General features: G+C 42.2%; 2 protein-coding genes across 2 annotated transcripts; one reads left to right on the top strand and one right to left on the bottom strand.

Annotated features, from left to right (window-relative positions):
- Positions 1–23,503: 23,503 nt before the first annotated feature.
- SEC63 (SEC63 homolog, protein translocation regulator) lies at positions 23,504–133,505 on the bottom strand. The gene is made up of 21 exons (XM_050951376.1): positions 133,243–133,505; positions 112,023–112,122; positions 110,963–111,077; positions 99,952–100,064; positions 90,278–90,339; positions 73,877–73,935; positions 71,654–71,704; positions 69,102–69,210; positions 59,154–59,248; positions 57,789–57,921; positions 54,713–54,805; positions 51,407–51,561; positions 50,620–50,767; positions 48,717–48,799; positions 43,854–43,913; positions 43,431–43,589; positions 39,311–39,469; positions 38,212–38,313; positions 29,519–29,617; positions 27,461–27,565; positions 23,504–24,620 (listed from the first exon to the last, which is right to left on the bottom strand). The coding sequence occupies exons 1-21, from the start codon at positions 133,364–133,366 to the stop codon at positions 24,477–24,479; spliced, it is 2,268 nt and encodes a 755-aa protein (XP_050807333.1). The 5' UTR covers positions 133,367–133,505; the 3' UTR covers positions 23,504–24,476.
- LOC127049985 (small nuclear ribonucleoprotein F-like) lies at positions 118,086–118,337 on the top strand. The gene has a single exon (XM_050951444.1). It carries the CDS (start codon positions 118,086–118,088, stop codon positions 118,335–118,337), a length of 252 nt encoding a protein of 83 aa, XP_050807401.1.
- Positions 133,506–144,179: the final 10,674 nt, after the last annotated feature.

The raw sequence follows: 144,179 nt of genomic DNA, 5'->3' as shown, positions 1-144,179 counted from the left end.
GGGGCATAGTGGTACAGCCGCTGGAGGACTGTTACTGCATGACCTGTGTTGACCCTGTCTATAATCACACTGTGTCAACCTCAGTAGGTCGATGAGGGCTCAACACCATTCAGGGAGGTGGTTTTTATTGTGCCACTGTAACAAGATGCTTGCATGGGCTGGAGACAAATGTGAGTGTAGACATGTGCACAAATAGTTCAATTTTACTGTGATGAGATGCCCGGGGTACAACCTGGAAGTGGAGTACTGCTTTTCCCCCTTACTCTCCAGCCTAGGCTGTCTCTCACAATGCTTTGCTTGTGACAAGCAGCAAACCCTTCCAGGTGCTCTCATAACTCAGCACAACAGCATGTAGAGCAGCACACCCGGCTAACTTGCATGAAAGTTCCCTGAGACACTCACGAATCAAACAGAGAAAGGCACCAGCAAATCTCCCAAGCCCCAGCCTTGCATCCCCGAAATAAACTGTGTTGCCCTGGTCAGAAGCCTGACCAGTGTAAGTTTATTGCCCAGTCCGCCCCTCCCTTGATGTGTGTGTCCTTTCCACTAGCTTTTGTAAACTGAGATTTCCCAATCACTTCATCCAAAACACACTGTTTTAGGTGAAATATAAAACAGATAAACTCTTTCTGTAGTTAATATAAGTGATTATAAGTGGCAGGCACAAAAGGTCAGAGATAGTTACTAAAGAAAACAAAAAATCTTAAACCTTATTAGACTAGGCAGTATTTGGATCAAGCCAAGCAGTTTTTCTCACCCTGACTGGATGTTGCAGATAGGTGATAGTTCTTAATACACAGGGATTCCCTTCAAGCCTGGGACCAGTCTCCTCAGTTCAGGTCTTTCTCTTCCCAGCATTCTTGTTCCTTCCAGTGTAGGTAGGGGAGGAGAACAGCAAAAGCATGCTGTCATTGTCCTCTATTCTATTTTATATCCTCAGTCAGTGTGCCTGGAAAACACTAGCCCAGACATGTCCTAGGCTTTGCTGAGTCAGAGAGTTGAGCAATTCCCAGTATATGATGCTTGCGCAGCCCTCTTACAGCATTGTAAATTCCTTGATTACAGCTCCCCAGCTGATTGTCATTTAAAACCATCCTGGGAATAGGTCTCCTCCTTTGTCACTGGAAAACTAGCAGTGGAGACTCTCAAACTTACATATTTCAGTTACAACTATACAACAAAATCTCAACTTCATACACACTAATGATATACATATTTTGACAGAACAATGGGTTTCAGCAGATGGCCTTTCATATGCTATCTTACATGGCACGCTTTGTATGAAATACATCATAGTTATATGACAGGGATGAAAATGGGGGTTCCAGGGTGCTGCTTTGAGGTGCCACACTTACATCAGCCTAACTTTGGAGTGTAGACCAGCCTTCAGGTATTTTAAACTCAGAATGTGTGGTTAAAAACCGTCATGTTGCTCTAGCTATTTACTACTCAAAGGCACTGTTCCTGCAAAGACTTAAGCAGTGAGACTAGGTGCATAAAGCTAAGCACTTGCATATGTGCCTGCAGTATGGGAGCCTAAGACTTTAAGGGCCTAGAATCCTAGATCATCAAAGCACATGCTTAAAGTGTTTTGTTGAACTAACGCCAAAAAAGTGCTTTAGGGACAGTTCTTTCAGTATCATAGATACTGACATTTTAACTACCAAGCAACACATATTATGTTCTTCTATTTGAAATAAACTTAGGTAAAGCACAGACGTTTTGCTTTTTTGCAAGCATTTTGTTTTTGTTGTAACTTATATACTCTTTGCAGGTCACAAGCTGAAAACCACTTTGTTTCTTTTTGTGGGTATTTTGTTTTCCTGTTCCCTCTCAATTTATTTTCCTGTTCCCTATCACTTATTTTGAAAGACCTGGAGCAGTTTCTGTATATTGTCTGTCAGGAGGGACATTTTAATACATGATGGCCCTGATTTAGGAAAGCATCCTTATTCAGGAAGGGCACTTCAATATGGTCTTAACTATAAGCATGTGCTTAAGTGCTCTCTTGAATTGAAGGCTAAATTTTTGAGGCTTAGAGATTTGTCCACCAACCCTATTGTGAAAAGGATATTTCAATCTACTAATGTTCAGTACTCAGACAACACAGTGTTTTGTATTTTCAAAGTGTTAAACAAAAACACTGATTAATTCTTACAACACAGTTCTAAGGAACATGTTTATCTCTGTTTTACAGATAGGAAAACTGAGCCACAGAAGTTAAATGATTTGCCTAAGGTGACACAACAAGTCAGATGGGAATAAAATGCAGGAGATCAGATTCCTAGCCACTTTGGATACGTTTGCATTGCACACTAAGCCTGGTCCGTGGGACCAGGGCTCAGGGTCTTGGTGTTTCCAATCCCAAGCTTGACAGTCCACACTGTATTGTAAACCTGGGTTTACAATTCCTGGACCTGAGTGTCTCAGCCAGGCTAACACTTCCATACTGCACTATACAGACCTTCTGACTCAGGTCTGTGGATTGATCCGCATCCACACTGCAAAACAACAGGGCCTGGACCTTGCAGGGTACTATCTGACTTGGGTCAGACTGATGTGTGTGTGGATGAAGGGGGGCTTGCTTTAGTGTGTATGTAGACATACCCATACCCTGTTAGGCTACATTACCTCATGAGTCCATGAAAACCAGGCAAGACTGTTTTTTAATGACCTTATCCAGAAAACCATAGACAGAGTAAGCTGGGTGTCTATATGCTTGTCTTTAATACCTTAGAAAGACAGACTGGTTTGATCTTGCTGGAATTCAAACCTGTGGTTTCTGAATGCAAATATTTCAAACCCAATGCTTAAACCATTATACTCGTACAATAAACCTTTACAATCACACCACCAACATCCAGATTTTTCTTAGGATGCCATTACTTTAAGGCACAATGATTGGCGTGTTTAATATGGTCAAGTTGTGGAACATAAACTTAGGTTAGCATATATGTTCATGGGGATTCAAATGGGTAGTTGGCCGAAAGTTTGATATTCAACTGCAAGGCATGGGAGCATCAAACCAGCTTGCCAAATATTTGTAGTGCAGATGATAACTTCGCATTTTGGCACAAAACTTGAGCTTCATCTTAGTTTTCATTAAACTTCTGACCAGCTCTAGCATGAGATACGGCTGGAGGTAATGCAAGAAAAAACAGACGCATAAATCGAGCAGTAAACTTTAGGCCACGTGGTTAGATCCTCAATTATGCTGTCATTCACCAGGTCATTTCTCAAACTGGTTGATAGGAGCATCTGAGTTTGATATTTTGATTATTTATTTTTCTTCTTAATTAAAAAAAGTTTTAATATAATCCTTCCTGGCCTTTTCAGCCAGACGTCTGAAGCTCATACACCAGCTTCAGGGAAGTCATTTCAAATACCTGTTCAAAGTTATAGGGCCCAGTAATAGCCACAGCTTGTGAAGTCTGGGATATCATCTCAAAATGTCTTCTTTCAAGATATGCCTTGCGAGGCATTTTGGGATGTGTAATTCCATGCTTTTGCAAGCTGCAGGAACAAGGACCCTGACCCACACCAGAAAGCCTTTGAGCTTCAGTAATTCATGCTAGGGTATAGGTAGCAGAGATGCCATAGTGGAAGAGGAAGAATCAGGGGACTCAAAGCCTCATGCTCAGAGCCCAACTCCAGGTCAATGAAAAGCAGTGTCTCTCTGTGCATGCATATGGCACCTCACAATCTTTAATGTATTCATCATTACAGCACCCCTCTGGGGTAGGAAACTACCCTAATATCCCCTTCATACAGGCAAGAAACTGATGCATAGGGAGACTAAGTGACTTACTCTCTCTGAGTGACCTTGGGTATGTAATGGAGTAGGGAACCAAACCTGGGTCTCCTAAATCCCAGGAGATTGCCCTAACTCCTGGACCATCTTTCAGGATAGCAAACATTGCTCTGAGAACACACCTCACAGACAAAGCACAGCCCAAGCAAGACAGTGCATTGGTGGGAGGGTTCAAAAGCTTGAGCACTTTGTGCTGAGCTCCGCTGCATTAGTTGAAGCACAGGGAGAAGGACCAAATGGCCTCTGGACAAATATTGGTTTTGGCTATTTGGCATTAATACTGTTGCCATTTCTTCTGACACCAGTGTTCCTTTTCTTGGCTTCATGTCAAGGGGTAGTAGATGTCCAGGGATTTGTAAACCAGCTTCCCTGTAGAGGAGAAATCACAAAGTCTGGGTAATTTCTGCATGTAACTTGCTTTATTTGCACTAGTCCTGGAACACAGGCAGTCAAACAGCATGCAGACAATCTGATCTTCCAGAAATCCCAGCCCATTCACCAATGCCTGGTTTCCATGAAGCTACTTTGTCCCAAGAATTGCCTCCAAACAGAGAATAAACCAGAGAGCAAACTGCTATCTACCACCACTTTTCTCCAGTGACCGTTGCATAACAAAACAACAGAGCAGGTTTTCCAAAAACTGAACATTTGCTCACACACTAAAACAAACAAACAAAATCCTTGAACAACTGTGTGCAATAGCACCATCTGCTAAATCCTGCAATAAGAATATTATATGTAGTCATTTGGAGCATGCCCAGCTAACACTAACACAGCAATACCCAAGCAGAGAAAACTATTAAAACAAAACTATGTGAAGATGTACAAGTCCTGGGGGATTTGATTTTTCCCAGTAGTTACTGCAGCAGTAAAATATTATATATAAAAATGGATTTTCATAATCCTTTCCCTGCTGTAATTCAATAAAAAAAAAAGTAAAGTCAGTTGCTATCCAAACTCACTATAATTATTTCCCTCTCTTTGGACAGGGGATCTTTTTAAATCTACATGCATATGGTTAAACTATAGCATAGCTGGTTTTTAAATTATATATGCCAGTATAGTTTATAGATTTTAATTAGATAGGTAGTTGGATGGCCATCGTCAGTCAAGAAGAATTGTATATTATTTGCTATAATCTCAGTTGAAAAACTTCCTTACGTATCATCTCTTTATACGATCAGCTAGAAATAGAAACTATGACTCCTGAAGTAGATTCTCTCCAGTAGCCAAGTCAGATTTGGTGGTATAGTTTATGGTCTGTTTTAGAAACTTGAATAATAGTTATGATCTAGGAGAGCAATTAAAATGGCATGGATAGATGCCATGCTATTTTATGCATAGATTTATGGATTTTTAAGACCAGAAGTCTTAAAGTCAATAGTATGGTTGGAATGAACATACTATACTGGTGTGGTCTCCTATGCTAACCCTACTGAACATTTATAGATTGATACTCAGAAGCACTGAGCTCTCAAGAGTCCCAGTGAAACCAGTAAGAGTTGCCAGGGCTCAGATCCTCACAGATTCAGACACTTTGTGAAAAGTGCATCAGATTACACCCTTGCCTTATATCTATTCCTCACAAAGGGTGAAAGCCTGGGTCCATAGAAGTCAATGAGAGTTTTGTCATAGACTTCAGAGGGAGTTAGGATTTCACCCAAAATCTTTTAGCACCAATGTTCAGTTTCCAGGACTGTTCCACAGAAACCAGCACTATGCAGAACATCTCTTAATATTTTGCATCATTTTCCATTAATAAATCTCTGGCTATCTACGGGAGAAGCTCCTTGTAGTAGGAGAAATATTACTAACGACATGCTTGCTGTCCAATGTGGAATCGCAATTGAGTGCACATCTGCAGGACATATTAAAATCAACATCTAATTCAGCCAGTCTAAGACTCATTTAAATAAACCATATGAGCATGGTCAAACCTGGATGAATCCACCCGTTTGCCACACTTTGTGTTGAAAGCTAATCACTGCTTATAACTGTGTAGCACAAGAAGCCAGCATAAGCAGCTGAATACTGCTTAAACAAGAGACCAGATGTGTTTGTGAATATCAGATTTTAGACAGACTAAAAATTGCTACACATAATTTACAAAATCTGAATTCTCTCAGTCGCCATCTCATTAATTCAAAAAGAGGTGAAACAGAATATTATTTAGAACCTGGGCCAAATAACATTAGCTTCTTTTCAGGTAGAATCCTAGTACATTTTTATAATCAGACAAAGACAAAAATTGTCTGTGAGGTAATATTTTTCTAGTTGGTGAAAGAGACAAGCTGAGCTCTGCAGAGCTTTTCTTTGGGTTTGAGGAGCTCAGAAGCTTGCCTCTTTCACCAACAGAAGTTGGCCCGATAAAAGATATTACCTCACCAACCTTGTCTCTCTCATGCCCTGGGATCAACATGGTTATAGCAACACTGCTAACAAAAATTGTTTGGGCATCTTTTATTTAAGAAAATGTTTTAGTAGCATCGTATGTATTTAAATCAATACTGTATATCATGTTTGCATCTGTTGTCTGGCTGTACCATTAGCTGGACAGCGAAATGAATCCAATGACAATGCTTGAAACACAACCTCAGCAGCCAAAGTGTGCAATGTCATTAACTGGTCTGTACCAGAGTGACACACGTGCAAAAACTTTATTATTTATGACAGTGTTTGACCTTTTATTTGGATCAGGAGCTTCAGGAAGATCAACCGAGGCAGCTCTCCTTTTAAAGCTTCTTGGGTTAGGAGTATCAAGAAAAAGACCATTAATAATTCTCTGTAGTGTAAAGAGGACTGGAACTCACACACAGCAAAGGGAAAACACAGACAAACATGGATTTTGAGAATTACACTTTTTCAGCATCTCATGAAAAATCTATTGAACAAGTGGTCTTTATTTTTCATATGTCTAGAAGCAAATCCAGTCATGATCCATAATCATCTTTGCTTAATATCAGACTACTGCTCTTTCAGTATATTGCTAGCTTTGGCATTTTGTTTTTCTGCAGTGCACTCAAAATGTTTTTTTCCATATACAGCACAATCGTTAAATTTGGTTTTTAATATTTTGCCAAGATGTTCAAAAATGAGTGGCTAGCGTTAAGTGTTTAATATGGATGTCAGGGCCTAAATAAGCCGTCTGATATTCAGAAGTCACTGAGTACCCAACCTCTTGACTTTAGTGGGTGCTGCTCAGTGCTCAGCAACTTTTGAAAAATCAGGTCACTTATTTAGAGGGATTTAGGCACCTAACTACAGACTCCAGGTTTTAAAACCTTGGCCCTAGTATTTCCTTATTTTAAAATTTTAAATAAAATATTAATGCTAAAGTTTATTGCATGCGTAGAGCTTCTCATGGCTATGCTAAGGAAAGCAGCAATTAGTTAGAATTTATATAACACTTTCCAAAAGCACTTTTCAAGCGTTTATCATCATTGCAATGGCCCTTGGATGTATTATTTCATTTTACAGATTAACCTCTGACTCATCTTGCCAGAGACACATATATGGACACAGGAGTTGTCAGTGTCAGAACTGGAACTAAAGTGGGAGTGCAAAATCACAAATAGTGACTGGGTATTCATGAGCAGGTGTAGTGCCTGAAACCACTATAAACTCATATTTTAAAATTGCTTAGATTTCAACTAGACGGTGTTCCCTTCAAAAGAATAAAGATTAGTAAAGGGAGATGCAGCAAAGCCCCCCAATTCACCATTCAAATACCCTGTGAGGTTATCTTCACTCCAGGATAAAACAGGGCTTTAAATCCAACAGGCTTGAAAACAAAGGACTTCAAAGTTACATCCAATTAAGAATACAACGAACTACCCATGTTCTTCACCCAAATATAACTCTGCAACAGCTTGTCAAATTCTCTTATAAACAAGACTCTCAAACTTTGTACACCCCAGAAGTGAACTATGCTTGGTACCAGTGAAAGGAAATTTCTCTTTTGTTGTAAGTATCTGAGTTATTTGACTAACACCCAAAAATGAATTTTAAAAATCATATTGTAGTTAGCTTAATTTTCTCATAGCTCTGGGGGTGATTTCTTGCCAAGCAATTTTAGGATTTTCCCTAAATATAGAGATATATCAATGTCCCTCTGCTGTTACAATATTTCCATCATTTGTAGGTTGTCATGAAGTGCATCCTAAAGAGCTTTGCACATGTCTATGAATTACCTTAATACTGCCTGGCCTATAACCTTAAACCCATTGAAACCTATATTACAAAGGCTGGTGTTACAGGCAGGCTGGGAACTATTGTTATATTTAATTCTTAGCACTTACCTAACACTTCAAAGTGCAGTACAAAGATTAATTGCCATCATTCCTGCAAGTCTCCCAGTCCTATGCTTGACCAGATGACCAGACTTCTCTCTTAAAAGGTGCTAGGGTTTGAATAATACGGTTCTAATTTTTTTACAATTAGCGTTTAACAATAAGTGCAGAAGTTGTTTATGCTGTTGAGTGGTCTCTGGATAGAGCTTTAGGGTGTAGGCTTTGACCTATAACCAGTGGCTAGGCAGTCAGTGTGCTGACACTTCCAATTATTAAGCTGCTAATCAGGATTGTTTTACTGTTTAATTTGTCCTTTCCAGCTCATTTGTTTGCTTTTATCCACCTGTTGTCTCATCTGATGTCTTGATTGTAAACTCTTTGGTGGCAGACCAGTGTTTTTAGAGGGGAGAGTGTGTGTGTACATACGTATGCAGGGCCTAGCACAATAGGGCCCTGATTCCCACTTCGGAGCCTCTAGGTGTTACTGTAATAGAAATAAACAGTACTATTCTAAAAGACTAGGCACATGCAGGGTCACCTCTTTCCTCATGCCACATTACTCCAGTTAAGGCTGGGGACGCTTGAGCTTGACCCTCAGCTTGTCATGAAAAAGAAGGGGTAGCAGCAAGAGCATTCTCTGTGGGGGGCCCTGGAATTAGCTCCCTACCGGATTCTGAAATAGCTAGAACTCTAACATCCAGGACACACCGTAAATCCCACCTGTATGATAGGAGTGCTGTGGAGGGCGGAGGGACTGGGATTTTAAGTGGAGTCGAATGGGTATGTGCTGCTGGTGTATTTATCATCTACTGGCTGCCATGTTAATTCTTCTTAATGTATTAGGAAGCTAGGTGATATTCTGAGATTTTAAATGTAGTTATTGTCAGGGAACCCAGAATGTGTGTACATATACTTACAGGGGGCAGCTTCCTATCATTTTAGTGAACCCAGTCTGGGAACTATTGAGCCTGCCAAAGGAAAAGAAAAAGTAGAGATTGAATATGCCCAACTAACCTATTTCTGTAGGGAGCTATAAAAACATAGAACCAAGAGAAAACTTTATGTAAGAACGTTAACTGCTAAAATTAAACCATAACTTGGGGGGCAGCAGGAATATATTATATATATAGTAGCCACGTAAGCCACATGGAGATTCAAGAGAAAGTAATTGGGTAAAAAATATCCCTCATCTTGAATAGTAGGCTGGAACCTGCTCATAGGTAGAGTCCATCAGTTCATTCTAGAAAATAATGAGCAGAGCAATGCAAAACTCTGGGGATTTCATCTCTAGGGGTTTGTTTGAATTTGTTTGCACACACATGCATCTGAGTTTCAAATCAACCCAAAATGAAAAAGCAAAACAAAGCAGAAAGTGGCAAATTTCAGATTTTCATTTTGAAACAAGTTGCATGTCTCAAGTGATCAATAGTTTGCCCTAAAATCTGTCATGTCACGCCACCACCCTGTCATGGACAGTGCATATTTTTCATCCTCTATAACCTAATCTCATCTAACTTGATTTACGTACAGTAATTACTAGAGCTTTGGATGTAAGTAAATTGGTTGCTCAACTTGAATATAAATGATTGTACTGCACCTGCATAAATTAGTACATCTAAATGGTACAGTCAAGATATATGAGCAAAAGACTGAATGCACGGGATAAAAATAAAATGCCAAAGTGAACAACATACTGCCCACGCCTGCACAGCATTCCATTGATAGCCAGGAGGCAATTTAGGGGGAAGTTAGTGAAGTTAATGAAATTACTGATGAGTAAGGACTCTTTCTATATACCCACACAATCAAATGAAAGGTACAGGAGGGTATTTGCTCGGCTCTACATATTTTAAATTGAGAGCCCTTGTGATGTTCCAATGAATGCAGGTAGCCAGGAGCGTGGTTTGCACAAACCTCTCCTCACCCCCACTTTATGATCAGCCCCCTCAAACTTACATGTGGTTTGGGAAGAACCTATTATACTGCCAGGTCTATTGCTCCTTTATAATTTAAGAGATTTCTCCTCCAAGCGTTCAAGGGCTCATAACATATATATAAAACGTAATGACAGTGACCTCAGAATGTACAGGAATGGAAATCTCCAAACATTTAAGTTTGCAGATACTGTTAACAGCTCTTGAAACTTTAGCTGTCAATAGTGTATTTGTCTTAAGCTGGCTCCTTTGTACTGTAGTTGCATGCATGCGCACACACACGCACGCAAACACAAAATTGGAGCCTGTATTCATAAATACTTCTCACTGACTGATCATCCACATTACACAAAGTCCATAGGCCAAATTCACAGTCAGTATATCGTGGTGTTGATTTCACTGGACATGCATGTGCTTGTACCGGTGGTAAATTTGGCCAAATGGCTCTTCTAAGAACAGTTAAATCTATCAACAAGCCGTAAGGCTCAAGAACACCAAAGCCATTACATTTTGTAAAATGTTCATTCTACAGCCTTTCCTAGTGCAAAATGTTATGCAGATTCAGATCCTGCTCCATGTGGACAGTAACTTGCTTCTGTGTAGAGTGCCCCGTCTTTAACAGAACTCTATACTGGTGTACGAATCTGCCTTCCTGTGTTCAACAGAAGAATCGGGATAAAGTGTCAGCTTGAAAGAAACAAAAGTGAAAATTCTCAGAGTTGCAGACATGTAAGATTCAATTAAGAATTCCCTTTAATTGAATGTAAGGACCTGATCCTGCAGCTATTCTGCATGCAGGACTCCCCAGGATCATTCCCCAAAATGTGGATGAGAACGTATGCCAACATGCAGTGATGTGTCTGATTCTCCGAGGAAGTCAGCTCCCTTGCTTTCAGAGACAGCAAACATTCATTATTTTAAATGAAATTAAAGGTGAAAGTATTGCCCATAATGTTCTGTGGAACTCCCTTTGTTCCATTACATTTACATGGCAGGTGTGAAAGTTTATTTCATTTTTAGCAAAGGCAAAAAGGCCAGACTAAGTAAAACAGTTAAAATGATCACTTATTTCACACACTGCTTAAAAAAGTAAATTCTACCTCACTTCAGTGGGCATAACTTTCTGAAAAAAAGCAGGGTTCTATACCTGCTTTGAGTCCAATCATGTCAATTACATTTTATATTAATTTCATTATTGCAAAGTCAAATATACATAATTTAATTAAAATTAACTTATTTAAGCATTTAACTGAATGCTCAAATTCCATTTATTTTAGCAGCAGATTATTTCGAACTATTTAAGTGAAGTCTCTGTGTGTTTAAGGTAGTGGCTTCTAAAGGATTTACACAAGAAAGTGGAGGAAGCCAAGTTCAAGCCATGTATATATATATTGTACTGTATTTGTAATTAATCTACACTCAAGTTCAATGTTAACATAAGTATGTAAACATTGCACCTATCTTGCATAATAACTCTTTTCTACTTACTCTCCATATTTATTAAGTCCCCAACTCAGTAAAAGCAACTGTGCTTAAATTCTTTGCTGAATAGGGATGAATTTAAGCAAGTGCTTAAAAGTTAAGCAAACGCTTAAGTGCTTTGCTGAATCATAGTGTAATGTATTTTAATAAAAAGGAATATTTCCTCCATCACAGTCCCTGTCAAGCCCCTATTAGTTATCCTAGAATTTTAAATCTAACAATATTTTTAAGATTAATACAGCTTGATATAAATTAAAAACTGAACTGTCTACCTTCCTCCAAAAATGTAGACAGTCACCAACTAGACACTCCAGGTACACTACACTTCATGGCTTCAAAGGTATAATCAGTTTAGATATTTAAAGATTTTTGTATTTCTAATGCGTTCCATTGGAGGATCTACATTAGCTAAACCTCAAACACTTGTAAATTGAGTCAGTATTACCACTATTTAATGCATTAATGTATTAATGCTAGAAAATAAATGCAAACTGATGCACTTGTTCAAAGACCATAGTGAGCCCGTGGGAGAGGTAGGAAGAAACAAAACTCAGGAGTCCTGCCTTTAGACTCCTGCTCTAAAACGGTCTCCCTTCTACAGCAGAAATTTATAATCAGCTTCTAGGTGACAGATACCTAAATATTTTTTTAAACGCTAAATTTCTGGTTACTAAATTTAAAATGGGTTAAACTTCAATAATATTTAGTTGTACCAGGACACAGAATGGCCACCAGGAAGCTGTGAAAATGGTAAGGTCTGCAGTTTTTAGAGTTATGGGAATACACACAATTAATTGCTTATATCACCAAGAATGTTTCATCATAACATACTTCTGCCATTCCTCAAAATAATTCAATACCGAATTCAGATATGTACTTTGTGTGTTTGACATTTATAACTACGGGTTTATGTTTTACAATTACCCTTTTTTATGCAATTCCCCATCTTATGTTTGAAAGGTGGATGGTTTTTAAAACAAAGTTAGCCTGCTAGGATTCTATTATGTAGGACACCAACTAGAATTATGATTCAAACAGCTGATCCATTCTAAGGATCATTTAATTAGCACTTCCAGTTACTTTGCCACAACCTAAAGATGAAGTGAATTTTTTTAAAAGCATAATTTGAAAGAAGATAAGTGCACATGTAACCCTCTCCTGCACCCAAAAGGAAAAGAACCCCTGAGAATTAAAAATGTTGTAGGTATCTTCTTGATCAGAGGAAAATTCTTTTCCCTAAAGAAATTAATGCACCTGTCTCCCCCTGCTGGAGTCAAATCAGGAACTACATTAAGTAGCCTTTAAAAAGAGGAAAAAGTATTGTTTAATTTAGGATTTTGTTTCTGTTTAATGAATTTGTACATTTGAAAGTTTATTTTTATTATGATGTAGATTTTTAATTGCTAAGCAACAGGCTCAACCCTGTCACATGGAAGATGCTAAGAAAATGCCAGTTATTATAGTGTTCCTATCAATCAGATTTTTAAATGTTTAGCACTGAAACAAAGACATTTCAATATAAATGGGCAATCTGATTCCTCCTTATTCCTATACATACTTTACCACTATTACATGGGGATTCATGTGTACATTGAGGACAAGACTCAATGCTGTACTCCAACTGGCAATTTAGTCCTAACCAGGGGAAAAAATGGTTACCCACCTTTTTTATAACTTTTGTTCTTGGAGATGTGTGGCACACGTCCATTCCATTCTAGGTGTGCATAGGGGCGGCTCCAGGCACCAGCGCAGCAAGTGCGTGCCTGGAGAGGCAAGCCGCAGGGAGTGGCCTGCCGGTTGCTGTGAGGGTGGCAGTCAGGCAGCATTTTGGCACGGCAGTCAGGCGGCCTTCGCTGGCATGTGGATTTGGCAGCATTTCTGCAGGAGGTCCGCCGGTCCTGCAGCTTCGGCGGCAATTTGGCAGTGGGTACACCAAAGGCACGGGACCAGCAGATCACCCACAGAAATACCACCAAATCTGCGTGACCAGTGGGCTACCCGCAGGCGTGCCGCCGAAGGCTGCCTGATTTTCATGCTTGGGGCGGCAAAAAACAGAGCTGCCCCTGGGTGTGCACACGCCCGCCTGCGTGGTTGGAGATTTCTGCCTTAGCAGAATCCGTAGGGCCAGCTGTGGTGCTCTCTTAAGTGCTGCGCTCATACATCGAGATAGCAGGCGCTGCCAGCCCACGCCCTCTCAGTTTCTTCTTGCCAACAACTCCAAGAGAGGGTGAGTAATGGAATGGACATTTTTTTCTTCTTCGAGTGCTTGCTCATTCCATTGTAAGTGACTCACAAGCAGTATCAATAGAGGTGGGCTCAGAGTTCATGGTCTTGCAGCACTGCTCTGCCAAAGCCAGCATCGTCTCGAGCGTGCTGGGTCAGCGCATAATGAGATGTGAACGTGTGGACGGATGACCAGGTAGCAGCCCTACAGACCTCTTGGATCGGTACCTGTGCCTGGAAGGCTGCTGACGACGCTTCTGCCCACGTCAAGTGTGCTGTCGTGATCACCGGCGGAGTCCCTTTCGACAGCTCATGGCAGTAGCAGATGCAAGCCATGATCCAGGATGAAATGCTCTTGAGCAGACACCAGGCGACTTTTCCTGCCATCTGTGACCTCAATGAACAACTTACGGAATGGCTTTGTTCTATCTGTGTAGCCTGCACTCCTCATCGGACACATGAGGCTTTGGAAAAAAGATGGGCAAGTATATGTCCTGGCCAGTATGAAACTAGGAAACTACCTGGGGCAGAAATGTTGGGTGCAGTTGCAGCTGGACCTTATTGTTGTAGAAGATACTATGGGACGGCTCTGAAGTAAGCGCCCTGATCTCAGACACCCTGCAGGCTGACATTCCTGCGACCAGGAATGAGACATTCGAGGAGAAAAGCAGGAGAGAGCAGGAAGCCAGAGGCTCAAAGGCAGGCTCCATGAGTCTTGACAGCACAAGATTCAGGTCCTGGGGGGTAGGGGAGAGAGAGGATCCTGCATGTGCTGGTAGAGACACTCCAGACCTTTAAAAAACCATGCTGTCATGTCCTGAGCAAAGACTGACCTGCCTTGGAATGGAGGATGGAAAGCCGAGATAGCAGCCAATGGGACCTTAATAGATGACAGGGACAAACCTTGGAGTTTGAGGCGCAGCAGATAATCCAGGATCTCCTGCAGTGGGGCCTGCTCAGATCGAATATGCTGTTCTGAGGCCCAGCACATGAACCTTTTCCATTTGGCCAGGGAAGTCGCTCTGGTGGGAGGTTTCCTGCTACCCAGCAAGACCTGCTGGACATGGGCTAAGCCAAGCTGTCAAGTGCAGCACCGCCAGGTTTGGATGCAAAAGGTTGCCATGGTTCTATGACAGCAGATCCAGCCACCGGTGTAGCTGCAGCTGTGCGGCTACTGAAAGGCTCAGCAACGTGCCGAACCAGTGCTGGTGACGCCACGTGGGGGCTATTAGGACAACTCTCGCCCTGTCTTGCTTGACCTTCACAAGGACCCTGTGAATCAATGGCACTGGCGGGAAAGCAAACATCAACTAGTGTCTCATACCAACTTTTCCAAAATAACCAGGATGATATTTGTCAAAGTAAATTCTGTGGCATAAATTCTGTTCATCCGACCATGGAATGAAAAAGGCATCTGACAGGGAGCTCCTGTCAGTCCCCGGATTAAACAGAAATTGTAACATTTTCTGTTCAGCCTGAACATGAACAGGTCAACCTGGGGAATTCCCCATCTCTGGAAGATTATGCTGACCTCCTCAGGATGATGCAATCACTTGTGGCGAGAGGAGAAAGTCCTGCTGAGGTGATCTGCCAGGACATTCCTGGTTCCAGTGAGGTGCATGGCTATCAGATGAATGGCATGCAGCACACAAAAATCCCAAAGGCGGAGAGCTTCTTGACAAAGGGCCAAAGATCTGGCACTGCCCAGCCTGTCGTAATACTTTGTGGTGATATTGTCCGTCAGGATCTGCACCACCTTGCCCTTCAGGTGGGGCAAGAATGCCTGGTAGGCCAGGCGAACCACAGAGCTCCCTGACAACGATATGGAGGGCCAAATCGCTCCACTATTAGCGGCTCGGGGTGCTCAGCTTGCCCAGGTAATCTCCACAGCCTAGGTCTGAAGCATCGGAGACCAGGGTCAGCAATGGGGACGAGGTCACAAAAGGGACTTCCTCCAACACTGACCAGGGGTCTAATCACCAATCCAGAGATGACTTGATCTGGTCTGGCATCCTGACTACCTGTTAGGGATGCAGACCAATGCCAGCCTTGCCAGCCACGCTCACAAAGGCCGGAGATGAAGCCTGGCATGACAGACCACATATGTGCATATGGCTCAACAACTGAAGGCAGGTATGAACCATGGTGAGTGGATGGTTCTTCACAATGGAGATCAGGTCCAACATGGCCTGAAAACGCACCTCTGGAAGGAAGGCTCTGGCTCACGTGCAGCTGAGAACTGCCCCAATTAACTCTATTCCCTGGACCAGTGTTAAGATGGATTTTTTCTTGTTTATTAACAGGCCCAGGTCGCAGCTGGTGGAACACACCAGATTGAGACTTCTCTGCACTTGCTCCTAAGGCATGCCCTTGGTGAGCCAGTCGGTGAGATATGGGAAGACCTGGACCCTTCAGCGTGTCAGATAAGCAGCCACTGGCGCCACACATTTTGTGAACTCCCTTGGGGCCGATGAGAGGCCAAAGGGCAGTGCCATGAATTGAAAATGGTGCCCACCCACTATGAAACAGAGTAAGCATCTGTGACCTGGGAATATGGAAATAAGCATACTTTAAGTCAAAGGTGGTGTTCCAGTCTCCCGGATCCAGGGAGATCATGAGAAACTTCAACTTTCTGAGAGACTTGTTGAGGCGATGCAGGGTCCAGAATGGGTCTGAGGACCCCACTTTGCTTTCGGGATTAGGAAGTCGCAGGAACACAACCCTTTTCACTTCATGTCCCAAGGGACCTCCTCCAGATCACCCAGGTGCAGGATGTTCTCGACCTCTTGGACAAGGAGTTGCTCATGAGAAGGGTCCCTGAAGAGGAAGGAGGGGTGAGGAGGGACAGCCAAAAATTGCAGGGTATAGCCCTGAGATATTATGTCCAGCACCCAGCAGTCCGACGTGACCCACAACCAGGCTGAAACGTAGAGACAAAGAGTCAAGGAAAGAACAAGGTGCATTTGGGAAATTGACTGGGATATTGCTCTCAAGCGCACCTTCAAAGTGGGCACTTCTGGGCCCCAGGATGCTTTGCCAGGCCGGGCTGTGCGGGAGGAGGAAGGGCAGCGACGACTAAAACTCATCTCTATCCCTTTGCCTTGCAGACTCCTGACAAAGCTGCCAAGGCCTTGGCAACAGGAGTGGCCAGAACGGCTTCCGTGCAGACTACAGCATGCCCAGCGAGTGAAGGGTAGCCCAAGTGTCCTTCAACCCATGCAACCTCACATCCATCTGTTTGGAGAAGAGACTGTTCCCATTGAATGGGAGGTCCTGAATCGAGGTCTGCAGCTCTGGGGAAACGCCAGAGGTCTGAAGCCAGGAGCTGCGCCTCATAACCACTGCTGATGCAACCACCCTGGCTGCTGAGACCCATGCCACTTGGAGGGAGCACCTAGCCACCGTGGTGCTTTCCTCTATCTGGTGCCGAATTCTTGGGCCAAACTCTGCAGGAGAACTTATGTAGGGAGTCCCATAAATTAAAATTCTATCTGCTCAAGAGGCCTGATGGTTCATCACCCAGAATTACAGGCTGGATGTGGAATACTTTTTTCTCCACAAATGGTCCAATCTTTTGGCCTCTATTTCTGGAAGTCGAGCTGGTGTGCCCCTGCTTGTCTTTTTTATTGGCCACAGAATCAAGCAGTGAGACCAGAGGTGGGTGGGTATAAAAAGGTACTCAAATCCTTTGGTCAGGACAAAGTACTTTTTTCAGCCCTTTTGGAGGTGGGAGGGATGGACGACGGGGTTTGCCAGAGGACCGTGGCAATTTTCAGGACCCTATCATGCACGGTTAGTGCAACACATGCAAGAGTAGAGGATGAGAGGACATTGAACAAGGCGTCCGCCTGCTCAGCCATCTCCTCCACCTCTAGGTCCAAGTTCTCTGCCAACCATCAAAGCAGGTCCTGGTGTTCTTTAAAATTGTCCGGTGGGCTGGCCCTCAAGGATCCCACAACTGCCTTGTCTGGGGATGAAGACAACGACTGTATCACCTGGGGAGGCCCCAGGGCATCGTCCCCCATGGAGGAGGGAGATTTAGGGGTAGGTACAGTCTCCTCTACCCCAACCTCCGAGTGCAACTCATGCACTGAGCCCAGTGCTGCCAACTGTGTTTCTGTGGCAGCAGCAGATGAGCAGTGCGAAGGGCGCATCGTCATGACCAGCACAACCCACACATTCCAATAAGGCTACTGCGCTGGCCACTGACCGTGTGGCCAAGGCAGCACCATTGATTTAACATGGCCTTGGGAGCCCAATCGCAGCGGTGGAGTCTGGGTGAGGGGCTGAACTGCCCTTCCATGCTAGAGGAATCCCCTTCCGTTGACCACAGTGGAGCTGTTGCTGCCTAAATCTGCGTGCTGACCGTCGCTGCCGGAGACCGGTGCCTGGAGGGAGATTGGTGCTGGTATTGAGGGGACAAGTGCCCGGTCCAGGGGGGACCTGAGTCGTGACAGGTAGCGCTCCCACGGTGCAGGCAACAGCGATCTGCACCAAGAGGACGACTGGTGGGAGGGAGAATGGTGCTGGTAGTACAGGGACTGGCACCTCCCCTTAGGCAATCTGCATTGAGATGTCGGGGACTGCGATCGCACTTCTGGTAACCGAGGATCTGGGCTGCAACTCTGAAGATCTGTGGTGCAGAGATGGAGAGTGCTGCCTTGTCTCTGGGGATGGCGGTGCTCCACTGGCCCCTGAGAGGACAAGCCAGCCGCTAAGACCTCATTCCTGTGGTGCCAGCAGCGTGGGCAGAGGCTTCTGCTCTCTTGGCATGGAGGGAGCTTGGGAAGGCATTGATGCTGTCAGGAGTTTGAGTCCTGGGAGTCAGTGGTAGATCCTTTAAGGGGCTATGAGCCCCAACCAGGGAGGCACATATATGTGGCTCCAGAGTGACCAGGTGGCCCAATGGGTCCTTCGCCCGAAGTCTCATGGCCCTTCTTGCTTGGTGGTGGGGAGCTGTGCTTGTTTTCTTTTTGAGCACCGACAACAGGGAATGGTGCTGGGCAGAGTCCAGTGCCAGCTGTACGCTGCGCACCAAGGATGAGGTACTAGGCAAGTCTTGGTGAGACAGCCTCCACGAAGATAGCCGGCAAATGAATATCCCACTCTGAGTCCTGGGTTGAAAATTTTTACAAATATGACACTTGTCCTTCACATGTGATTCCCCCAAGCATTTGAGGCAGCTGCTGTGGGGGTCACTTACAGGCATAAACCAGTGAAGACTCTGCTTGGACTCTAACTTGTAATCACACTTAACTACTTTACACTAACTACCATAAACAAACTATTTACAAGGCCCTAATGCTCAAAGTCAGAGACGAAACTGTTAGCCCTTGCTATGCAAGAAAAGGCACTCCGACTAACCACCACAGGGGGTAAGGAGGAACTGGGAGGGCATACGGTGGATGGCACCTGATATACTGACCCATAAGCACGGCACTCAAGGAGGTGCCACAGCCAGCCCTACGGATACCACTAAGGCAAAAATCTCCAGCGACCACGCAAGTGGGCACTTGCATACCTAGAATGGAATCTACATCAGCAAGCACTCAAAGAACTCATTTTGATTGTATTTGGTCACTGCATGCTGTGATATTCCATGGTGAAATAAACCCTAGTGCAAAGTGCCAGTGCAAGTTGTTCACCTCTTAATCCTCCAGTAGAGATGCCCAGGAAGGCTGTCAGTGGAACAACCCTACAAGGTGGGAGGAGATCTGCAATTCCTGTGTGCAGGAGGGAGATAAAGGTGTGTCTGTGCCAGCCCATGGGAAGGGCCAGAAGATCCGTGTTTCCTTGTATGCAGTAAGGAACTGCACAAGTGACATAGGAATAACCTAAAGCATCCTAGCACCAGGTTTGTTGTAGCAGTAGGGGGATTCCACTTCTCCAATCCCTTGTTCTTCAACTGCATAAAGTCCATTGAGTCACGGTTTATGAGGATAAAATGAATTTCATGCCTACTGCCTCTAATGCACCAGCAAGGTGTATGTTACAATGAACACACACTTCCCACCACTTCTCACTCCTGCACAATTTTATAAAGGATGGCACTTGTTACCGTGTTTAGACAAAAGGTCATTATTGCCCGCATCAAATTTGGGTGTAGCTTTTGTGCTTTTTCTGGCATCACTAAAAATCCTGCTGGCTTTAACTGGCTTATTTTCCAGTATGCACACATGGCTTGATTCAAAACCAATTGAAAACAACAGAGGTGTCTTTCTACTTCAGTGAGCATGGTATCAGGCCCACATTGCTTCAGATGGATCAACTAATGACAATGCAACTGATAGAACAGTGTTTTTTCTAAAAATGTGGATTGGTGATCAGTGGTTTTAAGCGCTCAAATGCTATTTTATGCTTCTTCCCAGCATCATTTTTCTGCAGTTGCCTGAAAAACAATGTTATTGAGTAGAGATAAACTATTTGGCAACATATTCCAAATCTATCATCTCCTAAAATATCTGTATTTCTGCTTCACACTGTGATTAGGGCAAAGATTAGAAAGGCAAAGGCACAAAATGAGCTCAAACTAGCTATAGGAATAAAGGGAAACAAGAAGACTTTTTATCAATACATTAGAAGCAAGAGGAAGACCAAGGACAGGGTAGGCCCACTGCTCAGTGAGGAGGGAGAAACAGTAACAGGAAACTTGGAAATGGCAGAGATGCTGAATGACTTCTTTGTTTCTGTCTTCACTGAGAAGTCTGAAGGAATGTCTAGTATAGTGAATGCTTATGGGAAGGGGGTAGGTTTAGAAGATAAAATAAAAAAAGAGCAAGCTAAGAATCACTTAGAAAAGTTAGATGCCTGCAAGTCACCAGGGCCTGATGAAATGCATCCTAGAATACTCAAGGAGTTAATAGAGGAGGTATCTGAGCCTCTAGCCATTATCTTTGGAAAGTCATGGGAGACGGGAGAGATTCCAGAAGACTGGAAAAGGGCAAATATAGTGCCCATCTATAAAAAAGGAAATAAAAACAACCCAGGAAACTACAGATCAGTTAGTTTAACTTCTGTGCCAGGGAAGATAATGGAGCAAGTACTTAAAGAAATCATCTGCAAACACTTGGAAGGTGGTAAGGTGATAGGGAATAGCCAGCATGGATTTGTAAAGAACAAATTGTGTCAAACCAATCTGATAGCTTTCTTTGATAGGATAACAAGCCTTGTGGATAAGGGAGAAGCGGTGGATGTGGTATACCTAGACTTTAGTAAGGCATTTGATACGGTCTCGCATGATATCCTTATCGATAAACTAGGCAAATACAATTTAGATGGGGCTACTATAAGACTAGATGACCTCCTGAGGTCCTTTCCAACTCTGATATTCTATGACTATAAGGTGGGTGCATAACTGGCTGGATAACTGTACTCAGAGAGTAGTTATTAATGGCTCCCAATCCTGTTGGAAAGGTATAACAAGTGGGGTTCCGCAGGGGTCTGTTTGGGACCGGCTCTGTTCAATATCTTCATCAACGACTTAGACGTTGGCATAGAAAGTACGCTTATTAAGTGTGCAGACGATACCAAACTGGGAGGGATTGCAACTGCTTTGGAGGACAGGGTCAAAATTCAAAATGATCTGGACAAATTGGAGAAATGATCTGAGGTAAACCGGATGAAGTTCAATAAAGATAAATGCAAAGTGCTCCTCTTAGGAAGGAACAATCAGTTTCACACATACAGAATGGGAAGAGACTGTCTAGGAAGGAGTATGGCAGAAAGAGATCTAGGGGTCATAGTGGACCACAAGCTAAATATGAGTCAACAGTGTGATACTGTTCCAAAAAAAGCAAACGTGATTCTGGGATGCATTAACAGGTGTGTTGTAAACAAAACACGAGAAGTCATTCTTCTGCTCTACTCTGCGCTGGTTAGGCCTCAACTGGAGTATTGTGTCCAGTTCTGGGCACCGCATTTCAAGAAAGATGTGGAGAAATTGGAGAGGGTCCAGAGAAGAGCAACAAGAATGATTAAAGGTCTTGAGAACATGACCTATGAAGGAAGGCTGAAAGAATTGGGTTTATTTAGTTTGGAAAAGAGAAGACTGAGAGGGGACATGATAGCAGTTTTCAGGTATCTAAAAGGGTGTCATCAGGAGGAGGGAGAAAACTTGTTCACCTTAGCCTCTAATGATAGAACAAGAAGCAATGGGCTTAAACTGCAGCAAGGGAGATTTAGGTTGGACATTAGGAAAAGGTTCCCAACTGTCAGGGTAGTTAAGCACTGAAATAAATTGCCTAGGGAGATTGTGGAATCTCCATCTCTGGAGATATTTAAGAGTAGGTTAGATAAATGTCTATCAGGGATGGTCTAGACAGTATTTCATCCTGCCATGAGGGCAGGGGACTGGACTCGATGACCTCTCGAGGTCCCTTGCAGTCCTAGAGTCTATGAATCTAAGAGTCTAAGTGATCATTTTGACCATTGCTTGTTTTCTCGGCATTAGTTATCAACTTATGTTCATTCAATGTAGATACACTTAGACCAATATTTTACTCAAAGGAAGTTTAAGGCATTTGACTTTTCTTTTATAAATACAAAATTCAACCTAGTTTGTAGGTTTTAACTTTCCAAGTACTTCCAATGCTTCCATATTATCAACTCTAAGTAAATATGCTTGGTGGTTGGATCAGAGTTTAATGATTTATTTTCTCTTAATGCAATCTTTTCTTCTCTGTGTGTTAGGCCTTGGAAGGTATTAAACTCAAGATTTTTAAAAGTAGGGAAGTGAAGTGCTAAGCACCTCGTAGTTCCCAATGTCAGGAAATTAAGTGCCTAAATATTAGCATAAAGGAATACATCACCTATCCCAGATTCTCTAAACCACCTCCTGCATTTTAAGCACAATGAAAAGTTACAGTAAATTGTTTTGCCAGGTGAAGTTAACATAATTAAATTAAGTTTAACATTTTTATTTTGCTTATTTGATATAGCAGGTCTGATTCCTCTTCGCTCATTTCTTTCAACAGTGGAATGTCTGTTTCACAGTTCAAATTACTGGAACTCTCTGGGAAAGAATTATTGCATCACCTATCTGCATAATGTAGTAGACAATAAAATTAATCCCAACCCATACAAACTGCAAAGTACACAGGAATGCTCACCACTGGTGTTAAAAGGTGACAAGCCATTTAAACTGAAACAGGCTTTCACGCAGGAGTCCAATCTTCATACTTATCTGCTAAGCAGCTATCACACTGCTGCTGTGACATAAGCAAATCACTGTCTTTCTTAATGAAGTGCTATACTCCAGAAGAGATAATATATTCACATTTAGGATGTCTTTAAATTTTACTAAGACTATATCAATGTAAATTTGCATTTAAAATAACAACGCTTTTTAATAAACAAGATTACAAATTAGCGAGCAGCTATTTGGCCTTTGGGTGGCTTCCATAGGGTGGAAATTTCCCTGTAAGACAACCTTATATTTGTCACAATATGTATTATGGTACTGCAGTCTTGTAGTTCTTCAGCACTTAGTAATGGAAATACCCGTTTTTACATGATTGACATTTGTAATCATATTTATACAGAGTACCTTTACTAGTTATATTGGGGTGGGAAAACTATAAGCACTTTGCTTGAGCTGTGCCGAAATACCCGCTACATTAGCAGCCACATAGGGTGCCCAACCCCTTACGTAAATATTTGCTTGGAAAATAAAGTGTGTGTTCCATGTTACTGACTCCATTCAACACTGTGGCAGGGATTAAAAAAAAAAAGAAAGGGATGCACACTATTACAAATGCAAAGAGTCATCAAATTTTGTCCAGTTTATTGTTAGGAATTCAAAACTGATACAAAACATGCCTCCTCTGCACACTAGTTTTTCCTTAAAAGTTTTCTGACAGTGTCAGGTAGATAAGAATTAAGAATGTATTTCAACTTTCAGAGTGAACCTTTTACAAAAGGTATTACATATAAGCTACCAACTTTGTGTAACGTATGGTTCCACACTCATTTTTAGACATAGTTTATCAAAAGAATCAGATCCTGCACTGATCTGCTGAAGTACAGGCTTAAAAATGTTTTAAGCCATTAATAACATCTTATGACCTTGTTGAGAAGTGTTCATAATCTGCATGATAATTCTGGGCAATGAAGAAAAGGCAGTAGAGTCCTAAAAGGGAGCCCCCAGGACTACATGGAATGTTCCCAGAGATATGATGCCAAATTGTGATGACCAAGATAAGAAAAACAGAAGATTTAAAGCTATGATTTGAGCTGTATCACTGCAAAATATCAAATAAGTATCACAGAATTTACAAAGATTGAAACTTGAGCAGATGTAGTTTCAATCAACGGAGACTTGAAATGTAAATCATATCTAAACATTTTGCAAGATAAATTCCTAATGCAGAAAAATTGATTTAAAGATTGCTCCTAGCTAATAGTACCTTTTATTTTATTGGACCCTAAATTGATCAGACAATACATAGCCCACGCTTTTGGACATTTATAATAAAAAAGATTTTATTTTTAATTGAAATAAATGCACCATCCTGCATTTAATGGCTGTAGCAAGCCATAAGCATCTTCCACGTTGTACCAATCATAACATTTGTTTGACCTTCACTGAGCAGTTACATAATGCACTCACGTTTGGTAAAGAGAAACTAAACTCAGGCTTCTCAATGCTTTTGCACTGTGTTTCTTGTTTATTGTACAGTTCCACAGTTAGACCAAAAGTTTGCAGTGTATGCAAATGTTGTAGTTAATTAATAGTACTGTTTAATCATCATCCCCTTCCTCCTCCTCTTCTTCCTCAAAGCTATCTTCAAAGCCCTCGCTGTCTTCCTGATCTTCATCACCCTCTATTGCTGTATCCCATTGTGGATGATTTTCTGGCACTGGTTTAGCTTCATGAACTTCCAGCTGCACAGAGTGGTTGGGCAGAGAGACAGAGAAAGAAGAAAAAAGGTGATTGAATGAGACACAACAAATACCAATCAGAAAAGCATGAAAAATGATCACCTGCTTCTTATATCACATAAAATTATAAACAAGTTGGTTTTGGGGAGTGCAGTGTGTTAGAATTTCTCATTCATTTTGTTTGTCTACATTCTGAAAAAGAATATTCTTTACTATCTGAATTCTGGGGGAAATCTCCAATGACAAAATCTCCAATGACAAAATATGTATATTTAAATACATATACAAACTTATCTGAGACTGGGTGACTAATAAAATGAACAGGTTTCAGAGTGGTAGCTGTGTTAGTCTATCAGCAAAAAGAACGAGGAGTATTTGTGGCACCTTAGAAACTAACAAATTTATTTGGGCATAAGCTTTCGTGGGCTAAAACTCACTTCATCAGATACATGCAGTGGAAAATAAATATATATTCACACAGAGAACATGAAAAAAATGGGTGTTGCCATACCAACTCTAATGAGACTAATCAATTAAGGTGGGCTGTTAGTAGCAGGAGAAAAAAAACTTTTGTAGTGATAATCAGGATGGACCATTACAAACAGTTGATAAGAAGGTGTGAGTAACAGCAGGGGAACGATGATCTTCCAGAAAACATCATCCTGGCCACTATGGATGTAGAAATCCTCTACATCAAGGGTTCTTAAACTGGGGGTCGTGACCCCTCAGGGGGTCGTGAGGTTATTACCTGGGGGGTTCCAAGCTGTCAGCCTCCATCCCAAACCCTGCTTTGCCTCCAGTATTTATAATGGTGTTAAATATATAAAAAAGTGTTTTTAATTTATTGGGGGGGAGGTCGCACTCAGAGGCTTGTGATGTGAAATGGGTCACCAGTACAAAAGTTTGAGAACCACTGCTCTACATCAACATTCCACACAAAGATGGGCTACAAGCCATCAGGAACAATATCCCCGAAAACGTCACGGCAAACCTGGCAGCTGAACTTTGTGAATTTGTCCTCACCCACAACTATTTCACATTTGGGGACAATGTATACCTTCAAGTCAGCGGCACTGCTGTGGGTACCTGCATGGCCACACAGTATGCCAACATTTTTATGGCTGACTTAGAACAACGATTCCTCAGCTCTCGTCCCCTTACGCCCCTACTCTACTTGCGCTACATTGATGACATCATCATCTGGACCCATGGAAAAGAAGCCCTTGAGGAACTCCACTATGATTTCAACAATTTCCATCCCACCATCAACCTTAGCCTGGATCAATCCACACAAGAAATCCACTTCCTGGACATTACAGTGCTCATAAGTGATGGTCACATAAACACTACCCTATACTGGAAAGCTACTGACTACTATACTTATCTACATGCCTCCAGCTTTCATCCAGACAACATCACATGATTGATTGTCTACAGCCAAGCTCTAATATACAACTGCATTTGCTCCAATCCCTCAGACAGAGACAAACACCTACAAAATCTCTATCAAGCATTCTTAAAACTACAATACCCACCAGCTGAAGTGAAGAAACAGATTGACACAGCCAGAAGAATACCCAGAAGTCACCAAGTACAGGACAGGCCCAACAATGAAAGTAACAGAACGCCACTAGCTGTCACCTTCAGCCCCCAGCTAAAACCTCTCCAGCGCATCATCAAGGATCTACAACCCATCCTGAAGGATGATCCCTCACACTCACAGATCTCGGGAGACAGGCCAGTCCTCGCTTACAGATAGCCCCCCAACCTGAAGAAAATGCTCACCAGCAACCACACAACAAAAACCACTAACGCAGGAACCTATTCTTGCAACAAAGCCTGTTGCCAACTCAGTCCATGTATCTATTCGAGGGACACCATCATAGGTGTCACATCAGCCACACTATCAGAGGCTCATTCACCTGCACATCTACATGATATATGCCATCATGTGCTAACAATGCTCCTCTGCCATGTATATTGGCCAAACCGGACAGTCTCTACGGAAAAGAATAAATGGACACAAATCAGACGTCAACAATTATAACATTAAAAAAACCAGTCGGAGAACACTTCAACCTCCCTGGTCACTCGAAAAAGTTGCAATTCTCCAACAAAAAAAACTTCAAAAATAGACTCCAACGAGAAATTGCAGAAATTGGAATTAATTTGCAAATTGGGCACCATTAAATTAGGCTTGAATAAAAACTGGGAGTGGATAGGTCATTACACAAAGTAAAAACCATTTCCCCAGGCTAATTTTCCCCCTACTGTTACTCACACCTTCTTGTCAACTGTTGGAAATGGGCCATCCTGATTATCACTACAAAAGTTTTTTTTCCTCCTGCTGATAACAGCCCACCTTAACTGATTAGTCTCATTAGAGTTGGTATGGCAACACCCATTTTTTCATGTTGTGTGTGTGTCTGTCTGTCTTCCTACTGTAGTTTCCACTGCATGCATCTGATGAAGTGGATTTTAGCCCACAAAAGTTTATGCCCAAATAAATTTGTTAGTCTCTAAGATGCCACAAGGACTCCTCGTTCTTTTTCATAAAATGAAATTGCTGTTTGTGACCACATGCCCGGTATTTCCTGAAAAAACTGGTTGTGATTCATAATGTTGTTTTAAATGTCAAAGAGAGTCTATATTAGCATTCCTATATCAGGCAAGTAATTTACACTAAAGGATTGTTCAGATTTGAAATCTTAATCCTTAGAACTGTTGACTCTAAACCTGAAAGACCGTGTTTTCATGCGGCCTCACTTCTGCCTAGCTATGTGCACATTAACATCGGTACTAGGTGATTTACAGCAAGAAATCTACTAGTGTTAAAATATCACCTTCAATGGTTTAACCTGGTCCAAACCCATAAACGAATCCGATCTTAAATAAACCATGTACTGGTAGTTTCCAGGTTTGCCTGGTGCAGGAAACTTCAGTTCTACCTAGAAAACATAATTAATTTCAAATGTTTTTTTATTCTGAGCAGACCTTCAAAGGATGTGTGTGAACAACTTATAATTGGCTTCTGTACTTTAACATGTAGTACATATCACAAAATAATAGTGATTTTCAGTTAAGTTACTTAAGGGTGCTACTTTGTCCACAAGCCACAGCATAGTAAAATACAGTCAAGAGATGCATGCTAATAGCCACAAATGGGTACCAAGAGAGGGGATATCTAAGCATAATAGCTGAAGCAAAGGATTAATTTTATCACTATATCACATTTTTACTATTTGTTGTCCTGGAAAAATGACCCTACATTTTTTTTTAAAATGTTTTAGAAAAAAAAGTTATTTTGTACTTCTGAAGATAAAAAAGGATAGTAAAATTAGAAATTAATAGTTAGTCTGTGGAAAGTATTTCATGTACCTTATCACTTGCTATATCATATTGCAGTTTAATTAGCAATATAGTTAAGTAAAAATGCAGAACTTATTTCTTGTATGCAGAGTGAAAGGATTAAACATTCAATAGGATGTTAAAAGGGAGGAATTAATACAATTCGAAGTGATGAAAGAAATTTTACAATTCTACTTTTAACAACTAAAAAGCAACTATCAATAATTGTAACGACAAGTAGATATTTCTGTGGCAGTGGGAATTTGCTCAGATGTCCCAGAAAAACAAAAAAGGTGAAGTGCTAAGAGTGAACACAGGGGGAGCTGAACTGCATATAATTGCTTAACTTGGATGATTTTTGCACTTACTACTTAGCTTTGCAGGGTTGGCTTTATGACCTGCGGGACCCAATTGGAATACTCGGCGGCGATCCGGGGCTTCGGCATCACTTCGGTGGCGGGGGGTCTGCTCCGGGTCTTCCGTGGCACTGAGGACCCTCCGCCGCCAAAATGCCGCTTAAGAACCCCAGAGAGGACCCCTCCACTGCCGAAATGCCGCTGAAGACCCCTGGAGTGGGACCCTTTAGGCATGAGTCCTGATTCGGGGGAATCGGCGTAAAGCTGGCCCTATAGCTTTGCCTTTGGTAGTATGGGCAAACAAACTTGAAAAATCTCATCTAAGTTTTATTTCCAATAATAAATAAAATCTAGTTGAAAGAACAAAGTTCTGTGAAATCTGTAGGATGAACTGATGTAAGCAATAAAAAAAAGCAAAAGACATCATTTTCAGAAATACTTTATAATGACTTAAATCATTGCTAGTTTAACCCATGTAGTATAACAAAGTAACAGAACATTCACATATCCTTTTCTGACCTTAGAAATCAGGTCAGCCCTAACACAGTAAACATCCCCACATGCTGTGTGAGATCAAAAACCACTCAGATGAAATTAAGTAATTTGTCTTACACTGATTCTTTTCATGTAACAGTTATTTTATAACACTATAGCCTTCCAAGAAGAATGTTCCAACTTTTAATTTTTCTACAGAAGTATAACATCAATAATATAACACTGTGGAATATCAACATTCAACACCAACTGCTTACTAATTCACTAAATATCTGTTTTACAGAGAAGTCATCAATGTTAGCTGTCCTACGGTTAAACAGTTTTATTCAAAAGCTGTCTATGCACATGAATCCTGCTGGCCATCAACTTTTCATGCCAGAATCAATCACAGGTCCTACTAGTCAAACTCTCCTTTTTCAACCTCAGTTTTGGAAAGAGAAGAAGCCAGAACGAAACTGCTCAAAAGTTATTCCTCTCCACGAAGTTTTACAGTAATGTAAGATCCTGGCCTACTTTTATCAGTCAGATGAAGACAAACTGTATCTAGTCTATCTCTACATAAGAAAAAAAGATTATGGAAACACAGCATTACAGTTCAGAATATGCTATGCAATTATATTAATATTTCATGTAAATCACTTCAAAGTATTTTATAAATATTTAAAATTAAGTGTTTGATATTCAAATCCATAAATACGTTACCTCTTCTCTATCTTTTAGTGTACACACATGATATGGCATAGATACTAATGTCAGATCCTTCCGATCTGCAATATACAGCCACCACCATTCTTGTTTTTCCTGTTAAAAAAATAATATGAAAGTAAGTAGAGGTAACATTTTGTAAGGCCTGGTATACCATAATAATTTATTACAGTGCAGACATAAATATAAGAATAAACTACCCTTATAAGAGTTAAAAACTTACAGTACATAATGCACATTGGAGAGGAAGAGGTTACTGATGCCTGGTCTACACTTAAAAATTACATTGACCTAGTTACATCGCTCAGAGCTATTAAAAATTTCACACCCTGAGTGCCACAGTTAGGTTGACTTAACCTCTAGGGTAGATAAGAATTCTTCTGGCAACCTAGCCACCGGCACTTGGAGAGGTGGATTAACTACATTGATGGAAAAACCCCTTCCATTGATGCAGAAAGAGTCTACTCTTTGGTGTTACAGAGGCACAGCTGCAGCGCCATAGCTATGCCGCTGTAGTGTAAACACAGAGCATACACAGCCCACTCAAGAGGCACTATACTAGAGAAAACAGAGGGGAAGGCATATAGTCTTTTCTGGTTATAAAACAAAATGGTTGGGAGAAACCAGAATGCCAGTTTCTGTACGCAATTTTTTTCCTCATTCATCTCAGTTTGGTGGTCTGGTAAACAGTTGCAATACAATATGCAACAAATTGAAATCTCTCTCTAGAGGAAGACTTAGACATATTGTTGCCTTATGCTTAATACATACTTTATATGAAAGTTGTTTCAGTGCTAATGAATGGTTGCTGGAGTGTTTCTACAGCTTTGAAGGAACTTTGCTGGTGGTCCACGTTGAAAGGCGGGGCTTAGGCTTGGAACCTCTAGCAACACTGGACTACCTCCATAGGTGGGAGACATTTTTTATTATTGATGTGTAGAATGTGAAATGATGTCTGGACTTCGCTGAAATACTTTCAACCTCAACTAGTATTTTACCTACGTTTTTTGCTTGCAGATATTTCAGAAGCCTACAGGATTGCAAAGTAATCAAGTAAATTGAAATTTAAGTTACAAAATTATAGTCGATTACAAGTTATCTTTTACTTTTTAAAGTGAGTAATTTAAGACTAGTAAATCACAGAAATCCCACTAAAACACACACGGGACAAATAGCAGAATCTATTTTTTAATACTACCAACAGAAATCCTGGATTCCTATCGCATTACTGAACACTAAGGCTGATTAGAACAAAATCTATTTTGCATTGATCAGCTCAAGGTGAGGGGAATGTGAAATTAACTTGACATATTAATTTTCCATTTTTACAGCATATCAATCAGTGGGAAAGCATCTGCATCTCCACTCGGTAGTAGCACGGCTTTGTGTGTTTTGTGGGCCACTCACTGAAGACAGGACATGCAGGAACTTATCCATAAACTGATTTTTAAAGGTTTAGATTGTTGATATAAGTTTAAAAAAAATACTAAATTTTTATTACGTTTCCTATGTGCATGTTGTCACATGCGGATATTGAGGACAGATTGATTTTTTATTTTAATAATTAAAATTCAAGATCAGATTACTATTTTTAAATAATTTTCAACAGGGAAGAAGGATCCTATGCAGAAGAAATTTGCACTTAAGTATATGAGAGTCAGTGGCAGCTATGCAGCAATGGATAACTAAAGTGCGAGCCAAGTATGCACTATGAATTATGATAAACACAGTAGAGACGAGCAAAAATTTTCATCCAGAATTATTCATTGACCAATGCAGGTTTGGGTCAACCAAAATATTTTGAGAATGTATGTCAATTTTGATTAGCTGAAAAGTCAGGAAATAAAATGAAATGTTTTGATTTTTCAGGCTAGATTGACAAGGGACTTCAGCACCATTCACAAAACACAGGAGAAGGGAGAGGTCCCCCCTTATGACCAATAGCCCAATGGTTAGAGAGCTCTTCTGGGATGCAGAACTCCCAGGTTCAAATACTCACTCTATTTGATGCGGAACAAGGACTTGAATTTGGGTATCCCACCTCCCAGGAGAGTACTCTAACCACTGAGTTATGGGGTACTCTAGGGGTGGCTCACTCTCAGTAACTCCTGTTGAAGCTGTTCTATCTTGTAGGAAATACTTTATATACAATAGTCCAGAAAGAGCAAGAATGACTCTGTAGGCTTAGGGCACTCACATGTGAGCAGCAAGAGTTGGATTCCAATCCCTACTCCAATGAATATTTTAGGTATTGCATTGTAATACTGTGTTCAAATATTTATGGAGGTGGCCAATTACCATCCTGACCTTTTACATGTTGTACCTCTTACCCTTACATTCTAACATACAGTTGAGCAATAGATATAGTTGTTAGGGCATGGATTATGCCACAAAGTTGGTGTTAAAAACAATTTTAGACAATGGTAACAGGTAAAAAACCAGGAGACATTCATTGCTATAACTTTCACAGGGGTCGACAGATACAACTCCTTGTAATTAAACATGCAATCCTAATTTGGTATTGTCACACAGGGATAATCTTGCAGGAGAGGTGTCACTTTCCTATTCTTTCCAAACTGATTATTGGTTAGACTCGACAGTGTATGTCTACTTGAACCTGGCAGGCTACTGTGCAGTGGGCAAAATGCCTTTTAACAGATGGGTACAAGTGCAGGCATGCCAGGGAACCAGTATGTTAATGGAGCTGGAATACTGGGGCATAATTCTAGCTAAAAATGTCAAAGCCACAATCTGTGCAGTTTTTGGATCTATGATTGAGGGAACAGAAGAGATTTATTTATTTAGGAATATGTATAAAGTGAAGATACAGGCCTGGCAAACAAAATTAATTAGCTGCCCAAGAAGTTTGTAAAAGTAGAGTTAAGTTTGCTCAGTGCTAACTCATGAGCTTTTAGAATGTTGCGTTCAGTCACGCTCAAACCTCTGAAAACCAGGAAATACAGAGTTAAAATATATGCCACCCACACAAAGTAACCTTAACTCTTTCCCTTGAGCTGGCAATAACAACTGGGAATTGTTCAGTAAAGGTAGTGCCATAAGTAGCACATGAAGGACTACGAGGTGTCATTGTTTGCATGAAACTTCAGATTTGATTTGCAGCATTTATCTGCACACACTCCAGCTACATTCACTGTGTTAGATGCAGCTGCACTGAATAGTGGATGGATTAGTTGGAGTTGGAAGACTTGTAACTGTGATATGAGGAGAGGTGTATGTGTACCTCAAGGGATCATGTATGCCAATGTTCTGTTGTGTAGGTGAGCCAGTAGCAGTGCACCGGGGTCTTCTCATCATGGGGATTTCAGCAGTCCAATGGCACACATGACTGCAATCTGTGAACAGTGAGTGGGGTAAGTGAAAGCAATGTCTCGGACGGAATACTCCTGGCAATGGTGAAGGGGTGGTAACATTTAGCAACTTTGGAGTGATTTGTGCAGGCTCAGGGTTTGAGTTTAGATAGCTCCTGTTCACTAAGCCTTGCTCTAACACAAGTTTTGTTTTGTGCTCAGTACCCAGTGCAGTCTATATCCGCAGTATTTGTAGCAATTGTAAGAGTAGGGTACTAGTATGTGCTATTGATGTGTCGGGGCATCACCGGAAGAGAGCAGAGTTAATGTTGTGTTATGGAGATAGTGTGTATCGTTACTCTTCATTTGCTGGTTTTCAGAGATTTGAGCGTAGGTAACTTGATGTTCTGAAACAGCACTTGACATCACTGCACAACCTTAAGTCTGAATTAAACTTTTTGGGCAGTTAATTTCCTATTTTTATTAAAAATAACTTCTCAGTACCCCTATGTTTTAAAGCTCAGTTCTCCTCATTCCACTACCACTGGCTCCTTGGAAATGATTATATAGGACACAAAAGACATTGTCTGCATGTTAGTGACTTCAATGCCCATGAATCATCTCATCTCTCTGCCAACCCAGACAGCCCAGTCCTCCCTTCCCAGCAATGGAGGAGCAGGCATCAACAGGGGCCCCAAAGGTTGAGGAACTGGGCAGAAGATAAAGAAACAGTGCAGCCACTGTCATGGAGTCAGTGGGGGTGTAAGAGGGGACAGTAATGGTTCGGACGCATACCTGTAGGATGCAGAACTGAAGCCCCCCTACATCCTATACTGTACAACTCTGACCATGTTCCTTTCCTCCCCACACTATCCTGCAGTGCTCTGACCTCCATTTCCCCCTTAGAAGCATAAGCATTGAGGGGGAAAGGTGACCCTGAAGTTCCTTCCCCACTGATGGGGGCAGCAAGAGGATCAAGGGGAGTTCTGAGTTCCTTCCACTGAACAGAAAGCAGTACAGGGAAGGGGAGCCACTGGTGGAACGGGAATTGTTGGGTGATGCAGGACAAGTGGGGTATAACTGTAGGAGAGTATGGTGCGAGTGGAAGAGGGTGCAGATAGCTCCATTTCTTTCCCCTCCATGTATGTCACAGGAGGAGAAGGTGCTATAAAGAAAAGTATAATGAACTGTATTAGACAAATGGATATTAAACAACATTAGAGAAGTATATGTATATTTAATTGTGTTATAAGAAAGTGTAAAATGGAATTATTAAGAACATAAGAACGGTCGTACCGGGTCAGACCAAAGGTCCATCTAGCCCAGTATCTATCTACCGATAGTGGCCAATGTCAGGTGCCCCAGAGGAAGTGAAGCTAACAGGCAAAGATCAAGTGATCTCTCTCCTGCCATCCATCTCCATCCTCTGATGAACAGAGGCTAGGGACACCATTCTTTACCCTTCTTGGCTAATAGCCATTTATGGACTTAGCCACAATGAATTTATCCAGTTCCCTTTTAAATATTGTTATAGTCCCAGTCTTCACAACCTCCTCAGGTAAGGAGTTCCACAAGTCGACTGTGCGCTGTGTGAAGAAGAACTTCCTTTTATTTGTTTTAAACCTGCTACCTATTAATTTCATTTGGTGACCCCTAATTCTTGTATTATGGGAATAAATAAATAACTTTTCCTCATCCACTTTCTCTACATCACTCATGTTTTTATATACCTCTATCATATCCCCCCCTTAGTCTCCTCTTTCCCAAGCTGAAGAGGCCTAGCTTCTTTAATCTTTCCTCGTATGGGACCCTCTCCAAACCCCCTGCTCTTTTTTGAACCTTTTCTAGTGCTAGAATATCTTTTTTGAGGTGAGGAGACCACATCTGTACACAGTATTCAAGATGTGGGCGTACCATGGATTTATATAAGGGCAATAAGATATTCTCTGTCATATTCTCTATCCCCTTTTTAATGATTCCTAACATCCTGTTCGCTTTTTTGACCGCCTCTGCACATTGCATGGACATCTTCAGAGAACTATCCATGATGACACCAAGATCTTTTTCCTGACTCGTTGTAGCTAAATTAGTCCCCATCATATTGTACGTATAGTTGGGGTTATTTTTTCCAATGTGCATTACTTTACATTTATCCACATTAAATTTCATTTGCCATTTTGTTGCCCAATCACTTAGTTTTGTGAGAACTTTCTGAAGTTCTTCACAGTCTGCTTTGGTCTTAACTATCTTGAGCAGTTTAGTATCATCTGCAAACTTTGCCACCTTACTGTTTACCACTTTCTCCAGACCATTTATGAATAAGTTGAATAGGATTGGTCCTAGGACTGACCCTTGGGGAACACCACTAGTTACCCCTCTCCATTCTGAGAATTTACCATTAATTCCTACTCTTTGTTCCCTGTCTTTTAGCCAGTTCTCAATCCATGAAAGGACCTTCCCTTTTATCCCATGACAGCTTAATTTACGTAAGAGCCTTTGGTGAGGGACCTTGTCAAAGGCTTTCTGGAAATCTAAGTACATTATGTCCACTGGATCCCCCTTGTCCAAATGTTTGTTGACCCCTTCAAAGAACTATAATAGATTAGTAAGATACGATTTCCCATTACAGAAACCATGTTGACTGTTGCTCAATAGTTTATGTTTTTCTATGTGCCTGACAATTTTATTCTTAACTATTGTTTCGACTAATTTGCCCGGTACCGACATTAGACATACCGGTCTGTAATTGCCGGGATCACCTCTAGAGCCCTTTTTAAATACTGGCGTCACATTAGCTAACTTCCAGTCGTTGGGCACTGAAGCCGATTTAAAGGACAGGTTAAAAACCTTAGTTAATAGTTCCGCAACTTCACATTTGAGTTCTTTCAGAACTCTTGGGTGAACGCTATCTGGTCCCGGTGACTTGTTAATGTTGGGTTTATCAATTAATTCCAAAACCTCCTCTAGTGACACTTCAATCTGTGACAGTTCCTCAGATTTGTCACCTACCTATTCTGCTTTCTGTATGTGACTTCTTGACAGCTTTCAAAGGTTGGAAAAAAATGAAAAAGTTGTTTTGTGTCTTATCTACAGCAGATATGATATGTGTGGATAACAGGATGAAGCAAACCATACAATGTGTAATTTACTAGCAAGACAGAGTAGGGAGGATAAACACTGACTGGGCAGAACTAACCAGCAACTCCAAGGCCATAAAAAGCAAATAAACAACAAGATAACTGTTGTATGAAATAATGAATACATGGAAACAATGTTTAAAAAAATAGACATGAGGTATCAATTGGAGTTTTAGCAGAATAAGTAAAAAGGTATTAAAATAGATTTTAAATGAAAAGTTTATAACTGAGGTAGTTTTGATAATTTGAACCTGTGCAATGTTACGAGACAATGTATAAATGGTGTGCATTTAATAAATGGGGTGGAGCAACACAGGACTTACAACAAACTGGACCAGCATGGATCTAATGATGACAGAAAGCCTACCTACGCCCCGGGACTGGATAACTGATCTTTATGCTATCCACATCTAACTGCTTTATGCTTAATTAATTGTCCTAAATTTTTCTTATTAAAAAGCTTTAAAATCAGCTAAGCTTGGTAACTGGCATGGAGAGTGCTTTTAACCCAACAATACCCAATTTCCCATCTTATGGTTCTGCTGTGTCAACACTTTTGAGCTCCTTAAGACCAAATGGTTCCTTTGATGATGATCCCTTATTTGTTAAGGAATCATAGAAAGTTATGTTTTTGGAAACCCAGTTCTTTGTTCAAATTCTACTCACTGAAACTGGGTTTTCAAAAACAGTGTTGGGATGATCCCTTACACTAATAAGGTTTTGCCTAGCGGTGTGCTGGGCCCTCAGTAGTTGTGCCAGAGCACAGCCCTAAGTGACAAAGGGGCAGACACTGCACCACGTCAACCCTACTTCCGTTGCCTGCACTGCTCTGATACCTCTGTCACTGCTCCACTCCCTCAACCTCCCATATTCCCTAGTTCTGCACCAAAAAAGTTGAGAATCTGAAAATGTTATGAGCACATCAGGGGGGCTGTGTACAGTTAACTCCTTGACCAGATGATTCAGTGACTTGCTTCCTCTAATCACATTCAGTCCCATTGAGTCATGATTACACTACCTTAACTTCTTACTAATATCTTTCGTTTTCCCTCTACTTAATGTGAATTGCTTTCACAATACTTCTAAATCAGACTCCCTGCGGATTTTAGAGCACTTTCAAATATTGGCTCTTAACCCAGAAACTTTAGTCTTTGGGCAAAACTTCCAGAAGGAGCCTCTTCAGAATGAAGGCAGAGAACTAATGCGCACAACACAGATTCTCTCAGAACTGCCAATGGTAAGGCCTAAGCTCACAGTGCATGTGTGTTGCTTAGGTAGATGCTCAGCATCTCATCTTGAGCTACCCAGTTAGAGTGAACAAAGGCTGACTGCAAACCCTCCAGCTTGCAACAAGCTCTAGCCTTGCTACACATGCATGTTTCACTCTTTGGCTTGTCAGTATGGCTCCAGTTGACCTGTCTAAAGTTAACCTGCAATAGCTTCCGAATCATTGCTTCCCAAAAGAGGCAGTGGGGGCCACACACTAACTGAGGTCAATTCTGAGCAGGTGAGATCAGTTTGGGGAGGATTACAGTCAGTCAATCAGCCTCACCTGTACAGAACAAAACCCCTTTAGAATCGCCAGGAGATTGTTGTAAACATCTAACTTTAAAGTGGCTTTATCTTAGAGATCCTGTTGCTCAGACAAACCCAAATTGGACCACTAATGCTAGCCTATACTCCCATAATGCACAGTAAATTTCTACATAATCTGAAGCAGCATAGGGATTTTAGACTATTTAGGATAGCCACTTACTGTTTGAAAGATGACTATCAACCTTAACGACAGCAGAACTGCTGCTCTGCTATACCACTCCACAGAGAGAATGGTGAATGAGAAAAGGGGTATAAGTCACCATCCAAGAAGAGCTTTCTGCAATAGACTTTGACAGATATGATTTTGTGATCAATTTATATGCAACAGTTCAGTTGGAGGAGAACAAAAGTTAATTGTGGAAGTTTTATATCATTTCTGCTCAACAAGGACTTGACAGTTCACACACTGAAGTTTGAGAATCCAGTGAAAAATTCAGTTTTAAAAAAAAAGTTATACTGGAAATAGCTTTTTTTTTTATATAAAGACAAATCTCAAGAAAATCAGCAATTTTGCTCTGTATAAATTAGCAATTTTAAAATTAGAATTTTAACTTTAAAGCAGTATATAAATTCTAAACTATTAAGTTATATACTTTGGTTGTATTACTTCCCATTTGTCACAGCTCTAATCAAGTTCACTATTGCTGACCTCAGGAAAGTAAAGACTGTAAACAGGATGTGTTATCTTTGATTTGGTTTCCAGAAGAGCCCGCTCCTTTCGTTGTATACTTTGCTGTAATTCTTGCCACTCCTGTTGAAGACAACAAGGATTTAAAGAGTTACTTTAGTCATCTCTTCTCCTATTAAAAATGAAATCCCAGCACATCAAGAACAGCACACAGACAGTATGGTAAATGCCTGTGCTAAACTTCATATTGTACAAAAAACAAGCAAGTGTAGACAGGGTTCAAAGTCTAAAGCCTGATACTTAAAAAATCAAATGGCAGCAAAATACATGAGACTAGCCATATGGACACTTCTGAAAATGTGCTCGCTCCTTGTAAAAATCTGCAAGGCCACTACATTATTCTCCTTCAAATCACTCTTCAGAACTTACTTTTTCTATGTTGCCTACAAAATACTAATCAATGGCTAAGCAGTTGGTTGGCCACGACCATTGTTCAAGACACTTAATTATCTCACTACTACCTTGTGCTGACGCTGTTTGTTGCATCCAACCGTTCTCTCTTATCTTATACTTAGACTGTAAGATCTCTGGAGAAGGGGCTACTATTTTGTTGTGTGAGACCCTAGCACAGCCACCTCTTGGAGCCAATACAACCCATATTCACGATAATTGTAACTTATATACATACATATACTTCTCCCACTGCTATGTGTGTGTAGAATGCATTGTACAATGCACAATAGTTACTGTGTGTCAAGGATTTAAAATTTAAGGGGAGGTTTTATACTAAAATCTGATAGCATCAGAGTTGATTAACTGTCAAATTAAGTTGAAAAACATTAGTACATTCTTCTGCTAAAGTTGAAGTTTTCATTTCTCTTGCCCTGTAATTTTAAAATTTCTCTCTTTCCTTTCTGTAAGGGAACACAGCACTAAGGGACATGCATCATGGCAAGCCTCACACTGGAAGGTGAAGGCTTGATAGGATTTTCTCCTGAGAGCCGATGCTACTACTTCATCCTTGTGTTGTTCAGCCTGAGGTGGTTGCTAAAGAGATACAAATGTGTTTTCCCCACAACTCCAGAGGCAGAATCACCCTTCACCACAAAGTGAGACTTACAGCTTCATCATCTTTGTTTTGTTTCTCATCTTGTTCTCTGTCGGAGTCTCTTTCACTTCCATCATCTCTTTCACTTTGAGAGTCCCTGTTAGTGTCTTCTTCATCAGACTCACTTCCTTTATCAGAAAGTTCTTCCTCTTCCTCCCTTATTACAACTTCCTAAACAAAAACAAAATGATCTGTTATTCCCATGGGCAGCATTCCAGTGCTCCAAGTCCGAAGGCCATGGGCTCTTAAGACTCACTTGAGGACTAGTAGCTAATATGTGACACTGCAGTGCCATGTGGGTACTGCATTGTTTCAGATAGGGTTCTTTGAACGAAATGTAAAACAGATTTCAAGACCATTTCTGGCTGATATAAAGGGGGAATTAACATCCTAAAGTACTAAAAGAGTTGTGATGTCAGAGACAGCAATACTGAAAGACTTAATAGCAGGGATATTTGTCCACTATTTAGAAACTACCAATTTTTAGTTCACTATTGTGAGTCCCCAATTATATACACTTTTCATTACTAATATGTGAAGTGCTCTAAAAATCCAGTTCTGTATTCACGTTATTGGGCGGTTAACCCCTTTAAGGGGAGTTAGGGCCCAGTCTACCCATGATGGGCGTAAGGAGAACGAGCCCATCTCAGCCCACCTGTAAATAATTTATTGCTTAAATGGCTGGTTGGCATCTAACTGGCTAACAAGCACATGGACCTGATAAAAGGTTACCAGCACTCAAATGTTCCTAAGGGAGAAGAGCTCCCATGGAACAGAGCAAGAGAATTCCCATGATAAGGAATTTAGGGAGGAACTTCCCACATAACTGTAGGGGGCTCAGCCTGCAAGGAGCTTCGCACTGCCTGGAGAAGAGCTGTAGTCAGGAAGGCCCTGCAGGGGCCCTGGCTACATTAAAGGAAACACGACTGAAAGTGCCTTGCAGATTAAGTGCCTGAGAGTGGGATGAATAGACTCAGGCAGGACTGAAACTCAGATGAAATATACCATCCAGGTAAGAAGCCCAGGTAAAGGACTTACTTGAATTTATTACGTTTTCCATTAATAAGTGATTCCCTCTAAAAGGGACATTGTTTGATACATAAAAGCCTTGCTAATTTTATTGATAACCTAATCAGGCGCATCCACAGCAAAGCACATGGCCACAAGGGGGCAAGCAGGGACAGCACACACCTTTTACATAGCAATATATCATTTGAAAGAGAACCATCTCTTCTCCTTCCCTGTATCTTCTTCAACATTAATGTCACGGTCTAATTGAATTTCTCTAAGAATTGGTGTCTCAGTCATGTTTGTCATTCCCATAGTATTTGGGCTAATCTTTTTTAACTGTTAAACAAAAATACCTTTCATCCATACGCTCCCAATTCACTAACAAAGCCCAGGAAGAAGCAAATCAAACCAGAGCAGAGAGAGAGTTACTCCTTACACACCTCTCTAACATGTTCATAAAAACACTGTTGTGGGGGCTTCAATTTGGGAAACACATACAGGTCTCATGCAGTAAGTACCAAAACACCATTGGAGTTTCTAAAAGTCAGATAATTTTTTAACACAAAAATTATTGCACCCAACATGAGGTAACTATTGTGAACCTCACTGTGGCAATTATAGATGAACTAGTCATTGAACTGGAAGTTGGTAGTTGCCTTGGGATCAGTGATTGTTTACCCATATTGAACTAACCAGATCATGGAGAACAGTCCCAACCAGTAAAATACACACAACATAGTGCTTCAAAAAGGGGTAATTTTCCAAAGAAGAAGAAAAGTAAGAGTAGAATTGATTGGGAGGAAAAAGGTGAATGAAAACTGGGAGTTCTTTAGGAAGACTTTGGTCAGATGGCCAAAAAGCAACCATTCTACAATCAAGAAAGACTTTGCATAAAGTCCATCCTGGTACAATGAGTAAGCGAAGGCAGCAATTTAATATATAAAACAAATGCAAAAAAGGGATGTTGATAGCAATTGGTATAAATTAAAAGTTACGGAATTGTAGACACTGATAAAGGAAACTAATGACATCAAGAAAAAAAAATCCAAGTCATGAAGGGCTAAGGACAGTAAAAACAAAATTCCTTAAGTATATTAGGAACAAAAGAAAACCTAACAATGGCCCATTACTCGGGAGACATGGTAAAATAGTTAATGATGCTGACAGATGGAAGAATTCAATAAAGACTTCTGCTCTGTATTTGGAAAGAAGTGAGATGATGTACATTCCAGTCCCATAGTAACTAAACAGGATGTTATTTAACATTTGCCAAGAATAAATATTTTTAAAATCAGCAGACCTGGACAACTTGCACCCAATTGTCTTAAAGGAGTTGGCTGTATAGATCTCTGGCTTGTTGATGTTAATTTTTAATACATTTTGGAATGCCAGGGAAATGTCAGAAGACTTGAAGAGTGCTAGCGTGACAATAATCAGAAGATGGGAAGCAGGATGACCCAGGTAATTATAGGCCAGTTAGTCTGACATCAATCCAGGGAAAGTAATGGAAAAGCTGAAATGGGATTCTATTAAAGAATTAAAGGATGGAAATATAATTAATGCTGGTCAACAAGGCTTTATGGAAAACAGGTCTTGTCAAACAAACCTGATTTCATTCTTTAAGATTAAACGTTTTGTTGATAAAGATAACTGCATAGATGTAATATAGTTAGACTTTGGAAGGGGTTTGATTTAGTACTGTATGACATTCTGATTAAAAATGAGCCCTATACACTACCAATAAAGTACATTAAATTGATTAAATCTTGTTAACTAACAGACCTCAAATAGTAATTGTTAATGTGGAATCATCATAGAATGGGGATGTATCTAGTAGAGTTCAACAGGGATCAGTATTAGACCCAATGCTATTCATTACTTTTATCAATGATCTAATATAAACTCTATAGCTGATAAAATTCAGAGATGACACACAGAGTGATGGAGTGGTAAATGACGACAGGACAGTCAGAGCAAACCGGATCTCTTGCTAAGTTGGGCCAACTCAAACCAAAAAGTTTTTTAATATAGTCAAATGGAAGGTTGTACACCTAGGAATAAAGAATGCAGCCCAACCTACAAAATGGGGGACTGTATCCTGGAAAACAATACCTCTGAAAAAGATCTAGGAGTCATAATGGATAAGTGACTCAACATGTGCTCTCAATGCGGTGATGTTGCAAAAAAGGCTAATGTGATCCTTGGATATATAAACAAGGGAATAGGAATAGATAAATTATTTTATTTCTTTTATTGATGAGAACAATATTGAAATACTGCATTCACTTCTGGTGTCACATTTTTTAAAGTATGTTGAAAACCTGGAGAGGGTGCAAAAAGAGCCCCAAAAATCATTTGAGAGTTGAAGAAACTACCTTATGCTGAGTAATTTAAGGAGCTCAATCTGTTTAGTTTATCAAAAGATAATTAAGAGGTGACTTGATTACAGTGTATAAGTACCTTCCCAGGGGAAAATATCAGGTATGAAAGGGCCCTTTAACCTAGCAGAGAAAGGCCTAACAAGAATCAGTGGATAGAAGATGAAGCCAGACAAATTCAAATTTTTAATAATGAGGGTGATTAACTACTGAAACAAACTACCATGGGAAGTGGTGGATTCTTCATCTCCTGAAGCCTTCTAATCAAGACCAGATGTCTTTTTAGAAGATATGCTTTAGTCCAGAGGGGCAAACTTTTTGGCCTGAGGACCACATCCGGGTATGGAAATTGTACAGCAGGCCATGAATGTTCACGGTTCCGGCCAATGAGAGCTGCGGGAGAGGCGCTTGGGGCACAGAGCCCTCTGGCTGCCCCTACACGTAGGAGCTGGAGTAGAGAAATGCTGCTGAGTCTGGGAGCCGCGCAGAGCCTCAGCACATGCGGAGCAGGACAAGCCCCAGACATCGCTCCCCGTTGGGAGCTGAAGGGCCAGATTAAAAGGTCTGACGGGCCGGATGTGGCTCCCGGGCCGTAGTTTGCCCACCCGTGCTGTAGTCAATCATAAATTCCTGGCACTCAATATAGGGATAACTGGGTCAAATTTAATGGCCTGAGATATACAGGAGGTCATACTAGGTGATTTAACGGTCCCCTCTGGCTTTAACATCTTTCAATGAAATACCCCATTAGCTTGCTTTTGCTTCTGCTGCTTTGGCTGCTGCAATGGAGGAGGAGCAGGTTTCTTTTTCAAAGGTTTCTTTTTCTTTGATTTTGAAGCCTTCTTGGTTCCTTTATTCTTTTGCTGCCATCCTTTGTTCTTAACTTTGTTGGCATCTCCTTGCTGTAGGAAAAAATGGTGGTTAAATAGTAAGCAGATTGAACTACACTAAATTTTTTAACTTGAGGCAGTCATCTTCATATGCTTCAAATGTTTTAAGATATGATCCTACTTTAAAAGCTAAGTTCTACTGGATATTTATTTGTATAGGACTTTGTGAAAAAATCTATCACAAGTACATGAATGAGTCACTCAAAATCTGAATGAAGGTTCATTTCTTCAACTAGGAAGCAGAGGCACTGTAATACAGTCTAATTCTCAACTTACCCCATCTTCTGTAGGTTGCTCTTCTGCTGCACAGGTGGACTGTTCCTTTTCAAACACTTCCTGATTAGGGAGGAAATGAAGTTTTAAACTTTGTCTGTGCCAGCCTGCACTGATGCTTAGAGAATTAAACTGTCACTTAGATATTAAAGTAAATTTAACTAGACTAAATCTGAGGGGTTCTGTTCATTATTGAGAATTCTGTTTTCAGGGATAACCATAAGATACTAATTGACCAGTATGAAACAGATTAAGCAAAATTTCAACCCTTTGTATAGGATTTTACCAATACTAGCATAGTTCATCTATTAAAAAAATTCTCAGAATAATTACAGGGTTGTCTTGTGCTGAAAGATTTACAGTAAAAGCTATGTTATCTGGCCCTTTACCAACTAGCAAGCTCTATAAACTGGCACATCTGATCTTCATTGAATGTGCTTTTTATAGTCTGGTCAGCGTGGCTCCGCATGGCTCCCGGGAAGTGGCAACATGTCTCTGCTATTCCTAGGTAGAGGCACGGTTAGGTGCACTATCCCCACCCTGTCCCACGAGCAGGCTCCACAGCTCCCTTTTGCCAATGAACACTCAAATTTTGGACACTAATATCTGTTCACTTTTTCAACCATAGTACGTTTAAACATACCACTAAACCTGATTAAAGAGGTTGGAGTTTTTTCGTGTGTGTGTGGTTTGTTTTTGTTTGTTTGTTTTGGGGGGGGGGCAAAGGGGGGCGGCCACCGCAGCCATGGTAAAAGTGACTGAATTTTAGTGCATATTGTCACGGTTATGGCGCACAGTAAATTCATCTAAGTTGCTATATTAGTCCATATTTTATGTGCCTAAACATACAACTATCCAAAACACTCTATTTACCAGTGAGATCTAGATCTCCTCAATTTTATTTCATACATACTTAATACAATTACACAAAGTTATGTTAAACATTGTTAAGGTTGTAAAGTCAAGCAGTCAGAAGTTAGGAAATGCCAGAATTGGGATTGTCTGTACAACCTAAATTCAGCCCCCTTGAGAGTGTGGATTATGACACCATCTTCAATTTCATGATCACATACCACTGGGTTTTACAGGACCCCTGCCTCGCCTCATTCAGAGCACAAAATGGACCATGCCCCACTGATGAACATCTATTCAATATTGTGTATTATCCTCTTTGTTCAATGTGTGGCCCTAGGCTTTATTTACTACACACAATTCAAACCCTGCTCTAAAGACAGAATTATTAGTTTCCTCAAGGGATTTTATATGGAGCTCATCTAGGTTTTTTAAACCTAGAAACAATGTTAAGGACATTTTTAAAAAAACTGAAAATTTTTCAAACATCACACAATCCAGATGTTTAGACTTTGAAATGTAGCATCAACCACTGCCACCCATTCAGCAACTACAGTTTATCTTCTTTAAGGTATTCTATAAGGTGATAATATTATAGCTATACAAGTTATAGATTTCCTGTTATTTATATGTCCCTACATGTATTATTTGGCATCCTGTTTGCCTCCTTCACTGCACATGTACAAAAGACCAAAAGATGAGAGCGGTTTCTTTAAGAATTCTTACAGCTATGTCTACACTAGAGACCTTACAATGGCACAGCTGTACTGATGCAGCTGTGTCGCTGTAAGATTGTTCGTATAGCTACTCTATGCCAATTGGAGAGAGCCCTCCCATCGACATAATGAAAGTACCTCCAATGAGCGGTGGTAGCTACGTCAGAGGGAGAAGCTCTTCCACCAACATAGCACTGTGCCAACACCACTTATGCTGGGGAAACTTATGTTGCTATGGAGAGTGTTTTTTCACACCCCTGAGTGACGTAAGTTTTGCTGACAAAAGTGGTAGCACAGACATGACCTACGGCTATTTCTACGCTACAGTCTTCAGTTGACTTACGTTAGGTTGACTTACAGCCACTGCATTAAATTACCCCGGTAGCTGATGTCCATACTATCCTCCGTCAGTGGTGTGTGGCCTCACCAGGAGCGTGGCCTAACCAGGAGCACTCCCATCAACTGAAGAGGGGCAGTGTGGGGGACTGAGAGCCAGGACTCTCAGCTTCGTGCAGCTCCCAGCCGGGAGCAAGGAGGCAGCCCCTCGGGGCATCTCGCCTCCGCGCTCCCAGCCAGGTGTTGAGGGGCAGTGGCACAGGGCTTCTCACCAGCCACTGGGGGCTTCTTGCCTTCCTGCTCCCGGAGAGGAGGTGCGGTGGCAGGGGAAACTGCCCAGAGTTTCTTGCCTATGGCAGGAAGATCCACACTGGAAGTTTGGTCAGCTGCTGTGCTCCCAGTAGGGAGCTAGGACCCTGGAGGACAGCACGGCTGCCAGCGGGGTGCCCAGGTGGCAGATCAAGCCAGAAGCCTGAATGGCAGCCGAGCTTGGAGCAGAGATCTGGCAGCAGCCAGGTTGGGGAGCTGGATTTCTTGTCAATTTCACAGCTCAGGAATCATAAAATTGACAACAGCAGCAGCCGACAGTGGATGTAAAGAACACAATGTCTACACAGACACTGCCTTACCTTAGCTATAGCGACGTAAGTCCTATGTCTCTTGTCAAGGTGGTTTTATTATGTCAGCATCATTGGGGTGTTACATTGGTGGTAGGAACATTTCAGTGTGTACAGGTCCACTGTCTTGTCGACAAAAGCTGACTTACGTCGACAAAACTGTGTAGTGTAGACAAGGCTTGAGCCTCTTTGCTCATAAGAATGTGGCAGTGTTTCTCTCTACTGACAGTATTCCCTCTTTGTAGTCTTCATACACTGAGGGTTGGTCTACACTGAAAATTTACACCAGCATAGCTACGTCTCTCAGGTGAATCAAAAATCGACACCCATGAGAGATGCAGCTATGCTGACCTAATCCTCAGGGTAGACAGCGCTAGACTGCCTTTTGGGGAGGTGGATCAATTACAGCAGGGGTGGGGAACCTCCAGGCCAAGGGCCGGATCCGGCCTGCTGCCTAATTTAATCTGGCACGCAGCATGTCTCTGCGCTGCAGACCGGAAGCTCTGAGCTTCGGCGCTGCCCTCTCCAGCCCCCCGCAGCTTGCAGGAAAAGGGGAGATCTGGGAAGCTTCACATGCTGCCCCAGCCCCCAGCACTGGCTCCCATTGGCCAGGAACAGCAGCCAATGGGAGCTGCAGGAGCAGCAACTGCAGGTGCAGGCAGTGCACACAGCCCTCTGGCCCCTCCACCTAGGGGCTGGACATGCCAGTTGCTTCTGGGAGCAGTGCGGAGCCAGGACAGGAAGGGAGCTTGCCTTAGCTCCACTGCGATGCTGACCGGAAGCCGCCTCAGGTAAGTGTCACTCAGCCAGAGCCGGTACCCTGAACCCCCTCCCACACCTAAACTCTCTCCCAGAGCCTGCACTCTTACCTGCACCCCAACACCCTGCCCCAGGTCGGAACCCCCCCCCTGCACCCTAACTCCCTCCCAGACCCCATACTTCCACATGCACCCCACCTCCTGCTCCAGCCCTGAGCCCCTCCTACACTCCAAACCCCTTTGCCCCAGCCCAGAGCCCCCTCCAGTACCCCAAACTCCTCATCCCCAGCCCCACCCCAGAGCCTGCACCCCCAATAGGAGCCCTCACCCTCTCTCACAGCCCAAACTGCTGCCCCAGCTCATAGCTCGCTCCTGCACCAGCCTGTAGCCAGCTCCTGCACCCTGAATCCCTCATTTCTGGCCCCACCCTGAAACCTAGGGGAAGCCCCGAGCCTCCGCGTCCCCTGTGGGATTGTGTGTGGCCCGTGACTGATTATTTTGTGGCCCAGATAGAAAAAAGCTTCCCCACCTCTGAACTACAATGGCAGGAGAACCTTCCCGTTGCTGTGGTGAATGTCTACACTGAAGCATTACAGCAGCGCAGCTGCAGCTGTTGTGTTTTAAGTGCAGACATAGCTTAGGTGAACATTCTGCATTCAGCTGCGGTGAACTGCTTTTCCACATTTGCTCATGTACAATACTTATAAGAACCATGGACAGAGAGATGGCTTTTCTCTACCCTTTACTGCCCACTTTTAACTGAACTTAGAGTTCCAGGATAGAAGAATTACAACAAGAAAACAGAAGTCTTACCTTTAGAAAAGGAAGTACAGAAATGGTGAAAAAGTGTCCCTAAACCATGTTGTCACTTTACACCTGAACCTAAAACAGAAGGGACCCCACTGAAGGGGAAAGGACAGTTCAACTGCCAAACCTATTCTGTCAGTGACCAATTCGCTGAGACTGTCAGCAAGAGTCTCTCATGCTGCCCCACACACTTGGGAGACACTCTGGAAAACATCTGCAAAGCTCTCTTATAGTTTTCCTTCAAATCCCTCCTTAAAACTCTCCTTTGCTGTGATGCTTACAAAAATTTTGCCAACAGTAGGCAACTAGTGTGCAGAAACCACTGCCTATCATTCTGACCAATATTGTCTCTCTTTTTTTCTTTTTTTTTTTCCCCACTCCCCCATCTGCCTGCATACATCTGTTCTCTCATCTTATACTTAGATTGGAAGTTCTTTGAGCCTTCTGCTGTGTGTTTGTACAGTACCAAACACAGAAGAGTCCTGGTGTATGTCATGGGGAAATAGTTTTACTTTGTGTAATAATGACCCATCCACTCCCAGTCTTTATTCAAGCCTAAATTTAATTGTGTCCATTTTGCAAATTAATTCCAATTCAGCCGTCTCTCGTTGGAGTCTGTTTTTGAAGTTTTTTTGTTGCAATGGAAGAGCATGATTCAAGCACGGTGTTTTTAAATCAATTACCACAAAATTATCAAGAAACTAGCCCCTAACAAAACATTCTAGGTTATCATGATGCATTTGCAATTAATCCAAAGTTGTAAATACTTTGACTACTTACTGCCATTGTTTGCCTTGTTAATGTGACCAAAACAGTGACTAGCGATCCCACTGTAATATTGTTGCTGTCTTCATCATCCAAAACTAAGGTAAAAGAAAAGGGATACTTCCATTTAACCTTTGTTTTTTAAGCAGTTTCATATTTATTTTTTAAATTAAGCATTACTTCAGTGACAGATAAAAGTATGAGTGTAATCACAAATCTTCCAGAGAATATTTAACAGAAAATAATCTGAAAATATTTGCAAGAATGAAGACTTTCATCTGCATCTGTAAACAGTCTCTATTACCTAAAATACATTAACAGAATGAGGAGCAATAATTGCATAAAACTACACGAAGTAAACATTGAGGTTGTGATTTAACTTGTAGGAAAGTTAGGATATTCAAAGTTAGTTATGATTCCCACAGCACCCATAACTATGTAGCATTGTATATTAAAACATAAAACTTTCATATTATAAAATACCACATATGAGCAAGGGGACTGTTACAGTTGTTCTGGGAACCATAACTATGATTTTCCTGATCTCTGAATGATTCATATCTCAATTTCAAAGGTGCATTAAGAGTCATGCACTTAATTCCTTTTCAAAAAGAGGGAGAAAAAATAAAGGAACAGCAATGAATAGTTTAACTATAATATTGATCAGAAGACCTGTAGTATGGTCAGCGGTCTTACGGGTTCATATCTTAGAATGCAGTAATGCTGAATGTTCAGTCTACTGACTGAAAACTACTTCATTTTTATTCTGGTATGAAAAATAAAAGCATTCTTCAAATAGTTTTCCACACATCCATTACCTATAATCAGAAGTAAAAACAGTCAATCTGGGGAGGAGCAAAAAGTTAAATCCTCCGTGGCAAAACTTCTTAAATATGTGTATTTGTCAAATGCAAAAATGTGCGCGGGGAGGCATAGCTTGCCACAACATGAGGAGGTACAAGTTTGTCAAGGACTCTCTGACAATTATGAATACAATTAACAACAGCACTCTTGTGCCCACTAACCATTGGTTAAGGTTAGATACTGATTTGAAAGTGCACGGTATATTGTTTTTACTTATTTTTACATTTTGAAACTTAAGTTCACCAGGTACACATGCCTTACTGAGGACTATGTATATGCCAAATCCAACATTAGGCTAGCTGAACAAAACGTGTCAGATTTTGGAAAACATAAATTTTGAAAGACCATTCTATGCAAATATTTCAGACCTTTATCTCAACTTCCCTGTGAGGAAGGCGACCAATGAACAGTTCACCTTCCACTAAAAGGAAGCCTAAAGGCAATCTTTAACAGCACAATAACTTCAGAGAGCAAGCGAAGGAAAGTAACATATGCAATTGAAACTGTTGTGAACTTTAGCCAAGTACTATGCGGTTATCCCAAGCAGAATACCCTCATCACACAAAGTTAACACACCTTTCCTCTCACAAAAATACCCTCAACTCTTTAATGATCTGGATCTCGATTTTATGTCTCAAATAAAAAATTTATAGTTTGATATTTGGGTTAAGCACAAGCATGAAATCCTTGGCCATCCTTTTTCTTTAACGTTACAAGGCAAGGGATACAAAGGTTTAAAAATAAAGTGCCATCTCAACCATTATTATACGCTGCTCTCTCAATGCTAAATCAAACAATTAAATGCTACATCAGTCCCTCTAGAGGAAACTGCTGATGGCCTGGAAATATGCAAGATGCTTTAATATACTTCATTTTCCTCAAACTATAAATCTGAAGTGCAAGAGCCTGTCATTCAGGAAAGTCTGCCATTTTCCAGGTTACATAAATAATGTAAGGAATTGGTGTTTCAGAGTCCTCACTGCTTACTGCTGGCAGACTATCATATTGTCAAGAGGGATGACACATACAGCAATGAAACGACCTCCCATCTTACCTTGAGGCTTTATATCTATGGTGATATGTGGAAAACTACCTAATACAGCCATAACTTCATCATATTTTTCATCTTCAAGGAAGTGCAGTAAGTTGCGGCGATCAGCACCTTTCAAACTCACCATGTCCTGGATACTTTTGATTTTGAACTTGGTTAAAAAAAGAAAAAAGAAAAATACTACAAAAGAACATTGCACAAAACTAAACTCTAGTTAATGTAATCATTTGTGTATTACAGCAGCGCTGACACAAGCAAACTGTTTGATTCATTCCCACTAAAAGGATTACAAACCTTGAAATAAAGTACAAATTAAATTTCTGTTTCATTAATTGTTACATTTTCTTATTCTGATACTCCTCCATAATCGTATCTAAAATGTACTGTCTTCAGAAGTAGGTTCAGGAACTATGCAATTAACTCAGAAGTTTGATATTTCAGTTATACTCTCACAAAAAACTGTAGATTATATTTTATTGGAGGGCACAGTCTGATCTTACTAAAGTAAGAAAGATGTTCTGTTTTGTCCAGTATATCCTATGCTTAACCATACCACAGATCATAAGCTTTGTTAACCTGTGGTGAATAGTCACTCTCCTTTTTATTTCTAAGGCAAACGGGGATACAGTTTAAGGAACATAAAGCACAAGGACTCATGATATATTGCATTCCTGAACAAATGCTTTTTATTCTGTCAACTATTAATAAGTTTGCCTAGTGAGAGACAGAGGCAAATTAAAGGAGATAATGGAAAGATAAAAATGGCTGAGCATTATCTGTAGTTTTATACCTTTTTATGATTGGAAACTCGCCTAAGATTGTCCTCTTCAATGTGAGGGAGCTGCAGAAGGGGAGACTTGAACTGCTGAAGCCCTTGGACAGCCATCTGGGAAAGCTTCATACAGTTTTCCAAAGATCCCAATGATGGAGCACGAAACTCCCTTTCTTGGGGAGAATGAATTTTACAAGATCATTTTTTACATATTTTTCCAATATACTTTGGACATGTATAACACTACATGTTAATTAAAATATATTGATCAGCCCAGCAACTTAAAAAGTTCATAAAGAAAGATGTACTTTACAGTATAAAGAAAGTGTCATTTGCATTGTAAAGCTTATAGTTACCATTTGAGCCTAGTACTGATGGCCATCTTCCTATAAAATTGATTACAGTATAGTGCCTGTTAATTTTCTTTCTTCAGGTTGTGCCAAACTAGTCAAAGGGCTGTATGAGAGGATGATTTCTTTCCTAACCATTATAGGTTGGTCAAGACATCAAGGAGAGAGGTGGGGTAGCCTGCCTATTGATTACAGACAAACAGCTTTCAGTTCTAATTTTTAATAAAAAAGGATTAAGCACCAGGATTACAAATTCTTGTGATAACAGAAACTAACTAGTTTGCTTTAGAATATTTTTGCATAATCCCTCCAGAGAGAGAGCAGCATTTTCAAAATAATTAACTGAAAGATTAATTTGGGGAGGTTACTGGTATTCTTTTAAAAACAAACTGGAAAAATATGCTTATAAATGTCCCACATATACTCTATAGACACACCTTGTAAATGTTAATAAGGGCCCTAACCATAGTTGGGTGGAAGTGCACAAAAGAACTGGTCATGCTTTACCAGTGTTTTTTAAGCCACAAGTAAAAAAGGAAAATTTTTGCAATGTTATAAATACTTATGATGCTTCTCTTGCAGAGTAGTTTTAATACTTATATTTGAAGGAGAGGACAGAGCATTTATAACTGAAATGCTGACTAGACCTTAAGAGTCACCGAAGGGGTAAGATCAGATATTGAGGGTGGATCTCAATGCACTTGTTATTTTCCAGAGACCTGTAACTCCACTGTTGAATGGCAATGCCACAATGCATCAGGGATATGGGGTCATCAGGTATTAATCAATCACAAGACAGTGTAGGGGAGGGTTCTAACACAGAAAGGGGGGTATTCACTGTTTTAGATACACCTACACTTGGAGTCAGGTATGATTCCCAGCTCACATATATGTATCTGTGCTAGCTCTGCTTAAGCTAGCACACTAAAAATAGCAGTGCAGCCAGGGTAGCATGGATGGTGGCTCAAGTATGTTGTCCAAATACTGTTGTAGGAGCAGCAGTGATCTGTATGCTCCGTATAACCAGCATGTTCAAAAGGTCTGTTAAACCGCCCCCTTTGAATACCTGTGAAGTGGCTTTCCCCCTCCCTCTCCTTCCTGGAATGCTTGTGGAATGAATGGGCTGCCTGAACAGCTGCAAGATCAAAAGAGCTCCCAGGTAGACAAAGTGTCTGGGACTCTAATTAAGCAGCGCTCACACACCCAATGCATGGACACTGTCTGAAGTGGAGTGTGACCAACCAGACACAGCCCAGTCACCTCTAGTCACAGGCCATGCAGAGCAGATCCCTAAAAGGAAAAAGGGCCATGTGCTCAGTAGTGCACTGACAAACTTGTACCTCTCGTAAAGGCCCTTTGCCCGGACCTTCTGGTCAGCGGTTTGCCGCGTTGCATTTCATTGTGCCTTGGGAAGACATACCTTCATTGCACCATTGCTACGTTGTGGGACACTTACCTTGAAGGATCCTGACATCTCCAATGCCAGGCCTGTCCTGGGAGCACGAGTATGCGAGTGTTAGTGTGAACCCCTGCCCCCGCTTCTTTTGAGCTTAGCTGTCAGTATAATAAATGTGCTGCTTTCTGACAAACTCTGGTGGGTCATTAATCCTCCCTAAGCTTACTAGCTGGCCCAATTTCGGGTAACAGATACAACCTACCTGGACCCCACTGGTATGTACTAAGGGCGGCTAGCCTGGGCCACCACTAACCACTGCCTGTACAGTAACTCCCCACTTAACATCCTCTCGCTTAACGTTGTTTTGACGTTATGTCCCTGCTCCATTACAGAACATGCTCGTTTAAAGTTGTGCAATGCTCCGCTATAACATCGTTTGGCCGCCTACTTTGTCCACGGCTGGCAGCCCCCCATCAGCTCCCCTATGCCCTACCCCCAGCGTCTCACGCCCGGCAGCGGACCCCATGGACAGCACCTTCCCCCTGCTCTGCCTGCCTCCTGCCTGCGGCAATCAGCTGACTTGCGGCATTCAAGGGGCAGGGGAGGGAGGTCGGAGGCTACGCACCGTGTCCTCGCTCCTCGTCCCAGCCTCCTGAACACAAGACAGCTGATTGCCCCGGGCAGGAGGCGGGCGGAGCAGGGGGAAGGTGCTGATCTGTGGGGCCTGCCAGCGATGGGAAGTGCGGGGAGGGAGAGGAGAGGCGAGGTGTAGGGGACCTGATGGGGGACTGCCAGCCCATTTAATATCTATATTAAATTGCTTGTTTTAAATTATTTAAAATGTATATAATGCCTTTTGTCTGTCAAAAAAAAATTTCCCTGGAACCTAACTCCCCTATTTACATTAATTCTTATGGGGTAATTGGATTTGCTTAACATCGTTTCGCTTAAAGTCGCATTTTTCAGGAACATAACTACAAGGTTAAGTGAGGAATTACTGTATTACCACACTCTATCTCAATATGAGCTAACGTGATTGTCTGCTTCCGAGCTCCAAGTGTAGACACACCCTTACAGTGCAAATGCGGAGCATGGGCGGTGTAACTACTCAGAAAGATCTTTTCCATTGAGAACATAAGGCAGTGGTGAGCAACCTGCAGCGCATCAGGGTAATCTTCTGACGGGCCACGAGACCGTTTGTTTACTCTTACCGTCTGCAGGCACGGCCACTCACAGCTCCTAGTGGCTGCGGTTTGCTGTTCCCAGCCAATGGGAGCTGCAGGTACATGCTGGCCACCGCTTCCTGAGCCTCCCACTGGCTGGGAACAACGAACCATGGCCACTGGCAGTGTGGGTGGCCATGCCTGCGGATGGTCAATGTAAACAAATGGTCTTGCAGCCCATCAGCAGATTACCCTGATGGGCCATAGGTTGCCCACTACTGACATAAAGGGATGAGAAATATCTAAACATACAATAGCAATGTTTTCCCATAAGCTCAGCAACTCTTTAAAGGCAGGTCCAATAAAGAGTGAGATTTTCTAGTTTAAATACAATATAATAAGATTTCTTCCTTACCTTCACGGCTACGCGCCATTATTATTAACTGGCAGATTACGTTAATCATTTCTTGAAGTAAAGCAGGACACTTTTTCAGGATAAATTGCTGATCTGCAGGATGAATGATTTGATAAAACACTCAAATTCTCTGCTTACTCACTATTTTCTCTAACTATGTGCATCCCACCTCTGTCCACTGTTATTTATAAAATCACCTACTCAGTCCCATCCTCTATTTCTTTTTCTTCTCTCCATGCCACTGTCTAACACACGTGTATTTTAAACCACAATGGGTCTGAATCTGCCAGATGCTGGTCACACTCAACTCCCACCGCCTTCCAACAATTCAGAAGTATTTATAGAAGAAGTCTCACAAAGGTTACACATGTCAATAAAAGTCAGACAATAACATTTAGAATGTCATTTTAAAAGAACTTTTTAAAAAATATTACCCTTAAAGGTTACCTCCTAAGGAAAAAAATAGGCTTATGCTCTTTTTGACTCTTCCACATCAAGGCCTGAAAGGTTTTTAATCAAAGTTTTTTCTACTTGTATTTTACAGCAGAAATTAAGTCATCATCATCATGTTGGAAGACACTACAGAGAACTAGAGAAATTATGACACCACAAGAATCAGATTGAAAATGGAGAAACTGAGTAGGAAAGGGATTTTTAGCCAGACTATTTAAATAAGATGTTTAGTTACACATATAGTAATTGTTCTTCAATATGTGTTGCACATATAAACATTCCACGACAGATTGCCTCAGTGGAGCCAGAATCAACAGTGGAGCTCAGACAACATCAGTGCTTACAACCAGACCTTGCCTCTGCACCGGAGGACTTTTTCAGACCTTTTTTGTGAGAAGAAGAGTGAGACTCTGAAAGTCCATCAGGCTCTGAACCAGGAGGGTTTTGAGTGCTTCAAGGAGGCTGCAGAAGATGATGAATGACATTTCTCACTCGATTTTGGATTTCAGGCTGAGGCAGCTGCATGGCACTCTTTTTGGATCAACTCTCCAGCCTCTCACCATCAGATTCAGTCAATGAAGAGGCACATGTTGCCTTATTGAGAAGATATACTTTAAAGGCAGAAAGCCCTTTGTTCTTGTTGGGAAGGAGGGACAAACAGGACATTTGTCCCTCACATGTTCCCTACCTAATCAGATTAGGCAACTTTTTGAATGTGTCACTAACAAGGATCACAGCCATGCACATGGCACATGGTTTGAAACCTGGGGATTGCCACACATTAAATCTCAATTAACTACTTTACTAACTACACTAAACTTAAGCTACAATGATGTTCGACATAACTATTTATTTTGAAGACTGGCTAACCAAAGCTCAAGAGCAACAGAGCTCCAACTCTCACTACAGTCAATAAGAAATTTAGAGGGAGATGGCGACCATGCCCCTTTATTCCCTCAGCTTGGCACACGAGAATAGTCGGGGCCAGTCCACCTGATGGTACAGCTAACAGAAGTCTGACACGAATGCACCGAGGGCACAAAGACCTACAGTGGAACATAGATGTGTGAAATCACTTGAAGGAGAGCGGTTCACTTTTGTTAAACACATCTAATTCCAATGGTTCACAGATACCTGTTTGAAAAGACGCATTTGTTCAAGTTTAAAACACCCACATTCCTTAAGCTATAATGCATGAAACTTGCAATATTCATCTGAGACCCGCCAAGAAGTCCTCCACTGAACATAGGGGAGATCAGATGTACATTTCTGATATTTCTAAGGTTAAAAAACAAGCAGAAGAAAAAATGTCTATAAAGTACATGCTGTAAATCCAGAGGAGACCATTGTGTTAATCTATTCTGACCTCCAAAGACAGCTTTTAGGCTTCCTGCATACATGAAGCAACACAAAAAGGGCATTTTTAAAAAATGTGATATATGACCTTCTAATACAGCTACCATTTTAGAATTCTGATCTTTTCTTCCTCCGTCTCTCCCCACCTCCATACACCCTCTCAAAAAAATCACCAAAGCCAAGAAAATTTAAAATTTTGGGGAAGCAATTATACCACAACATTGGATTTATTCCAATATGGTGGTATAATTCTACCTACTACTCATTTTTAGGAGTTTCAAATTTTATTCTTTTTCAAAAGAATATTTTCATTTTGATTGAAATAAACACCAGCGATCTACATTTTAAACATGGGTATGAGCATTCCATGCTTAGCTGGAGGAAAAAAATGAGAGCCACAAGTGCAGTCAGTTTAAGATACGTTTATTTTGAAACAGTTTCACATAGCATATAGATTATTGTGTGTGACACATACTGCCATCTCATACAATACCTTTTGGGGATCATATTGTATTAAGTTTATGTATTTCTGTGGGCAGATATTGTATGCAACTCTGGGTGGGGAGGGTTGCCACAGCTCCACCAAGAACTAAAAACAGTGAAGGGCGATTACAGTAGAACACGTAGGTTGTAAATATCTCCAGTGAGATACCATCCTCTGGGGAGCCTCGCATAAACTGGCTCAAACTGTTTTTTGGTCTCTGGAAAACTCAAAGAGGATGTTTGATATAAAAAGGCTGTGTTTAAGGGTGGAAGGGTTGGAGAGACTTCGGCCTACTACGGTCCCAATGGGTGGCTTCTGGTAAACTTTTAGCATGTGTATAGGAACTTTTAGTGTTTTTAATGTGTTTTCTCTATAATGCTTTTTTACCTTAAGAATAAAGGTGCTTGCTTAGAAAAAGATGTGTGGTAATGTGTAACTGCTAGCAATATGATATTCGTAGCCCTCAAAGAGAAAGCAAAGCATGAGCAGACTGGCTTGCTGGAGATATCACAGTGCAAGGCAGGTGGCTGTGCAGCTCCCAGTCAGAAAGGAGAAAGATTCAGCTCTCCATCTGAAGAGAGGTGACAGCTGGAAAGCCTAAAACATTAAGTAGATGCCTCAAGAGGGACCAAGAAGGGGGTGGGGGTCAAAGGTGCAGTTAACCCTGAAACTGACAATGTTCAAAAAGTGTCTAATTGGACCAAAACAAGCAAGTTTATAAACAATGCAACATGTGATGCCTTTATTCCTAAAGAGCCTTTTAAAAAGGAGAATCATAATTACCTTCTTCAAGTGTCTCAGGAATTTTCATCCTGGCAAGATGAGCCAGTAAGAGAACTCTGGCTTTCAAGCTGTAGGGGCAGGTAAGTGGAGGCTCATTCTTCTTTAAATTAATGCTTCCAAGCTCTCTGATTAGCTAAAGGAAACAGAATAATTACACATACAAATTGCTATGTTAGAACCAAAATGATAAACAGCACAAGGAAAACAGCTTGTATTGATATACAGAGCTTATATACAAATTTAAACTTTATATTTCAAATGGGTTTCATCTTGACAAATTTTTAAGTAACTTTTTTCTGTCAAGATGAAGATTGCAGAAGAACAGATGTTTGATTTATAGCCCTGTTCCAAAACAGAACTATACCTTAAATGCCTCGTTTCCAAGAATGAGAATATTTGTTTTTAGATTAGCCAAGAAGAAACTGGGATGATGAAACTGAAAAAAAAGCTTGAATTTATTTTTAATTTTGTTGACTAATGTTGAGTGATAGGCTTTGTTACTGGGGTTTATTCCAATCAGCTACTTTTATAAGGTTTTTATATTAAACTTTCTATAAACTGGTGACATAATTTCATCTTAATACCTGTCACCCAGATAAGACCATGCCAGCTTCCTCAGACACACACACACACACACACAGACACAGGGGAAACGGTCTCTGGCGTATGCAAAAGACTTTTAAATCAGTAATTTTTTAAGATGAACTTTTCCAAATTGATGCTACTTAAGGAGAACCTAATTTGAACATGACTGGAACAAGCTGCACAGTTCCAATATAAAACCTTATAGAGACCCAGAGGGGAGAGAAGGGTTAGTCACTTCACAAGATTTGAAGTCTGAGAAGGAAGCTTTATATTGGCTCTGAGATGGTGGTTCAGACATTAGATGATTAAGTGTCTTCATACTAAAACCAAATTATCAGATTTAAGTTATAGATTTGATTGTCTGATAAAATTCTTTAGTTGGCATTTGTAACCGAAGAGATAGTCAACTTCTTAAATTATTCCTTTGAATTTAAGGATTGATTATTTTTAGTGTTAATTTGATATAACTAACTAGATGACTTAACTCCCATCCCATATGGACTAACTTGTTTGATCTGTTGATCCGGATTTGTTGTAATGCTTCATTTTCAGTTTAGTTTAATATTATTAAAAGGAGCTTAGCTTTGGTGATATTGCTTGATTTTATTTTTCTTTAAGTGTTTTATTAAATATAGTTTTCTTTCAATAAGCAATGTGGGTCCAGAACCTTTGAGGATCTGGATGGATACCAACCAGCCAGTCAATCTAAAAGCCTAAGCAACTCACCCTTTTAAGTCTCTGGTTCTCACAATAGTGAAGAATCTTTCAGGATTAACTAACCTGAGGTATCTGAATGTTATCTGTTGGTCTGCTTGTAGCATCTTTGTTATACTGAGGGTCAAATTCAGAGGCTCCTGCTAAAACCATTACAAGCCCTGCAAAGATAATTGGGGACAAAGTACAACAAAGTAAACACAAAGTTCTAGAATTTCACTTCCTGAAATTAAGATCCCATTATGCCAGATAAGTGACTTCTCAGTGTCCTCAAACAGAAAACTCCCAGCTATTTCAATCTCATCACATCATGAGCAAGTCCCTACTCTGAGTAAGATATTCAGTAGACCCAGTACTGCCTCCAGTGTTACAGCTGCCTTTGGTGTAACACCTGACAAAAATCAGTCAAAGGTGGGCTGCAAGGTGGGCTTTCCACATGATATCACATCTAGCAGGACATGCTGATGGTTTTAAAAGAAGTAGACTTGTCACATAGTTGCAGCCTCAAAGACAGCAAAAGTCTCTGGTCCCATCTCCCTGACAGCAGGTGAAGCTGCTGTGCAGGGAGTCTTCTAATGTGAGGGGAAGTTTGCATAAGGCTGTCTCTCTGCACCCCCTAAAGTTCAAAAAGGTGGTGAACAAGGGGGGGAGGGAAATATTGTTTTCACTTGACATTTTCTGTTCAAGCTTTAGCAAGGGATTTCTGTATGCATAGAAATCACCCTGAACTGGTGACTCCAGTCCTGTCGAGCTAGGCCCAGCTCCTCAGTCTGGGCTTTGCAGCCTGGTGCAGGGATCATGCCACCACTCTGACTTAAACTGGCCAAACTAGAGTGGTGCTGTGACCCTCATGTTCCTGGTTGCAATGCCAGGAATGGGAAGATAGGCCCAGCCATGCAAGATAAGGTTCAAGTCCTCAAGCTTTAGAACATTTACAACACACAGGCATGACATTCTGTAAAGCTACGCTGCCTATCCTTCAAATTCAGAGTCAGCTCTATACTGGAATGTTTCTGTCTGAAGCCAAGATAAAGTGACTAGATTAGTTTTTTCAAGCATCTCTGGGAACCTTTAATTCTAAAACAAATATTGTTAAGTACTAGATTTTTTTTAATGATTAAATTAGATGAACCCTTTGCAGTAAAAAGTAGTTCTAAAAACTAATTCCTTACACATGGACAGCAGGAATTACTTTAATGAAGCCAGGAAGATTTAGCCATCCTTACCTGAAAATTTCCTTTCAAACCTAATTTCCCACATTAGAGAGTTAACTATACTTTGGAGGAAAAAACAATAACATTTCTTCTGCTACAGGGCATGGTAAATTCCACCTAATGACCACACCTAAATAGCTGGATGTCAATTTCCATCTCTGCTCTGGATGATCCATTTGTCTCCAAGGTGGGACAAACCTGTGGACCTTATTACTTGAAGAAAGGAAACGTTCAGGTAAACAGATACATTTTCATATTATTCTTTGTGCTAAGGTCTACAGAACTGTTACAATGGGATTTAGATAGTGTCTCTCCAGGATGCACACAGTAGAATCAGCCTTTACATGTGGATATCTGAAATGAGGTAGATTATATATAAATATCTTCTTCATACTTTAGTGCCCAGGGGAAGACGTCTGCCAAATAAAAGGAAATGGCTTTGGCTAAAAATTGGATGATCAATATGCAGAATTAGATGAATTTGTGTATTGATGGTCATATGGCCATCTAGCTGATCTCAACAGAGGAGACATGATTAATCTCAGAGAGTGTTAAGGCTCCTAAGGACTGTACTTTGATGCTTAACCAAAGGAGAAATATTTCTTGAATTTACTTAGGGAATGAATGCTGACAATGGTGAGGACTACTTGTCTGAATTGAAAGTACGTTGGAGATATCTTCCGACGTCAAACACACACCCAGCTGATTGAAGAATGCAGCCATCAGAAGGCCTAGCCTACTAGATAGGAAATATGACGACACCTCCTGCAGGGGCTTGATCTAGGTATTGCTGTAAGAAGCAGAAGGAGGTTCCAAGGTTTTTCTCTGTGATCTTGTGGAATGCAATTGATGCCCTCAGGTAGCACCTAGTGCTGGGATTTGTCCATAGCTTCCTTTTTGTGAACATGATGGGAACATTATACAACAGAGACTTCACCTTTTTACCCACAATAAAGCCCTCCTGGAGGAACTTATGGGTATGTTTCACTGGTTTAACATGGTAGTTAAAATATGTACCAGCTAGAAGAATAAATTCTCTTTGCTGCTTTCTCTTTTGAGGTGCATGAGAGCAACAGTCACTTCATCCAAGTATTCATTTTAAACCTGTTTGGTCCCAGATGGAGGATTAGATTTGAAGCTTCAGATCTCTGTATCTCACAGAGATCTGAAGATCCAATGCTAGGTTAATCAGGCCTGAAAACTATAGTCTCTTCAGCTAGAAAGGCTGAAACAGTGTCATTGCTACTCTCTCATTTCTAGCTTTTGTACTGTTCTGGGAAGCAGTGGAAAAGGGGAAGACACACATAGCTGGGACCTTGTCCAACTTTATGAGAGGTCATTCACCACCTCATATCACAGATCCTGACACAAAGAGAGGGCACAGTGCACTTTATTAGCTGTTTCCAGATGCAAATAGGTCTATCACCAGCTTAACCAACTGACTGACGATAAGTGAGATATTTCCGGATGTAGGAACCATGCTGCTAATCTGACTTCCACCATGTATATCTTGGTGCTCATCTCCCCCTAGATAGGCAGTGCACATAGAGAAAGGAAACTCTTGCTCCACTCAGGACAGGAGAATTTCTCTGTGGGGTAGGGTCCATTGTATTCTTCCCAGTTATGAAACCCTATGAGACAAATTGACTGTCGTAACCAGAACAGATCTGTTTTCCATGAAAGGAGCAGTGCCCCAAGACTTCAATAAATCACTGTGTTCCAGCTCATGGATGCTGTGCTTTCTTTCTGGCACCCATTCCCTGAACTGAATTGGAAATATCCATTTAAAATAAAAATCTGACTCTCTACATTCAATAGCTGTGGCAGCAGACAAACAACTGGAGCTAGATCTCTGCCAACAGATGATAGGGCAAGATGCAGAGGATATCTGGAATTACTGGATAGGTAGCATATGAACTCTAGATCATTGAAGCATGCCTGTTTGAGATCAGAATTTGCAATAGGCTTCAATAAGAAATGAAATTTTGTTTGTTAAAACCACTTGTTCTCCAATATGGCCATCTTCATTTTCTGTTAACATTCTCCTGAGATGAGATCTTGTACCTGAGATAGTAGTCTTCCTCAGTCCAAGCCTATGATTGTCTTCCCTCGCATGCACACGAGAAAGAGAGACAGAGAGAGACTGTCTAGATTCTAAGATATCCCAGGAACTGTATTACTCAGTGTGTTTACTTCAGCTTTCTCTCTGTACAGAACACCCTGAGCAGAACATTTTCCAGGAAGACTGAACTTCCATCTTCCCTAACGCCAACGTTATTGCTACCATGATGCTGCAAAGCTCACGTAAGATCAAATGGTAGCAACTGAAGTCAGGGAAAGAAAAAGGCTGTCATTCATCTACAAAACATAAGAATTGTCTGACAATGGTAAAATAGAAATAGTGTGAAGACAATCTTCCTTTAGGAAGATATGTAGATGTTTCAGACAGGGCCTTGCTCTGCTTGTCCCATTCTCTGAAGCTAAAAACAGGATGGGGAGTGTCAGCTCCAATCTGAAGTAGATGGATGATTTCCATTATGATGTAGCCTTTCAGGGGTTGAAGAGATAGTGAATGGAACAAAAGTTGTTCCTTTAATTCTTACACAGCTCCAATGGATACTCCTCTGGACATCAAGTGCTCCCTTCCCAAGGCGTGTGAGAAAGGATATAGAGCTAGATCAGGGGTCGGCAACCTTTCAGAAGCGGTGTGCCAAGTCTTCATTTATTCACTCTAATTTAAGCTTTCGAGTGCCAATAATACATTTTAATGTTTTTAGAAGGTCTCTTTCTATAAGTCTATAATATATAACTAAACTATTGTGGTATGTAAAGTAAATAATGGTTTTAAAATGTTTAAGGAGCTTCATTTAAATTTAAATTAAAATGCAGAGCCCCCCGGACCAGTGGCCAGGACCCGGGCAGTATGAGTGCCACTGAAAATCAGCTTGCCTGACGCCTTCAGCACGCGTGCCAGAGGTTGCCTACCCCTGAGCTAGATCTTGCCTAGGGCAATTGCACACCTCCTAAGTGTAGTTTCATAATACTTAATACACTCTTGCCTGAAAGTCTTCTTCAATTCTTAGTTTTTAATATATTTTACTATTTGATTCTATAATTGTTCTGGATTGCTGGCCTTCTTTCCTGAAGGGGTGGAGAGGTACACACCTAGAGCAATCAGCACAAGTCTATGATCTGGTCTTTTTCTGCATTTATCCTCAGTTTGTATTCTCTACAGGTGAGCAGGAGAAACCAGACACTGAGGATTATCCACTCTGCTGCACTCCATGAAAGTGAGGAGAAAGGCCAGATATTATTTCCTGTTTTTTTTTCCCACAGGGGTCTCTGTTCTGCTCTGCTGGGAACATAGCCTTCCCCACACCTTGCGCCTCCAGGGATCAAGTGTCACAGGCTTGCGGCAGTGCAAAGAGCCCTCTGCAGCTTCACTGTCACAGCACATCTCTCTCACTCTTGTGACAGGGGGATGCAGAGGGCTCCTTGAGCTGCCCCAAGGCCAGTGACACCCAACCTTACAGGCACAAAGTGGGGATAGGTGTCCTGCACTCAAGCCAACTGTTACCATTGGATTTTTTGTTGTTGATTTTAGTGTGACAGCTGAAATCCATATTTACCAATTTCTGTTATTTTAAATCAAATCTTGCCAAGCCTGATGACATGGGATCCACGTGGGACAGATAAGTCTGTGCTTCCCCTGGAGATCTCAGATATGAGTAGGGTGAAACAGGAGACAGAGAACCTTTCTTTCACCTCTGATTTGTCTTAGCCTACGTATCTCCCTGCAGTCTACAGGAGCACCAGCTGCTACAAACACCTCTGAAGGCAAAGCAGAGGACATGGCTGGACATTATGCAGATATTTTACTGAGTCTAATTGTTAGTCTACAACAGTGGTTTTCAACCCTTTTTGCCCCCATTTGTGGACCCCTAAAACATTTAAATGAATGGCGCGGACCCCTTTGAAAACCAAGGTTAAAAATTGTAGACCCGTCATTTTCAAAATAAAATTTGGAATTTCCTTCAGAAAAACGCTGCAGCAGAGAAGACTGGTCTAGCCAGCAGCCACTGTAGAATCAGAAAAACTGGAGGGACTTCAGGAGATGAAGCATTCCCCTTCTGCCAGTGACTGTAAAGTCTGGTTCTGCCCCTAACCGGCAAGCAGACTGAAGTACATATTGTAAAGGATCTGTGGACCTTAGCATAAAGAAAAGCAACTCTGATGATTTAAAACACCTAGTCATACAGTATTCTCATTGCCCACAGTGATGATCAACTCATCTCCTCCCTTAGTCCCTTAATCCTCAAGAAAGGGGAGGGAAGAGAAACATTTTAATTGCTAAGAAGATGCATAGGCAGCATAGAAGATGCATAGGCAGCACAGCAGGACACATGTACAGAGTGGGCTCACAAAATTCAGTTTAGTAGTAACAAATGTTTATTACTGCATTTACTATATAGTTTTCAAAATACTTTACAAAAAGATGCATAAGTATTAGTATCCCCTTTACAGATGGGGGAGAGAACTCAGGCAGAGAAGAGGCTAGTTTGCCACCACAGAATATTAGGGTTGATGAGACTGCAGGAGGTCATCTAATCCAGGGGGTTCTCAAACCGGCGGTCAGGACCCCTCGGGGGTCACAAGGTTATTAAATGGGGGGGGTCACGAACTGTCAGCCTCCACCTCAAACCCTGCTTTGCCTTCAGCATTTATAATAGTGTCAAATACATTTTAAAGTGTTTTTAGTTTATAAGGGGGGAGTCACACTCAGGGGCTTGCTATGTGAAAGGGGACACTGGTACAAAAGTTTGAGAACCACTGATCTCGTCCAATCCCCCGCTCAAAGCAGGACCAACACCAACTAAACCATCCAAGCCAGGGCTTTGCCAAGCCAGGCCTTAAAAACTTCTAAGAATGGAGATTTCACCACCTCCCTAGGACCCATTCCAGTGCTTCACCACCCTCCTAGTGAAATAGTGAACCACACTGAGTTCAAGTTTCATATGTTTGTCATAAACAGATAGCTAAGGGTTAATGTTCTTTTACCTGTAAAGGGTTAACACAGGGAACCAAACACCTGACCAGAGGACCAATCAGGAAACAAGACTTTTCAAATGTGGGTGGAGGGAAGTTTTGGGTGAGAGTTGTTTGTTCTTTGTCTTGGGTCTGTGCGTCTCTGAGAGTCATTTTTCTATCTTCAGGCTTTCTAATCTTCTGTTTCCAAGTTGTAAGTACAAGGATAGTAAGACAATAGGTTTATATTGTTTTCTTTTGTATTTACATGTGTGTAGTTGCTGGAATGTTTTAAATTGTATTCTTTTGAATAAGGCTGTTTATTCATTTTTTTTCCTTTAAGCAATTGACCCTGTATATTGTCACCTTAATACAAAGCCTATTTTTAATGTCTTTTTCTTTCTTTTTATATAAAGCTTTCTTTTTAAGACCTGTTGGAGTTTTTCTTTAGTGGGGACTCCAGGGAATTGAGTCTGCAGCTCACCAGGGAATTGGTGGGAGGAAGAAGTCAGGGGGAAAATCTCTTTGTGTTAGATTTACTAAGCCTGACTTTGCATACCCTCTGGGTGAGGAGGAAGAGAGATTAGATCTCTCGGTACTTGTGTTTCCAGGACTAGAAGCAGGGAATCTCCTAGGGTCGTCCAGGGAGGGGAGCCTGGGAGGAAGTAACAAGGAAACAAGGGGTGGGGGTTATTTCCCTTTGTTGTAAGACTCAAGGCATCTGAGTCTGGGGTCCCCCAGGGAAGGTTTTGGGAAGACCACAGTGAGCTAGGCACTGTATAATTCTTAGCTGGTGGCAGTGATACCAGGTCCAAGCTGGTAACTAAGCTTGGAGGTTTTCATGCTAACACCCATATTTTGGACGCTAAGGTCCAGATCTGGGAAGAAATGTTATGACAATGCTCAACTCCAAGGCCCTTCACAACTCTGCCCTTTCTTCTTTATTCAGTTGTGTTAATTTTGACCCATATACCATCCACTCCACCTACGATGCTGACTTCATCTCATTTAGGATGGTCCTCTGGGTAGAGTGCTAACACAGGACTCAAGAAAACTAGGTTCAATTCCCTGCTCTGCTATAGACTTTTGTGTGTGACCTTGGGTAAGTTGGCCTCTCTGTGCCTCAATTTCCCATCTATAAAATGGGGTTAGTAGCTCTTCTCTGCTTCACAAGTACATTGTGAAGATAAATACATTAGATTGTGAAGTGCTCCAACACAATGGTAACAGTAAACAGATAATGATAAACTTTAGTAGAGCCCGTCAGATTGATTTAGATAGGAAATTGTGCTCACCACCTGTGCTTGACAACTGCCTAGTTCTCTGAGCCTGGAGGCTTGGTCCTCTCAGGGAAGGGTTCTCTACTTTATTTCCCCAGTCAGCCCGACAGAATAAGTTTTTTCCTTTCTGCGTTTGGCATATATTGTAAGGTATATCTGTTCCTCTAGGTATTTTTCAGGGCATGGGTTAAGCAGGGAGAGTTTAGTTTCTCTCTACTGTATTGCTAGGAAGTTTGTCTTTTGACATATCACAGAGTATAGAAAATATATCATAACTTATGCAAAAAATTCCTTTCTTCGAGCAGGACAGACTGCAGATCCATTATAATACGTCTTTCCCCTGCTTGCAGTTCCTTTGAGGCAGAACCAGACTTGTCATTATGACAGGTTTGGAGTAGCCACACCCCTGAAGACCGAGCCAGTTTGAGATGCTTCCAAAGCTGCTCTGTCGAGCTATTTCCTTTAAACTTTAATTCACAGATTATTAGGTAGAACAAGAAATTCAGATAAAAACTTCCTACTGCTGAGTATCTTCACATTTCTGCCTGACCTTACAGGGTTTCCCCCATTTCTTTGTAGCACAGAGGGAGAGTGGCCTCCATGTTCTAAGATAACAGGATATCAATGAAAAGGAAATCTGAAGAGAGAACTGCCCCTGTGCTATAGAAATAAGTAACTCTGGAAAAGTTCACTCTTGAGATGATCTCTAATGGGTGGAGTTCACTGCAAGTTAGCTTGAGTGTACTAACTCAAGCTAACTGCACTCAAGCTAGCCTAGCTCCAGTGAAAGCAACCACGCTTCAAAACACCACTCGAGTTACACAGAATGATTTGACTGACATTTGGCAGATTAGGTTAGATGATGAGTTGTTGTAATTCAAGATGTTGTATCTTCACTGTATTACTAGCTCGATCATAAAGCACCATTTAACTCGAGCTAGAGACGTGTGTGTGGGGACAGGAGCCAAGTTAGGGATAATACTCAAGAACTGTGCTGTAAAGACACACCTTTAATAGGCTCCTTGAACTTTACAGAGGTTCAAAGAGGGTCAGAGGAAACCCTCACATAGGGAAGCCCTGTTATCTCACTAAATCCCAAAGTGAGCAAGGCAATGTTACATAAGGGCTGATTAACTTCTTGCTAAAGAGGGCAGAGGAAATGGTCAGAAAGAACTGGTCAGCCAAGAGGCCCCCTACAGCCTGCTTGTTACTCCATGTCTGGGGCTGCTCTCTCTCTCTCTCTCTCTCATATCCCTCTACAGCTGGAGGAGAGTGAAAAAGCAGTGAGTGGGACATGGCCAACCCATGGCATGAGCAGGGTTTGGTTAATGAAGGCACTTCTGCGCTCTTCCTTGAAATCTTCTGTTTCTCTGTTTGCCTGTGAGATGTTCCTGCCAGACAGCCTACCTAGAAATGCCGCAGTCAGCTACCGGAGTACCAAAAGGGGTGTTTCCAGCAATCTTGTTCCAGAGCCCTCAAGGCAAAACAACACCTCAGTAACTCTCAGCATCCAGGAAGTCAAATATTAAGAATAAAGAGGATCCCATTTTAATCATTATGTTTTCTGGTTGCTCTAGCAGGTCTGGTAAACCCTTCAGCTATTTTAGACAGATGAAACTAACCAGGTCTTCAAGGGTGCAGTAACTATCACCCTGCTTTGATTGATAGGTCTGATTCTTCCTCCAAAGGGGTTAGACCCATTGTGAGAGTTCTGCAGACTTTATCTATAAAGATTTTTTATTTAAAAAACCTAGTATGAGTAGACAGAAAATTAGGCATACCATACACACTGAATGAACAAGTCATCTGAAAAGGACATTCCATGTTTTGGCATGGAGCAAGGTTTAAGTCTTTCAGAGCAGATATTTACGACGACAGAAACTTTGGCTATGATATTATGTCTGGTGCCTCTGATTCTACATTTAACTCTTTGGTAATAAGCAACAATGAGTCCTGTGGCACCTTACAGACTAACAGACGTATTGGAGCACAAGCTTTCATGGGTGAATACCCACTTCGTTAGATGCATGCATCAGACGAAGTGGGTATTTACCCACGAAAGCTTATACTCCAATACGTCTGTTAGGCTGTAAGATGCCACAGGACTCTTTGTTGCTTTTTACAGATCCAGACTAACATGGCTACCCCTCTGATACTCTTTGGTAATGTAAATGTTTAAAAATACTCTGGGTCCCCAGAATTCTAGTATTTGGAATTTTCCCAACAGTAAGCTTATGAGTGACAGCATGTTTACAGCAGGAGTAAAGAGGGCATGGAGACCTAGGTTACAATCCTGTTTGGCTTTGGCTCAACGTGTAATCATGGACAAGTCAGCTTCTGTGCCTCCGTTTAACCAACCTTACAATGGGGTTACGTTAATCACCCCATATAAGCACTGAGGTATTCAAATGAAGAGTGAACCCCTAAGGAGTTTAAAAGGCAACTTTGTACCTTTAACCAACTTCACCCTGTTTTTTCACGCCTTTTTTACTTACGTTTCAGATCCATGTTTCGCGTTTTATAAACAAAATATGTATAGATTTGAGTTGTGCGGATGAGAATCTGATCTCCACTGTAGCGTATTGATCGGTACCACCAAGAACCCTAAGACATTCAATAAGGATATACTGTGTCAAGGATTAATCTTTTAATTATAACTATAAAATACTATAATACATTAAAACACAACTAAATTGCTATTCAGTTCAGGATTTATTCAGAACCAACCTCCAATATTCATATCCAAAACAAAAAAATTATATTCACCCTAGAGAGTCTGAATTTGTCATCTTAACATAGTCATGATGGAACAATGTCAGATCAATTTCAGTTTTGTAAAAATCAGCTTTTACCAACTCTAAGACTAAGGTCATTCTAACATTTTAAAAAAGTTACAAAAATATCCCCCTGAAGTGTTTATAAACCAAAGGTTGCAAGATTGTGTTAGCTCATGTTAACCAGAAGGTGAAAGTGGCTAGAAACAAACTAACTGTTTTGCATTCATTCTTCAAGAAATCTATAATCAACAGTATAAATTAGGTAAAATAATTCTGAAAATTTATTTTTATCTAATGTATTAGCATCACAGCTGAGCCTTTCTAGCCTAGGGGATTTATAGCCACCCCTCCCTTTCCTCCAAATTTGGGGGACTTCCAAATGTAAACAACAACTTCAGCTTTTATGTTTAATTTCTCTAGCTCTTTTTCTTGCAGAGACAGACTTGAAAATGGAAACTGATACAAACCAGTCACTAGAGCTGAAAGCTAGTCACCTAAGCTTCCTAACAACCACAGGTTACTCTCAGTCCCTACACACACATTTACAGCACATTTTCTTCACTGTGCCCTTTACTTTGGCTTCTGCAGAACAAAGAGTTTTTAAATAAGCCAGTTATGGTCTTTGATGGGCCAAGACAGCTTTGTAACATCAGTAGAATATGAATGGTCAAAATAGATTAAGCTCAACAGTCTGATGAATTTGTACACAGATTCATAAAGGTCCCACTGAACCTTTGAACTGGTGCAAATGTTTACAATACTTTTAAACAAAAATAGTTCAGATATGAAACATGAACACCGTTTCTAGTGTGACCAGATTTTCAAAGGAGAATAAAACAGAATGCTACTTGTTCTAAAGGAGGGGTGCTTATGTGATTTTGACAGATAGAGGAAAGAGAAAATGGTGTCCAATCCTCCCGTTTATGTTTTCTATGCATTTGCCTTCTCCTTTACCCCTACTGTCACCTATCCTCCCATCGCCTCTCTCCATACCCTTAACCCAAGTCTTCTCCCCTCCCTATAACCAATATTATCTCACTGTTTCCTTGTACACCCCCATCTATCTCCACCTATTGTATCTTGTTTTATATTTAGATTGCAAACTTTCTGGGGTGGGGACAGTCCTTTGGTCTGTGTCTGTACAGCACCTAGCACAATCAGGTCCTGGTCCTTGACTGAAGCTCCTAGGTACTACAGTAATACAAATAATCACCACATGTATTCATTCTATCACATACACTCACTTCTTTGTACCCCCACTTGCTTACTTTCCCCCACCTCCTACATCCTGCCACAATCTAGTGCTGCTCTGTTGGGCAGATAAGGTCAGCAGAAGCATGGTCTCTCCCTAGCCCACAATCTGGTTCAGTAGCCACCTGCCATCAGTAGGGGTGGAGCTGAGCTGCCTGTAAGCTGGCCATGTGTAATAGTACCTAGCGTCTCAAAATTCCGTATAAAACTCTATGCATGGGAAAAGGAGAGCACAAAGGGAGTTTTCATAGTGAGAGTCCAAGGAAGAGAGAGAGAGAAAGCTTTCACATAAAACTGAAAAGTTGAAATAAAATTGTTACTACACAAAAATGAACAAAAATTAAAATTATAAGACAAAGTTATCAAGAGAAACTGATCCATCAACTTGTTCCATCCTTGGAGTGGCCTTCGTTCAAGGTTGAGGCTCAGCAACAACCCTGAATTGCCTTCAAATGCCATAGATGAAAGATATTCCCCAATTGTGAGGAATGAGGAAAGAAGCTATGCAGCAGAATATATAGTGTTGTAAACTTTCAGGATAGTCAATGTTTTTTTCTTAAATCCCAGCTCTTGGAGTCCTGAGAATCCCTACTTTCATTTAAAAAGTTTTTAGAACCTCAGAATTTCAGAGAAAAGCCTGACAAAATGAATTCTGAAAAGTCAAATACCAAGAGGCAGATGAAAAGAATCCAGCAGTTTTTAAACATTTCAAGTTTCAGCTAATATTCTGAGGACCTGACTCATGACTTCTGACTGAGGCTGACAATACTGTGTATATATAAAAATACATGACAAAGGGATGGGCAAATTCTACAAACAATGGGTCATAAATTTCAACAGAATTAAGCACCATGGTATAGCATCCTTTTTCATAAAAGCTTTTCTGCAAGTGCACTTAAAATGGAAGCAAACAGTTACTAGATTGTAGACAAAGCTGTTTCAGGAATAAGACTTGAGCTCCTCATTCCCCACCGTTCATAAAAACAAAGATTTTTTCCTTTAGTTAAGGTAATACTTACCACAACAACTGGAAGAATAACCATAAATGCTAGTCCATATACCAGCAAAACCTAAAAAGAAAGATATTTGATATACAGCAGTCTATTACTAACTATAATTCATACAAGAAGTTTTGTTACATACATATGCATTAATTAGCTACATTTATTGCTGTAGGAGACATCTTGAGATTTATGATTTTGAAGGCTACAACAGCTAAATGGATCAGAAGCAAGATCTCATTCAGAATTTTTCACCAATTAAATATAGTAAGGGTTTTGTATGAGTACATTCTTTAAAATGCCTATCTGTTGTCTTGGATGGGTTGTTTTAATTATCCAAAAGTTGTCTGTTAAGTAGTGATTTTATGGAAAGGCATCTAGTTATTCTATTCTTGAGCAAGTAGGCAAGGGTCAGCACTAACGTGTAGCAATGTAATGTAACAGAAAGGATTTTTAAACTGTGGGTGCAGAATTGCTAGGATACAGTAAGTTGTATAGAAATTAAATGCTACATCTCTATATAAAGAACAAGAAGTTGAAATCATGTATATTTGATTCTGTGCTTGCACAGATTGCCTAGGAAGGTTGCAGAATCTGCATCATTGGAGATTTCTAAAAGCAGGTTAGACAAACATCTGTCAGGGATGATCTAGATCAGTGGTTCTCAAACTTTTGTACTGGTGACTCCTTTCAGATAACAAATCTCTGATCATCCCCCCTATGAATTAAAAACACTTTTTTATATATTTAATACCATTATAAATGCTGGAGGCAAAGTAGGGTTTGGGATGGAGGCTGACAGATCATGACCCCCCATGTAATTGTCGCAACCCTAAACCTATGCTCAAACATGGAATCTGTATGGCCAATTGTCGGTCAAGGGGTCACATTGGTGCTGTGTGCAAAACCATAGTGCCATGCGCTACTCTATGGTGCGGTGTGCAACATTATAGTGCCGTGTGCCTATTCTCGAACCTTCTGTCTGGTCAATTGTGGGTCAAGTTAGTGCCATGTGCAAAAGAGTAGGGTGTAGTGTGCAGATCCTGTTTACGTAGAGGGCATCAGCTCAGAACCTGGAAGGCGAAGGAGCTAGGGACCAATCAGACGCTGACACGAGTAAGAGTCTTCAAATAAAACTACGTCTCGCACCAAAAACGGCAGGACTATCCGCATGTTAGCTGCAAGGTCTGATCACCCTTTCAGCCAGGGTCTCCTCCGGATTTTGCCGGCTCGTGTCGTGTCATTTTGTTTTGTTTTTTGGATTATTTCCCACCAATTCGTCATGCTCTCGGTGTCTGTACTGCTGGAGTGTGGTATGTGCATTTTAATTTCTGTAAATACTCTGTTTGCTTAGCCTCTTCCTTCCCTTTTTCCCTTCCCTTACTTAGTGCAAAGTTGTGTATACAGTATATGAGAGCCAAATTGTTGTATTAATTGCTATTGTGGTTGGTTGGTGTATTTTACAATATTTGGTTAATGCATGTACAGTTAACTCAGTTTTGTGCAGCTGCTTTGGATTTTAGTAAGTAGTTGATCATAAATCGTTTGGTTTCTTGTTGTTGGATGTAAATAGACTGTTTCAAGTTGTGTATGGTTTTATTCTGATAGTATTTCTAGTTGATAAATTACTCTTCCCTGGCCCAAGTTGTAACTTATCCCCGTTAATAAACAGCCACGTGGTTTGAAGTTTCAATCTGTCACGTTTTGATTTTCCTCTCTCAATCAAATACTTACTCAAACCTGCATTGATCTCAGACAGTAATAACTGTGTGACCTCCTGAGGGGTCCCAACCCCCAGTTTGAGAACCCCTGGTCTAGATAATACTTAGTCCTGCCAATAGTGAAGGGGACTGAACCAGATGACCTCTTGAGGTCCCTTCCAGTCCTATGACTCTATGACTTAAGCTATTCTATGCAACAGCAAATGTACACTTATAGAAGGTATAATGACCAGGCTACCATGTCAACATCATTTCTGCATGTGTTAGCACCATACTCCCAAAAAGATTACAATTAAGCTTTTTTTATCACTTCTTATTCTCAGATTTGCTCCATGGAAACAGGGAAGAATGATACACTCTAAATGAGTGATGATGGGCCTGAAAGTAGAAACATCTGATATGTCATACTTAACTTTATGCAATACTCACATGCATAAAGTTAAGTATGGGCTTAACATATTTGCAGGATTAATGCCTAAGGCTGTGTTATGGGAAATTACATAAAGTTACATTAACTCACCAAGAGAGAATTTTTCTGATCCACAATCCAAGCTGGCAAAGCAATACCAAAGCTTGTAGCTGGAGAGAATAAGAGAAAACAAACCTGTTACAAAGGGAAAGGAATTTTTTTTTAAATGAGAGGGACTTGTAAAAGAGGGTAGGTGGAGGGAGAAGGTTGTCTTCATGTCAGAATTTACCAACAAAATCCTAAAATTCAATCAAGTAAAAAGGTTTTGGAAATATGTTTACTAAAGGATGCAGAGAACTGATAAGAGTTTCTGAAGCTGTGAAAATTTCACCAAAACTATTTTGGCTCAATAACTATGTGCAAGATGTACAAATACATCGAAAGAGAATAGGTAAATAGAAGGATTTAATAGTTTAATACAGTTGTCCAGATTCGTAATGCTTCCAGTGGTACAAACACCTACAGTACAGTAAATACTTTGATGGGAAAAAAATGGTTAGCTACCTTTCTATAATTGTTGTTCTGCAAGGTGTGCTGCACATGTCTATTCCACTATAGATTTGTGTGTGCTCTGTGCACAGTTGTCAGAACATTTTTCCTAACTGATACTCATCAAGACGGTTTGAGTGCCCTCTGCCATCATGTGCAGGTATAAGAGGGGAGAGTTGTCCCCAGCTCCTCTCAGTTCCTTCTTACCGCATAGACTCCAGTAGAGAAAGGAAGGAGGGTGGATCATGAAACGGACATTTACAACACATTTCGAAGAATAGTTATGGAAAGGTAGGTAACCACTTCAAGTGATTACATGTCTATTCCACTGTAGGTGACTCACTAGCAGAACAACTTGGAGGTGGGCCTGGGATCTACTTCAACAGAAACTGGAGAACAACACATCCAAAAGTGGCATCTCTCTTGAACTGATGGGCTATAGCATAATGAGAAGCAAATGTGTGCACTGATGACCAAGATGCCACTTTGCAAATGTCCAGAATAAGTACTTCAGGCAGAAAAACTGGTGATGCTGCATGCACACTAGTTGAATGGGACAACGTCCTAACTGGTGGAGTCACATTAGCCAACTTGTAGCATAAACGAAGGCACAAAGAAATCCAGGATTAAATCATCTGAGAGAAAACTAGCTGGTCCTTCAATGCAGTTTTGTTATGGTCACAGATGGAGTGAATACCTAAACAACTTAGTACAGGTCGATGTAGAAAGCTAAAGCTCCCATCACATCTAACAAAATGAATTTTCTCCTCATCTCTATGAGAGTGAGGCTTTGGAAAGAGTCGGTAAATAAATTGCCTGGTTAATGTGAAAATTAGACACCACCTTTGGCAGGAACTTAGGGCGAGAGTGGAGGTAAACTTTATCCTTATGAAAAGCTGTACAGGGAGGCTCTGATACCCAGGCTCTCAACTCACCCACTCTCCTCACCAAGGTAATCACAGTTAAAAATACCACCTCTGTAGCTAGGGAGCAGAAAAATTAAGAGGTCCAAAATGTGGTCCCCATTAATTTTGTCGACACCAAGTTCAGATCCCATGAAGGAACAGGATCACGTACTATGGGTATAATCTGTCCAAGGCCTTTAAGAAGCCTAATGGTGATGGGGCTGGGAAAAAGGGATCTACTGTCCGCTAAGGGGTAAAAAGCTGACACAGCTGTCAGATGTACTCTGATACAGGTAACTGCCAGATGTTGATGTTTTAGGTGCAAAAGGTAATCTAATATGTGACTGATGGGAGCCTGTTCCAGAGGGACATCTTTCTGTTGGGACCAGAAGTATTACTCAGAAGTACTTCCTGAACATACTAAGAGCAAGCCCTTTCTAACAGTGTTAACCATAAAGTATCTACCTGTCAAGTTGTGGGCTTGTAGGTTGGGATCGAGCAGGCGTCTATGGTCCTATGAATCATGTCTGGGTCAAACAGGAGAGAAAGTGGAGGTCTGAGTGACAAGCGTAGCAGGGTCAAATACCAGTGTTGCCAAGGCCATGCAGGTGCTATGAGGTGAGCCTGGTCTTGCTTGATTTTGGACAAAACTCTGGGCAGTAATGGAATCAGATGGAAGGCATACAGGATGGAGTTCTTCCAAGACAGCAGGAACTTATCTGTCAATGAGTCTTGGCTAAGACTTCCCTGGGAACACAACTGATGGCATTTCCTATTGGCCATTGTTACTAAAAAGGTCTACTTGAGGAGTCCCCATTAGCTGGAAGACAGATCCAGCCATGTCGGGACTCAGCGACCAATCATGGCCATCAGAGAAGGATGTGTTCATCTGATCTGACAATCTATTCTGCACCCCTGGAAGGTAAGCGGCTCTGAGGTGAATCAAATTGGCTACGCAAAAGTTGTACAGGCATAACTGAGGCAAAAACACTCCTCCCTGCCACTTTACAGAAAACCAGTCGCTGTGCTATCACATAAGACTAGCAGATTTTTTCCCCTTGATATGTGGAAGGAAGTCTGAATAGGTTAGACCAACAGCTTGCAACTCGCTGACACTTAAATGAGTCTTTAGATTTCTGAAGACCTACAAATCTCATGTGTCCTGTCCCATCTCCACCCCTTCCCCACACCCCCCCCAGCCCAGGGGTGATACGTCTGTGACTAAAGTGAGTATTGCTTATGGGGAACAAAGAGGACTACCATACAGACTTCCTGAGAGTCCATCCACCGGTCCAGAGACAAAACTAACATTGGTAGTCAAACCACTATCTAAATGATGGCAACTTGGGGCATACACTGAACCAAGCCATCCTTGCAGCTTTCTGAGGTGCAGTCCGATGTGCTGCACTGCATAGGTACACGCTGCCATGTGTCCCAAGAATTTAAGGCAGCTGCACACTATGGTCAGAGGATGTGCCTTCAATTCTATAACTAAGCCCCATAGTGCTTTGAACCGCAATTGCAGTAAAAAAGCCTTGGCCTTCATAAAGTGTAAGACCACCCTAATAAATTCTATTCTCTGTACTGGTTTCAGGATTGATTTGTCCCAAGTTACTAGGAGCTCCAGCACACTGAATGTCCACAGGATGATGGATATACTGGAAAGCACGAGTCTGGAACCAGCCTTTGACCAGCCAATCATCCAGGTACAGGAACATGTGGACCCCTAATTTTTGATGGTGAGTCACTTACTGATTCTGGTGATAAGGAAGATGATGCAACAGCAATGCCTGCTCTGTGTCTTCTGGTGAGGGAGCTGCCCAAGCAACTTCTAGCTGCTTGGTACTGATTCTGGTATTTAAACACCAGAGAACATCGCCTGAGGTGCCGAAGCTCTCAGTACACACTTAAGGAAACTAACTGAGGTGGGTGAAGAGAAGTCCTAGGAGGAGAATGTGGCCCTGGGATCCACCCTTATCCATGCCACTGCCCACTACGAGGCAGCCACTACTGGGACTTCTGTGAGATCTGTGACCTCCAAATCTCTGACAGAGGTTATGCATCCCACCTAGACAGGGACACAGAAGACCACAATACCAAGTCTGAGGAAGACGACTGAGTCCTCTCATAGTGGGGGAGCCGAGCCCGTTGGAACTGGAGATAGGTGGCCAGATCCCAGAGACGGTGGTACCAGGGATATCATTGCTGGCTTGTACCTCGATTGCATTGGCTTCTGAAGTACCGAAAGCTGAATGGTAATGATACTGCATGCTGCTCACAAGGCGGAGTAGGAACCAAAGAATCAGTACTGATTGAATACCTTCCTGCACTGCCAGGGATGCAGGTACCGAAAGGTTAAGCAGTTCTATTGTGGCTGCATATGCCTCTGATGTCATTAATACCAGTACTGATCCGTGACCACGGTGAGTTTGTAAGGATACTTCAGTGCTGGGCTTTGATGGACCTGGCACAGGTTCCAGAGTCAACAATCCCTCTTTAGATGACAAGTTCTCTAGAGAGCACCTCCCTTCAGAGAGTCTCTCTACAGTCCTTGCCTCTAGCTGACCACTTCTATATCCCACCCAGTCCACTAACACCACCCACCACACTAAACCCAATAACCGAAATTAGATGAAAATATACTGCTGCCCACAAAAGACTAGACTACTAAGCACCATAGGCAGAGAACAGGAGAGACTTTGGGGGCACCAGTGGCATGGCAGGGAAATGATCAAGTGAAATACCTAGATAACCCTGGCAAGTCACCCACACGCTGTGCAATCAGGCGAAAGCCTCCTCAAGATCACTGCCAATCTGATCTGGGGGAAATTTCCCTCTCAGCCCAACATAGGGCAGTCAGCTAGACCCTAAGCATATAAGCAAGAACCAGCCAGCCAAGCACCTGAGACTCAGAATGCTTGGAGCAACCTCAGAGCCCTGGCCCACTCCATACAATGTCCCATCACCAGCTGTGACCATCCCTGATGTTTCAGGGGAAGAAGATTAAAAAAAGCTAAATACATTGAGAGGGAGGAGGGGAATCTCATCCTTACTCCAGCACATGGCTGGCTGAGACCCTGAAGCATGAGCTTTTAAGAACATAAGATAAACTGGAACTGAGCCCTGCTCCCTACCATCACAAGCAACCCCATCATACAACTAAACTCAAATTTGTCCAGCTCTCTTTCAAAGCTAGTTAAGTTGTTTGACCCCACAACTCCTACAGGGAAGGCTGTTCCAGAACCTTGAACTTTGTACTACTGAATTTCATCCCATTTCTGTAACTCCAGTCACATCCCTTCTTCTCAACTTTCTTTTTGCTAGACTACACAAGCCAAGCTCTTCTAGTCTCCTCTCATAAAATAAACCCTCCATTCCCCAGATCATCATGGTAGTTCTCTGCACCTGTTCCCATTTAAAGTCATCTTTCTTCAACATGGATGATGAGAATTATATACAGTATTCCAAATGTCTTCACCAGTCCCTTGCACAATGGTATTAATATTTCTCTATTTATACTAGAAATGCCATGCCTAATGCATCCTAGGATTTAATTTGACTTTTTCACAGCCACATCACATTGGTGGCTCAGCCATCATGTGACTGACCCACACCCCAGATCTCTCATCTGTTGCTTCCAACTGATTCACCTCCATCTTGCAGGAGAAATTATTATTAGACCTTAAGTGCACATTTTTATCTTCTTCCTCTGAAGCATCATGGACAACTGTGACTGGAGATGGGACACTGGGAAGAATGGGCCAGGGCTCCGAAGTAACACTGAGCCTTCTCTCTCAGATGCTTGGGCTGCACCTTGCTCACATACTCAGAGCCGAACTGACTGCCATATGTAGGGTGGGGAAAGAATTTTCTCCCCAGCCTGTAGCAGGAATTTTTATTATTAGACCTTAAGTGCATGACCCTGTACTTTGTACTACTCAATTCCATCCCATTTCTGTAACTCCAGCCATTAAGGTCATACAGATCTTCCTGTATAATATTCCAATCCTCTTCTGTATTGATGATGCCTCATCAGCAAATTTTATTAGCATACTCCTACTTTTTGTGCCAAAGTCATTAATAAAAATATTAAATAAGCTTGGTCCCAATACAGATCCTTGAGGGACTTCACTAATAACCTCCCTCCAGTCCAATGACTCACCCTTCAGCACAATCCATTGCCTTCTACTCTTTAGCCACTTTCTTATCCACTTTACAATTCTCCTACTGATCCCCAACTTCCCTAATGTAACTAATTCTTATCTGATACCATGTCAAATGCTTTACTGAAGTCCAAGTATATTAAATCTGCTGCACTTCCCTTATCTAAAAAAGATGATCAATTATTTTCTCAAAGAAGGGTGAACCTTCAGTAAACCCAAATTGCATTACATTACCTTTACCATTTATCTCAGTGAATTTAATTATTCTTTCCTTCACAATTTGTTCTAAAGCCTTGCATTCTTCTGAGGTCAGACTAGCAGGTCTATAACTACCCAGATCACTTTTTCTCTCATTCTTAAATATAGGTATCACATTAGCTATTCACCACTCTTAAGATATTACCTCCCAATAGACAGATTCATTACAAATCCCTGCTATCACATTAGCAATCTCACAAGCCAGTATACTGGGATGGCAATTATCAGTCCCTCTGACCTGATCATATCAAGCTCTTTATGTTTTCCTTCTACCTCAGATGTGGTAATTTCAATTTTTAGACACTCGCTTCTATCAGCGATACTGCCTTCATGCCCATATTCCATATTATCATCCTTATTAAAAGCTGAGACAAAGTATTCATTTAGTTCTTGGGCCATAGCCAGATTATATATAATCTCCTTCCCATCAACTGCATAGTGGCCCAATCTCATCCTCCCTTATTCTCTTTTTATTTATGTAAAGAAAGAAAAACCTCTTTAATTTCATTGGTGATGGCTATTGCAGCTTGACTTTTAGCAATTTGCATTTTATTCCTACATTTTTTAACCTCCACAGTGTAGCTTTCTTTGTTGATCAACCTCTTGTTCCACTCCCTATAGACTCCCTGCTTACTCCTAACAGCCTTTTTGAGGTAGTTATTCATCTAGCTGTGGCTACAAGTTATTTCAGACAGGTTTTATATAGCTGATTTTAAGAAATTCCAAATCTGCTCCACATTTAAATCCTTGAGCTCTTCAGTCAAGTTGACTTCTTTAACTAATTCCCTCCATTTCCCAAAGTCTGCTGTTTTGAAATTAAAAAACAGTTGAAGGCCTGGTTTTGATTATCCTTCTATTTAATTTAAATAATCACTCAATCCAAAGTTATTTCCTACAACTAACTTTTCTATCATGTCCCCCCTATTTACCAAAAACAAGCCTAAATTTCATCACTTCTTGTTGGTTTAGTGACAATTTGATGAAGAAAGCAGTCATCTATCACATCCAGGAATAATTGGGTCCAACCAGTACTAGTAGGATTTATTCTCCAATCTATACCTGGGAAGTTAAAGTCTCCCATTATGGCACAATTCCCAAAAATATTTTTCTCTAATATTAAAGAGATCTCTATCCATATTCAGGTCTGATCCTGGGGTCTATAGCAGACCCCTAGCACTATCCTAATAGAACGTCTTTTACAATCTTTCCCCTTGAATACCTTTGGTGTTGGTAGTGACCAATAGATTGCTATGCTGGTTTTGATAGTGAGGGATGTAGCTTCTACACATTCAGCTACTTTTTTTTGCCAATGTTTTCTCAAACATCCTCACAGCTGTAAACTGGGATGCAGAGGTGATCTGCTTGAGATGATTGATTGTTATGCATGAGTGTAACCCCGCTTCCTTGCAATCACTGAGTTAGGAGATATTGCTCATCACCACTCACATAAAGTGTCTTGACCAGGACATAACCCAAGATGTCTCACTCCAAGTGAGAATCATACCCCTAAATGACAAGCCACTTGCTTGCCACTAAACACATTTTACTTTCTAAGAGCATGGCTACACTTGCAGATGTAGAGCGCTTTGAGTTAAACCAGCCTTCGGAGACTGCAGTAGGCAAAGCGCTGCAGTCTGTCCACCCTGAGAGCTGCAAGTGCACTGGCATGGCCACATTTGCGGCACTTGCAGCAGCATTGGGAGCGGTGCTTTATGGGTAGCTATCCCACAGAGCATCTCTTCCCATTCTGGTGCGTTGGCTTGCATGAAGGAGGTGGAGGTGCGGGGCATTCTGGGTCCTGTCCCAATGCCCCGTAATGCATCGGTTCGCATCCCAGCAATTCCTCTGCTTCAATGCACATTTGGCATCATCTTTCAACATTTTTTGTGCTGCGCGCTCTGTCTTCCCTTTCGGTCTGTGGGAATGGAGCCCAAACTGCTGAGGAATATGCTGACAAGTCTCACCAGCACGTCACGTTTGGCAGTCAAGTTACTCCTTAAGATCCAAACTGACAGTGAGAACTCCGATGACCATATCAATTCAAGTAACGCACATGATACAAGGTTGCCTGTGGCATTCAAGGACATGCTCACCACTGTGGAATGCCGTTTTGGGGCTCGGGGAAACAAGCACTGAGTGGAGGGATCACATCGTCCTGCAAGTCTGGGATCATGAGCAGTGGCTGCAGAACTTTCAGATGAGAAAAGCCACTTTCATGGGACTGTGTGCTGAGCTCGCCCCCACCCTACGGCGCAAGGACACGAGACTGAGAGCTGCCCTGATGGTGAAGAAGCAGGTGGCTATTGCAGTCTAGAAGCTGGCAACTCGAGACAGCTACCGATCGGTCGCTAACCAGTTTGGAGTGGGAAAGTCGACTGTTGGACTCGTGTTGATGCAAGTTTGCAGGGCCATTAATCGCATCCTGCTCAAAAGAACTATGACTCTGGGTAACGTGCATGACATTGCGGCTGGCTTTGCACAAGTGGGTTTCCCTAACTGCAGAGGGGTGATAGATGGGATGCATATTCCAATTCTAGCACCAGCCCACCTAGCCTCCAAGTACATTAATCGGAAGGGGTATTTCTCTGCGGTTCTCCAGGCACTTGTAGATTACTGTGGGCAATTCATTGATGTTAACGCAGGCTGGCCCGGAAAGGTGCATGACACATGCAGCTTTCAGAACACTGGCCTGTTCAGGAAGCTGCAAGCCAGGACTTTTTTCCCAGACCAGAAGATCACTGTAGGTGAAGTCGAAATGCCCATTGTGATCCTTGGAGACCCCATTTACCCTTTAATGCTGTGGCTCATGAAAACCTACACAGGGAGCCTTGACAGCAGCAAGGAGCAGTTCAACAACAGACTGAGCCGGCACAGAATGGAGAGTGGAGCGTATTTTTGGCCATTTAAAGGGCTGCTGGTGCTCTCTGTATGGGAAGCTGGACCTGGCCGATGACAGCATCCCTGTGGTTATATCCGCGTGCTGTACCCTCCATAACATTTGTGAAGGGAAGGGTGAAAGCTTCACTCAGGCCTGGACCTTGGAGGTTCAACACCTGGAGGCTGAATTTGAACAGCCAGAGAGCAGAGCTATTAGAGGGGCCTAATGAGGGGCTGCAAGGATTAGGGGTGCCTTGAGGGGGTAATTTGAGGCTGAAAGCCACCAGTAATGTCTGGTGCCCTGCACAGGAGTGAAGTGCAGTGGTTCCAATGTTAGTAGGAATCTGTATTTGCTACTCTGACTTGCAGTGCCTGTTGCTTTCCTGGGCTAAGGTATCTTTTACTTTATGCAATAAAAGAATTTTTTCAAAGCCAAAAAATCCATTTATTGAAAAGAAAATTCATTTATTGAAAAAAAATACAATTGCCTTGTAAACAGAAAGGGTAAAGGGGTGAGGTGGGGAATGGTACAATCACAGATTTCCATATGTCCTGTTATCATACTCAGCCTTCCAGTCTGGAGCGCTGCGCAATGAGTGCTACACTTCAGGATGGCTATACTGCATGGTGATGGGGGTTGAGTGCAGCGGGTAAGGGTTGTAATTTTCAGGGCTGGATGGTGAAGCTACAGGTGTTGGAGGCAGCTGGTGGCGATAAGAATACAGATGTTGGGGAAAGTGGGTTGGAGGTGATATGGGGGCACAAGGAAAAGAGTTTTGGGACAAGGGCTGCGGCGGGGGAGTAGGCGCGGTAGCTCTGCCTGCATAGCTATGAGCGCCTGGATCAAGTACACTTGGCGCTCCATGATGCTTATCAGCCAATCCGTACTTTGCTGCTGAAGCTCTGCACTTTTGTGCTGAAAATCCACATTGATCCACATTCTGCTGGCAGATCCTCCTTTTACTCTCCCTCCACTCCTGCGCCTTTAGATTCTCGTTAAGTGACTGCTGCATTACTTCATGCAGCATGTCTTCTTTGCTTCTACGTGGCCTCTTCCTGAGTCTTTGCAGCCTCTCGGACGGTGATAACATGGATGGCTGAGATCTCAAGGTTGCATCTGTAAAGGCACACACCAGACAGAGCAATGATTCCCCCATACTTAAGGAGGGCAAACAGTCTACAAAATAGCATAATTTGCCTGTCCCCAAGCGAGCGCACATAACCCACGGGAGCCCCAAAATGGTGAGTAAGCAGTAGGGATCCAGAGGAAATCCAGAGGGAATGACTGTTTCATGGCTGTACTGTCCTCTGGGTTTCCGTGCTGTGGGAAGAGCCAACAGCTTCAGGGAGCCCCTATACTGAACACTGTCCCCACATTTTCCACAGGAGTTTGTCCTGGAAGTTATCTCGCTGCTGAGGGTGGCCTGGGAAGCAAGTGAGGGTCTTCTACTACAATGTGGCTTCCGCCCTGGCTCATATGCAGCTTGCCTGTGTGCAGCAATGGTCCCCCCCATCCCTCACGGCACAGTGGCACGGACATGTTAGCCTGACTGGGACAAGGACCACAGTGGTTCTCCCAAGAAACATGCGCAAGCGCATTGCCCAAGTTCTGTCTGAGACCTTTGAAGAGGAGATCACTGAGGCCGATTACTGTAATGTGAGAGAGCACATCAATGCCCTCTTCCACATCTAGGCATGCATGCAGCCCTAACCCTCCTCGCCCCCAGAGCCCGCACTGAATAATTTCTTCCCTAAAATAAAAGCCACTTACCAGGCATCTTCTCTGGTGTTTGTCCTTTCTCAAGCACCAGCCACCACAACTGGCTACCTTCCTCCTAGCTTGAGAACAGCTCCTGGTTCCATGGATCTAGGGATTCCAAGGTGTCTTCCTCCGCCTCAGCACCCTCACTCCCGCTTTGCTGCTCCTCCTCCTGCCTTGTTGAACTGGGCTCTGAAGTGCCCATGGTGGGACTCGGAGTGGAGGTGAGGTCGCCCCCAAGTATCGCGTCCAGCTCTTTGTAGAAATGGGAGGTTGCAGGGGCAGCACTGAAATGGCAGTTTGCCTCACAGACTTTGCAGTAGGCATTCTGCAGCTTCTTCACTTTAACCCTGCACTGCAGTGCATTCCGGTCATGGCCCCTTGTGATGTTGCACTCTATATGATTTTATGAAAGTATGCTGATGAGTGTGAATATAATGTAACTAAAATATGCTTCATGCAAAAGGTCTCTTGTAAGGTATCGTTACAAAATTTATAATCTACTGAGCGTGGTCATCCTATTTGTATAAATATATCACTCTTGTATCTGAAACTAGAAATATGAAATATAGCTCTGAGGGCCTATTGTAATTACGCAAAGTGTGGGCCATTAATGGTGGTTTGGAATCTCGATGGCTCCCATCAGCCAGGACAATTGACTGTGGATGGCTCTATTTGCTGGCAGGCCTGCCTGTGAGTCAGGCTGGGAGGAATGAAGGCTTGGGGTCTTATACTGACATGTGATCATGTCACCTGAACTGGACTACATCTTTAACGTGGTGTTTTTCCATTGAGAAGGAGGGGTGGGAACCCAGAGGGACAAAGGATTCTTGCCTTATGCAAAAGCTATAGAAGTGGGTGGAACAGAACAAAGGAGAGACAGCCATCATGAGAAATCCCCTAGCTACCACCTGAGCTGGAACAAGGGTTGTACCAGAGGAAGTGATTGTGCCCAGACTAGGTAGGCTTCCAGTCTGTGAAAGAAACATATTGAAACATTGCTGAGGGTGAGATTTTATCTGTATTCAGTTTTATTACTGTACTAGGCTTAGACTTGCATATTCTATTTTATTTTGCTTGGTAATTCACTTTGTTCAGTCTGATACTACTTGGAACCACTTAAATCCTACTTTCTGTATTTAATAAAATGACTTTCTACTTATTAATTAACCCAGAGTATGTATTAATGCCTGGGGAGCAAAAACAGCTGTGCATCTCTCTCTGTGTTCCAGAAGGCAAACAATTTATGAGTTTACCCTGTATAAGCTTTATACAGGATAAAACAGATTTATTTGGGGTTTAGACCTCATTGGGAGTTGGGCATCCGAGTGATAAACACAAGAAAACTGAAAGCAGTTTAAGAAGTGAAGTCTGCAGCTTTTGGGCACATGGTTCAGACCCTGGGTCTGTGTTGGAGCAGACTGGTGTGTCTGGGTCAACAAGACAGGCTGCTGGAGTCCCAAGCTGGCAGGGAAATCAGTGGCAGAAGTAGTCTTGGCACATCAGTTGGCAGCCCCAAGGGGGTTTCTGTGATCCAACCTGTCACACGCCTTTCCATCATATCCCTTGATATCTACCCGAAGGTATTGTAATTCCTACGGCTGGAGCGCAGCTGGGACTGGACAGCTTCCTCCCCCAAAACACTGAAGAGGTCCAGCACCTCATCGTTGCTCCATATTGGAGATTGCCTGGTGCATGGAGGCATGGTCACCTGGAAAGATTTGCTGAGAGCACTCCACACCTGGCTGAGCAAACAGGAAAGGTCTTTTCAAAATTCCCAGAGAATTCAAAGGGCAAGTCTGATGGCTGGTCACCTGAGGGTAGGGCAGTAGAGTTCAAACTGATGACCAGAATGGCTAGAACGGGCATTGTGGGACACTTCTGGAGGCCTATCAGAGCACATTAATAGAGCAGGGCGTCCACACTGGCACTGCGGCACTCCAGGGGGGGTACATCAAACGCTATTCCACTCGCCGAGGTAGAGTACCAGGAGCGCTCTAGCCGCGGAGTCATAGCGCTCTACGTGCCTTGCCAGTGTGGATGAACCATGAGTTACAGCGCACTGGACTGCTTTAATGCACTCTAACTCACAAGTGTAGCCATGCCCTAAGTATAGGAAAATCTTTTGGTGTGAATGGCTATAATTGAGAATGAAATTTATGTGTAGCATTTCCTCACTTGGCTGGCTTACAATGAAGATGCTTTGCTTTTTTGGCATCTGAAATCTTTGGAGTTTGCCAGTTACTTTGCAGGATGCAATGGGTTCTCTTCTTCTTTCAAATGCTCATACTCTTGGTCAAACCTTCCCATGGTGGAGAAAGGCTTCAGACAGCTTCAAAGGCCAGTCATGAATGTGCAGCTCAAAGCCTCGTGCACTGGCAAAGCAATTATTGGCTGTTTGTGGCAGCAGGGCATATCTCACCCTCTGAGGATCCTGAAAAGCTGCCTATAACATCTCTTGGACTCAATGCTTACAAGGCTTCTTTGCTGTCACTATGGGGGGCAAAGAGGCCTGCTCAACAGATGCTGTACTGGAAAAACAAACAGTGAGTTTCTAACTGTCTTAAGTGATTCCTTGGCTCAGGAGAGGAGCTAGAAGCTGAAATTAATTTCCTATTGCACAAAAAGGAATACAAAATGTTTTACAACAAACTGGTCAGGAGAAATTGACCCACCAGTCTGTTTAGCCACCAGAGGCAGTAATTGAGCTGTCCTGAGTTGAAGGGCAGGACTTACTCCTTAAGTCTCCAGCAACAACATTGCATTCCACATGTGGGAAACATTACACTTAGCCATGACTGAGGGGAGAAGCTGTGCAGTAGGAAAAAAAAAATCCAACAAGGTTTGTTAGTTCTCACCTGTAATTTTGCATTTAACCAAAATTAGAAATTTTCATTTAAATGTTTCCAAACCAGCCGCAACTCACCTCATGTAGACATTCATTATAATATTGGCTTTCAAACTACAGTGTATCGACCACAAGTGGTCTGTGGCAATCTGGCTGGTCACATGGTGCTAGCCCTACCTTTTTTTTAAGCTACCAAACAACATTAGATCCTCATCAGTCCCGCACCATCAGATACATAAGACAGAAGTCAAATAGTGTCAATCACCACTCTGCTGGGCTTGTTTTTCCAGGTCTTTTATATTCAAATTTAATCATACCACTTCAGCCGTTATTGTGCTATGGAGTGTGCCTCTGGTCAGCATCTCCATCTCTTGCTGGGTTGCCAATGAAGTGCTAGTTTAGGTAGCTTATCAGGCATTCTTAAAAGATATCCCAAATATGTCTCTCTCTTCTTTTCTACTTGCACTGTTGTATGTAGTTGTGCCCATTCTTGGAACTGTTCATTGCTTATTCTATAAGTTCATTTTACCTCTGAACACTCTACACGGACACCTGCACTGAAAGCTGTTCAATTTGTCCTAGTTAGACTCATTTTTCCCTAGGACTCTGTCCCATATACAAGGATGCTTAGGATGTTGCTTCTAAAGATCTTAAGTTGGGTCTTTTTGCTAATCACAGTGGAGTGCCATACTGTTTTGAGATGTTGAGATACTGTACTTTCTTTATCTATTCTGGACTTTATATCAAACATGCACTATGGTGAATGACATTATCCAGATAAATAAATTTATTAACAGCTTCTCAGGGCTTCACCTTCCAAGTAGGTAAAATCATCAGCAGGTAAATGAATGTTCCTAACTTCAATTTTTATTTCCTGATAAGACCTATTTGTTTGGCAGAATTTGAGAGAACATCTGTCTTTCACTGCATATCTACAACTGATTTATTTATCAGACAGATGTCTTCTGCAAAGTCTAAGTCTCCAAACTCATGATCTAGCCACACAATGCCCATTTCCATACCTTCACAAAATAAAATCAGTAGCGACTTGTAACAGGATGGCTGGCCTGAAACTGAGCTCAGCTCTCCTATTCCTGTTCAGGTGCTCCCTGTTTGAGTTAATTAAGAGTGCGGAGCAGCATCTGGGAAACTATAAGAAACATAAGAGTGAGTTAAAAGGGTCAAAACAGACTGATTTGGTCAGGAAGTGAGATTCCTGGGAGAGGGCTGAAAGCACAAGAACAACAAAGGATTTTCTGTCTGAGAGAACCAGGGTCAGAGGGCTGAAGGCAAGAAGGAGCCACAGAGGAAGATGCCTGCTGCCTCTAAAGTGGAGCAGAGGGCTGAAGGGAGAGAGTAGCCGAGGGGCTTACCCATTAGCATCTCATTGCCATGAAGCTTGGTCCCAGAGGATGGGCGGTGAGCTCCCACTGGGAAGAGCATGGTTGTGCCCCAGAAGGAAGGCCTAGGTTGGCTGTCCTGGTGGAAGGACAGATGACAACTGAAAGAGTCCAGGCCTGGTGTAAGACACCAGGATGGTGAAAACAGAGTCAGGTTTTTAAAGATTGTGTGCATGTAGTTGATGTGGATTATGTTGTGGGACTTTTAAAGTGTGGCTTGGTTAATAAACCGTGATGTACCTGAGGACAGGTTGTATTGGATTTACTGTGAATTCAAGAGGGAAACAGAGGTGAGGGGCCACTCACTGGGCTTCAGTCTTTGGTACCAATGCCTTGTGATCTACTAGAGTCATTTTGGAGGTGGCCTGATGCCTTCTTCTCTAGTGAGAGGAATCTTTGATGGCATCTGCAGCCAATCACCCAGGTAACTGCAATGCCCATGTTAAATTAGACCTGCTCTGGGCTTCCCTGGCAGTCACATTCCAGACTGTACAAAGTATTTGGAAACATGGAAAGTGTGGCATGTTAGGTTTTGGAAGCACACTATACATGATGGAATGTCATTACTGTTGGAGCCTGGTGTGACGGGGTATACAAACCCCACGCTAGGCCTTAAGGGGTTAAAAGGAAATACTCGGCCCAGGTAGCCCCACCCCTCCAGAGCTTCTGACCATGCTCTAAGACTGGAGGAACAGGTTAAAAAAAATGCACAGAAGCCTAGGCAAAGGGTGGTGGACAGGTTGCGAGAGCAGTATCTGTGCACTAACTACAAGATCGTCCAGTCCTCTGAGCCCCCATCACACCTGGAAAGAGAGTTGCAACACTCTCACCTTTTGTGGTATAAGGTAAAGTTTGGGTATTCTTTTTATTCACCTATCTCCACTGTAACAATATACTGTACTTACAAGTTATTGTTAGTGTGGGAAATCTTAACTGAGAGTTTCCTGACATTTTCATATTTCTATTGCACTTTAAATCTGTATTAAAAGGTTTGTGTTCTGGAAGTTATATCTTAATACTCTGAATGCTACAATACAAAAAGTGTGACCAGTTCTAATATTACTTTGAGTACCTTATGGAGGGCTTGTTTGTCACCTTTACTCGTGTTATGAAGTAGCACCTTAATGTAAACGTGGCATAATCTGACCCTTAAGTATTAAGAAGGGAAGACATCTGACTCCCACTGACATCAATGGGAGTTCTATAACAAAGTGCTGGCAGTATAGAACCATAACAGTGTACAGGCATGAATTTTTGGAATAACATTGTCCAACTTAATGAAAGACCTCCGTTCATCCATTTAAAGATTACAGGTTATAATGAAGTAAACAGCTTTCTGTAATTTCTCTTTAGCAGATCTTCATGTTATAAAGAAACATTAGAAAACAGGTTACTGGCACTGAAAGTGTTTTTGAAATGTTTATAAGACAACTAAAAAGAAGAAGATTACTTTTTTTTGTTTGCAACTCAGTTAATTACTGGTAATTCTCTCTGGATACTTACTGAAATTGGCAGACTGTCTAAAACAAAGTTCTAACAACAATTCTAAATTAGCAAAGCCTTTCTGGGTTCCCCATCTATCACAGAACCCTTATTTCTAAAATTTTACATTTTGAGAACCGACAAGTTTCTTCAGCTAAATTAAAAAAATTATTTTACATACACTGAGAAATGAGTCTGACTCAACTATACTGAGATACTACACAGGTTGTGGCTCAACAGCTACAGTAAAAATATCACTTATAATTATTACCTTGTGGCCCATCTGGGTTGCCAAATTCTTCCCAATTTTTTCGAGATTCTTCATCAGTTAAACTAATTTTAAAGAAAAGTTAGCAAGTTAGTAGAATGTACAGTAAGTTTCTCTGCATCATTAATAATACAGATTTAAACAAACAAAAAAAAAGAGGTATGAAGTCCCATTAAATACATTTGAGATCTGGTTTGGTTTGATGGCCTAAAAGTAGCAGAATATGTAACAAAGGAGAAGACAGGAATCTGAATTCTACGCTTAATCTTAAGCTCCTCACACCTGGAAAGGCACAGAATTCTGTAGTAATGTTTTCAGTTAATTAGGAGAGGGGAAAGTATAAGCTTTAAAAGCTATACATCAATACATGCTGGCCAAAATAAAGGTAAGTTCAAAGTTCAAAGCCAGGGAAGATTCATAACAACGCAAAAGTAGGTATTGGTGATATTACATGTACTTTAAAACAAAAGCCTTTTGAAGAAACTAGCCCAGGTAAATTAATGCAAAATGTGACATCCCGAGAAAGGGGAAAAGAACCATGGGCAGGAGTTGTAGGCCAAACTGGATGAGCAAGCAACTCAGAGAGGGGATTAGACAAAAGCAGAAAGCTTACAGGGAGTGGAAGGAAGGCAGGATCAGTAAAGAAAGCTACCTTGCTGAGGTCAGAACATGTAGGGATAAAGTGAGGAAGGCTAAAAGCCGCATTGAACTGGAACTTGCAAAGGGAATCAAAACCAATAGTAAAAGGTTCTACAGCCACATAAATAAGAAGAAAACAAAGAAAGAAGAAGTGGGGCCGCTATACACTGAGGATGGAATGGAGGTTAAGAATAACCTAGGCATGGCCCAACATCTAAACAAGTACTTTGCCTCGGTTTTTAATAAGACTAGTGAGGAACCTTGCGATGATGGAGGGATGATAAACGGGAATGTGGATATGGAAGTGGATATTACTGCAACTGAGGTAGAGGCCGTACTTGAACAGCTCGATGGGACGAAGTCGGAGGGCCCGGACAATCTCCACCCGAGGATATTAAAGGAACTGGCGCGTGAAATTGCGAGCCCGTTAGCGAGAATTTTTAAGCAATCGATAAACTCGGGGGTTGTGCCGTATGACTGGAGGATTGCTAATGTAGTTCCTATTTTTAAGAAAGGGAATAAGAGTGATCCGGGTAATTATAGGCCTGTTAGCTTGACGTCTGTAGTATGTAAGGTCTTGGAAAAAATTTTGAGGGAGAAAGTAGTTAAGGACATTGAGGTCAATGGTAATTGTGACGAATTGCAACACGGATTTACTAAAGGTAGATCGTGCCAAACCAATCTGATCTCCTTCTTTGAGAAGGTGACGGATTACTTAGATAAAGGAAATGCGGTAGATATAATTTACCTAGATTTCAGTAAGGCGTTCGACACGGTTCCGCAAGCGGAGCTGTTAGTTAAATTGGAAAAGCTGGGAGTGAATATGAAAGTTGTAAGGTGGATAAGGAACTGGTTAAAGGGGAGACTCCAGAGGGTCGTATTGAAAGGTGAACTGTCGGACTGGAAGGAGGTCACCAGTGGAGTCCCTCAAGGATCGGTTTTGGGACCGATCTTATTTAACCTTTTTATTACTGACCTTGGCACAAAGAGCGGGAATGTGCTAATAAAGTTTGCGGATGACACGAAGCTGGGGGGTATTGCTAACACGGAGAAGGACAGGGATACTATTCAGGAAGATCTGAACCACCTTGTAAACTGGAGTAATAGAAATAGGATGAAATACAATAGTGAAAAGTGCAAGGTCATGCATTTAGGAATTAATAATAAGAATTTTGGATATACGTTGGGGGCGCATCAGTTGGAAGCGACGGAGGAAGAGAAGGACCTTGGGGTACTGGTTGATAGCAGGATGACTATGAGTCGCCAATGTGATACGGCTGTTAAAAAAGCAAATGCGATTTTGGGATGCATCAGGCGGGGTATTTCCTGCAGGGATAAGGATGTGTTAGTACCGTTGTATACGGCGTTGGTGAGACCCCATCTGGAATACTGTGTGCAGTTCTGGTGTCCCATGTTCAAGAAGGATGAATTCAAACTGGAACAGGTTCAGAGACGGGCTACGAGGATGATCCGAGGAATGGAAAAACTGCCTTATGAAAGGAGACTCAAAGAGCTTGGCTTGTTTAGCCTGGCCAAAAGAAGGCTGAGGGGGGATATGCTCGCCCTATATAAATATATCAAGGGGGTTAACATTAGGGAGGGAGAGGAATTATTTAAGTTTAGTACTAATGTAGCCACGAGGACGAATGGGTATAAACTGGATATTAGGAAGTTTAGACTTGAAATTAGACGAAGGTTTCTGACCATTAGGGGAGTGAAGTTCTGGAATAGCCTTCCGAGGGAAGTAGTAGGGGCAAAAGACTTTCCTGGCTTTAAGACAAAGCTTGATAAGTATATGGAGGGGATGTTATGATAGGATCGTTAATTTGGGCAATTGATCTTGAATTACCACCAGACAGGTCTGCTCAATGGTCTGCGGGGAGATGTTGCATGCGATGGGTACTGAGTTGCTGCGGAGAATTCCTTCTTGGGTGCTAGCTGGTGACTCTTGCCCACATGCTCAGGGTTTAGCTGATCGCCATATTTGGGGTCGGGAAGGAATTTTCCTCCAGGGCGGATTGGCAGGTGCCCTGGAGGTTTTTCGCCTTCCCCTGCAGCGTGGGGCACGGGTCGCTTGCTGGTGGTGTCTCTGCAGCTTGAGGTCTTCAAACCATTTTTGAGGATTTCAATAACTCGGTCCTGGGATAGGGGTTGTTATAAAATTGGATGGGTGGGGTTCTGTGGCCTGCCTTGTGCAGGAGGTCAGACTAGATGATCAGATTGGTCCCTTCTGACCTATGAGTCTATGAGTCTATTTTATACCAAGAGCACACAGTCTGCTGCTTAAGTTTCCAGGCAGAGCTTAAGTGTTGGTTTAATTTATTAAATTAGATGAGGGACTTGGCTACCTAAGAGGAGGTATCCAAGAGATACTATCTCAACTGGAAACAGCAGAGGCACTCAAAAAAACAGACCACACTTTGATTGGACAAGATTTAAGTACCAAGACACTGGAGGCTCTCTCTGATGGTAGGGAAACATTCATTATCCTCTTAAGGAACCTGAACACCATGGGTTGAGAGAAGAGGTTTGTTCTTAAAAACACGGTGAGCAGATATTGCCAAATGAACCTTAAAAGGCTAAGGCTGAACCTTGAGACCTAAGGGGTAACAGATACTCTAGAACTACAGGACTTCCAGTTGAGACAGTCTTTACTAGAGCTCCGAATGTTAAATCATTTCCGTTTCTGTTTACAAGTAGAGCTAATCCAGAAAAGGGTTCTTTTCTGCAAAAAAGTTTGATGAAAATGAAACCTTTTAATTGATTTTCCACATAACATTTCAATTTTTTACTGAACACTCAAATACTTCAGCCAAAAGTGTGAGCTGTAGCTCCTCTTGTTTCCCATCCTCTTCTATTGGTTGGGACCCCAACTGGACTAGGCCCCAACTGGACTAGGCCTCCCACAGTGGACTACAGCCAGAGATTCCCTCATACACAGTTTACTCTAAGAGGGGAGACACTGTTGCACTATGGGAGATGTAGTCCAGATGGAGATCCTAGCCCCAAGAGGAGAATGGATACATGAGGAGCAAATTACAACTCCCAGTTTTGGCTGAAGTATTTGTTTTCAGCTGAAATATTCTGACAAAAATATCAACATTTTCAAATGAAAAACAAACATTTTTCACGAAAAAAATGTGTTAAGTAAAAAACTGTTTCAATGGAAATGTTTTGACCAGCCCCCTTCGTAATACCTCAAGAACTCTTTCTAAAACGTAAAATAATGGCCTGAATTCTCTATGTATAGAAGCAGTTCATGCTAATTAGTAAACTAATCTCCTCCACGCTACTTGAGGGAGAGTCTCTGAATTTGGATGTAGGACCTTCCCTTTCTGCTGAGATAGGTGGTCTGGAAACAGAGGTATCAGTAATGACTGTTCCCTCGCCACCTGCAGAAGATGTCCCTGTGCAGGCACAGCCACACTGGTGCTATCAAGTTGCTGGCTCTGTCTAACCTCATCTTCCTTATAACCCTGGGTATCAAGGTGATGGGAGAGAAGACATACAAGGGGTCTGCTCCACACCAGCAGGAATTTCTCATGAGACTCTTATCTGTGTGCACAGAACTGAGAGTGACTTCTGTGCGCCTTCAGAATCCAGCTCTGAAGCAGGAAGTACAGCTCTGAAGGCAGTGCAGACATGGTTCTTCCTGCAGCCCGAGGAGGTACTTGGAGGAGGGTCTGATCTCCTTACCTTCTGCTACAAGAGCAGCCGGGGAGTAGAAGACAAAGACCTGTCCTCTCCCAGCCTGGCTGGGACTAGCAGCTAGGAACCCCAGGGTGGGGCACTCCCAGCAGCATGGGGGAGATCAGATCCACCTCCATCTCCGGGAACATCCTCCGTCTGCAAGAATCTCCATGGCTGCTGCCTTCAGAGTCCAGCTCTAAAGGCAGTGCAACCACAGAGCTTCCTGCAGCTGCAGAGGTACCTGGAGGTGGGGCTGATCTCCCGCCAAGAGCAGCCGTGCTGGGGAAGAGAAAGTCCCATCCCTCCCCAGCCTGGCAGACTAGCAGATGGAGCCCGGCGAATAGTAGGAGCCACTGGCTGGGTTGCCCCATTCCTGCCCCTCCTGCTCCCTTCAAATAGCTAGATTTCATGGGGGAGGTCTAATTTCACGGCTGTGAATTTGGCAGGGCCATACTAATGATCAAAAGATGCAACAGAGTTCAAGAAATCTCTCAGGCCTAGGAGTCTTAGGAACTGTGTGGTTTGTACTGCATGTTTGAGGATTATCAAGGAGTCTTATTTTTAGGAATCTCTTCTGAGAGAAAGGCCCTGACTTGAGTCTAGGATTGCTCCAGTGAAGGTGATACTCCGTGCAGATTGGACAGATGATTTTCTCTCAGCTGCTTAGCAGAGACTGCAAGAAGTTGCACATATAAGGTCAGCAGGATCTCTCTTCTGTGATAAAAGTGGCTGTTAGGAGCCAGTTGCACATGTACAGGTAACTGAACATGCCCTAGCATCTGAGATATGTAGCTACTAATGAGAGAGGCTTTGTGAAGGACTCTCAGTGCTGCAGATAATCCTAATGGAAGACTCTGAAATGGTAATGGACCTGTGCCCACATGGAACCTGAGAAACTTGAAGTGTGTGCATTTGACTGTCACAAGAAAGTAGTAGAATTCCTTTAAGAGCCACCTACCAATCCCCCTGAAAAAGTAAGGAATGATGTCTTCTGGCATGAGTATCCTGAACTTGAATGTTTTGATCAATTTCTTGACATTTCCCACTATGGCTCTCTTCTGTAGGAGGGGACTCACTTCCTTTTAGCAGGACTTTCTTATAAAAGATAGGTTCCGCAAGAGAGAGAGAGAGAGAGAGGAGGGGGATGAAAGCAATGTGGTTTGGTGCAGAACTGAATGGAGTAACCATCGTGGATTGTGTCTGGTAGGCAACAATCTAAAGTAACTTGCACCAGACAATGAAAATAGGAGAGAGAAGGGCAGGAGGACTGGTTCAGTAATAGATTTCATCACGCAGCTCTCGACCATCCCATCAAAACTGCTGCTTGGAAACTGATGTCACAGGCTGAGCTGATGTATAACAAGGTATCCGACTCCTATTCTGTTATGACAGTTTGCTAACAGCCATTTTGGAAGAAGGCAATCATTGCCCCCTTGAGGCTGCATCTGCTATTGTTGCAGAGACAGGGACCACTTTTGGAGATGAAGTGACAGGTAGGAAGCTCTCTAGAGGATATGGACCGAGACGTGCTCAAGGACATGGCAGCAACCTTCGTGGTAATCTTTTCCAGTGTTATCAGTCCTGTCACTGAAGAGGCCCACGCCTGTGAAAGGAAGATCTTTAATATTTTCCTGGGATTCTGGAGGCTTGCAGATCTTAACCTGAGGCACCTTCTTAAATTGTTCTGCCCAGGCACCTAGTCTGCATTCTTCCCTTTCTGAAGGGGCAGAGTGAGAAGCTTTGTTACCTCTGGCTGCTTCCTTTGCTGTGGAACCATCATGGTTTTAGCTCCAGGGTGTTGGAGTAGAAACTGATGCTTCTCACTTGGCACAAGGCACATCCTGTGAGCTCCCCTGGGTGCTAGTAGAAAGGAAAAAGGAGAGAGCAAAATATCCTTGATCAGATGTAGGACACCTGAAATGATAGGGATGGCCTGCTTCTCTTTAGTTTGTAGCTGGAAAAATATCAAAGAAGGGATCAGGTTACTCCAGTGCCAACACATCCACTTGATACTGGAAGGTATTAGCCATTCTCTCCAAAAGCAATTGGAATTGCCTCTGATTATCAGGTGGAGAAAATTATGAGGTGTTAGTCCTGATCCTGATCCTCCAGCGAGATACCATTCGTACATTCTTTGACAGGAGCTTTGTACCATCCCTCAGAGTGGGGGGGGTCTCATCCCACTCACACGATAGAAGCAATTCCTCTTGTGGATCCAATGGGGCCGAATTTGGCAGCAACTGAAAAATGAACATCAGTGGAGGCAGGGGCGTCAAGCAAAGAAAGGGTGCTAGTGTTAATGAAAGTGCTGAGTTCATCACCAGGTTAGGCTTGGCAACTTCCAGCAGGGAGTTCTGATTGCGTGGCCAAAAGAGGAGCTGGAGAAGGTCCTGAACGAGAGCCCTTCAGAGACTTCTGTATTTAGGGAAAGAAAGGTGACTGGGGTCTATCGAACAAGGTAGTGGGCCTTCCAGGTTCAATTTCAAAGGGATCCCATATTCCTCAGGACATTCTGGACGGAAACCAAAGTCAGTAACTGTCAAGTCAAACTGCATACAGAGGCATAGCCTCGATGGAAGACCTCTCCTCAGGCACGGAAATACTGATGGTGTTACCAGGGTCTGCAAAAGTGAATTATCCAGATTTATAAGTGACAATACATCTGGCTACAAAGGAGCATTGAAGGCAGGTGACATTAATGCAGGTCAAGAATCTCTAAGGCCCTCACATTATCAGATGCAGGTAAGAGGAGGAATGATGATGATGATGATGCTTATGGCTGTCTAGTAAGGCCAAATGTTTCCTTTTCTTCTTTCTCTCACCATGAGGGATTGCAGGAGAGACCTGCAAAAGTGGAGCCAGAGCATAGACATCAGATGGTGCCCAAAAAATTGGTATCCAGTGAGTAGTCTGGGCATCATCCATGTGAGGTTTTTGATGCCACTTTTGGTTTAGCTGACTCAATAAGGAGAGTGGCACTGATCCCTGGATGAGAAATTGCATCCTGGGATGTACCTTACAGGACTTTGACATGGAGGCTGGAGACTTTCCAGAGTAATACACACAAGATCTCAGATATGAGCATCTGTCTCCAGAATTACTGAAGAGCAGGAAGTGCAGTTCTTGATGCACTTACAGGGTGCAGGATACACCAAACAGGCAGCTACATACACCATGGTATTCTATTCTACACTAACACACACTATTCACAAATATTAAAAGAACTAGACTACAATAATCTCTCCTAAGGACACAAAGGTGCATTCCATTTAGTTTTCTACTACTTAGAAGGAGACTGGGGTAACTGGAGGTGCACTTCCTTAAACAGAGCGAAGTGTTAACATCAACCTCATGCAAAATCACTCATGCACCCCCAACAGCTACAGCTTTTCTAAGCAATTCCGCAGCTCAATGACAGGTTCCTCTGACCTGAAAAAAACTAATTTTCAAATAAAGTTGTGTGTGTTTGAAACTCATGTACATAAGTGACTTGTTTTAAAAAATAAGAGCCACATTAGGGTGCAGAGGTTCAGCTATATAAATACATCTGGAGACTTATCCATCTGAAACTCACATTGCACAAAATTCAGCACAAAAACTACGTTACTGGTTGAGAAATTAAATGCACAAGTCAAGAATTTTAAGGTTATGGGTCCCACAGAACAATAACTCAGTCATGCTGCACAATTTATATTAAGACAAATACAAATTATGTATGTGCAAGAGATATGACAGTCATTCTGGAAAGCAGAACTATCTTGACATGTGTTTAAATTCTCAGCTATAAAGTTCCATTAATTTAGTATCACACAGACACTGAGTCCAAGGAAGTTAATCCTAGCTGTCCAAACAATACCAGATAAACTGAGCAAAAACAAAACAGACTCATTTTAAAAAGCAGTCACTCAAAATCCACAGCTTTGGCAACACACTGAATACAGATAAGGCAGGACATTTTATAAACCCCCTCTGCCAGACTACTCGCTGGACACCAATTTTTGGGGCACCATCTGGTATCTCTGCTCTGGCTCCACCATGAACATACTGTTACGTACTCTAGCTGTGCTTAATTTACAGATTTCAAACAGTGATTTGAAACAATGATTTCAAACAGGATATTACTGAATCTGTAACAAGACACCTGGCTAGCAATTGTCAATTAGGCAGTTTACCATTGAAACAAGGGACAACTTTCCTCAAAACACCCTATTAAACAGTCTAGAATTTTGTCCAAAAAAAAAAAAAATCAGCATTTAAGTAAAGCATTTAACACGGAAGATTGTCTTCTACTCTATCCTATAACAAGTTCTTAAGGTGATGAGCCCACTTTAGCATCTGAGTGCATTCCAGTAGTGCATTAAACAACATGACTAACATGTCACGTGTTTGTTCTCTCATCCTTTCCCCTGAGAGGTAGAGGTACATGTAATGGAGTGCTTGTTTCAATTTTTTGTTTTGTTTTGTTTTAAATACACATGGTATATGCTTATATTAGAGAAATCAAGATCAAAGGAACATGCCTTGCACTTAGGGCAGAGGGTGAAGAGATTTGTGATGGTCTTTAGTTCCTGTGGGAGTTTATTCCATAGTTTTGGACTGGCCCCAGTAAAAGCTCTGTCTCCTGTTCTGCAACAAAACCTGCTCTAAGGCCCATTTCTAATACACAATTCATCTTAAATGGTCATTTTACAGTATATAAGGATTTAGCGAGAGTCAGTTAAAAACTACTAGGGCAATTTGAGAAGGCCATTAAATCAAAGAAATAAGGCAGCATGAAATTCAAAGGTCTGGAGAACAAGCCAGGCAAGAAGACGCTGAGGGAATGTTCCAAAGGAAATGAGTCAGAGACCAAAATGAGATGTCTCCATTAGTGGATGAAAGCAGAAGAATTGAAACAAATCTTTCCCTTTAGTTGTACCTACCTTTATTACCAGATGAAAATGAACAGTACACTGATGCTTCAAAACCAAAACTCAGATATCAAATAATTAACCTTTTATGGCAATTTTGAAATTTAGTTTAAAGCAAGACAGAACTCATTTTGTTCAACACAATTTTAACTTTACATCATAGTTGATATGGTGATATACTTTCTACCTGAAGTCAAAGTTTAATCAAATTAGCATTTTAGAGTATATTGACAAATACTGCTAGAAACAATTCAGTTGGATATTAAATGAGTCAGCTGTCAGACTGAAAAGCAGCTGACCTTTATTATGTATTTAACTGAATTAGTATTCACAGACGATATCAAAGTCAGTCTCTGCTGATATCCTACGGTTATATTTTGATTTCTCTCCCACCCACCTACACCAACCTCCTACTCTCCGAAACAGCCAGGAACTTACGCTGCATAAGCCTTTGCAATCCTCATGAACATAACTTCATCTCCTCCTTTATCTGGATGGTATTTCAGTGACAGCGCACGGTATTGTTTTTTAATTTCCAATACAGTTGCTCCCTTAAAAGAAAAACTTCATGTTAGTACTGTATTACCAAACACATTACACCAAAAAAGCCTATTCTACATGTTTCTCTTCGATTGCAGTATTTTTCTGAACCAATCAGCATAAGGATAGGGAGTTCTATTCAAACGGCTTTCATAAATATAGCAAAACATACATTCAAAGCATTTCCTTTTTTAAAAAAGCCAAATATTATTAAACCTGCAGAATTTAAACCCTGTGATGCAATTTAACACTAAAAATTTTCAGGAGACAGAGCTGGAAGGGGCTGTCTGAATGATCTTGTTCATCCATCAAAACAAAAAACAAAACAAAGGGTTTTCTTCAATTGATATAAATCTAACACTCAGCTGAACATATCTTGTGATCAGGAAACACTTATCTGCGCTTACCTCAAGATTTCCTGTCTCTGGATAATAAGTGCAACAGATCCACTACAATGGGTACCTCAGCTCGTTTGCAGCTTGGGTGCAGAACCAGACCTGTCAGTCACTGGAAAGAATGGAATGCCCCACCCACCACTCCAAAATTCCCTCTAGTTCAGCTAGCTTCCATAGCACGGAACTAGTATATTGTCTTAACTATATTTTGAGGACAACGAACAGTATCTCCTGCCACAAAGCATGGTAAATTCCAGTTATGAAGACAAACTCAAATTTCTGGATGATTATTTTCATCTCTGTTCTGGATGATCCATTTCTTTCCACGGTGCGTCAGATCTCTGAACCTTACTATTCAAAGAAAAGTATAGTTTTCAGGTAAGTACTAATATATTTTCCAATTCTACTTCATGCTAAGGTCCACAGACTCTCTACGAAGGGATTATCATAGCAGTAAACCTACAGGATGGGAAGCAGGATGATTCTTTACACACACACACACACACACACACACACACACACACCATTAGAGTTGCAAAGTCAAAACTTGGGGAAAATGAGCAGAAAAGTCCGATCACTAGAGCCCAAGATCCTGGAAGTTGAACCGAAGATTTCTGAGTCTTAGGATTCCTCTGTCAGCAAATATCGGCCAAATCCACTTGCAAAGTGCCCCATCTCCTTCTAGTGCTGGAGGCTGATGATCACTTACTATTGCTATCAGTTACTCCACCAGTTCTAGTAGCAGAGACCTGCGTGGTAGATCTAAAGATGACAACCCTACTGATAACCCATGTGGATGTCAACATCATGACACGTGATTAAGTCAGTTTTTTCAGTTTGCTTTTTCAAAAACGTAGGAAATTGCATAAAACTACATTAAAAGAACATTACGGTTGCAAAGTTAAGTACTCAAAAGTTAGGAAGTGCCAGAATTAAGGTTACCTGTGCAATCAGCAGCACACAACATGGGTTTTCACTAAGTTAGATATTTCTGGGTGCAGGTGCCACTCTGCCAATCCAACCTCTGCTTGGCTTGGTTTTCATCTTCTCCATTAATGGGTAGAGCACATATCTATATCTAAGGTACTTTTATGGCACCTCCTTTATCACAGTATCTGAGCACTTAATTTTTTAATGTATATATCCTCAACATCCCTGTGAGGTACAGAGCATAATTATCCCTATTTTACTGATGGGAAATTGAGGTACAGACAGGCTAAATTACTTGCTCAAAGTCACTTGGAGAAGGGAATTGAACTCAGGTCTCCAAGTCCTAAGCAAGTGCCCTAACACAATGGATAATCTGTCCGCTCTCACAAAGATATAGGAAACCTTGCTCCACCCAGAACTGGAAATTTTCTTTCTGGAGTAGGGCTAATCATGTTCTTCCTGCTTATTTAAAAGCCTTCCCAGACATATTGATTGTCATGACTAGAGCATGTCTGTTATTCATGGAGGAAACCGTGCACCACAATCTCACTGAATCATTATGTTTTAGCCGGTAGGTGCTATGCTATCTATTTCTGGTACTTACTTCCTGAACTGAAACAGGAAGATCCCCTTAAAAAACAAAATCTGATTCTCTTTATTTACCAGCGAGCAGAGAATATACAACCGGAGCTTGATCTCTGCCAATGGATGAGATACAGTAAGATGCAAAGGGGATGCCCAGAATTACTGTATAACATGAATTCTGGATCATTAAAGCATGCCGATGTGAGACATCAGAATTCCCAATAAAGTACAACAAGAACTGTATTTGTGTTTCTGTGACACCGCTTGTTTCCATTATAGCCATCTTCACCGTCTATTAACATTCTTCTGAGATAAGATCTTCTTGTACCTGACTGTATTCTTCCTCAACCCAGGTCTATGAGCAACTTCCCTGGCACCATGTGTCTGTCTTGAATCCAAAACACTCCAAGAAACACATTATTTTGTGTATTTCCTTCAACTCTGCCACTGTACAGAACCTTGATGAGAACATTTTCCAGGAAAAGAAGCGAATTTCCTTCTTACCTAAAGCCAATATTATTGCCCACCACGATCCTGAAAGAGACCCTGGGAACACAGGTCAGGTTAAATGGTAATGACCAAAGTTGAGAAAAGAAAAATGACGCCATTCATCTGCAAAATGTAAGAACTGTTTGTGGGCTCGTAAAAAGGAAGATTTCCTTCTTACCTGTGAATTTCCTTTCTTATACTTACGGTCAACAGTCTTCTGTGGCGCTTTCCCTTTCTCCCTGCTGCCTAGAGACAGAGCACAGAGGGACGGCCAGCCTGGGGCCAGGACTGCCCATCCGTGGAAAACGCCAGTACTATAGCTTCCCAAAACTAAAAAAACACTAACTGAATCTACTAACAGAGATTTAGCAAACAGACAAACATTCCTCTATGCAAACATCTATTTTCCATTCTCATCTTGGAATACAGGGGAGATAGTCCGGCAGCCACTGTTGTCAACCTTGCTTTAAGGTCTATGCTTTTTCATTTTTGTATGTCAAGATCATGCATTGGAATCTGCCTGATGACACTATCGCTTTTAAGCATGTTGAAAGACCAACATTTCACCCCACCCTCACCATACCTCTTGCATAATCAAGAAGATTACGCAAGAGGTGTGGTGAGGGTGGGATGAAATGGGGCATAAAAATATCAAAGCAGAAGAGTTCTAATATATGAAAAACATTTAATTTTTGCAATATCAATAATACATGTGTGAATAAGGGTATAAGAGGAGGCTTGGGGGTATAGCACAGACTAATTTTCATTCAATACAGTAACCACTTTTTAATGTGAAAAATACTCAAATTAGAAATGTATTCAACAAATTACAATAATTTTAGCACAATTATTAGTGTCCTCTCATTCAAACTACAACTGAGTGTCCCAATATGAATAATACATGTTACTTCTTGTCATTGCTGTTTTCAACTGCAAATGCTAATGCTGATTTTGTCAGGTCATTGCAACACACCACACCTCCATGGCATCCACAGAATATGGTACATGCTGGTTTGTTGCTGCTGCAGCCAAATCTCCAATTTACAAGGCGAATCACCCTCACAAGAGCACTTTATTAACTTCAGAGTATCTGGGAGCAAGCACAAATTGTCTGGTACAGTTTTTTGAAAACAGACTTGGAACTGTCATCACATATCCATCCGTACTGCAGTGGAGCGTCTGGGGCCAAAGCACCTTTCCCACACATATGCCTGAAGATGTGCTCATTTTACATTTCCTATAATGTTTCAGTTGGTGGTGATAAGGAACTGAGTTCTGGCCTTCACGTGGTACATGTGCCAATTTTTGCTGCCCATTATACATTGATGTCACCACAGAGAGAGGCAGTATCCAACTCACAGAATTTTCAGCACAGTGCCTTTACTGGGAAAAAACAGGAAACTATTGTATCACAGCCTGAGAGTACATGGGCAGCTAACAGTCCTGGTACAATGTTCTGGTGTTCCTCTGAAGTGGCACAAATGTCTGTTATAGCTCTCTTTCACTGGTCCATATTCACTAAAGACATGAGGCCCTGTTTAAGGCAATGGCGCAAGAGTAAGACAAACATCAGTATCATCTGATAATATGGATATTCCCACCAGTTTCTCTTTTGCAATCACAATTCGTTGTACAAGGATGTTGTCAGCTTCCTCATGTGAGGTGGCTGTATCTCCCCTGTTGATTGCCACACCTCGCTGGTTTATTTCAACTGGGGTGTTGTCTCTACCTTTTATTATTAGCTTGCGCTTTAGTGTGTGTGTCACTGGTGAAACTTCTTGTCTTAAATGAGTTCTGTATAAATGATGTCAATCAATTGTTTCTGAATTTCAGTAACTATCAAGACAACTTTCTGTGGAGGTAACTGTGTACTTCTACTGAACTGATGCGCTCTGCTTGCTTCAGTAGCTCTGCTAGATCTTGTGCCACTCTGCGCTGAAGTTTCTGTACTTGTCAAAGACAAGGTATAGATCACCTGCTGCTAGCTAGTGTTCAATATAGACTCAAACTGGTCACAGAGTCCTTGATGACACTACTTACAAACACCTGTACTACCCAAAGAATTGCAGAACCACTAATGATTGTGCAGGTACCTTCTTGTGAATATGTTTTATTGACCCCCCTTGTCTACAGCTGCTTCTTTAGGTAGACTTAGCCATGGCAATCTTCAGGTCACCAGAGTCAATGAATATTGGTAAAAGATTCAAATCTTATGACAAAAATATTCTTGATGTCAAGCCCTTGTGAACTTGCTTCTAAGTCTATCACTCTTTAATAGATAAGGTTAGCATCAAATATCTTTGTTGGACTGACCTGTACATGCTTTGTCACTACTAGTGTCTACTATCCTTGGTATTGTATCATAGAACCATATGGGACAGCTACATTCAAATTCCTGCATTTCACGAATTCCAAGTGTGTTCATTTACACTGAGTGATGGTGATGCCACTCTACCACGGACAATGTTTAGTATTGCCTCTGGGTGTTTAGAACAGCTCAAGCTTCTTACTGATGGCTTCTCTGTTCATTGCAGCAATCCTTAACTTCAATTCTTCTTTGAGGATCTCTTGTACTTGGGCCTCGTGTACTATATTTTCATTACACTCTGGTTTCAGAGTGATCCCGGTGAAGCAATCATGCCTTTTGTCTAGATTCAGGGGGAGGAGGGGGCATGCCAGCATGCTATATTGCTAATACAGAATTAATTAGCTAGGAGGTACATTTGTTATGTTCCTTATACAAAATATTAGTATGAAATTTAATTAAAAAATAATTGAAATTCAATTAAAGTGGTTTCACTGTCACCTGGCTTGTGAATCAGAAGGGGTTGTAATAAGTACTAATATTTCAAAATGCTCAACAGTGACAAGGTATCATCAGGTAGTGCCTTTGAATTTAGGATCTTGAAATTCAGAATGCACAAACCCCCCACTCACCCACACACTATGGACACTGAAACAAGATACTGCTAAAAATTTGCATTTGGCTCTCAGACACAGAGAACCAATTACTTCAATTCTGAAACTAGTTAATCTCTGGGGAAGTGGACCAGACCAGAAGATATGTAGGACATTATTAGAAAGAAAGCTCACAGGTAAGAAGAAAATGTTCTTTTCTCACCAGCCCCTCCTCCCTATATCCTGCAGTGTGTACTGTTAGACGTACAAAGCAGTACTCACCTTTAGGGTAGGAGGAGGATTCAAACTATATACATGGAAGACTGACCCCAGATTACTGCTGTGGCAGCACATTCTGAAGTACCTTTCCCCTACCTCCCCCCCAAAAAAGCTATATTAAAAGAAGAAAGGACATTAACCATGACGACTATGTAGCTGCCTTTCAAATTTCTTCATATGAAGCACAAGACACTACTGCCCATTCTGAGGGTTCAACTACCTCCTGGGCAGAAATGTTACCTGGTGGATTCACTCCAGGTTTTTTGGTTTTTTTGCCTTTTGACTGACGAGTGATAAGATGAAGAAAGCTGTGGGTTTCTGATGAAATCTACCTCAAGTGCACAGAAACACAAATTCTCCTTACATCCAGTGTATGCCATTCAATCTCCTTTGAAAGAACAGGACTAGGAGGCAAAGCAGAGGCTGAAACAAGTCTCACCAGCTCTGACATCAGATACCCCTGCTGGAATCCACCATTTGAGGGACTAAGTGACTGACCTAAGAAGGGTGACTCTCCAATCCTGATTGGTTGCAATTTCATGCTACTCTGGTATGAGGAATTTTTGGAGCACTCTCATATAAAATCTGGCCCATTGGAAGGCGTCAACACATAAAATTAACATACTGAGGAATTGCGCCAGAATTTTTAGTGATATCTGATGACACATGGTGAAGTAAGGAGAGGCTCTTCTGTCGTGTCTCCTCTGAAGTGAACACCTTTGTGTCCAGAAAGAGCAGCAAAAAGTCCTGTGGCACCTTATAGACTAACTAACGTATTGGAACATGAGCTTTCGTGGGTGAATACCCACTTCGTCAGATGCATGACTCTTTGCTGCTTTTACAGATCCAGACTAACATGGCTACCCCTCTGATATTTGTGTCCAGAATGGCTTCTGAATGCAGAAGTTGCTGAGATGGTTGGAGATGAGTTACTATATTCACCAGAAAACCAGAGTCTTGTAACAAAGTTAATCTCTTCTAGACCCCAAAAGGCATTTGAAAGGACAAGGACCAGATGATATGGTCTAAGTAAGGATGAATGTCTCCGCTCCACACCCGCTGTCAGGAATCACGCCTGCAGCTGATCCAGTCTACCGGCAACCTATGAGCACAACTAACCTGTAGTAGGCAGCCTGACTGATGGGAAGTCTACTTGTTGCCAGCCTTGCTCCTCCTTATTCTAGCATCAGCCCCTGCATTTCTCCCATCCTGTCTTGCTCCAGGTAACCCATCTCTGAATCTCAGTTCCGTTCCTGACTTCTGTCTTCAGCTCTAATCCTCAACTCTGGCCTCTGACCTTGGAATTCTATTTCTAGCTACCGCCTCCTGCTCTACCCACCGGGCAAGACAGGCCACATCCCCATCTCTAACATCCACCAAGAACAACTGAGACCACCAGGATCTCTGTGAAGACTCGTGGGGTAATCACTTGTCAGAATGAAAGATCTCTCTATTGAAATGATCCCACTAGAACAGAAATGTAGAAATTTTCAGCACTTCTCCCTAAATGGCATATGTAGGTAGATCTCCTTGAGGTCTAAGGCAATCAAGCAATCCCACGGTAACAGAGCCATGATGATAAACTTTAGTGCTTCCATCAATTTGTTGAGGGACTTGAGCTGTATTATGGCTCATATCCCGCATCCTTCTTTGGGAACATACAGAATATTGAGTATACTCCACCAAAATCTCTCACACTGGTACCAGCTCTATAGCTCCACTGCAGAGAAGGAAAACGCCCACCCAAGCCTTGATTACTTCTTCAAATACCAGGTGCAGTGGAACACATTTCTCTCTTTGCTTTAGCTTGAAAATATTTCTAAGTGGCTTTCTTGGATTACTCTGGAATAGGTAGCTCTTCATAAGTCTCAGGCAGCATTTTCAGGGTGGTGAGCACCTTCCATAACATATGATTAAATACCTGCGGAGGGAAAGCCTCTCTTTCAAGTCCTCCTCTAATTCTGCCCATCCTCCAAAGAGGAGAAAGAATTTCACATCTGCCTCTCATTCTCTGATCTCTTCGCTTTTTTAATCTTATGAACCTTAAAATTTTCTCTCTTTTTTTTAAATATACTGGGGATGAGCTAGAGGAGGAAGAGTCCCTCTTCTTTGATTTTCCCTTTTATGTAAGTGCCACAGTCCCTGCAAGTACACCTTCCTGATTGCCTGTAATGGGCAACTCAAGGCTAAAGTCTGAACTGAGCAGCATTTTGAACCTGCAGATTTTTTTTTTTAATTTTTATTTTCTTGCCTTTTCTGGTGAATGTAGCCACAGGTTTCCACCCTGAGGTCCCATTCAGGCCACAATAAATTTTTTGGGTTGCGGGCAGGCTGGCTAAAGCAACGTCACATTTCACCCCTGTTCCAAAGTGTCCTGCCATCTCCCGAGTAGAGATAGATGGGTTCGGTAGGGGGGCAGATAGAAAAAATCCCTCCCTCCTTCCAAAGCTGTTTCCTTTGTCAGAAGATGCTCCATTGGCATGTAACCTGCCTGTCCACCTGGACTGAAGTGCGACCACTTCATTATTTCAAAGGGCAATACTGAGGTTGAGGGGGGTGGTAATCCCCATGGAGCTATTAGTGGGGAAGAAAATGAATTGTCACTTGCCCATCCCTCTCCCAACAGTCTGCACTGCAGACATGAGGAGTTTAAGCAGATGATCTGTTTATCACAGGCAGTTGCAGCTTTTCCCCACAGAAGGCTCTGGCCTAGGAGATCTGCCTGTGCTGCCTACTGCATACCAACATAGTCCAATTTCTTGGCTTGGCATAGATCTGGCCCTCACATCGGCTGAGCGGGTTAGACCCCATGGCTGGAGGGCTACATAAGGACCTGGTCCACCCCTACACCTTTGGGTTGCCCTTTGGTGTGACTCTTGGATCCTCTTTGCAGCTAGACAATCTGGTCCTAATAGTCCTAAACAGGAAAACGACAGATTTGAGGGCATTTGTGACCCTCTCTTTCCCTACCTGCCACCGCCCATGAAAGATGGGGAAAACAGATCTGTTCTGGCAGTAATACATCCTGCAGGACAGAGGCTGAGGCAAATCTGGTTCAGACACCCACAGCAAACAGAGAGCATTAAAATAAAATAATAATAATTTAGGCATCTCCAATTAAAAGAAAAAATCAGAATGTGACTATGTCCTATCCTGATAAGCACTGTTATAAAGAGAAGACCACTAGGTCTACAGTCTGCCCAAAAATAGAGGAAAAGAACTCAGGGGTGCTCCACAGAGGGGTGGTCTTGGCCACAGGCTGTCAATCTTTGTTCTGAATCCAACCAGCAGAGAGAGGGGTGAATGCCTCACAGTACAGACTGTCTGAAAATGGAAATGCTTTGAAGTTGAACCTCCTTTAGGAACCTATTTAGATGTTTCAGACAGGACTCTGCTTTGTTTGTCCCTGATTTTCTCAGGCTAGAAATAGGATGGGGAACAGGTTGTAATACTCTGATCTGAAGTAGGTGATGGATGATTTCATTCATGTCATGACCTTTCCAGGATTGAGGAGGTTGGGAATGGGACAAAGCTGTTCCTGTAATTGTAGCACAGCTGCACTGGGTACTCCCTCTGGACAATATATAGTGACCTCATTTGGTCAAAGGTATAGGTAACTCTTTTGCTCCCAAACGGAAAAAGCCTGGCATCAATTGGGGATCTAACACCAGCCAGCGCTGGTTGGGAGACCTGCGTCTGAGGCAATGGAGGGCAGTTATTCACCCTGCACTTGTTTTAGCTTCCACATGCAAAGGGGTAAAACAGGAAGAAACACTTCACAGATCCCTTAAATTTGCCAAATGACCTATATTCCTTTCTATAGTGTCTGGCAGGACTGCGAGTTGAATTTTCTGATGACTTTGAATACCCTGTTTTCCATAAGTTCCCCACTGTATCACTAAGATATCTGGGAACTGATCTGCCAGAGCATCTGATCCCATGGATCAAAGTCCCATATATCTGCATGAAACAGATTCAAATCCCAATGTCTTTTTCACCCCAAAGGGAGAAGCCCTTAGGCTGTTGGATTTTTATGTTGAGGGGAACCAAACGTGCAACACTGTCTCACAATATTTGCATTGCTTCTGAAATCCTGTGGAGACTCTTCAGTGTCAGATCACAGTTCATATTTATTTTTGTTATTCTGATGCCACTTGAGAAAGTGTGTGCCCAAAGGAGAGGTCTGACGTGAAAGCTTGCCTGCATCTGGCTGCCTGTGAAGGGCCTGGATAGTTACTCTACTCTTTCTAGTGAAAATCTCCCCCCACTTAGAAACAAGGAGTCCCTGACCACCAGGGAAAATTGCAACATTTTTCCTTCAACAGCAATACCAGGCAGACACTGCAGGAGTTCCATCTCATTGCCATGGGCAGTGAGAAGGAACTGAGGGATGGTTGGATCTACACCACTCTTTATGCCCTCAGGTGTTTGTGTGTGTGGGGGTGGGGGTACACAAGGACATCTAAAATGCAGGTGAGGCCCCTCCAATGAACACAGTGGTCAAAAAATCTGAATTCTGCATGCATGGGGCATATGCACACCACAAGTGGAATCCATGTAGACGATTACTCAAAGATTTACTGGAAGGAACTTTAGCAGGCAGCACATTCCCCTGCTGCCAGTGATTGACGTGTCTGGTTCTGCCCCCGAACCACAAACTGGCTGAAGTACCCATTGTAACAGTTCTGTGTAGCTTTGAACAAAGAAGGAAGTGCCTCAAGAGCAGTCTTACGTAAATGGCACAATTTACCTTACATTAAGAAGAAAGAGACTAGAACACAACAGGCAGATGTGAACCATATGAAGTAGGGACTGTTTATACAGCTTACCCAGCCTGCACCACCAAAACTGCTCCACAATTTTAAGGTGCATAAAGGGCTTTTGTGCAATGTTGCACCTCCGATTAACTTCTCTTGGTAGGTCTACTATGCTGTCAATATGCATGACTGCCCACAGCCCATAACAATATTATCTCCGGCACAGTCCACATAAGTCTGGTCTTTGCTCTGAAATTTTTTCAACAACGCTTAGCATGATCACGTGAGTCATTCAAAACAGATGAAAACTGAAATCGTCATCTCAATATACTGTATAAGGGCATCAGAGGCTTGAAGGGACTTTGGTATTATAGTTACAAATTTAAAATTAAGCTAATGCAGCATCACTATTCTGCAATACACACTAGCAATGTTCACTGCATCTTGAGATATGCTTTCAACCCTCACAGAGGCCCTCACTAGTATTTCCTCCGGCTTAATTTTACATATAAAGCAAGTCCTAAGTATGACATATTAAAGTAATGTGCATTACCCAACAAGGGCACTATTACTTACTGGGTCCAAATGTAAGACTTCATAAGGGTTGTATTCTTGATATTCTCTGTCTGTTTTGGAAACTTTGTATGCAAGAAACAGGAACAGCGCCCATCCAGCAAGAAGAATTGCTTTCCTATTTGGAAAGAATATGAAGGGTAAAATAAAATACACACAATCATCTTTACTTCTAACATAACACTGTACAAGTAATTTGTGAAGCTAATTTATATATAATTAAATTTAAGGATCCCACATTAAATAATGAGATCAAAAAAAAAAAAAAAAAAAAAAAACAACATTTTAGAACAAATACTCTTGGCTGTAGACACTGACGGCTTTTTTATTGCTGTTTACATAGACGGGCAAAACAGTGACAGTTTCTCCACTTCTACACCCTTCTGCTCCCACACATCAAAAAATCTCCCCCAAAAAACAGCAAAGATTAACAAACAAGAAAGTCTCTCTGTTCCTCATTTACATAGAATATTTTGCACCAATAATGAATGCAAGTTCTGCTTTTTTTTAAAAAAAAAAAAGCAAAATACAGAAAAAAGGAATAAAACTGAACAGCTGGGAAGTGAAGGGGAGGAGAGAGGAGGAAATGTGAGAAAGGGTAACGAACAGCGGGGGATAAGAACACAGGCATTACATTTAAGCGAGCAAAACATTTGAACATCTTTCTATGTATTGTATTAACTGAATGACATCAATAGCATTGCTAATTTGAGGGAAGGGACAACAGAATTCTGCTCCATTATTGATAAGATCCAGGTCAAATTGTTGATTACTGTTGAGGTCTACTAGGTTAACTGAACAGGAATTTAAGAAGCTGTGACATGAGTAGCTTCTCTCTGAATTTCAAGCCCTATTAGATATTAATCATTAACAACTTTTTATTATGCAATTGTAGCAGATTCCAATAGTGCCTTTCTTTAAAAAGTTATGAAAGCTATTACTTTATTATAGAACTAGTTCCAGTTGCTTTAATTAAAACTTCAAATTTATGTAAAAAAATAAAATAAAATACAAACTACAGCAGTAATTTAAATGAGAAGTTACCCAAACAAAAAATACCTACTTTACTGAAGGAATTATGTTTTGTTGTGGTTTTAATAGTCGCAAACGATACCACAGACATCTTCCATATACTTTTCTTATATTTTTTAATCGAATTTGCTCTGAAAAAAAAAAAAGGCTAGTTAAAATTTAAACAGAATTTACATCAAATGCAAAGTGACAAATGAGCTATGTTATCATCTTGGAGTTTGCAGTGCAATTCCAGTTTGAGACTTGAAAGAGCTTCATAATCAAAAAAGCAGTGAGTGAATTATATATTTGTTTCCTCAGCATTTAAATGGTACCAAATTTGTAAGTAAGAAAGAGTTTAACTTGGATTGTTGCTACGCTACCTACTACAGGAACCAATTTTTTTTTCTTGTGCATCTTGAAACAAGAATCACTGCTGAAACAAAGTCAGGAGATGAAGCTTATCTATTCCATGCCCTATAAGTCTCACATTTACAGTTTTAAAGCTAGTCTACTCAGGCAAATGGTCTCCCCCTCTGATATCAGCTGCAGTATGGGGGGCAGAAAAAGAAGATTACATATGAAATGGATCTTGGAATACAACTGGGGAGTGTGAGTTGGGGATGGTTTTTGAGCGAAGCACTGGAAGAACTAAAAACCTTCAAATACTGTTACTCTCTTCCTCTTTGTAACACTCACTTTGTGTGTCTGATTTTTAGTTAGACTGTAGCTCTTTGCGGGCAGAGACCGTACCTACCTACATGTAGAACCCTGCATGGATACAAAATTTGTATCCGCATCTGATCCGCAAACATGTTCTGTGATTATAAAGCAGATCTCTGCAGATTTGCAGAAATCTGCCTTTATACTTGCAGAGCATCTAATATGAGGTTCCAGTTCTGACAGGATGTTTGGCAAATGTCATAATAAATAGCAAAGAACTAGGAGGCCAGCTTCCCCAAACATTTCAGAGTGGCTGGGGCAAACCAATGGTACAAATATTTCCCCAAGAGTGGGAGCAATCTGTCTATATTAAAAGAGCTTTAATTATATTTTGGTATTACCTGGGATCAAGCTAGTGGTGTGAGAGAGGTTTCAGGAAAGGCAGTACACTGTGATGGAAAGTGAAGACAGTTTATGGAACCCCATAATGGCTTTGCTGGGGAGAGAATCCCACCCATTGTGAGAAGCTGTATATAGCTGTATAGACCTTTTATAGCATTAATTTTATATTATAAATGGGCTTCTTGATTAGTTTTAAAGTAACTTTTCTCTATCATGATGTAGATTTCACAAGAAACAAACTGCTTTATCTGCAAGAACAAGAACATCTGTCTATATTTAGATTAGCAGAGAAAAAAGTGGAGATGATGAAATTTGTCATGTTTTAATTTATATTAATTTATCAGCAAAAATAAAATTGAGTGACAGGTTTTGTTAAGCTAGAGTTTTTCCTATTAGTAATTTTTATAGGGGTTCCTTTTGAATTTTCCCTAAACTACTGACACAGTATCATCTTAAGATCTTTCACCCAAATAAAACCATGTCAGCCTCCTCAAAAGAGGTTTTACGTGTCTGGATTTCTCATTTTTGCAGGGTCACAGACCAAGAGTCACTGTGATAGGCAAAACATGTGTTTTTAATTTCTAGCTTAGAGGGACTTTTCCAACATTGATGCTTGTTAACAATGGCCTCATATCTGACTGACTCAAAGACCTTGGATGGAACAAGAAAAATTCATCAATCATACGAATCAAAGGTAATACTGAGAATCTTTGCCTTTTGATCAACAAGAAAACTGAGGGAAGACTTAAGTTCCAGAATTTCCCAGGGTGATTTCCTCGGAGAGAGGAAGTCTCAACAGCCACAAGCCATTCCAGCCTCTGACCAGTCTCTCCTTACACCAGAGGCAGCCCACTAGTGGGAAACATTGTGCCAGCAGAACATCACTGTATGACTCCTTAACTGCCATTCCAACTCCTACTCTACAAGTGTCCAGCAGGCTGCATGCAAACATTGAAAAGTTCATGAACCCCTTGTGAACACAAATATCTTATTTTTCCAGTTTCCATATTTTACCCTGGGTTGTTTTATTTATTTATTAACCCGGAGATGCCCCAGCCTTTTTTTTTTTTTTTTAGGAGTGAAAGTAAGTGTAGTTGTGTGCACGCATGTGGTATGAGTATCCATAAAACAAACCCAGGGAAGGCACCTGAAAGGAGTTCCTCGGGTTTAAAGAGCCCTAAATATTGTCTCAAAGACACTCATTACAGTGTGTTCTGTGTTTAAAAGTCCTGAAAGACTTGAGATCATCATCTCTAATTTCTGATAAATAGGAAGTTAAACTTTTGTCTATCAAGAGTTCTGTTAAAGTCTGTATTTTAATACTCCTCTAAGGGGTATGGAGGGGAGGAAAGTGTCAGACTAATTCCTATGTGGTGGCTAAGAAGGAAGCTTTATAACTGGTTTCAATATTAAGATATTTAATCAGCTTCAAATTATAGATTTGATTGACTATGGTAAAATTCTTTAGTTAGGATTTATACCCAAATGGACAGTCATGTTCTTATACTCCTTAAAATGTACAAATGGTTAATTATTTTTGGCATTAATTTAATGATGTAACTCCAATCCATTACTGAGACTAACTTGTGTGATATGATCTAAAAATAAAACACTGTCAAATCAAATTAAGTCTATCATCTTAACTTAGATATGTTTTCTAGATTTTGTTTTAATAGAAGTTTTGGCACCCACTGTGGAGGCAACACACTCCACCACCCACACTACCTCTTATTTCAGTAGAGGTATCCTCCCCTCCACAGCATAAAGAAAAATCCCTGCACTGTCTCACTCATGATATATTGCAGTCGTCAGTATTTCAATACTGTTTTTCAGCATGTAATAGCTTCAGCATTATAAATTCCGCACCATGTAAGAAAGAAGGCTGGTATACATGGGTATATAGAGCTGGACAAGTGGGAGACCTTGTTGAGGGAGAAAAGTGGTGCAGGCGATTGACAGCTGTCAGAACTATGCTTCAGATTGCTAAGCAAGGATCATGTGATGGTCTGTCCCATCATTTCATGGCTACTCAAGGCCTGCAAGGAACATTTCACAATCTCCTGTGTAGTACGTATAAGTTTACATGGAGAATACTTCTTGATGCTACACTAGTTTTGTGAGGGCAATAGAACTCAATTATCTACACAGAGTTTCATGAGTACCTGGCCAAAATAAATAAATAAATAAAATCACACTCTGTTAGTATGCAAAGAATGCTCCTCCCTGCCCTATGCACTCTAGCATTGTGAAACAATCAGCGCAAAGGTGTAAAGTGTTCACTTTTATGTGCAAAGGTTTTCTGACAGTAGTGTCCTAAGCCTAATCACATGAACAGTTTCAAGAAAGGTTTTTTTGAGGGGTTCATGCCATCTGATTCAAGCACTGTACTGCCTATGAGCCTATTTCTATAAGGCAAGGCTTTTCTCCTCTCTTGGCAGTTATAAAGTCAACCAGATCCCTGCAAATCACCTTTCTCTGCAATGCTTGCACTGCAGCTTTGCTTCCTGGACTTCTGAAGGAAACATCCTGCTGCAACAACCCCCAGATGGATCCAACAAGACAAAAAGAAGATATGGCAGCTTTCAGAGGGAGACATCTTTTTTGCCATGACCTGGGTCTGGAGAAGGCTCTCCCAACTGCCATAAAAACAGACTATGATATAGAGGACAAATTGTCTGATGTTGAAACTATAGTCATCACTGAAAGCCTCACTAAACAGTTGTTGGTACTGGAGAGCAACTAGCCTAACCTATGGCAGTAGAAGTTTGAGTATGGGCAGCCCTATTCCAAGGTACATTTACAAGAAGTATTGAATAGGCCAGGAACCCAACTTCTCCCTCTGGTTTTCCAGAGGCAAACAAAAAAGCTTAAGAGCCACCACATTTCTCTTGCAAGGAGCTACTTCTCAAATACTCTCCCCCTTCCGACAGACCACTTAAAGCCGGGGTTCTCAAACTGGGGGTTGGGACCCCTTAGAGGGTCACAGGTTATTACATGGGGGGTCACAAGCTGTCAGCCTCCAGCTCAAACCCTGCTTTGCATCCAGCATTTATAGTGGTGTTAAATATATAAAGAAGTGCTCTTAATGTATAAGGTGGGGTTGCACTCAGAGGCTAGCTATGTGAAAGGGGTCACCACTACAAAAGTTTGAGAACCACTGACTTAAAGTAACCTCAGGAAACAATCCTCACCTGAATCCGGCATTACCCAACATGTATGCACCATACTTTCTACCTCATACATCACTGCCATGATATAAGGTTTCACCCACTTCCCCATGAAATGCTATTTTGATCCCAATACAAGCCCAAGCCCACTCTTCCACTCATGTTCTCACATCCCAAGGAAGCAATGCAGAAACGCATGAGAGTGTAAAGAGGTAGTTGTAGCCATGTTGGTCCCAGGATATTAGAGAGATGACACACATACTTCAGGAACTGTAACACAGAAAGGCATCAGAACAGTACCATGTGGCTTTACAGAAAGCCTAGGTAAGCAATATTGAGTGAGATATTAATCTTTGCAGTCTACATCCACACAGTTCTACTGCAGAGAAATCAGTTACAGGTAACAGAGCTTCTTTAAGAATTGTAAGACTATCTCTACCCCATTCACATACTGGGACAGACTCATGTACCCTCTTGGCCACAAGCAGTAATTCTGCATTTGCTTTCCTCTGCTGAAATGTCGACACCATTTTCATGTTTCCAGAAAAGAGCCATTGTTCTTCCCTTTCCTCCTCTCTCCCATCCCCTTTCCACTATCCCAGAGGACCTGGTTGCAGATAGTTAACTAGAATGAATATTCAATCCATGACACACCCAGTCTCCATGCTTGGCAGCTATAAAAGCAGGCAACATACTACACTCCTCATACTGCTGCCATCAGATCCCCAAGACTCACCTTGTCACCAGTTTTCACAGTCCACCTTTACTTTGTAGATATATCCCAAAGTCCATGAGAAGGATCTGGCTGCCACAACCCCCATACAGATTCCACAAGGGAGAAAACACAGGTAGAGGCAGAGATCTTAGACACTGACAGCCTGACATGAGACTCCTCCAGGACACATACTATGATGTTAAGGATGAAATCCCTAACATCAAGGAAGTTGGCTCCCATTGCCAGATTTCAAAATATTTCTCTAGGTACAGAAGGCTATGTGGATGCCTAAGTCTACCTAATGGAAGTAGCTGGTAAAATCTACTACAGCAACCAACAGACCTAATCAATTATGCTAGTCACATCCTTGACTAGCAGCGCAGTACAGTAGACCCACTCCTTAACCCCCTTGAAGGAAACCTCACACCCTCCCTGTGTGAACAGACACAAAGGCCCTTAAGAGCCAGCACATTCCCACAAAGGAGCTGTCTCTATAGAACACCTCACTACAACCTGCTGTATCAAAAGTAGACTTCAAAAGGGTTGGGAAAGTAAGGCAAACAAAGCCTTTGTGACATGGTAACACAGCTAAAGGACAACCCTAGATAAGGGCCTGACACTGTCCCGAACGGCTCAGGGCATCCCCCTCCCTCATTTTTGTGGTGTCTGGGGGGTATAGTCAAGAGAGGAGAAAGTCAATGGTGAGGTGACCCTTCACTGGCATCAGGAGCTGTTCCCTATCATGGTATACCAAGTCCTTCATCTCTTCACCTTCTGAGGAACCCCTTGACTAATGGACTCTCACTTTCTGAAGTAAACTTTTCAGGAACAATACGGTACCCTGCAGCATATGGGAAGCTAACAATACACACAAGGATTTACTAGTTATGAAATAGTTATAACATCTGGCAAAGCTGTGCCACTCATGCCAAACCAAAAAAAACCAAAAACCTTATTTCATTGTTTACTTTATATTTATGCCCAGCAGTCACACATGCATGCCTACCAACAGGGCGCATGTGTGGTTTCCAGGTCCTGTGGATCCCCCCCTTAGGCTTGAGGGAGGGTCCTTTAGTTGTAGTTCCCAATAGGAACAGGATGCACGTGCGGCCCTGAGAGTAATTTTTTTTTTTTTTTAAACAGCTGCCTTGTGCCAGGCTGCATTACCATGAGTTTCCCCCCGAACCCCAAGCCCTTCCTGAATGGGCTGAGAGGGAAGCCGGTGATGGTGAAGCTGAAGTTGGGGATGGAGTACAAGAGCTACCTGGTGTCTGTTGATGGCTACATGAACATGCAGCTTGCAAACACAGAAGAATACATAGATGGTGCATTGTCAGGGCACCTTGGTGAAGTTTTGATAAGATGTAACAACGTCCTGTACCTCAGAGGAGTAGAAGAAGATGGAGAAATGAGAGAATAAGGTTTGTATATTTCTGTAAAATAAAGATCAGTTTTTCACAACTTTAAAAAAAAACAAAACTGCAGGCTTGAAAGCACAGTCAATGAGTATGGCTGGGGTTCATGCTGTATCTTTCAGCTACTCTGGGACTTTGTCAGATATGCTTCTACAGACTCCTTTCCATCCCAATATTTCCCAAAGGGATAGACTGAGATAAATCCTGAATGGCTGAGGTCAGTTTGAGCACCATTAGAGGATTAATTTGAGCCCATGGCGTGTGCACACACAAAAAAGTCTTAGAACAAGGTGATTTTGTAGACAACTTGGTTTTATGGTTCGGGGGACAGTGAGAGGAGGTTGGGTATTTTAATGGGGTCTCTCTCTCAGGAAACCCTTATCCAAAGGATGTCAAATTCTGACCACTAGTCTGATCTCCACAGTCCCATGAGACACAGCAAATTTCAAGATTATTCAGAAAAGTACATGGAGTTTAGAGCCCTTAGGACAGCTATATTTTAAAAACTGGAAGCAATGCTTAAACTATAGCAGAGCAGCAGCATGGCTATGGAAGTGGCCATTGAGCATACTACTGCATCAGAAGCATCTAATGCAGCCTGTAGTGACATCTGGGCTACTAACTGTCCTTCAGACACTATGGATTTAAGGTCTTCCCTATGTTCTTGTGGGAGCATCTCTATAATCGTGACCAAAATGGGAAAAGGTTTAGAAAACCTGATCTGTGAGGAAAGGTTAAAAAAAACAGAGCATGTTTAGTCTTGAGAAAATGCAACCGAAGGAAGGACGTATGCTAAGGGCTGTAATAAAGCAGCTGGTGATCAACTATTCTCCATGTCCACTGAATTAGGACAAGTAGTAATGGGGTTAATCTTTAGCAAGGGAGATTTAAATTAGATATTTGGAAAAATATCTAACTAAAAGCATAGTTAAGCCCTGGAACATACTTCAAAGGGAGGTCTGTGTAATCCCCAGCAATGGAGGATTTAAGAACAGGTTGGACAACACCAGTTAAGGATGGTGTAGGTGTATTTGGTCCTGTCTCAGCATAGGAGGGCTAGACTATATGACTTCTTGAGGTCCCTTTCCAGCCCTACGTGTCCAGGATTCTATGATAAATAGGGATAGATAGCAGGGGAGATGAAAGAGGTTGCGGACTCATAAGAAAGCCAGGGCATTCCCCAGCTCTGCAACTTCCCCCAGGTGCCCTGCAGCCCCAGGTCTGCCAGCACCCCACACAACCCCCCTGCAACCTCCAGCTCTGCCAGTGCACCACAACCTGCAAGATCTGTAAGCATACTGCAACTACCCTAAACTCCCAGCTCTGCCAACCTTCTTGCACACAGCTATTCCACTGTACCACAGTTTTCCTTTGCTCCAGCCGCTGGACGCACGTCGGACTGTAAAAGGGGGAAGTAACAGCAACAGAAGTGTGTGCACACCAGGGAGTGAAGACTTCAGGGAGATGAATTCCCTGCTTGTGGTGGGAAGACCCACTTACAGCTTGGAGGAGGGAATGCACTGAATAGGTTGATGTGCTGGAGCAGGGCTAGTGGGGCACAGCTGATGGGAGTGGCTAGCTCAGTACACAAATTGCAGGACATGGTATTTATAATTGCCTAAATGACTAACTCCTAACAACGTATTTTCTCCTGTTCAAAAAAAAAAACCTAGTAAATTGAATGACAAAAAGGTTATCAGAGTTGCTGCTTGGTGGTATGTCGCCACCTAGCAGAACATCGAGCTGAGCAAAACTTAAGCTTCTAAAAACTAGGAAATGCACAGTTAAGGTAGCCCATGTAACTTTAACTCTATTGTCTTACAGCAATGTTTCATATGCCCTATTAACACACATACCTTTATTTTGCCAACTCCACAGTTGCTTAAATGTGCAAGCTCTTCACCTCGTTTTACAACCCATTCACTCACCCCTACAAGATTTCATTTAACACTACTAAATAGCAAAAAGGAATAAAAACAGTTGCTCACACCATGTTCCCTCTGTTCCATTGAACGGGCAGTAGCCAATGGCAATTATTTGGCTACACTCCAGGCACAAGTCAGTGTATTGGCTGTTAAGTATACCTACACTAATAGGTGGAGGCAGTAGTTGGGCCTGCTTGGTAAAGGTGTGTTAGTGATGTGAGGCAATGTGTGGGTTTTATTGTGATATGTGACAGAGCTGTGATTATGATTGAGGATATCTATAATTTCACACACACACACACACACACACACACACACACACACACACGATGCGCGTGAACAAAGGGAGGAGCTGCATGTGTACCTTCAGGATGCAGAATGCATCACTTCAGTGAAGAATTGTATACATTATATAATTAGCAGGGAGTGACAGATATGGCACTTTCCCACAATATCCTTGCAAAACCTTAAACATAATTAAGTATCTTTGGAGTTTATTGTATTAATTAAAAAGGTTACATATTATTGTGGGCCAGGACAGCACGTAACTTCTCTAAGAGGGAGATGGGATGTGAACTCTGGAAGCATTATGAAGGTCAAAGGACTGTATTGAACAACGTGCCAGGAGAGAATAGATATCTGGGACAAACAGTATCAAGTATTTACCTGGGGAATCTCTAGAGGGAGCTGAATGCCAATTCTCACCTCCAGTTGTGCAAAACTCCTCCTTTTGAAGCTACACTTTGAGAAAGGGACCATTGTTTATTGATTACTTGTTCCCAGAACCTGAAGATCAAAGGCCCAAACTGCACAGAAGAAAAACTAAACTATGCATGAGTGTGCTTGTTCTGAGCTAAAGCTGTTATGAACTTGTAGCCACAGAAAAAGACCTGTGTGGGTTTTGAAGACCTGACTCCTACCAGAGCCTCCTGGAGCTGGGGAGAGGAAAGGTGTGATTTCTGCTACGCTTATTAGCATAAGTGTAGGTTGTTTTCACCTTATGAATAAGTGTTTAGGCCTGATCTGCACTAAAAAATTAAATCAGCTTCACTACATTCAGGGGTGTGAAAAATTCACATGCCTGAGCGATTTAAGGTATGTCTACACTAGAAACTTCAAAGTGCTGCTGCAGGAACGCTCCGACGGCAGCGCTTTTGAAGTGCAAGTGTGGTCGTGTGAGAGTGCTGGAAGAGAGCTATCCCTGCGCTCCTGGTAATCCACCTCCACGAGGGGATTAGCTCTGAGCACTGGGAGCACAGCTCACTGTACTGTACTGTACTGAGGCATTACTGAAATATGACAGAGTTAAGGTTGCCTGGGCAATCTTAACCATGCATTTCCTGGTTTTCAGAAGTTTGAGTTTTGTTCATTTCAATGTTCTGCAAGGGGACAACATACCACCAAGCAACTTTAATTCTGCATTAACAGTTTTTTCCACTGAATAGAGCAGTATATATTGACAAGTCAGATCTCTCACAATAGCAAACTGACAGACCTAAGTATATCATTTTCCTACAAAGTTAATATTAAAGATTCAATCAGGATTCCCACCCTGCAAACAGTGGAGGATCTGCTTCATTACTCTGAAGTACCTAATTTAATCCTTTATCTCATTTTTTTTTTTTTTTAGTAATACTTAGTACTAATTCTCACAATGCACCTGTGACGTAGGTATTCTCCCCAATTTTCTTATAGGGAAACAAAGTAAGTGACTTGTGTGACAGTTTGGGGAAGATGGTTTCCAGTCACAAATTCCATTTGGTTTTATGCTATTTTTACTTGTAACACTGATAGTGAATTAAATCATAATCTGGTAGTAGTAAACGGACATGTAGCAAGGTACTATGATGGAAAGACATTACAAGGCCCCAAGGAACATTGAATCAACATTGAATAGTTCTACTCCATTGGTGTTCCGCGTTTGAAAAAGTGCCCAGCACAACAGGGTCCTGGTCCCTGTCTAGGGCCCCTAGGCACTACAGTAATTCCTAAATGCAAACAAACAGCCTCGGCTTCTGATAGAACCATTAACTGTTGTTAATCCTCTATGCCAAGAAAACCACAGGTTCCTTCCTTTAAAACTGTTCCTTGCTTTAAAATGGTCTCACAGTCCCCAAAGGACTGCACTATAACCTAGAATGCCTGCAGGGGTGGACTCTGGGAGAGCATGCATGGGGAGGCTTAGGAGTATCAACACTGATCTCATGGCCTTGTGTTAATGATGGGTTCCACAGCCAAATGAGGGATGCCAGACAGAGTCTGCATCCTGACAGCGTGCCTGGGTGGCCAGGACTAGAGAATGTCTGAATGCTGCTCAAACCTTGTTGGCTTGGAAGTATATGGGATTCAAAGATTGGGTCCAATACAATACAAGTGATTGAGTCCCCCCATGTGGACTCAGCCTGAGATTGCACAAGTCCACACCAGAAGTCTGAATGCATCAGTTCCTGACTCCTAGTTTAATCCACTAGACTATCCTGCCTCTCTGGACAGCACATTTATGCCTCCTTCAAATTCTTCATTATATGTAAGAGGAGTTCTTATTGGTCATGATCATGTCAAAATGTCACATCATATACTTAAGTTTAAATCTCTCTTCTTCCACCCTACTAATTACTTGATCTAGTTTTGAATACTTGAACCAACCAGACTCAGTATTTTTTTTATTTTAAGATTGAATTCTCACTCCCATCAGATATTTGTTTATTAGATTTTAAACCGCTGTGATAAGAATTTTCTGTGCAAAGGAAGTTTTAAATAAAGGAGATAATTTCATTACAGCACTCTGGTGGCGCAGGCACACAAATCCTTTTATGTTTTAGCAGGAATGCAAGTATCACCTTATCTTCAAAAACTACTCCTAATATACATGTAAGGATAAAGAGAAACCCTTTTGAGCAAGCAAATTTTAAAAAGTTATGCTTTAAAGCCTCTGAAGGAAGGAAAATTTGTAGACACTCAAAGTGCTAATTTTCTGCAACTCTTAGCATGAGGAGTCAGTTTCTGGAAGAATGGTAATTTTCAGCTTGTGACACCCCCCACCTGTCTAGAACTCTCCCTTTATCCCTCCAAGTCATTCATTTTTAAAATTCCACCAAAATTCCACCATAAGCCTCAGTTTTAACTTTATTAGCACTGACCCTCACTGAATACTTATTTGTGACAGCTGCATGAGTTATTCTTTATCTTAAAATACCATTTTAAGTTGCTTCAATGAGATTCATGAAGCACAGATTTCTTGAAATTTACAATGGAAGTCATGCCTGCAGACCCCCTTTCTGAGGATCTGATCTCTGTATTGTGCTCAGAAGTTTCCACCTTCCATCAAGAGATAGTGGAAAGTGGCTGATATTGTAACAGCTTCTAATATAGGCCAGTGGGGTGGCCATCATAATGCAATATGCCATCTTGCTCCTCTACACGCTGTGCATCTCTTTCATTTGACGTTAGCCTCTGCCAACCCACACCGAGAAAAGAATTTTAACCCTACTCTTGAACGTACATTTCTTCTACAGAAACTTAAAACGTGTTCTAAAAAAAAAAAAGTCATAGCAAAAAAAATTACAACAGCTGAAATAAAGAAAAAAAATCTCTAGTTTTTCATTTGTTTGCTTTCTGCCTTTGATAGCATGTCACATCTAGTCCATTTTGCTGTCTGGCACACTAGAATCTTACTGCTTGCGCAATGCCCCAAGGAAGCATAGCAACACATTTTTCTCTAGGCCTCGAAAAAAAGGTGGTTAACAGGAAGAGCAGCAAACCGAGTCTGAGTATGGGGACAGGTAAGCGTCTCTTTCCCCAGACTCTTACACAACTTGGGGAGGACGACTGGCACAGTCCCCTTTCAACACTGCACACTTCAAGGGTGCCTGGAAGTAATTCATGAGGCAGTGAATGGGTCCCCTTCGTTTTCACCATCCAGAACCTACTACGGGCTCAGATAGAACCTGGCTGCTTTAAGCTCTTTTGCAGGACACGGGAAAAGCAGAAGAGGCTATGTGTCAGGAAAGTAAACGTAAGTGACCTCTCCACCCCACACTCCTTTGTAAGGAAATAGCAGTAGGATAGGCCAACCTCCTTGAAAGGGAGTGGAACCAGAAAGATGAAGTACAGCTGCAGCAGAAAGCAGCCCTATCCTTCTCCCCGTCCTATGCCCCAGAGCCCCTCCAAGTTATCAGGTTGCTAGGAGTGTCACTGGACTGCACCAGGGTCAGGATTTGTCTGCACAAAGATTCTAATGCACGTACACAGAAGCGGCCAGTGCTCCCATTCGTGCTTTCCTGACGCAGTGCTCATGCATGCTCCACTTTTTGTGTAAGCATCATGCCCAGGATTTTAAAACCAGAGGCGGTAGTGCAAACATAACCACAGAAATGTTATGTACATCAGACTGGCTCACCTGCTCAGTACTGAGCAACATAAAGCACTTCCTAAACCAGCATTTTCAAATGCAGCCACCATGGGCTTTTCTTGTGGCCACAGCCTTCTCAGTGGCGAATGAGGACAGGGAGGTGGTGGGGAGCAATGGATCCATGAACACCAGAGGAGCAGGCAGCCAGTGAGAGTTCCCCCCTACCCAGGGGTGGTGGGGTTCAGGCTTCTGGCTTCAGCTCTGGGGTGTGGGCTCTGTCCTTGAGCCACACAGCAACAGTTTCCATCCTAAGGCTGTGAGGCTTTGGGCTCTGGCCCCAGGTTCACCACCACATCGCCTCTGGCCGCTGCTGCCTCCCTACCCACCTCCCCATCCAGGGCTTAATCTGTCCTCTGGTTTATCAGGGCTGAGTAAGTCTGTTACAAGTATCACTTTTCACTGCCTCCTTCCTAGCAAGTCTGCTGCTGTGAAAAGTGATATTAACAAACACAAATATCACTTTTCACAGAAACAGAGTTATTAGCTAGTAAGCCATTTCTAAAAAGCAAACACCCCCCCCCCCAAAAAAATCAACCAAAAAAAAAAAGACAAGAACATGCAAGCACCTTGTGTTTCTATTCTGTTTGGACCCAGTAAAGAACACAGACAACTGTACATTATTTTTATTATTGAGTCTGCAAAGAGCCCTACATAAATAAATTACACTGATTTGGACATGTGTATGTGCATATTTATTTGTTTTTCCTAAAGTTAATTAAGTATTTTAGGAAAAAGTGTCAGAGAAGCCACCAGCAAGAGTTGATGGTCACACTCTGAGGCCACCAAAGCTTTTATTGTGAGAACCCCTGAACACAGAGTATGTTTTCTCTGCAGCTCTTCTCCAATGGGAGCACAAGATCAGATCAAGGAATTTAATGCAGGTTTTCCACATGAACACAGAGCAATGTATACACCTTTTCTAATGAGAACTAACAGTTTTATTTAAAAAGAACAGGAGTACTAGTGGCACCTTTGAGACTAAAATTTGAGCATAGGCTTATGTGGGCTAAAACCACTTCAGCGGATGCATGCAGTGGAAAATACAATAGGAAGACATATATACACAGAGAACATGAAAAAATGAAGTGTTGTCATACTAACTATAATGAGAGTAATCAATTAAGGTGGGCTTTATCAGCAGGAGGGAAAAGAAAATTTTAGTGATAATCAGGATGGCCCATTTCCAACAGCTGACAAGAAGGTGTGAGTAACAGTTACGGAGGGGGGAGAATTAGCATGGGGAAATAGTCTTACTTTGTGTAATGACCCATCCACTCCCAGTCTTTATTCATGCCCCATCCACTCCCAGTCTTTATTCATGCCTAATTTAATTGTGTCCAGTTTGCAAATTAATTCCAATTCTGCATTTTCTCACTGAAGTCTGTTTACGCTTTTTTGTTGTAATATTGCGACTTTGACATCTGTAACTGAGTGACCAGGGAGTTGAAGTGTTCTCTGACTGGTTTTTGAATGTTATAATTCTTGACGTCTGATTTGTGTCCATTTATTCTCTTCTGTAGAGACTGTCCAGTTTGGCCAATGTACATGGCAGAGGGTCATTGCTGGCACACGATGGCATATATCATATTCATAGATGTGCAGGTGAACAAGCCTCTGATAGTGTGGCTGATGTGATTAGGTCCTATGATGGTGTCCCCTGAATAAATATGTGGACAGAGTTGCAACTGGCTTTGTTGCAAGGATAAGTTCCTGGGTTAGTGTTTTTGTTGTGTGGTGTGTAGTTGCTGGTGAGTATTTGATTCAGGTTGGGGGGTTGTCTGTAGAGAGGAGTGGCCTGTCTCCCAAAATCTCTGAGAGTGAGGGATCATCCTTCAGGATAGGTTGCAGATCATTGATGATGCACTGGAGAAGTTTTAGTTGGAGGCTGAACGTGTTGGGCCTGTCCTGTAATAGGTGACTTCTGGGTACTCTTCTGGCTCTGTCAATCTGTTTCTTCACTTCAGCAGGTGGGTATTGAAGTTGTAAGGTGCCACAAGCACAACTTGTTCTTTTTGTTAATACAGACTAACATGGCTACCACTCTGAAACCTGTCCGTTTTATTTAAATTTTTTGATATTGGTAGCCCCTGAACTATCAGTGCTATGAGCCATTTTTCACCAGTGGATTAAGAACAAATATGTAAAACTTGTAAAATCTAAGTTTCCTGAATTCCTGATATCAGGTGTCCCCATTTTCTGCTTCTGTTTGCCCTCATCGAACACTTATGCACAGACACACATAAATGAGGGTGGTAAAATAAGAATGGAATTCATCTGTTTATTTGGAAGCAACATGGTCTAGTGGATAAGGCACAGACTGAGGAATCAGATCCAAGTTTTATTCACCACTGATTTACACTATGGCACTGAACTAGGTTTTGACCTTTGTGCCTCAGTTCCACGTCATTGAGGAGGAGATAATACTCATTTACTTCACTAGAGCTTTGAGACCTACAGAAGAAAGTGCTATATAAAGAAAGTTACTGGTAAGTAGCCTAACAACACTCAAAGAACTTCTACATTTTTCAATTTTTGGGCTGGGACCAATGAAAGAAGCCGAAGGAGTGGGGCTTTCTGTGCACTTTTATAACCTCAGCTCCTAATGTCTGGTGTCAAGAGACAGCACTTATGGAGACATTGTCAAAGGAGGGTGCTGCTTTCCACTAGGTTGGGAACCTCAGCAACACAAGGTGGTGCAACAAACAACTAGGAATATTTAGAGGCCACCCTGTGAAGAATCTATTGTCTTTTTATGCTCCCCTAGCTACACTGAAATGCCCTAAAATCCACCATTCTGCAGTATCACAACCACAAGAAATAGACTATTATGTCCCAGTTCAAACGCAGAGCTGGATCACAAAAGAGGTGGCTGGGTTTATTTTTTTTTCTATGCATGTAACGGCATTATGAAAGGTTTAATAAATATTTCATACCCTAAAAATATCTATAAATATTGGTTTCACTAGTGATTCAATTCACAGTAAAAAGAACAGGAGTACTTGTGGCACCTTAGAGACTAAATTTATTTCAGCATAAGTTTTCGTGGGCTACAGCTCACTTCTTCAGATGCATCCGAAGAATTGAGCTGTAGCCCAAGAAAACTTATGCTGAAATAAATTTGTTAGTCTCTAAGGTGCCACAAGTACTCCTATTCTTTTTGCAGATACAGACTACTACTCTACTACTACACGGCTGCTACTCTGAAACCTGTCAATTCACAGTGGAGATTGAGGAAAAAACTTTGTAACTACATTTGACTGAGGAACAAATTCATAAAAAAATAAGTGAGTGCACATACATCTATAAACTGTTCGCATGTGGATGCATCTAAAATACATTGCAAAGGAATTCTATGACAAAGCTGTCCAGCTGTACATTCATTATCCATTTTATGCAAGTACATTTATATTGATTTTTAACTGGAAAAGAAATAAGCAATTATCCCTCTTCAGTCATTACAGATCAACTTCAGTTCTTCCACTGTGATCAGCAACAGACATCCCCTATGATTAACAGACTCCCTTCTCTCCTGTACTATGTTTCTCCTCCTTCAAATCTCTCTTCTGCTTACATTCATCTCCCCACTGGAGGGGGTATAATGTTTCCAGGCGCTTGAACTGTTGTCCCATGTATTGTTTTGTCCAAGTTAGCCTATAACCTTCAGAACAAAGACCTTATTCTTTCCACATAGCACATCACAAAAATGTATAAGGCTAAGATTTAGTCATGGGTATTTTTAGTATGTCACGGACAGGTCACAGGCAATAAACAAAAATTCACGGCTTGTGACCTGTCCATGACTTTTACTATACCCCTGACTAAATCTTAGCTGTTCCTGGGGCCCCACTGTTGGGGGAGAGGGAGCAGGGGTGGATGGCTGGCCCCTGCTCCAACAGCAGGAGCTGACTGCCCCCCAGCCACCTGCTGCTCCAAGGCCCCCCAAGACCATGCGCCAAAGACCTCCAAGGCGGTCCTTGGGACCACTGCTCTGGGGCTGCCCATGGGACCCCTGCTGCTCTGGAAGCCCCCGGGGCCAACTGATCGGGCAGTCTCGGGATCAGCCACACCAGCCACTGCAAAGTCACAGAGGTCTCAGAAAAATCACAGAATCTTGACTTTTGTGACCTCCGTGACAGACTCGCAACCTTAGGTATGTGTGCTTACAGCACTCTAACCAAGTTTAAAATTGCTTTGATAGCAGGCTGCAACATCACAAACAAGAGCATACTAACATCTGTTAGAGAACAGGTAGGCAGTCTATGTAATCATGTTGTGTTTCACTTTGATAACTAGGTGAGCACTGTCAATCTTACATCACTTCAGTAAGAGACACGTCAGCATTAACGGGCCAGCCAGTATACTAGCCAACAACTAGGCTTATTCACCTCTTGCTTTTCATCTCCTTCCTGGATTTTGAGACTTAACTCCTATCTAACCCTGCAACCAAACTCTTTGAGAACAAATCCAATATCAATGGACTCTGAGGGGTATTTATCTATCCCTTCAAGCTCTTTGTTTGTATCTTTATTCTTGCCTTTAAAAAGATAGATGGAAAAGTAGATGAAAATTGGCTTTCAAAGTCTTCTGGAGTTGCACCACACTCTAATTGTAATTACCTCCTTATTTTACAGATCATTTTTTAAACCATTAACACTACTTGGAGTAATTTATTTTCTTGTTGACCTTTGTTCACAACAATCTTAAAAGTAATTTCTGCCACAGTATTCTTGCTGGATGCCCAAGAATAGATAACCCAGTATGTTAGGCAAATGCATCTTTTTTGTTGGTTTTGTATTGTAATTCGATGCCTTCAACTTGCATTTTATAACTAAGTAGTTTACTCTTTAAAACAGCATTGGAAACATCATAATAAGCATTGAGAGAGATGTGGGGAAGCAAGAAGAGTTCCTCTTTTATAGTATCATTCCTTCAAACCAGTTACCTGCATGTTTAGTTATGTTTTCTGATACACTGTCCTATCATTTTAGCTGAGACTACCAGAGCAATGAAACAGAAATAACTGCCTTCCCCGGTGTTGGTTATAATTGTACTTCATAAGGCTTTTTCCAAAATGTCTTGGAAACCCACACTTGCTCTTTGTGAGGTCAGAGACTGGAATAGTCTAACCATCACAGGTAATCTATAAAGCCATAAGCAGTAAAATCTTTAATTAAAGCAAGATTTAACAAACAGGAAGTTGATGAGATACCGTATTAATTCTGTTCTTGTAGATCTACAGGTTCCTGTGTACACCTCAAGGCGTACAAGTAGTAAACATTTGATGCTGGGGTCAGGATGCATCCTCCTCATAAAAGCATCTCAAAATGATCACTTATCCCATGTTTAAGAGAGGGACAAGTCACTTTCATGCCAATAATACTGAGTGGCCTTTCAAATAGTTTTACACTGTTCTCATTAAAAACTGCAGAAACACTATTTCATAGCAATTTTAACCACTTGAACTCTATTCACATTGTTTTAAATGTTTTTCTAAATGGTTGGGCAGAACAACAACGGTTTGGGCCCAATGTCATTCCTCGCTCGTATTCACATTGTAACAAAAAGGAATATGTATTTTCATCTCATTCTACAAACATTTATTAAAAGACCCTAGGTTTATGGAAAATATTCCTCTATAGAGAGGACATAGATGTTAATACAGATGTTAAAGTCTAGGTGCTCATAAGAGACTCTGTGACAGCCTACAGTGAAAATCAGTTTTTACTTTATCTTCTTAAAGCATACTCCTTAGCTCAGCCTTCTACATATTTTACTGAAAACTAAAATGATTGTCACTCTGGTTTTAAGAGTGAAAAGCCAAGATTAAGCAATCAGCATTTACTTCTTGTGGTTTTAAAATGAAGTCTACATGATAATTTATTCTTAAAGCCTACCATTATTATAGTCTACAGATTACATGTAGTGGACACCATATTCAAATTGTCACATGCAAAACATTCAGACACACAAAGCTATCTGAGGAACACTAGTTTTTCTGACGTTCGGATGAGTGCACTAGAAACACTGCAGAATTAGTGCACTCCAGTAATTTCTGCCACTCCTGCACTAAGTTTAAACAAGCACAATACTCTTAACAACTGAAAGTATAAAACCAAGCAAAAAAAAAATGCATTGAAAAATTGGTGGACTGCTATTTGTACAGTATACAATTGGCTTTTTCTATAGCCACAACAACTTTTTGGTTATGTAGAACACAAACTATCATGTGATCTGGAGTCCATTACTTAATCACTACCAAGTCCCTTACACAGACTGGGAGCATATCCACACACAAGAATTTTTAACTGCACTTGGACAATACCAAACACCACTCCTCCATTTCCCCCCCTCCTCCAAATAACCACTGTGGAGTGCTGTTGCCCTGTTAGTGTGGAGAACAGTCAACTGAGTTTACCATCTGTCTTAACAACATGCAATCAATTACTCCCAATATTGTTTTGTCAAAAAAATAAATCTTGAAAGCAGCAGGCTCTCCCCACAATGCCAGATCAGGGGAAGTCAGTGAGAAGCAGTGCTTGACACTCAACCATGTCTGCCAATTATTGTGTAGATCCAGCCTACAGTCCAACTGACCAGGGCCTGAGAAATTCACTCACCAGTGAAAAACTTAAGGTATTGATTTCTGAAGAACTGAAGCTCTCATTGTGAGAAAGAGTCAGTTCCTAGCCATGATGGCTGTGCAATGTTGTCTTTCTGAGTCAGCAGACATTTCCAGTGCTTCTGCTGATGCTTATATAGCTTTGCCAAGCTGCAGCTGAGTAACATTAATAATAGTGACAGTATGGCAGCTGCTCACAATGTTCTGAAGAATAACTGTGAAACCTATGAACAACCATGTCAGTTTCATGCAACTGCTGTTTGGAAAAAAAAGTAAGAGACCCAGGTACTGGATCTAAGCAAACTTGAGAAGGACTCAAAATAAATCCCACAGTTGAGGCTTGGGGATGAATAGAAGATAGAGATAAACAGAATATCTAAACTGTACAACACTTACTAGCCAAAGACAAAACTACAGACAGCATGCTCCTTAACAACTGAGGCTGGTAAAGGCCTAGGCTTGTCACCAAGACAGATATAACTTAGATAATTTTTTCACATCTTAGCTCATAAAGCCAAGCTTGCAAATCCTTCCACCTTTATTTTTCTTGTTTACCTCTGCCTAGCAGAGTTAGGGTATGTCTACAATGCAAATGAAGGTGTGACTATAGTACAGGTAGCATACGCGTATTAACTTTAATCTAGCTAGCATGGGTAACAATGGCAATGTAGACATGGTGGGCTTCAGCACAGGCTAGCAACCAGAGTATGTACCGAGGCTCCCTAGGGGACTTGCACTCTGGTTGCTACTCCATGCTGAAGCCTGTGCCACTTCAACTACACTGCTATTGTTACCAGTGCTACAATCATGCCTTTACTTTGCAGCACAGGTATACTCTTAGGAGCAGAGGCTTATTTGTTCAGCATTCCTTTCATCAGTGAGGCTTCCCTTTAATTGGAAACAAAGAACAAAATAAATAATTTAAAACATACTGTTAAAAAATATGGCTTTAATTTATTTCAAACACTAAACAGATACAGTAAATCCCCAATTTTCCTGTTACAAGACACTCATTATAAAAAAGACTAGTAATGTCACCTATTTGTATTATGTGAATATTACCCATTACATCTCATCTTATAAACAGTAACTGTACAAAGGACTAGAAAAATTCAATACTGTTTCTCTCATTCTAATATCCTCATCTCACAGTCAAAATCACCCTATTTTTGTGCAATTCATACTGTCAGAATGCAAAATCCTGAACAGCTCTCTCCTGCTAAGGATGGAGAACAATATCAGGGGAATAGATGTATAAAAACAAAATGAAACTAACGGATTCAAGAGAAACACACACATCTATCAAGCTGTGGAAGAGCAAACTCCCACAGGATGCAGAGAAACCCTATCCACCTGGGACATTTAAAGGTCACCTGCAAAGAGGGGAAACAACACAACCTGTGCGTGTGCCCTTTTTGCTCCATGCGGTGTAAGAGCAGCAGGAGAGAGCTGTGTCCTCGCCCCCCATTCCCCACGAGTATTTTGCGTTACGAAGTCAGGTCAGCAGCCCGGAAAGGCTCCGGGAAAGCCGCGAAAGAAGGATTGATTCCGCAACCGCGCGCGGTAGCTGAGCAGCGCAGAGCCGGAGTTCTCGGGCAGACGATCTGAAGCGCTGGAGTTTGTTTCTTTACATGACACCCAACCGACTCCGGCCACTAACGGTTTTCAGGGAAAGTTCAGCAGCCCCCGGGGCACCAGGCCACCCCGAGCCTCCCTCCAGCACGGCAAGGCAGGGACGGGGCCACGGGCAGGGGTCTGCCCAGCTGCAGAGCACCCAGTGGGGAAGGGGTTTCACGCTCGCCCAGATGCGCTCACCACCGCGCGCCGGGAAGGGTCCACTCAAGCCCCCCCACCCCCGATTCCTCCCCAGGCAGCGGAGGCGGAAGGCGCGTGGGATCCTCCCCCAGCCCCGGCAGGCAGAGGCCCACGGCCAGGCCCGGCGGCGGACGGCTCACCGGCGTGCTGGTCCCGGGGCCACAGGTAGTAGGTGGCGGGGATGACGATGAGCCCCACGAAGCTGGTGAGGAAGTAGAAGAAGGTGTTGCCGCTGTCATCGTACTGGAACTGCTGCCCCGCCATGGCCGCTCATTCACGCCGCCGGGCTCACGCGGGCCGAGCCAGCATCCGGGATCTGGCGAGAACGAAGGCCGCCCCGCGAGCCACACACAGCAAGACGTGTCACTATGCAGCCACCATAGCCGTTGTGACGTCGCACGCTGCGCCTGGATTGGCTCATCCATTTCCCCCGCCCGCTGACAGAGGGCGGGTTGGGGGAGGGGACGAGTCTGGGACTGGAACCCTGAGCCCGCAGGGAGCGAGGGAAGCGTGCGCGTGCGCGGGAGGCAGGAGGCGTGTGTCTGTGGCTGGGACCCGAAGGGTGCGTTGTTGTTTGGCTGAGGCCAGGTGTGGGGGAGGGGCTGTCTCTGGCCATGCAAAACACATCAGGGACTGTGAAATCTGGTTTCCCCCCATGAAATGTGGTCTTTTGTGTGCTTTTACCCTACACTATACAGGTTTCACTACAATTGGGGGACCTGACCCAAAAGGGATGTTGAGGTATTGCCACCCTCACGTCTGTGCTGCCTTCAGAGCTGGGTGGCCAGAAAGCAGCTGCTGTTGGCAAGGCGCCCAGTACTGAAGGCAGCACCCTACCAGCAGCAGCGCAGAAATAAGGGTGGCACTACCATATCATGCCATCCTTACTTCTGCGCTGCTGCTGCTGCTGGTGGTGGTGGCTCTGCCTTCAGAGCTAGGCTCCCAGTAAGCAGCCGCTGCTTTCCAGCTGCCCAGCTCTGAAAGCAGTGCTGCTGCCAGCAGCAGCACAGAAGTAAGGGTAGCATCTCAACCCCTGCTACAATAACCTTGTGACACACAGCCCCAACAACACCTTTTTGGGTCATGACCCTTATCATTACAACATCATGAAATTTCAGTTTTAAATAGCTGAAAATATGATTTTTAAAATCCTATGACTGAAATTAACCAAAATGGACCTGAATTTGGTAGGGCCCTACCTATGCCCTTTGCAGAAAGTAGTGAGGTTTTTTTTTTAATAAATAATAATAATTATATCTTTAAATCATATTTTCATTCAGAATTTTATAATAGGCCTGAGGTTTAACTCTGGAGAATGCTTTTCCAAACTGCAAAAATACCTCTCTTTATTTGTGTCTAAATTTAAAATAGAGATTTCACAATGGTAGCAATTTGTGACTGGAGTGCCCCCATCCTTATGTCCCTAGTTTCCATTTGCCAGAATAGTGTTTGAATATTTCCATAGGGATTGAGACTAGATCACTCCCAGAGAAGATGGCAACTCTCTGCCTCGGAAATTGGAGACTATGGCTGCATCCATGCTGTACGCTCATTGGTGGTGGCGTGTAGGGTACATGTAGATACACACCAGAGCGAAAGGCTCTGTTGGGGAAAGCAGTGGGGAAGGGCTCCAACAGCGCAACACTATACTACTATTAAAATGGCAGTGTAGGCGGGAGATGCTACTTGAGTGTGTAGAGAGCCATGGAAGGTACATACCCTAAGGTTCTGCATGTCTTTACTTGCCTGAACAGTGCCTCACCATCTACACTGCTATTTATACCTCTGCTAGGGGGACATGCAGTGTCTATACTCTACACACCACTGTAAGAACTATGCAGTGTAGGTACACTGTGTGGGATGCAGGAGGGATGTGGGAAGCAGGAGGAAGACTGAATGTAAGGAAGTATATGGAAAGGCAAAGGGAGACGGGATGGGAAATACAGAGACAGGTGAGGAATGGGAGACCAGAAGGGCACAGAGAGTAAATGTAAGAAGGACAGGAGATTGAATGAAACAAGAAAGAGATGGGGAGAGGTAAATAGTTCTCTGAGCTGTTGGTAAAGGCCCATGTTTGTGTGTGTATTTTCAGGTTAAAAATTCAATGTTAAATGATCATGCTCAAATTGAGGCTGGGAGGCTTCTCCTAAAGGGTTGAAGTTGGACATAATATAAAAGGGGTTGGTGCTGTCATACTATTTAAGCCAATCTTATGATTATATGCAGTTTGACTCATTTTTAGGTGTTTAGAATTGATGACACTGCTCATTCACACATGACTAACATAGACTAACATAGAAGATACCTCAAGAACAAACTACTCCACCCAGCTCCACTAGTAAGGACATGTGTCACTGCACTGCTGCTGAAGTGCCATAAAAAGCAGCCATTGTGATATCTCCCAGGATTGGCCTGTGTCCCATTTACACAGGAGCAGTGATGACATCACAAATTAGGGATGACAGGAGGCGTAATGTCATAAGGGGAGGGATTTATCATTTCATTTTAGCAGCAGGAAAGGAGTGACATCACAATAGAAGCTACTGAGATCACAGCATGAGGGAGAATCTTGATATGGCATGATATCCCAGAAACAAAGGGTTGGAAGGTGTTGTGGAACGTCACAGCAGCAGTGAGAGGCAGTTCAGAGAAGGAAGAAAGTCTCAGCTCAGTTGCTCCAGGGCTGGGTTCTCACACTGCAGCTTAACAATGATGGTTTTTATTTTTCCTGTGATTCTTTGTAATCATCCCCACCTATTCTGCAAAATTTTGCATTTAGTTTTTGTAAACCTTTGAAACATTCCTTTCCATCCCTTCTCTTTCCTGGCCTTCTTCCCAAGCTACTGGTACGCCAGGCTTTTGTGACTGGTTTTCCTCTCTCCCAAACCCTATCCAATGTTGACAATTCTCGCAATAATTAGCGTTGAATGAATACATGAGAAGCTCAGCTTTCATTTGAAGGGGAAAAAATACCTTTGTAGCCCTCACAGTTGTGGAGAAAAGGCTGACAATGTTACCCTAATGGAAAAGGCTCAGAAATCAGAAGGGAGGGGGGGGGGAAAGAACTCCAGATAATTTTTAAACTCATTATTTTTAAGCCAGTCTCATGATTTTTAAGCCCAACTTGTGATTTTTGAACATTGGTTGTTGACAATACTGCTTGTCAAGTATCAGAGGGGTATCTGTGTTAGTCTGGATCTGTAAAAGCAGCAAAGAGTCCTGTGGCACCTTATAGACAAACAGACGTATTGGAGCATGAGCTTTCATGGGAGAATGCATCTGGCGAAGTGGGTATTCACCCACAAAAGCTCATGCTCCAATACGTCTATTAGTCTATAAGGTGCCACGGGATTCAGTACTGCTTGTGTTATATAGGAGCAGCATTGTGGGCTAGTGGATAAAGCTTAGGACTCTGGCAACTTGAGTTCTAGTCCCATCTTGGCCTCCTTGGTGACCATGGGCAAGTCAGTTGCCTGCTCTGTGCTCAGTTTCCCCATCTGTAAAATAGGGATAATGATACTAATCACCTTTGTAAAGTGCTTTGAGATCTACTGATGAAAAGCAGTGTATGAGAACATTGGTGGTCATGGTAGTGCGTGGGGGGGGGCAATTGAATGAGTTGGCAGTCAGGGAAGTTTCTAGGGCAGCTGCAGCTGGCATTATGTTCTTACTTTGTTGCTACCTCCATTCTTCCTGCCAGTTTATTCTGATTGTGAAGCAGGAGAGCAACAGGTACCATCTTTGGCAGCAGGGAAGAGGAATTCCTGCTGTCCATGTGCAGCTCTGCTGGACACATGACATCACAGGGATGCATGTCACAGGGCTGTGAGATGTGTCCAGTGAGATGCCTAGCACTTGCATACTGTTACTTTTAGTTGGACTCTCCACCCCCTTAAATACATTAGGGTTTTGACCAGTATCCAAGCTCTTCCTCATACATTAATAAAGAGTCTTGATATTGCTACCATAGTCCACCTGTGTGGCTGTATGCATTCATAACCAGCAGTAGAACTCCTGCTTACCCTTTGCTGAGGACTGGTAGTGGGAAAGCAAAAGAGCCTCTTCTCCCAGATGCTTCCTGCCTGAAGACCAGTTAGAGCAGAGTGGGCAAACTTTTTGGCCTGAGGGCCACATCTGGGTATGGAAATTGTATGGTGGGCCGTGAATGCTCATGAAAGTGGGGGTGGGGGGGTGTGAGGGCTCTGGTTGGGGGTGCAGGCTCTGGGGTGGGACTAGGGATGAGGGGTTTGGGGTGCAGGAGGGTGCTCCAGGCTGGGACTGAGGGGTTCAGAGGGCAGGACAGGGATCAGGGCTGGAGCAGGGGGATGGGGCATGGGAGGAGGTCAGGGGTATAGGCTCTGGGCAGCGCTTATCTCAAGCAGCTCCCGGAAGCAGTAGCATGTCCAGCCTCCAGCTCCCACGTGAAGGCACGGAGCTAGCCAGGTGGCTCTGTGTGCTGCCCCATCCACAGCTGCCACTCCTGCAGCTCCAATTGGCCATAGTTCCCGGCCAATGGGAGCTGCAGCCAGCACTTGCAGTGGGGGCAGCATGTGGAGCCCCCTGGCTGCCCCTATGTGTAGCAGCCGGAGGGAAGACATGCCGCTGCTTCCAGGAGTCAAAGCATATGTGGAGCAAGGCCCCCTCCCCCTCCCCAGTGAGAGCTCGAGAGCTGGATTAAAAGGGCTCTGATGTGCCGGATAGTCTGCCCACCCCTGAGTTAGAGTGAAGGAGAAAACAGCCTAGCTGCCTGCAGAAAAGGCACCATCTTGGTCCCTAGGAGGGAAGAGGAGATGTTACAGGAGAACAAAGGAATCCCCCACTGGATAGCCATGTCTATACTAGAGACGTTTGGTGTGCTTACCACTCTTTGGTCTCAGCATGCCTTCAACACCCTTTTCACCAACACACAGAATGCCATGACATACAGGCAGTCACACCACCAGTAATAACTATGTGGTCCTCCACCAGAGCAGTGCATTTGAGAGTGTGGATTGCTGTTGTAAGTGTTCTAATGGTGCAAATAGTCCTCCCACTACAATTCCATGGTGAACTGGTCACTTATCAAGTGGCCAGTCTGGTTTCCTTTTTGCACTCCACTGCACAAGGATCACGTTGGCCAAAAGCCATTTACCTACACAAATAGTGGTGCACGCACACACACACTCATTTGAACACTGTTTTCACATGGATCAATGTCTACTGCAATCCAGTTGCTTCACCAGGTTGTCTCAGAAGACACTGTCCTAGAAACTGCCTGCTAGCAGGCTCGAGGCCAATATGTGGGCCCTGGTATTTATCTTGGAAAAGGAGAAGCAGCAGGGCCTGCTGAGCTCAGTCATATGCAGTACCTTGGTGCATGACCAGGTGACTGTGTGGCGGAGATGGGTGTCAGCAGAAGTGGTAAGCAGTGTCACGGAAAGATAAAGGAACTGTATATTAAGGTCCAGTATATTAAGCCATTGGACTATTGGTCAAGCTCTGAGATCAAAATGTGCCCATTTTATGAACAGCTGGATCAGATTCTCAGGACTTGCCCTTCCACCCAGCCTGCTGTGTTACTAAATAGTATGGGAACACCTAGTAGTTTAATTATGATGGGTGTGGAGTAGGAGAAAAATAATAGTTCACTGGCCAGAGGGATGAGGAACCAGACCTGGAGACGCCCAACCGAGTGACAAGATCTCAGGATCTCTTTGGGGAGTACCCAAAATCTTACCATGGCAACAGAGATGGTAGCTGAACTTGTTCAACAGGAGGAGTCATCTATATAAGACAACTCCAAGAATGTCACTCTGGGTGTCACTCAAGCCTAAACTGTCCGTTGAGTCACCGTGAAGCAATGGAAGCAGCTACGAGCATAGTTGAGAGCTCTTTTTGTTCAGAATATCACCAGGTTGAATCATCATTGGGTTTTGTGGCCTGTTACCATCCAATTTCTTAACCATTTTGACTTTGCAAATTACACCTGTGTGATGTAAGGCATGTATCTATGTCATGTCAAGAGTCCTAGCCCAGTGGTTCTCAACTTTTCCAGACTACTGTACTTGTAGGGGTCTGATGTGTCTTGCATACCTCCAAATTTCACCTCACTTAAAAACAACTTGCTTACAAAATCAGACAAAAATACAAAAGTGTCACAGCACACTAGTACTGAAAAATTGCTTACTTTCTCATTTTTACCGTATAATTATAAAATAAATCAATTGGAATATAAATGTACTTACATTTCTGGATATAGAGCAGTATAAACAAGTTGAATGACATTTTAGTTTGTATTGACTTTGCTAGTATCTTTTACGTAGCCTGTTGTAAAACTAGGCAAATATCTAGAAGAGTTGATGTACCCCTGGAAGACCTCTGCATATCCCCAGGGGACACATACCCCTGGTTGAGAACCACTGTCTTAGACCATTGTAATAAGAGGTAATGAAACACTGTCTTTACAGCTAATTTTCATGCACCAGTTTCATTGGTTGTATGAGGGAAACAGCACAGATGCTGAATAACTTGGCCCAATTGTCAAACACTCAGATCTCCCAGCACAATCCTCCCTAGGCACAGACAACACAATCACCCAAACAAAAACAAAACCAGCATACATAATAGTCACAACGTCACACAGCTGCTCACCACAGCACATACCCCTCATTTGCCACCTTCGCAAATCAATATAATTTTCCCAACACAACCCACACACAAATCAATACAGCTAGTACATACAATAACCCCAAACATCACTCTAAAGCCTAGAATGTCTGTTGAGCCAGTGTGAAGTGATGGAAATAGCTACAAGCACGGTTGCGGGTTCTTTTTATTTACAATACTGTATCACCAGGTTCAGTCATCATTAGGACTCATGGTCTGTTACTGTCCAATTTTAAGTTCCCAGCCATTTTCAGCTTTTTTGCACATGACCTTTCAAATTACACCTGTGCAACTGCACAGGGTACTAAATCATGAGAGAAGGACCTCTACAGTGACACAAAGTGGGTACATAAATACAAGGTGTATGTAAAATGACGAGCGTGAGTGGGTTTTGCTGGCTCAGGAGTTGCGGGAAGAGGTTACAAATAGTGGGATGGAAATGACAGTCTAACAGGTACCCCTATTATTGAGAGGATACACTGTGTCGCTTCTTGAGGCACCCAGGGCTGTGAGACACCCTGTTACCACCTTCTTCCAGCATGAGGGAGTCTTGCCTGTGCCAGCTGGGTGTTAGCTTCCTAACGCAACCACCCTGTCAGCCACTCAAGCACTCTCTTCTGGACTAATCAGACCTGCCAATTGATAATACATGCACCCCCATCCCCAAGTCCCTTCAAAGTGTCCCCCTGTGGTATCTAGCCCCTGATTCCTGGATACCCACAGAAATCCCAGATACTCCATTCCCAAAGGAATACCGTACTGCAATTTACCCGTTTTCCTTTAGCCCGTGACTCCTTTCTCACATATAACATTTGAGGTTGATTATAGTTAAACAAAAGGATATTTATTTTAAGAAAGAATAGACATTCAAATAGACACAAGCGTGAGTGTTAGAAGCAATCAGTTATACAAAACAAAATCATAAAATGAAAACTAGAGCCTACAGTTATTAATAGTTACCTTTCCTATCTAATAAAGTAGATCATCACCCCAAAGTTAAGTCTTCTGCAGTTTGCTAGCCCCAAGGGGTCTTTCTCCAGCCTGCGATATACTGAATCAGTCTTTTGTCTGTATTCACAGGCAGGACGATCCCCTCACCCATCGTTCCTTTTTGCTGCCAAGTGGTTTTGATGTTTATAGTTTGTCTTTGATGGTTTTCCATTGACTTTTCTGGGTTGGTGCAAAGGTAGGCAATTGAGCAATACATTACATAATCCACTAGCCAGAGAGGGATGACTGCTCCCTCCATCTTGAATGAGCCATCATCAAAACGTATGATTCCTTGGTGACCCACTTTCACTCTAAGACCATAGGGGCATAATTTTCCATATAGTTGCATTATTCCATAAATATTACCTGTACACACATCTCAAAATGATTATGATTATCCATAAGTTACAAGCTTTCAGTAGGGGTCTCACATGCTACCCTTTATGGATAAATACCATAAAGTGATGTCAGGGCCAGTGCAAAGATGTTTTGCGCCCTAGGCAAAACTTCCACCTTGCGCCCTCCCCCCCACCACACTCCAGCCCTGAGCTGCCCCCTTTGCGGCAGCTCCCCATCCCCTACACTCTGCCCTGAGGCACCCCCCCGCCCCAGCTCACCCCTGCTCCGCGCACGAGCATGAGCACCCCGAGCACGCCGTCGCTGCTTCACTTCTCCCGCCTCCCAGGCTTGTGGAGCCAATCAACTTAGATGCCGCAAGCCTGGGAGGTGGGAGAAGTGAAGCAGCCACGACGTGCTCGGGGAGGAGGTGGGGCAGGGGTGAGCTGGGACTGCGAGTACCCCTGCGTGCCGCCACCCCCCCCCCACTTGCTGCAGGCGGCCCTCCCCACACTCCTCTGCCCCAGCTCCCTCCGCCTAAATGCCGGCAGCGACCGTGGTGGCCGAAGATCCAGCCACCGTGGTTGCTGCTGAAGAAAATGGCGCCACCCAAATCTTAGCGCCCTAGGCGACCGCCTAGGTCACCTAAATGGTTGCACCGGCCCTGAGTGATGTATTATGTGTAGTGAGTTTGCCAGGTCTGTGACAGGAATTGTTTGTAAAGAACAGTAACAGCCCTTTGCCAGTTGGCACCAATGGGCCTTTTCAGTCACACACACTCAGCTTTTATGCCACTACGTTTAACTTCTGTGAGCTAATGACCACCTTCAAAAATAACTACAAGAAAGTGCTACAGAATCCTGCAACAGCCGGAGTATTCAAGGGTTGTAAATGACCAGCAGATGGCAATAAAACAATATAAAATTTTTAAAGCTTTCAATCTCGTGCCACTGCTAAATAAATGATAGGAAGATGATGGATTTCAAACAATTGGCCAGCTCTACAATGATTCTAGTTTCAAAAACCTAGTAATACGACATATAAACCTATTGAATCTGGATTAATGTACCTACTATACCTGGGTTAGTGCAAGTGCACTGTATAAAAAGGAAAAACTTTAACATTCATTTTATATTTAGGTGAGGAGAAAAGAAGAAACTCCAACAGATTTGTGTGACATGTTTATTATTGAAATGGAAATTACTGATAGAATAGTTCTTTGTAGGAGCTTCAGGAGCACCTGTAACCAGTGATACACTACAGCTAGTAGAAAGACTGTAGAGACAACACAGAATATATATGCAGGGATCTGCCTCAGGCAATCAGTGATTTTCAGTGGCAATGCAAAATATGGTCTTTGTTCTGCACCTTCATCAGGACTCAGTGGCATCTGTATTGTGCAAACAGCAGTACATAAGAGCCTTTGTATTTGGTTTATTTTAGAAATGCCTCTGAGTGTCTAGTGACATGGGATGATCAATAAAAAAAAGTCTTGGTCATCAAGCATTCCATGGGATTAACTCAATATTTTGGAAGAAAAACACGTTTATGAAGGGAAATGTACTGTCCCATAGGAGGAATGTGTCTCAGACCAGTTCCGGTTGGACAGGTGTTTACATCACTAAGAACATCACCATATTGACACCATTGCTGGCATTCTTAGCAAAGAAGCCATGGATTAAATGGTGATCAAGACTGAACTAGAGTTGTGCCCTCATTGGCCTGTCTCTCTAGAGTTTGCACAGGAGTACCACATTCATAGCATCACTCCCGCCTCCACCAGTACTCTGCAGATACCCCTGTGCTTTGGCTACACCTAGAGGTGAAGCCAATGTGGGAAGGAAAAGGGACTGGAGCTCTCCTTGGCACAGTTTCCTGCAGGCTGGTGAAATTTCCATGGGTTGGCAGGGTGATTCAGCCAGTCTTGCTGCCAGTGGGAGAGAGGGTAGCAAAACAGCACAATGGAAGTGGGGAAACAGAAATTCCATGACATAGTCCCCATAGCCTGTAGAAACTCCTCAATTCAAATGTGTGGTTACATACAACAGGAAATTTGGGGTGTTCCTAGGTAGAGAGATTGGCAAAGTCAAGAAAACAGCTGCTCTATGCAGCATGCTCCTTTACTAACCTGCTAGCAACTAATGTTGCACCTGCAGAGGGGGACAGTGGGGCACCCACAGTATGGGATCCAATGACAATAACACTTCTGGTCTTGGGTGAACTATGCTGCCAGGAGGAAGGGAGAGACCTGGGAGGGGCCAACTAAGGTGACCAGATGAGAGGGAGAAAATATCGGGACACTGGGGGGGGGGGCACCAGCGAAGCAAAAAAAAAAAAGAGTGCTGCCTGTGGAGCAGTGACCGGGGGGAGGGGGGAAGCCGAGTGCTGCCAGCGGAGCAGCAATTAATTAATTAATTAATTAAAAAGGCAAATGCTGCTGGCGGAACGAAATATTGGGACAAATTGCATCTGAACCAAAGATCAGTTGGGACACAGGACAAAGACCTAAATATCGGGACAGTCCTGATTTTATCGGGACGTCTGGTCACCCTAGGGCCAACACACTTAACGATTGTTCTACAATCTGCAGCGTTTAGGGCAGGATGCTCTATATACTTTTCAATTTGCAAGGTAACTCCTATCCTTACCTCAGCACTGCCATGAACCACTCTTCCTGACGGAGAGAATCCCTCTAAATCTCCAAACTGAAACTCAAGGGGCAAATTCATCTCAGGTGTAACTCCAGCAAAGTCCTCTGAGTTACATCAAGAATGAATCTGGTCTGAATTTGAGTACTTTTCCCCTTCCAGTGTTTTTTTTTTCTATGGGATGGGAGAATTTAATCCAGTGTTCCTTTAATTGATATTTTTTTCATTGGCCTCAGCCCAAAGTGCTGGTAGTATCACATTCCCCTGGGAGTTTAGAATGATGTTTCTCTCTTTGCCTTTTTTTTTGGTCAACCAAGTGAGGTATTTCTCCAGCTTCATCAGACATTGGTGGGGGGAACTAACTCCCCCTCTTCCCTTTCCTTCTCACCCACAAAGAGAGCAGCTTCCCCAGAGAATGAGTTTAATACCCCAGTAAGGGTTGTGCACTTGAAGAGATG

This window comes from Gopherus flavomarginatus, chromosome 4 (genome assembly GCF_025201925.1).
Source record: "Gopherus flavomarginatus isolate rGopFla2 chromosome 4, rGopFla2.mat.asm, whole genome shotgun sequence".
Taxonomy (NCBI): Eukaryota; Metazoa; Chordata; order Testudines; family Testudinidae; genus Gopherus; species Gopherus flavomarginatus.
The sequence above is the reverse complement of the archived record's forward strand: the minus strand, read 5'-3'. Positions and strand labels throughout refer to the sequence as shown.

What these genes read in the sequence shown, in the direction of transcription:
- LOC127049985 (XM_050951444.1), top strand. Translation starts at nt 118,086, where the DNA reads ATGAGTTTCCCCCCGAACCCCAAGCCCTTCCTGAATGGGCTGAGAGGG.
- SEC63 (XM_050951376.1), bottom strand. Translation starts at nt 133,366, where the DNA reads ATGGCGGGGCAGCAGTTCCAGTACGATGACAGCGGCAACACCTTCTTC. An exon ending in ATAACATTCAGATACCTCAG is followed by an intron (nt 57,922 to 59,153) that starts GTTAGTTAATCC and finishes TGTTTCCTTTAG; the next exon opens with CTAATCAGAGAGCTTGGAAG. An exon ending in CACTAAAAGATAGAGAAGAG is followed by an intron (nt 27,566 to 29,518) that starts GTAACGTATTTA and finishes TATGTTTTCTAG; the next exon opens with GTAGAACTGAAGTTTCCTGC.